This window comes from Oncorhynchus gorbuscha, linkage group LG03 (assembly GCF_021184085.1).
Source record: "Oncorhynchus gorbuscha isolate QuinsamMale2020 ecotype Even-year linkage group LG03, OgorEven_v1.0, whole genome shotgun sequence".
Taxonomy (NCBI): Eukaryota; Metazoa; Chordata; class Actinopteri; order Salmoniformes; family Salmonidae; genus Oncorhynchus; species Oncorhynchus gorbuscha.
Window position 1 is genome coordinate 15,933,930 of NC_060175.1, and position 122,942 is coordinate 16,056,871.

A 122,942-nucleotide genomic window follows, 5' to 3' on the forward strand; every position below is an offset into this window, starting at 1 on the left:
TCTCCCTCTTTCTATTACTATCCCTCCTCGATTACTATCCTCTCTCGCTCTATTACTATCTCTAACTATCTCTATTACTATCACTCTCTCTATATTTCTATCTATAACTCTCTCTTTTACTATCCCTCTCTCTCTGTTACTATCCTCTCTCTGCATTTTCTATCCCTCTCTCTCTCTATTACTATCCCGCTCTCTATTACTAGCCCCCCTCTTTCTATTACTATCCCCCTCTCTCTCTCTCTCTCTATTACTATCCCTCTCTCCATTTCTATTCCTCTCTTTCTATTACTATCCCTCTCTCTCTGTTACTATCCTCTATCTCCATTTCTATTCCTCTCTCTCTATTACTATCCATTTCTCTATTACTATCCCCTCTCTCTATATTACTATCCCTCTATTTCTGTTACTATCCTCTCTCTCTTCCTTACTATCCTCTCTCTCTCTGTTACTATCCCCCTCTCTCTATTATTATCCCTCTCTCTCCATTACTATCCCTGTCTCTCTATTACTATCCCCTCTCTCTATTACTATCTCAAACCCTCTCTCTATTGCTATCCCTCCTCTCTCCATTACTATCCCTCCTCTCTCTGTTACTATCTCTCTCTCTCTATTACTATCTCTAACTCTCTCTCGATTACTATCCCCCTCTCTCTGTTACTATCCCCCTATCTCTCTATTACTATCCTCTCTCTCCAATACTATCCCTGTCTATCTATTACTATCCCCCCTCTCTATGTTACTATCCCCCTATATCTCTATTACTATCCTTTCTCTCTCTATTCCTATCCCTCCTCTCTCTATTACTATCTCTAACTCTCTCTCTCTATTCCTATCCCTCCTCTCTCTATTACTATCTCTAACTCTCTCTCTCTATTACTATCTCTCCTCTCTCTATTACAATCCCACCTCTCTCTCTATTACTATCTCTCCTCTCTCTATTACTATCCCACTCTCTCTATTACAATCCCACCTCTCTCTCTATTACTATCCCCAGTCCCTCTCTATTACTATCCCCAGTCTCTCTCTATTACTATCCCTCTCTCTATTACTATCCCACCTCTCTCTCTATTACTATCCCCTCTCTCTATTACTATCTCTAACTCTCTCTCTATTACTATCCCACCTCTCTCTCTATTACTATCTCTACTCTCTCTATTACTATCCCCACTCTCTCTCTATTACTATCTCTAACTCTCTCTCTATTACTATCCCCCTCTCTCTGTTACTATCCCCCTATCTCTCTATTACTATCTCTCCTCTCTCTATTACTATCCCACTCTCTCTATTACAATCCCACCTCTCTCTCTATTACTATCCCCAGTCCCTCTCTATTACTATCCCCAGTCTCTCTCTATTACTATCCCTCTCTCTATTACTATCCCACCTCTCTCTCTATTTACTATCCCCTCTCTCTATTACTATCTCTAACTCTCTCTCTATTACTATCCCACCTCTCTCTCTATTACTATCTCTACTCTCTCTATTACTATCTCTAACTCTCTCTCTATTACTATCCCCACTCTCTCTCTATTACTATCTCTAACTCTCTCTCGATTACTATCCCCCTCTACTATCCCCTATCTCTCTATTACTATCCTCTCTCTCCATACTATCCCTGTCTATCTATTACTATCCCCTCTCTATGTTACTATCCCCCTATATCTCTATTACTATCCTTTCTCTCTCTATTCCTATCCCTCCTCTCTCTATTACTATCTCTAACTCCTCTCTCTATTCCTATCCCTCCTCTATTACTATCTCTAACTCTCTCTCTCTATTACTATCTCTCCTCTCTCTATTACAATCCCACCTCTCTCTCTATTACTATCTCTCCTCTCTCTATTACTATCCCACTCTCTCTATTACAATCCCACCTCTCTCTCTATTACTATCCCCAGTCCCTCTCTATTACTATCCCCAGTCTCTCTCTATTACTATCCCTCTCTCTATTACTATCCCACCTCTCTCTCTATTACTATCCCCTCTCTCTATTACTATCTCTAACTCTCTCTCTATTACTATCCCACCTCTCTCTCTATTACTATCTCTACTCTCTCTATTACTATCCCCACTCTCTCTCTATTACTATCTCTACTCTCTCTATTACTATCCCCACTCTCTCTCTATTACTATCTCTAACTCTCTCTCTATTACTATCCCACCTCTCTCTATTACTATCTCTACTCTCTCTATTACTATCCCACCTCTCTCTCTATTACTATCCCCAGTCTCTCTCTATTACTATCCCTCTCTCTCTATTACTATCTCTCCTCTCTCTATTACTATCCCACCTCTCTCTCTATTACTATCCCTCTCTCTCTATTACAATCCCACCTCTCTCTCTCTATTACTATCCCACCTCTCTCTCTATTACTATCCCCTCTCTCTATTACTATCTCTAACTCTCTCTCTATTACTATCCCACCTCTCTCTCTATTACTATCCCTCTCTCTATTACTATCTCTAACTCTCTCTCTATTACTATCCCCACTCTCTATTACTATCTCACCTCTCTCTCTATTACTATCCCCTCTCTCTATTACTATCCCCTCTCTCTATTACTATCTCTAACTCTATTACTATCCCACCTCTCTCTCTATCCCCTATTACTATCTCTAACTCTCTCTCTATTACTATCCCACCTCTCTCTCTATTACTATCCCCTCTCTCTATTACTATCTCTAACTCTCTCTCTATTACTATCCCCACTCTCTATTACTATCTCACCTCTCTCTCTATTACTATCCCCTCTCTCTATTACTATCTCTAACTCTCTCTCTATTACTATCCCCTCTCTCTATTACTATCTCACCTCTCTCTCTATTACTATCCCACCTCTCTGTCTATTACTATCCCCTCTCTCTATTACTATCTCTAACTCTCTCTCTATTACTATCCCCACTCTCTCTCTATTACTATCTCTCCTCTCTCTATTACTATCCCTCTCTCTCTATTACTATCTCTCCTCTCTCTATTACTCTCCCATCTCTCTATTACTCCCTCTCTCTATTACTATCCTCCTCTCTCTATTACTATCCCTCTCTATTACTATCTCTCCTAACTCTCCCACCTCTCTCTATTACTATCCCTCTAATTACTATCTCTCTCTCTTTATTACTATCCCACCTCTCTCTATTACTATCCCTCTCTCTCTATTACTATCCCCTCTCTATTACTATCTCTAACTCTCTATTACTATCCCACCTCTCTCTCTATTACTATCCCTCTCTCTATTACTATCCCCTCTCTCTATTACTATCTCTAACTCTCTCTCTATTACTATCCCACCTCTCTCTCTATTACTATCCCCTCTCTCTATTACTATCTCTAACTCTCTCTCTATTACTATCCCCACTCTCTATTACTATCTCACCTCTCTCTCTATTACTATCCCCTCTCTCTATTACTATCTCTAACTCTCTCTATTACTATCCCCTCTCTCTATTACTATCTCTCCTCTCTCTATTACTATCCCTCTCTCTCTATTACTATCTCTCCTCTATTACTATCTCTATTACTATCCCTCTCTCTCTATTACTATCTCTCCTCTCTCTATTACTATCCCTCTCTATTACTATCTCTCCTCTCTCTATTACTCTCCCACCTCTCTCTATTACTATCCCTCTCTCTCTATTACTATCTCTCCTCTCTCTATTACTATCCCTCTCTCTCTTACTATCTCTCCTCTCTCTATTACTCTCCCACCTCTCTATTACTATCTCTCCTCTCTCTATTACTCTCCCACTCTCTCTATTACTATCTCTCCTCTCTCTATTACTCTCCCACCTCTCTCTCTATTACTATCCCCAGTCTCTCTCTATTACTATCCCTCTCTCTATTACTATCTCTCCTCTCTATTACTCTCCCACCTCTCTCTCTTACTATCCCCAGTCTCTCTCTATTACTATCCCTCTCAATCCCACCCATCTCTCTATTACTATCTCTAACTCTCTCTCTATTACTATCCCTCTCTCTATTACTATCCCACCTCTCTCTCTATTACTATCCCCTCTCTCTATTACTATCTCTAACTCTCTCTCTATTACTATCCCACCTCTCTCTCTATTACTATCCCCTCTCTCTATTACTATCTCTAACTCTCTCTCTATTACTATCCCCACTCTCTATTACTATCTCACCTCTCTCTCTATTACTATCCCCTCTCTCTATTACTATCTCTAACTCTCTCTCTATTACTATCCCCACTCTCTCTCTATTACTATCTCTCCTCTCTCTATTACTATCCCTCTCTCTCTATTACTATCTCTCCTCTCTCTATTACTCTCCCACCTCTCTCTATTACTATCCCTCTCTCTCTATTACTATCTCTCCTCTCTCTATTACTCTCCCTCTCTCTCTATTACTATCTCTCCTCTCTCTATTACTATCCCTCTCTCTCTATTACTATCTCTCCTCTCTCTATTACTCTCCCACCTCTCTCTATTACTATCCCTCTCTCTCTATTACTATCTCTCCTCTCTCTATTACTATCCCTCTCTCTCTATTACTATCTCTCCTCTCTCTATTACTCTCCCACCTCTCTCTATTACTATCCCTCTCTCTATTACTATCTCACCTCTCTCTCTATTACTATCCCACCTCTCTCTCTATTACTATCCCCTCTCTCTATTACTATCCCACCTCTCTCTCTATTACTATCCCCTCTCTCTATTACTATCTCTAACTCTCTCTCTATTACTATCCCCACTCTCTCTCTATTACTATCTCTCCTCTCTCTATTACTATCCCCTCTCTCTATTACTATCTCACCTCTCTCTCTATTACTATCCCACCTCTCTCTCTATTACTATCCCCTCTCTCTATTACTATCTCTAACTCTCTCTCTATTACTATCCCCACTCTCTCTCTATTACTATCTCTCCTCTCTCTATTACTATCCCTCTCTCTCTATTACTATCTCTCCTCTCTCTATTACTCTCCCACCTCTCTCTATTACTATCCCTCTCTCTCTATTACTATCTCTCCTCTCTCTATTACTCTCCCTCTCTCTCTATTACTATCTCTCCTCTCTCTATTACTATCCCTCTCTCTCTATTACTATCTCTCCTCTCTCTATTACTCTCCCACCTCTCTCTATTACTATCCCTCTCTCTCTATTACTATCTCTCCTCTCTCTATTACTATCCCTCTCTCTCTATTACTATCTCTCCTCTCTCTATTACTCTCCCACCTCTCTCTATTACTATCCCTCTCTCTCTATTACTATCTCTCCTCTCTCTATTACTCTCCCACCTCTCTCTATTACTATCTCTCCTCTCTCTATTACTCTCCCACCTCTCTCTCTATTACTATCCCCAGTCTCTCTCTATTACTATCCCTCTCTCTCTATTACTATCTCTCCTCTCTCTATTACTCTCCCACCTCTCTCTCTATTACTATCCCCAGTCTCTCTCTATTACTATCCCTCTCTCTATTACAATCCCACCCATCTCTCTATTACTATCTCTAACTCTCTCTCTATTACTATCCCTCTCTCTATTACTATCCCCAGTCTTTCTCTATTAATATCCCTGTCTCTCTATTACTATCTCTCCTCTCTCTATTACTATCCCTCTCTCTCTATTACAATCCCACCTCTCTCTCTATTACTATCTCTCCTCTCTCTATTACTATCCCTCTCTCTCTATTACTATCCCTCTCTCTCTATTACAATCCCACCACTCTCTCTATTACTATCCCCTCTCTCTATTACTATCCCTCTCTCTCTATTACTATCTCTCCTCTCTCTATTACTATCCCACCTCTCTCTCTATTACTATCCCCTCTCTCTATTACTATCCCCTCTCTCTATTACTATCCCTCTCTCCCTCTATTACTATCCCTCTCTCTCTATTAATATCCTCTCTCTCTATTACTATCCCCTCTCTCTATTACTATCTCTAACTCTCTCTCTATTACTATCCCTCTCTCTCTATTACTATCCCTCTCTATTACTATCCCCTCTCTCTATTACTATCTCTAACTCTCTCTCTATTACTATCCCTCTCTCTCTATTACTATCCCCTCTCTCTATTACTATCCCCTCTCTCTATTACTATCTCTAACTCTCTCTCTATTACTATCCCACCTCTCTCTCTATTACTATCCCCTCTCTCTATTACTATCCCCAGTCTCTCTCTATTACTATCTCCCCTCTCTCTATTACTATCCCTCTCTCTATTACTATCCCTCTCTCTATTACTATCCCTCTCTCTATTACTATCCCTCTCTCTATTACTATCCCTCTCTCTATTACTATCCCTCTCTCTATTACAATCCCACCCATCTCTCTATTACTATCTCTAACTCTCTCTCTATTACTATCCCTCTCTCTATTACTATCCCCAGTCTCTCTCTATTACTATCCCTCTCTCTCTATTACTATCTCTAACTCTCTCTCTATTACTATCCCTCTCTATTACTATCCCTCTCTCTCTATTACTATCTCTAACTCTCTCTCTATTACAATCCCACCCATCTCTCTATTACTATCTCTAACTCTCTCTCTATTACTATCCCTCTCTCTCTATTACTATCCCTCTCTCTCTATTACTATCCCTCTCTCTATTACTATCCCCAGTCTTTCTCTATTAATATCCCTCTCTCTCTATTACTATCTCTCCTCTCTCTATTACTATCCCCTCTCTCTATTACTATCCCTCTCTCTCTATTATTATCCCTCTCTCTCTATTACAATCCCACCACTCTCTCTATTACTATCCCCTCTCTCTATTACTATCCCTCTCTCTCTATTACTATCTCTCCTCTCTCTATTACTATCCCACCTCTCTCTCTATTACTATCCCCTCTCTCTATTACTATCCCCTCTCTCTATTACTATCCCTCTCTCCCTCTATTACTATCCCTCTCTCTCTATTAATATCCTCTCTCTCTATTACTATCCCCTCTCTCTATTACTATCTCTAACTCTCTCTCTATTACTATCCCTCTCTCTCTATTACTATCCCTCTCTCTCTATTACTATCCCTCTCTCTCTATTACTATCTCTAACTCTCTCTCTATTACTATCCCTCTCTCTCTATTACTATCCCCTCTCTCTATTACTATCCCCTCTCTCTATTACTATCTCTAACTCTCTCTCTATTACTATCCCACCTCTCTCTCTATTACTATCCCCTCTCTCTATTACTATCCTCTCTCTCTATTACTATCTCTAACTCTCTCTCTATTACTATCCCTCTCTCTCTATTACTATCCCCTCTCTCTATTACTATCCCCTCTCTCTATTACTATCTCTAACTCTCTCTCTATTACTATCCCCTCTCTCTATTACTATCTCTAACTCTCTCTCTATTACTATCCCACCTCTCTCTCTATTACTATCCCCTCTCTCTATTACTATCCCCAGTCTCTCTCTATTACTATCTCCCCTCTCTCTATTACTATCCCTCTCTCTATTACTATCCCCAGTCTCTCTCTCTTACTATCCTCTCTCAACATTACTATCCATTTCTACATTACTGTCCCACCTCTCTCTCTATTACTATCCCTCTCTCTCTATTGCTATCCCTCTCTCTCTATTACTATCCCTCACTCTCCATTACTATCCCCTCTCTCTCTCTGTGAATATCCCCTTTCTCTCTGTTACTCAAAATGGTAGTTAGTCAGACCATTATTTTCAATAATGGTATGTTAAGTAAATAACAATAACCTATTTAAATAATAGTGAAATAATGATTTAAATACATATCCACTTAGCCACAATACATCAATCAATCGATACTGAACAGCCATTAAGCATTGAGAGAACATTGAGTCCTCTTGTATTTGTCTGTTTAGAAGAAATAAAGGTAACATGAAACCAAGTCAGACACAGCTGTTCAGACAGCAACAGACAGTCTATTTAAAATAAATATTTGATCTCCCTGTCTTCTATAATGTGCACAGGTGCAGCTTAATTCAAATGGAAAATGTTGCCATGGTTTTACATGAATATGTTTCCATGTTACCGGTACAACTGTTGTCATGGAGATGATAGTACTTATTTGAACCTGAAACCAAGTCTGGTTCAAAAGGATCTTGCATGTTTTCATTGTCCTTGTTTCATTTGGATTTGTTTCTAGCCACACAGAGGGTATTTGAATTGATACAACACAGTGCCTTGTGTTTTACAGTAAAATCAAATGTCTGGGTAACAGGTGATACAATAATTAAGTGTATTTTAGTCAGAGTTTGGGTTGCAATGAACATCAGCATTTCACTGGTATACAGAAGTTGTATTTTACACAAGTGGAATGACGTGCTGAAATGGTTAGGACCATTGGTTAGGTTGGTTAGGTAAGGTTAGTTAGTGTAGTGTTCACCTGTAGTTAGGACCATTGGTTAGGTTGGTTAGGTAAGGTTAGTTAGTGTAGTGTTCACCTGTAGTTAGGACCATTGATTAGGTTGGTTAGGTAAGGTTAGTTAGTGTAGTGTTCACCTGTAGTTAGGACCATTGGTTAGGTTGGTTAGGTAAGGTTAGTTAGTGTAGTGTTCACCTGTAGTTAGGACCATTGGTTAGGTTGGTTAGGTAAGGTTAGTTAGTGTTGTGTTCACCTGTAGTTAGGACCATTGGTTAGGTTGGTTAGGTAAGGTTAGTTAGTGTAGTGTTCACCTGTAGTTAGGTTAGTTGGTTAGGTTGGTTAGGTAAGGTTAGTTAGTGTAGTGTTCACCTGTAGTTAGGACCATTGGTTAGGTTGGTTAGGTAAGGTTAGTTAGTGTAGTGTTCACCTGTAGTTAGGTTAGTTGGTTAGGTTGGTTAGGTAAGGTTAGTTAGTGTAGTGTTCACCTGTAGTTAGGTTAGTTGGTTAGGTTGGTTAGGTAAGGTTAGTTAGTGTAGTGTTCACCTGTAGTTAGGACCATTGGTTAGGTTGGTTAGGTAAGGTTAGTTAGTGTAGTGTTCACCTGTAGTTAGGACCATTGGTTAGGTTGGTTAGGTAAGGTTAGTTAGTGTTGTGTTCACCTGTAGTTAGGACCATTGGTTAGGTTGGTTAGGTAAGGTTAGTTAGTGTAGTGTTCACCTGTAGTTAGGTTAGTTGGTTAGGTTGGTTAGGTAAGGTTAGTTAGTGTAGTGTTCACCTGTAGTTAGGTTAGTTGGTTAGGTTGGTTAGGTAAGGTTAGTTAGTTAGTGTAGTGTTCACCTGTAGTTAGGACCATTGGTTAGGTTGGTTAGGTAAGGTTAGTTAGTGTAGTGTTCACCTGTAGTTAGGTTAGTTGGTTAGGTTGGTTAGGTAAGGTTAGTTAGTGTAGTGTTCACCTGTAGTTAGGTTAGTTGGTTAGGTTGGTTAGGTAAGGTGTTGTGTTCACCTGTAGTTAGGACCATTGGTTAGGTTGGTTAGGTAAGGTTAGTTAGTGTTGTGTTCACCTGTAGTTAGGACCATTGGTTAGTTGGTTAGGTAAGGTTAGTTAGTGTTGTGTTCACCTGTAGTTAGGACCATTGGTTAGTTGGTTAGGTTGGTTAGGTAAGGTTAGTTAGTGTTGTGTTCACCTGTAGTTAGGTTAGTTGGTTAGGTTGGTTAGGTAAGGTTAGTTAGTTTTGTGTTCACCTGTAGTTAGGTTAGTTGGTTAGGTTGGTTAGGTAAGGTTAGTTAGTGTTGTGTTCACCTGTAGTTAGGTTAGTTGGTTAGGTTGGTTAGGTAAGGTTAGTTAGTGTTGTGCTCACCTGTAGTTAGGACCATTGGTTAGGTTGGTTAGGTAAGGTTAGTTAGTGTTGTGTTCACCTGTAGTTAGGACCATTGGTTAGGTTGGTTAGGTAAGGTTAGTTAGTGTAGTGTTCACCTGTAGTTAGGACCATTGGTTAGGTTGGTTAGGTAAGGTTAGTTAGTGTTGTGTTCACCTGTAGTTAGGTTAGTTGGTTAGGTTGGTTAGGTAAGGTTAGTTAGTGTAGTGTTCACCTGTAGTTAGGACCATTGGTTAGGTTGGTTAGGTAAGGTTAGTTAGTGTTGTGTTCACCTGTAGTTAGGACCATTGGTTAGGTTGGTTAGGTAAGGTTAGTTAGTGTAGTGTTCACCTGTAGTTAGGTTAGTTGGTTAGGTTGGTTAGGTAAGGTTAGTTAGTGTTGTGTTCACCTGTAGTTAGGACCATTGGTTAGGTTGGTTAGGTAAGGTTAGTTAGTGTAGTGTTCACCTGTAGTTAGGACCATTGGTTAGGTTGGTTAGGTAAGGTTAGTTAGTGTAGTGTTCACCTGTAGTTAGGACCATTGGTTAGGTTGGTTAGGTAAGGTTAGTTAGTGTAGTGTTCACCTGTAGTTAGGACCATTGGTTAGGTTGGTTAGGTAAGGTTAGTTAGTGTAGTGTTCACCTGTAGTTAGGTTAGTTGGTTAGGTTGGTTAGGTAAGGTTAGTTAGTGTAGTGTTCACCTGTAGTTAGGACCATTGGTTAGGTTGGTTAGGTAAGGTTAGTTAGTGTTGTGTTCACCTGTAGTTAGGTTAGTTGGTTAGGTTGGTTAGGTAAGGTTAGTTAGTGTTGTGTTCACCTGTAGTTAGGTTAGTTGGTTAGGTTGGTTAGGTAAGGTTAGTTAGTGTTGTGTTCACCTGTAGTTAGGACCATTGGTTAGGTTGGTTAGGTAAGGTTAGTTACTGTAGTGTTCACCTGTAGTTAGGACCATTGGTTAGGTTGGTTAGGTAAGGTTAGTTAGTGTTGTGTTCACCTGTAGTTAGGTTAGTTGGTTAGGTTGGTTAGGTAAGGTTAGTTAGTGTAGTGTTCACCTGTAGTTAGGACCATTGGTTAGGTTGGTTAGGTAAGGTTAGTTAGTGTTGTGTTCACCTGTAGTTAGGTTAGTTGGTTAGGTTGGTTAGGTAAGGTTAGTTAGTGTAGTGTTCACCTGTAGTTAGGTTAGTTGGTTAGGTTGGTTAGGTAAGGTTAGTTAGTGTAGTGTTCACCTGTAGTTAGGACCATTGGTTAGGTTGGTTAGGTAAGGTTAGTTAGTGTTGTGTTCACCTGTAGTTAGGTTAGTTGGTTAGGTTGGTTAGGTAAGGTTAGTTAGTGTAGTGTTCACCTGTAGTTAGGTTAGTTGGTTAGGTTGGTTAGGTAAGGTTAGTTAGTGTAGTGTTCACCTGTAGTTAGGTTAGTTGGTTAGGTTGGTTAGGTAAGGTTAGTTAGTGTAGTGTTCACCTGTAGTTAGGACCATTGATTAGGTTGGTTAGGTAAGGTTAGTTAGTGTTGTGTTCACCTGTAGTTAGGTTAGTTGGTTAGGTTGGTTAGGTAAGGTTAGTTAGTGTAGTGTTCACCTGTAGTTAGGTTAGTTGGTTAGGTTGGTTAGGTAAGGTTAGTTAGTGTAGTGTTCACCTGTAGTTAGGACCACTGGTTAGGTTGGTTAGGTAAGGTTAGTTAGTGTTGTGTTCACCTGTAGTTAGGTTAGTTGGTTAGGTTGGTTAGGTAAGGTTAGTTCGTGTAGTGTTCACCTGTAGTTAGGTTAGTTGGTTAGGTTGGTTAGGTAAGGTTAGTTAGTGTAGTGTTCACCTGTAGTTAGGTTAGTTGGTTAGGTTGGTTAGGTAAGGTTAGTTAGTGTAGTGTTCACCTGTAGTTAGGACCATTGGTTAGGTTGGTTAGGTAAGGTTAGTTAGTGTTGTGTTCACCTGTAGTTAGGTTAGTTGGTTAGGTTGGTTAGGTAAGGTTAGTTAGTGTAGTGTTCACCTGTAGTTAGGTTAGTTGGTTAGGTTGGTTAGGTAAGGTTAGTTAGTGTAGTGTTCACCTGTAGTTAGGACCATTGGTTAGGTTGGTTAGGTAAGGTTAGTTAGTGTAGTGTTCACCTGTAGTTAGGACCATTGGTTAGGTTGGTTAGGTAAGGTTAGTTAGTGTTGTGTTCACCTGTAGTTAGGACCATTGGTTAGGTTGGTTAGGTAAGGTTAGTTAGTGTAGTGTTCACCTGTAGTTAGGTTAGTTGGTTAGGTTGGTTAGGTAAGGTTAGTTAGTGTAGTGTTCACCTGTAGTTAGGACCATTGGTTAGGTTGGTTAGGTAAGGTTAGTTAGTGTTTTGTTCACCTGTAGTTAGGTTAGTTGGTTAGGTTGGTTAGGTAAGGTTAGTTAGTGTAGTGTTCACCTGTAGTTAGGACCATTGGTTAGGTTGGTTAGGTAAGGTTAGTTAGTGTAGTGTTCACCTGTAGTTAGGACCATTGGTTAGGTTGGTTAGGTAAGGTTAGTTAGTGTTTTGTTCACCTGTAGTTAGGTTAGTTGGTTAGGTTGGTTAGGTAAGGTTAGTTAGTGTAGTGTTCACCTGTAGTTAGGACCATTGGTTAGGTTGGTTAGGTAAGGTTAGTTAGTGTTGTGTTCACCTGTAGTTAGGTTAGTTGGTTAGGTTGGTTAGGTAAGGTTAGTTAGTGTAGTGTTCACCTGTAGTTAGGTTAGTTGGTTAGGTTGGTTAGGTAAGGTTAGTTAGTGTAGTGTTCACCTGTAGTTAGGACCATTGGTTAGGTTGGTTAGGTAAGGTTAGTTAGTGTAGTGTTCACCTGTAGTTAGGTTAGTTGGTTAGGTTGGTTAGGTAAGGTTAGTTAGTGTAGTGTTCACCTGTAGTTAGGTTAGTTGGTTAGGTTGGTTAGGTAAGGTTAGTTAGTGTAGTGTTCACCTGTAGTTAGGTTAGTTGGTTAGGTTGGTTCGGCTTGTTTAGGTTATTATTTTCCGTCCAAAGAAGGACTGTGTCCATGTAGAAGTTGTCACAATCTGTCTTCATCCCAAATGGCACCCTATTCCCTACTTAGTGCACTCCTTTTGACCAAAGCCCATAGGACATCCTATTCCCTACATAGTGCACTACTTTTGACCAGGGCCCATAGGGAGGAGGGGCCCATAGGGCTCTGTTCAAAAGGGCCCTGAGCAAAAGTAGTGCACTATGTATAGAAAAGGATGCCACTTGGGACAGAACCTCTGTCTGCAGAAACATCTTTCACCAGAGGATTAACCATTCATTGACAGTGGAGGGATATGATTGACAGTTGGGTATTTTTTTTTCTTTCACCTTGTCTCCTCTGTTAGTCTGGCCCTGTCTTCCCAAAATGCTCATTCCAGTGTCCACAGACTTTTCAGTGCACAAAAACGAAAGGGAATTTTAAGGATATTTGTAAAGGTGTTCCTATGTTGAATGAAGAAAGTCGGACCGAAATGCAGCGTGTAGGTTACTCATGACTTTAATGAACAGAATCGTGGTACATGAAATAACTGAAATACAAAAACAACAGAACGGAACGTGAAACTAATTACAGCCTATCTGGTGACTACAACACAGAGTCAGGAACAAACACCCACAAAATACAAAGCGAACTCAGGCTACCTAAATACGGTTCCCAATCAGAGACAACGAGAATCACCTGACTCCAATTGAGAACCGCCTCAGGCAGCCAAGCCTAACTAGACACACCCCTAATCATACACAATCCCAATTAATACAAACCCCAATACGAAACACAACATATAAACCCATGTCACACCCTGGCCTACCCAAACATATAACAAAAACACAAAATACAATGACCAAGGCATGACAGAACCCCCCCCCCTAAGGTGCGGACTCCCGGACGCACCTCAAGAGCATAGGGAGGGTCCGGGTGGGCGTCTGTCCATGGTGGCGGTTCTGGCTCGGGACGTGGACCCCACTCCATAAATGTCCTATTGCTTCCCCTTCGCGTCCTGGGATAATCAACCTTCTCCGCCGACCATGGCCTAATAGTCCTCACCCAGATCCCCACATAACTGAGGAGCAGCTCGTGACAGAGGGGCAGCTCGGGACAGAGGGGCTTCTCAGGACAGAGGGGCATCTCAGGACAGAGGGGCATCTCAGGACAGAGGGGCATCTCAGGACAGAGGGGCAGCTCGGGACAGAGGGGCAGCTCGGGACAGAGGGACAGCTCGGGACAGAGGGGCAGCTCGGGACAGAGGGGCAGCTCGGGACAGAGGGGCAGCTCAGGACAGAGGGGCAGCTCGGGACAGAGGGGCAGCTCGGGACAGAAGCAGCCCGGGACTGAGGGGAAGCCTGGTACTGAGGGGAAGCCCAGTACTGAGATGAAGCCCAGTACTGAGATGAAGCCCAGTACTGAGAGGAATCTCAGGCAGGTAGTAGGCTCCGGTAAATCATGGCTGGCTGGCGGAACTGGAAGAGTCATGTTGTCTGGCCGACCTAGAAGATCTTGGCAGACTGGCACTTCTGGCGGATCTTGGCAGACTGGCACTTCTGGCGGATCCTGGCAGACTGGCGACGCTGGGCAGACTGGCGGCACTGGGCAGACTGGCGGCGCTGGGCAGACTGGCGGCGCTGGGCATACTGGCGGCGCTGGTGGCGCTGGGCAGACTGGGAGCACTGGGCAGACTGGGAGCACTGGCGGCGCTGGGCTGACTGGCGGCACTAGCGGCGCTGGGCAGACTGGGAGCACTGGGCAGACTGGGAGCACTGGCGGCGCTGGGCTGACTGGCGGCACTAGCGGCGCTGGGCAGACTGGGAGCACTGGGCAGACTGGGAGCACTGGCGGCGCTGGGCTGACTGGCGGCACTAGCGGTGCTGGGCAGACTGGGAGCACTGGCGGAGCTGGGCCGACTGGGAGCACTGGTGGCGCTGGGCAGACTGGAGACTCCGGCAGCGCAGGAGAGGAGAAAAGCGCTGGCTGCGCTGAACAGGCGAGGCGCACTGGAGGCCTGGTGCGTGGTGCTGGAACTGGTGGTACTGGATCGAGGACACGCACAGGAAGCCTGGTGCGGGGAGCTGCTACCGGAGGACTGGTGTGTAGAGGTGGCTCTGGATAGACCGGACCGTGCAGGCGCACTGGAGCTCTTGAGCACCGAGCCTGCCCAAGCTTACCTGGCTGAGAGGAATTACTTATCCTATCCTAGGTATTCCCACCTCTTTAAGGAATACCTAGGATAGGATAAGTAATCCCTCTCACCCCCCTTTAAGATTTAGATGCACTATTGTAAAGTGACTGTTCCACTGGATGTCATAAGGTGAATGCACCAATTTGTAAGTCGCTCTGGATAAGAGCGTCTGCTAAATGACTTAAATGTAAATGTAAATGTAGCCCGGCCAATAGGAAGGGCTGGTATGTGCCGCACCTGGCTCTGCACCCGCACTGGAAACACTGTGCGCTCCATAGCATAACACGGTGCCTGCCCGGTCTCTCTAGCCCAACGGTGAGCACAGGGAGTTTGCGCAGGTCTCCTACCTGGCATAACTATTCTCCCTTCTAGCCTCCCCCCAATAATTTTTTTTGGGCTGCTTTTCCGGCTTCCAACCGCGTTGCCGTGCTGCCTCCTCATACCAGTGCCTCTCCGCTTTAGCCGCATCTAATTCCTCCTTGGGACGGCGATATTCTCCCGGCTGCGCCCAGGGTCCTTTTCCGTCTAATATCATCTCCCATTAGATCCTGCCAGTTTACACGCTGCTCGGTCCGTGAGCGGTGGGTGTTTCTGTAACAACGTTCCTCTGTTGAATGAAGAAAGTCGGGACCGAAATGCAGCGTGTAGGTTACTAATGACTTTAATGAACAGAATAGCGGTACATGAAATAACTGAAATACAAAAACAACAGAACGGAACGTGAAACTAATTACAGCCTATCTGGTGACTACAACACAGAGACAGCAACAAACACCCACAAAATACAAAGCGAACTCAGGCTACCTAAATACGGTTCCCAATCCGAGACAACGAGAATCACCTGACTCCAATTGAGAACCGCCTCAGGCAGCCAAGCCTAACTAGACACACCCCTAATCATACACAATCCCAATTAATACAAACCCCAATACGAAACACAACATATAAACCCATGTCAAACCCTGGCCTACCCAAACATATAACAAAAACACAAAATACAATGACCAAGGCGTGACAATATTTTCCCAACATACATCCATACGATGAGAGAGAGAAAGAACACCACTGGTCTTGTACTCTCCATTTGCTTCACTGTGGTTTGAACGGTCTCATTTTATCGTACACAGACAGGGCCTATTTATCATACTGCTGATCCAGGATGAACAGTTTCACCTACAGTACGTGCCACTGCTATGTATATAAAAGGAATGTTCTGTGTTATTTCAGTGAGTGGGAGGCCTTAAAGCAAGCAGTTGGTTTACATTTGAGTTAAGAAGTTGCTAGTGAGATTTCACAGCAAATGAATGTAGTTCAAATAACAAATTCAATGTTGGAACATGTTGTGAGATTATGTAAGAGGTGTGCATAACATGTTGTGATAGTATGTAAGAGGTGTGCATAACATGTTGTGAGAGTATGTAAGAGGTGTGCATAACATGTTGTGAGAGTATGTAAGAGGTGTGCATAACATGTTGTGAGATTATGTAAGAGGTGTGCATAACATGTTGTGAGATTCTGTAAAATGTGTGCATAACATGTTGTGAGATTATGTAAGAGGTGTGCACAACATCTTGTGGGATTAAGTAAGAGGTGTGCATAACATGTTGTGGGGTTAAGTAAGAGGTGTGCATAACATGTTGTGAGATTATGTAAGAGGTGTGCATAACATGTTGTGAGATTATGTAAGAGGTGTGCATAACATGTTGTGAGAGTATGTAAGAGGTGTGCATAACATGTTGTGAGATTATGTAAGAGGTGTGCATAACAAGTTGTGAGATTATGTAAGAGGTGTGCATAACATGGTGTGAGATTATGTAAGAGGTGTGCATAACAAGTTGTGAGATTATGTAAGAGGTGTGCATAACATGGTGTGAGATTATGTAAGAGGTGTGCATAACATGTTGTGAGATTATGTAAGAGGTGTGCATAACATATTGTGAGACTATGTAAGAGGTATGCATAACGTGTTGTGAGACTATGTAAGAGGTATGCATAACATATTGTGAGACTATGTAAGAGGTATGCATAACATATTGTGAGACTATGTAAGAGGTATGCATAACGTGTTGTGAGACTATGTAAGAGGTATGCATAACATATTGTGAGACTATGTAAGAGGTATGCATAACATGTTGTGATAGTATGTAAGAGGTATGCATAACATATTGTGAGACTATGTAAGAGGTATGCATAACATATTGTGAGACTATGTAAGAGGTATGCATAACGTGTTGTGAGACTATGTAAGAGGTATGCATAACATATTGTGAGACTATGTAAGAGGTGTGCATAACATATTGTGAGACTATGTAAGAGGTATGCATAACATATTGTGAGACTATGTAAGAGGTATGCATAACGTGTTGTGAGACTATGTAAGAGGTATGCATAACATATTGTGAGACTATGTAAGGTGTATGCATAACATATTGTGAGACTATGTAAGAGGTATGCATAACATACTTTGAGACTATGTAAGAGGTATGCATAACATATTGTGAGACTATGTAAGAGGTATGCATAACATATTGTGAGACTATGTAAGAAGTATGCATAACATGAATAAAAGCAACATATAAAATACATGACATGAGTTGCTTTTTAAAGACTAGAATTGTCCCATCCTCTCAAACTGCATTTTACAAGTGAAAGGCAACAGTAACCAACATGTCATTAAACCTACTCTCTATATCAGATGAACCAAGATGGCTAGACAGTAAACAACCACTAAAGTAACGGACCAGGACCCTAAAAGCATCTGAGGCTAAAGGATCTGTAGCCATCATCTGGCCCCACTGTCCTTACTATCCTCACTGCAGACATCTCAGAAAGATGTTCTGCTGGTGGGGGAATTCAGCACTGAGGGATGCATCAGGGGCTGTCAAATACAAAGTGAGTGCTTTCCCTGGGTAATTTCATCCCGTACTTCTATGAAAGCATCAGTGCCACAGTGTCAGTAGTTAGAGCCAGAGTAAAAGGACCATAATTGTCAATCTTTCACTTTGCAGTAATATTTGGAATAATATACTGTATGCGCTGTAATTACAGACTAAATACTAGCCTGAGTGGAAATGCCTAACTTCCTGTGTTTAATGTCAACTGGAGGTACATCATATCCAGTCCATTTTTGGCAATTTTGGTTCTAGTCAAACCTTATGTCAAAGCATAAGTGAAACCTTGAGGATTGACTTGCAAGACCACCACAAAAAAATGTTTCTCAAATTGTTGTTTCTAGAATCTAGATGATTGAAGAAGTGGAAATGTGTATTTCTCAATAAATGTAACCCAACTGAAATGATTCTGTGGCATTAATTGAGTCATTCATTTAAATGATGTGTAGGAGGTCTTTGGCCTGCAACCATCAAAAGGCAGTTAGAATGCCTGGGAATTCAGTAATGTAAGTGTCATATTTGGATCCTGGGGGTTGCTTATTGTGGTTGTCAAGATAATGAGCTTATCGGCAACACTAGCCATTGAGTTAGTCAGTCACACCTCGTACTGTAGCTTCTCTACAGGTATTACTTAGCCTTTTAGTTACAGTTATTTAGCTTTACCCAGTTGGTACATGCTCTGAAACCAGTTTCTCAAGGAATTGGCTTCAATCTAATTCACATCAGTTACAATTACAAATTTGCTCAGATACAGCCTTGTCGGGATGTGTTTTTGATTACTAGTGTTGGCGACATTAGCAACAGTAACATAAAAATGTATCTCAGACTCCCAACCATTTGACAAAGACATTTGACATACAGTATAAGGTACATAGTAACTTACATTTTGCTATTCATCAGCCCCATATAGTAACCTGTCATTTTTTCTTTCTGCTTGTAATATATGTCGACACTAACTCCATCTGTGCAGTTACAAACCCATTTCTGTACTGGAAACAGCCGTTCCTGGTTCCATGTTGTTGTCACCATACATTTATGCCACTTGGGCCTTTCTATTCACATAAGCCAGATCATTCCTCTTGCTCTCGGCTAAACCAATCCAAGGTGAGCCTCCTGCTTCACCCAGATGGTCCGGGGAAGACATCTGTGTGTCTGACTGATGAATTCATGCCACTGGATTGGCTTTATAGCTGCTGTATGCAGTAAAAGTGCTGCACAGTATGAAGGAGAGCATACGGTTGTTGATTTGACCCTCAACGGTAGATGTAAAGTTGGCCATGCTGGAATCCAATCACATAAAGCACAATACCTTATAGTACATCATTATGGTAACCTAAAGTGACATAACTACTATGGCTAAAATGATATATTTCTAAGCAGATGTATCTGGGCCATGTTGAAGTTGAACCACATAAAGTACAATACCCCATACAGTACGCAGTGTATATACTGTAGATTGCTGCCTAAAATCAACCCAGTAATGTATAGCTCCACGAACAAACTCTTCAGCCTTCCCTGCCTTTACAACATACCAGCAGGTCGACTCTCTCTTTGTCATATTTTCCATGGTCTCACTCATCATGAAACATTACGGCAATGAGATCCGGAGATGGGAGAAACAGAGCAGACAGAGCTTTCCACAACCCCTAAATAAACTCAATGTGACAAGATGGTTACTTTCTCTCTCTACTGTGACAGTTCATTCTGGACTAGGAAAAATGTCAAAAATGTTTAGTCGCGCTTGACTAGAGTTAATTACAGCCCCAGAGGCAACTCTGACTGGAGCTCCTAATGGCATTGATTTGCAGATAACGTTTTATTTACAGAAATGTTTTTAGCTACAGATCTAATTTGCTTAATATCAAATATTTAGGTTGACAATGTTTACAAGGTAGAAATAGAAGGGCCTTTTTCCCCCTCCAATTAATGCTTTGTGGCGGAGTGCTATTGTTTTGTTTGATCTTGGAATGAGATCATTTGACTTTCCTCTCCAATTTTGCTTCGACGTGCTCTGTGTGATGAGAAACTGTGAAAGTATGCCAATTATCTGTAGTCAGATTTTGAATAAGAATTCAACAACACATTTTGTTTTTTCCAACAGAGTAGGATTATACTCACATGGTCATCTTTTAACAGGAATATCTCTTGAGAAACAATAGCAGATGTCATGATGTGGTTTCAATTTTCTGGGAACTTTTACTAAATCCCTAGGTTTTTCAGAAATCCTGGTTGGACAATTCCTGGCATCAGAAGGAAATAGGCAGGATATTTGGAATTCTCCAAACAGGATTTCTAGAAAACCTGGGAATTTAGGAAAAGTTACTGCAATTGTGCAACCCATGTAGATATCTTCACCAGCTTCTCTCATCTATTCTTAAATTGACAATGCATTTATGAGAGTAGTTATCTTGCACAACATTTACATTTGAAGTAACACTTGAAATCTGTCGTTCTGCCCCTGAACAGGCAGTTAACCCACTGTTTCTAGGCTGTCATTGAAAATAAGAATTTGTTCTTAACTGACTTGCCTAGTTAAATAAAGGTAAAATTAAATAAAAAAATTAAAAAATGTGTTGTTATTACTAAGTCAGTGCTCTATAGCTTAAGAACATAATTTGTATTGTCTAAAGATGTTGTAGTGTGGCAGCATGGGGGATAAGAGACTGTCAGGTTTGGCTTCCAACAGCTTGATCAATACATCACTGTTTAAATTGCCTTCACTACCAATTGTGTACCCCTGGGAGAAGTTAAAGGAGAAGATGTTGTTTCTCTCTCTCACTCTCGCTCTAACAAAAAAGGGACTTTATGTTCTCATGTAATACTTCTATGGGCTGGTATCTAAATGCATTCTTTTACAATGTTATTAGAATATTATTTATTTGTGTTTTTCGTGACACTGCCTATGTCCTAAATCATTAATGAGCTCACATTCTAAGTTTGTCCTAAACATGTTCAACTGGTGTTTCGACTTGAGTGTAAGAAATGATGATGCTAAAAAAAAAGGTCATTCAGTGCTAAGCTAACCAAACCGTCCAAACCTGGAAAATGAGGTAAAGTTTGACATTCAACTCTTTGTTTCTGCACTTTGACATTTAGCCCCCCTGACCACCTGAGTAACTTCATCATCTTTTTCTCTCTCTCACTCTGTCTCTCTCTTGTTCTTTATTTTATTCTACAAGTACCTCACTGTTTTAGACTTCCTCCGACCTTTGGTGTCAACGTTCGCTCACATGGCATTGTGGTTGCATCACTTCCTCATTGCAACCCACTTTGGCTTGGCTGCATTGACACATGAAAGCCTGTGAAATGTTAACCAAGGCACAACAGCAGAGGGGCCACTGGCAACGTGAACTCAGTCCCTTCTCTCAGGACGGCATAGATGGCCCATGTCTTAGAATGTCACTAGGGTGTAGGCCCTATGAAATGCTCCGCTGTAGAATTCGCTAGCTACAGTAGCTGGCTGTTGCAGTCAGACATCGGACAATTATATTATTCACTGACAGTCCAGTTGGTGGTTATACATAGAGATTACCATTGGAGCCATAGAAAATCAAACTGAGGAGCAATGTCTTCCTTTCTTCCTCTCTCTCTCTCTCTCTCTCTCTCTCTCTCTCTCTCTCTCTCTCTCTCTCTCTCTCTCTCTCTCTCTCTCTCTCTCTCTCTCTCTCTCTCTCTCTCTCTCTCTCTCTCTCTCTCTCTCTCTCTCTCTCTCTCCCTCTCCCACCCTCTCTCTCACTCCCTCTCCCACCCTCTCTCTCACTCCCTCTCCCACCCTCTCTCTCACTCCCTCTCCCACCCTCTCTCTCCCTCTCTCTCACTCCCTCTCCCACCCTCTGCTCTCTGAAGGCTTCCAGTTGTGTGGATTGTACTAAGCAACTCATCCTCTTCACTGAGACTTCAATGTACATCTATCTATCTACCTGTGGTGGTGTGTGAATTATAAATGTGGCTGTCATTCTCACATAAACTGTCACAATGGAACAGAGTCATTGGTGTTATGTGCGATGTGCCTCGGCATCAACCCTTCACTGATTATATATGGGAGAGAAATCGAGAGGCAAAGCCTGGAATCCCAGAAGGCCATAAGTAGCTTTACTTCACATCAGACTAATTACCATTTGCATGATTAACTCGACCAATTAGAATTAGTGGAGGAAGAAAATGATTCTTGGCAAGATGCAAACATGAATTAGTCATGAAAAATGTTTATTAATGTTTTGAGTTTTAATACCCCCCCCAAATACAATGAGATGAAAAAGAATATAGTGTGAATATGTGACGTGTTCAATAATCCTGGGCAGACATGGAAATAATGAGTGTCACTGGTTACACTGTGATTCATCTCCCCCACAATAACCTTCCCTGAGGAACACACACACACACACACTTTCACAAGTATACACACACATACACATATACAAATGTACACACACAAGTGCAAACACGCACAAGTACACACACAAGTACAGACGGACACACCCACACAGCCCCACCTCCAGCACCAAAGTCACCCCTTAAGAAATGCCTGCCTTATCCATCACCAAAGGCATCAGTTGCAACATAAACATTCCCCTCCTGATTGATGAATCCACTCTACACATATTATATGATTTATACACACAAAACCTGTAAAATATTGATGGCTGTGTGAGCATACAGTACACGGCTGCGACATCAGGAAATAAACAACAGTAGCAGTGCAGTTGATGACAGTCTGGCTAACAGGACTTGTAGTGGTAGTTTCTGTGTGTAATGACATTACTGCTCCTACCAGTGCTGTATGTTCCATCATGGTGGTAATAGGATGTGAGGTAATGGTGGCTGAAACAGACTTTCACCTAACAAGGGAGGGGCACTGTCTCTGTCCCAAATTCAAAATGGCACCCTATTCCCTACATAGTGCACTACTTCCCTATTGGCCCTAGTCAAGAGTAGTGCACTATATAGACCTAGGTAATAGGGTGCCATTTGGGTAGCAGGTATGTACGTAGGTGTTCTTTCACATTCTTCACACTCGTGTAATGCAGTGACACAACAAAGGAAGCTGGGTGGATACCATAACACAATAGCCAGTCTGAGATTAAACTGAATTACACCAATGAGTTCATATGAATGTATTATTTGACCTATGGATGATCCAATGCTTGTCCAGAGTAAGTACAATAGTGGTTTATCAGTTTGATGTTTGTATGTTTTGAAGCTTACTGGTTGAAATATACAGGGTTTTGGTGCTGGGGCTTCAAATTGCTGTGAACCTCTCTCTCATTTTCCATCTCTCACTCTTCCTCTATATCCCTCTCTCTCTTTCTCACTCTCTTTCTGTTTCTCTGTCTCTCCTTTCCTCACTCCCTCCTTTTCCATCTCTCTCACTCTCTCTTTCTGTGTCTCTCCTCTCGACCCTCATTCCCCCTCCCATCAGGGCAAAATGGACTCTGTACAGAAGACCTCTGCGATTACAAGTGTTTGCTTCACCCCAAGGGACCCACTGTGAGACGGAAACATAAAATACAAAAAAAAATATTTCCACATCATAAACACAATCTGCTCAGGAAGCTAGTTTTATAATGAGCATGTTCGCTTGGCTATGATCACAATAGGTGGATTAGAGGATTTCCGGGTGTTGTCATTGTGACTTTGTCATTGAAATATTGAAGAAAATGGGCCATGGAATACAAGTCCCATGCAGCTTTTCAATGAAACTAGCTTCACAACCAAACATTTGCACTATACATCTATAGCTAGTTTTATTGGTTGTGAAGCTAGTATATACAGTATATATATATATATATATATATATATATATATATATATATATATATATATATATATATATATATATATATAGAACATTTTACTGGACTGTGTGTGGTTTAAACTGAACTTGAAATATGTTCTTTGTTGTTTTATTTTGGTCACATTTAGATTCACCCCAATGTTAACCCTCAATAAATATTTGTGCGTCAGTCATACATTGTTGAGTAAAGTTAATATATCCCGAGGTAAAGGTCTTTTATTTCTTCAACAGAGGAGTTTTAACACAAAAGCACTCATTTCATTTGCTAAACTGAGTGGTAGCTACAAACAGTCTTATTGGGGACCAATTTAATCCAGCCAACATCAGAGTAATTGAATTCGCGCTCAGTTCAGAGCTTGTCTCTGGGAGATATTTTATCATAAACTCCCTGACAGTGATCTGAATGATCAAATATTACCAGAGAAGCACGGGCAACACAGCTCATCTGGGTTGCAATCTGCACCTTTTGCTTTATCTCACTTGTATGAAAATCTCTTGAGCAGAAAGGATATAGAGGAGACAATGATGTCCAGCACTAATTTAATAGCTTATTACCATAAGCCTGGTGCAATGCATGCATAATAAATGGTTGTATCTCACACGGCTAAGGCATATGGTTGGAGTCGGATTTTCTTCAAACTGTACCCCATTTGCATGATAGGATGTGAGAGTTGGATGGATTTGGGGATTATATAAAACACAGCCTGCATTTCCAGTTCATTGTACTGAAGAGAGGTATCACGTTCGCACAGATGGAGGGGAATTTGGAAACACTGCTACAGAGAATCAGAAAATGTGCACAGGAAAAAACACTTCAAAGAAGGCATCTTACATTTTTTTGAAGGATAATTTGTCTATTAGTTTCTGTGGTCCCCATTTCCTGTTTTTAAAAATGTGTTGCCGCTCGAGGCTAAATGTTAGCTATAGAGGAGAGTCCAATGTTTCTAGATAGTTCTAACAGTTGTTATGAGACACTCATAGTCTTCCAATGATGTTGGATACTGTAGAAAGCTCTAGAAGTTACATTTACATTTCAGTCATTTAGCAGACACTCTTATCCAGAACAATTTACAGGCACAATTAACATTAAGTCCCTTGGTCAATGGCACAAGAACAGGTTTTCAGATACCTTTCGGTTACTGGCCCAACGCTCTTAACCAATGGGCTACCTGCCACCTTTACTCTGGTTCATTCCTAATCTATATTGTTAGATACTGTAGATCGCTCTAGATGTTCCTCTAAGTCTTTCCAGGCCACTCATAATCGGTTATTTAAATAAATATTTCTAGAAGTAATTTTGGTGGATTAGGGTCATTTATAATCTCTATTGTTGGATACAGGTTGGAAGGTCATATCAGGACGGTGAGGACACTCATAGTAATATAATATAATATAATATTGTTTTGATAAAATGTCTAGAAGTCATTGCAGGGCAACATTTCTGACATCACCCAGGCAGTCAACAAACACCCAACTTGCAGTGGATTTGTGTATTATTCATGGTAATTCAACATGGTAAAGCAACTGACGTAGAGAGACACCAGCACAGTCTTTATTACGTACACTAGCTACAAAAGCACCCTATCAGGGATGTGCATTCCACTGGTTGACTTGACATAGAGCGGCGCACAATTGGCCCAGCGTCGTACGGGTCTGGGTTTGGCCGGGGGAAGTCCGTCATTGTAAATAAGAATTTGTTAACTGACTTGCATAGTTAAATAAAGGTTAAATAAATAATGCTATAATGTATACAATGTAGTATGCTTGTTAATGTTGCTTTTGTATCCCCTCATTGTATATTTGCTGTGTGGAAGTTATGTAGCCTTTGAATACGTATTTTACGTGGCATAAGAATTACCCTTCGGGACAATAAAGATCTATTTACATTCGTGTCTATGTATTCCTTATGAACAGTTATGGATTTCAGAGGTCACACCCTTCTAGTACAACTCCAGTCCAGTGACCAGCTGACTAGGGGCCGTTATTTCCCCATCCTCGTCTAATTAGCTGGTGCATGTCTCTCAATCCTTTCATCCAGCCTCATACCTGAGGGTCATTCCATATGTAGGCCACATTACCGTTCTATCAACCTCATTTTCTTTAGGTGATCTGTGAAATGTTGCATAGGAAGACCTTGAAATAAGTTTTCATTAAATCAGGCCGTACTGTCTTTATAGTCTTTGGGGGGCATGGTAGTGTGTGGCTCAGTCAGTAGAGCATGGAGCTTGCGACACCAGGGTTGTGGGTTCATTTCCGCTGGGGCCACCCGTAAGAAAATGTATGCAGGCGTGCATAACTCTAAGTCACTTTGGATAAAAGCATCTGGATAATGGCATATTTTATATGAAATAGTCCACTAATCAAATGGTCTGAAAGCAGAATGACAATAGGCACGCGCTTTGAGGTTGTTTGTAAACATATTACATTTGCAGAAGGCAGGAGACCAGCTGTTGACATGCTACAATCAACAATCCCCAAACTGACCCCCCAAAAGGCTCACACAACGTTTACAACAGAATGGTGACATATAATGTAAACAAAAAAGTTTGCCTCAATCTTGAACTCTCCAACTGTGATTCTGGTTTCTATTAAAAGAGTCATTGCCGTCGTCCCGAGTCCTCTTATGAAATCATTATGGAACATGTCAGTTGGCATAACGTACTAGTTTCCTGTTGTCATGGACAATCAAGAAGGTCGTAGTGTCTGAATTTGCAGCCAGCCACAAATATGATGGGATAGGTAACGATCATTGATAGTGAAGGCAGGACCCCGTGGAAATACTGTGCTAATCTGCCCCGAGTACTCTGTATGACACAAAAACAAAACAAAATCCTGCGACAGGCAACTATCCAATAATGACAAATGATGAACTTTGTATATTGTTAATCATAGTTTTGCCACCCTCATGCCTTAGTAACAAAATGTTAAAAGTCTAGTTTTCCCAGACACAAATTAAAGCTAGTCCTGGACTAAGAAAATGCTCAATGGTTTAATCTCAATTAGGTGTAAACAGGGTCCAGAAAACCAGCTCATGGTATGTCTAGCTTGAAGATAAACTTTTAGCCTTTCAATAAATAGGCCATCATTAAGAAACTGGTGAGTTTGTGTCCACCTTGTATTTCCTCATGTTGTAAAAACTAGCCACTGTTTACACAAAGTTAACACGCCAGCCCTAATGTCTAGTTTTGTAACTACACCACAGGAAAAGGGGTAATTTTTGCCCAAACAGCCTGCCCAAACTCTGTCCTCCAGCCTTGTCATTTTGGTTTAAAAGTTATTTAATTGTCATCTTCAAGAGCCGCATGGATTCTAAAATGAGATAGTCATGAGTCATTTTGTGAAATCATCTCATAAAGGTTATCAGTTAATTGCACTATTAGGCCATTAAACGGGGTTGAGGCTGAAAACATGGACCAATGTTTTGTCATGTTGTTTCACATGCTTTTAGGCCTTCATTTGACTCTGTATGTCAACATGGTTTGACCAAAGCCATGCCATTTTCCTCTTACCAGTGACTTCAGCCAGTGACTAAAAAATGTTATAATTTGTTTTACTGAAGAAGGTTTCTATTTCACCAACAATTCACTAAACCTTATTCAATCAACATTTGTATGCAGAACCTTCAGTGGTGATACAACATTTTCTTCCTGAGCTGTAAGAATTAATGTTGTGATTAGTTTATCCAATCAATAGAACACAGTGTACTAACATTGTACCCCATAAAATATCATGTTGAAACTCCATGCTGTTGACAGAACAGGGAGCCCCTTCCCTTTAGAATACCTAAAAGCTCTATCTGTTTACAGCCTTACCATGGTGGTTTAACATCTTATAAAATGTGACACATCTCAAGCTGTCAAACATGTGACGATCTGGCACGGTCATGTTTCTCATCAGTTTTCCTATAGCTCGGAAATGTTATTGTCACCAAAATTGTATTCTTGCTGTAGTTGCAGAGAGAGTCCCAACTTTGGCACTAAGGTACATTGACATGTATTACTCATCCATGCCACTTCCATTGTATGCATACTGTTGACTGTGCTCGTGTAAAATGAGAATGCACAGTGAGAAGATGGAATGTCTCATACTTCTACATTTATTGTTTTGTTCCTGAATTTCATATTTGGGTTAAAAAAATAGATTTGAGCTTTTTCACTACCAAGATTTCAACTGTGCGTTTCATGCTGCAGTGTAGATGTTCTGTCACGCCTTGGTCATTGTATCTTGTGTTTTTGTTATATGTTTGGGTAGGCCAGGGTGTGACATGGGTTTATATGTTGTATTTCGTATTGGGGTTTGTATTAATTGGGAGTGTGTATTAGTAGGGGTGTGTCTAGTTAGGCTTGGCTGCCTGAGGCGATTCCTAATTGGAGTCAGCTGATTCTCGTTGTCTCGGATTGGGAACCGTATTTAGGCAGCCTGAGTGCGTGTTGTATTTCGTGGGTGATTGTACCTGTCTTAGTGTTAGTCACCAGATAGGCTGTATTAGTTTCACTCGTTTGTTGTTTTTGTATTTTCAGTTATTTCATGTACCGCATATATATTCATTAAAAGTCATGAGTAACCTACACGCTGCATTTCGGTCTGACTCTCTTCAAACAGCAGACGAAATTCATTATAGAATCACCCACCACGATTCACAGACCGAGCAGCGTGTGAACTGGCAGGATCTGAAGGAGGACGATATGGACGGCAGAAGCAGGGATTATACGATGTGGGAAGAAATCGACAGGTGGGCGGCCGACCCAGAGCGATTCCCTACAGCAATGTGAAGAGGGCTATACACTTATGGAATCGAGAAGGAAAGCATTGCTATACAGAGCGAAAACCGAAGGTAAAGGGGGAAAGCGCAGAGAGAGAGTGGCTGAGTCAGAGAATAGACCTGAGCCTACTCTCCCTGTTAATCGTGAAGAGCAGTTGCAATGGGAGAGACTGCATCATTTGGAGATTTGGACATGAGAGGAGGAATTAGACGGTCAAGGACCCTGGGAGCAGCCGGGAGAATATCGCCGTCCCAAGGAGGAAATAGAGGCAGCTAAAGCGGAGAGGCGCATGTATGAGGAGGCAGCACGGCGACGCGGTTGGAAACCGGAAAGTCACCCCCCAAAAAATATTGGGGGGGGGTAAAAGGGAGAATAGTTATGCCAGGTAGGAAACCTGCGCATACTCCCTGTGCTCACCGTTGGGCTAGAGAGACCGGGCAGGCACCGTGTTATGCTATGGAGCGCACGGTGTTTCCAGTGCGGGTGCAGAGCCAGCTGCGACACATACCAGCCCTTCCTATTGGCCGGGCTAGAGTGGGCATCGAGCCAGGTAAGCTTGGGCAGGCTCGGTGCTCAAGAGCTCCAGTGCGCCTGCACGGTCCGGTCTATCCAGAGCCACCTCTACACACCAGTCCTCCGGTAGCAGCTCCCCGCACCAGGCTTCCTGTGCGTGTCCTCGCGCCAGTACCACCAGTTCCAGCACCACGCACCAGGCCTCCAGTGCGCCTCGCCTGTTCAGCACAGCCAGTGCTTTTCTCCTCTCCTGCACTGTTGGAGTCTCCCGCCTGTTCAGCGCAGTCAGAGCCTTTCTCCTCTCCTGCGCTGCCGGAGTCTCCTGTCTGCCCAGCGCCGCCAGTGCTCCCAGTCGCCCAGCGCGTCCAGTGCGCCTCGCCTGTTCAGCGCAGCAAGAGCTTTTCTCCTCTCCTGCACTGTTGGAGTCTCCCGCCTGTTCAGCGCAGCCAGAGCCTTTCTCCTCTCCTGCGCTGCCGGAGTCTCCTGTCTGCCCAGCGCCGCCAGTCGGCCCAGCGTCACCAGTCTGCCAGGATCCACCAGAAGTGCCAGTCTGCCAGGATCCGCCAGAAGTGCCAGTCTGCCAAGATCTTCTAGATCGGCCAGACAACCTTAATCATCCAGGTCCACCAGCCAGCCAGGATTTACCGGAGCCTACTACCTGCCTGAGCTTCCTCTCAGTACTGAGCTTCCTCTCAGTACTAGGCTCCCTCTCTGTACTGGGCTCCCTCTCAGTACCGAGCTTCCTCTCAGTACTGAGCTTCCTCTCAGTACTGAGCTTCCTCTCAGTACTGGGCTCCCTCTCAGTACCGGGCTTCCCCTCAGTACCGGGCTTCCCCTTAGTACCGGGCTTCCCCTCAGTACCGGGCTGCTTCGGTCCCGGGCTGCCCCTCTGTCCCGGGCTGCCCCTCTGTCCCGGGCTGCCCCGGTGTCCTGAGATGCCCCTCTATCCTGAGTTGCCCCTCTATCCTGAGTTGCCCCTCTGTCCCGAGTTGCTCCTCTGTCCCGAGCTGCCCCTCTGTCCCGAGCTGCCCCTCTGTCCCGAGCTGCCCCTCTGTCCCGAGCTGCCCCTCTGTCCCGAGCTGCCCCTCGGTCCCGAGCTGCCCCTCGGTCCCGAGCTGCCCCTCAGTTATGTGGGGATCAGGGTGAGGACTATTAGGCCATAGTCAGCGGAGAAGGTGGATTATCCTAGGACGCGAAGGGGAGGAACTAGGACATTTATGGAGTGGGGTCCACGTCCCGAGCCAGAACCGCCACCATGGACAGACGCCCACCCGGACCCTCCCTATGCTCTTGAGGTGCGTCCCGGAGTCCGCACCTTAGGGGGGGGTTCTGTCACGCCTTGGTCATTGTATCTTGCGTTTTTGTTATATGTTTGGGTAGGCCAGGGTGTGACATGGGTTTATATGTTGTATTTCGTATTGGGGTTTGTATTAATTGGGAGTGTGTATTAGTAGGGGTGTGTCTAGTTAGGCTTGGCTGCCTGAGGCGATTCCTAATTGGAGTCAGCTGATTCTCGTTGTCTCGGATTGGGAACCGTATTTAGGCAGCCTGAGTGCGCGTTGTATTTAGTGGGTGATTGTATTTTTGTATTTTCAGTTATTTCATGTACCGCATATATCTTCATTAAAAGTCATGAGTAACCTACACGCTGCATTTCGGTCTGACTCTCTTCAAACAGCAGACGAAATTCATTACATGTTCTAATATCGTGAAGGGGACTAAAAAGGAGAAAGAGTGCACACTAGTTCTGTATAACTTGACATGCTTGGCCATCATCAAATACATTAAACTAAGTCATAATATAATTGCTATACATGAACCTAGGTTAACTCAGTGCATATGAAACAAAAAATGCTTTGCCAGCTTCATTTGAACACAGTCTACACAAAACAAAACACTTTTTTTATGTTAATTCATTCAATGCATGGTCCACCATAGTGGACTTGTCATAATACCTCAAAAACCGTGCTGTCAAACACGGAAATGGTTCCAATCATCTTTCCAGAATTCATTTTGCATATACTGAATTTTACAAACACTTCAAATGAAGTATGTGTTTGGTGTAGTCTTACCTTGGCGTTACATTTTGATAACAGTGTAATTCTGTCTTGGACAAGGTGAGTTTTATCAGTATATTCACCTCCATTTACTCCCCAAATATTTAAATGCTAATTAGTAACAGAAAATACCTCAGCAAGACTACAAATTTGTGCGTCATCTGTAGCCGACACTGTCAGCCAGGGGCGCAACTTTGGTTTTAGAAGTGTGGGGGACATGACCCGGTGGAGGGCTTAGGGGTCCTCCTTAGGGGTTATCATGTTTTGGGGGTATGATATTTGTATGTCTAATTTTCTCACTCATCATTATTCATGATTCATCTGGATTATCCGTAATCATGGTAGCATCCACAATGTAGAAGTGTTTGGAAACATATTATATTCTTATTTACAGTAAAAAACGTGACTCCACTATTAATTTATATTGGGCACAAAATAATCTAAAACACAACAAAAACAAATAGCAAATGTGTAGTGTCACAACCTTGATGTTGTAATTGCGTGCTATGAATGTGGGACCAAACACATTTTTTTACTACTATAATGCACATACAAGTGAATTGGTTCCAATACTTTTGCTCCCACAAAATGGGGGAACTATGTACATAAATTGCTGTAAATTCTAAACGGTTGAAAACAGCTTCAAATTAAAGTATGAACTTTGATTGATTTCAAATACAAAGTTGAAGTACAGAGCCTAAAGAAGATAAAAAATGCTTCGCTGTCCCAATAATTACAGGGCACTGTAATTCATATCATAGGCCTAATAGTACTGTAGAGCTCTTTTTACTTGCACACAATATAGCTGGGTCACCACATCCTGCCTCTAGCAGTCCACCGCCCTGCAGCGCCCCAACCCAACACAGCACATTTAGCTTTAGGGTCTTAGTGAAACATTCATTATTGGATTCAGGTGTGTTAGGCCAAGGCCAAAGGGACAACCTACAGTACGGCAGACCCCCAGGGCCAGGACTGAGTGGCCCAGCAGCATAAATAGGTATCTCCCTGACAAGGTCATGTTGTCAATACACTCCTTTTGTTGTACAATATTCCATATAAGTCATCCAGACCATATAAAAGTTGCACAGTATACCTTTAGTCTTGTAATAAATCAAATCTAGTGATACATAACTTGACATTTCTGCCATCCATTGTGACATTATGGGAAGACAAATAACCTTAGAATGAATTCCAATGCATTTCTTAACCGTTATAAATGCTTGGTTACACTGTTTCTTCTGACAACAGTCTCCAGTATCAACATTTCCAAGCAAAACAAAAAGAGGGAGAAGGGATAATCTGTAGACATGCTGAGATTAAAAAATGTATAATAATTCAGCCAGCCTTCACATATGTCCCCTTTTGTGTTTTACACTTCTAGCAGAGGAATTACATTTCTCAGTGCATGATATTCAGTTCAGAGATTTGAATCAGCAAGCGTTTGGTTATTGGCCCTTAACCACTAGGCTACCTGTCTGAGATTATATGAACATGACGGCATTCAAACATATCTGTATCCATGCATCATCATCATCATCAATAGTGTCTCCCAGGTCTTCCTCACATTTTTGTTTTACATGTTTTGTAAAAACAGGAAAAGCCTCTATCAACTTTAGAGGTTTGTCAGACTGCCTTAAAAAGTTTCAATCTTTGAAGCTTCTGGCTTGTCCAGTGTTTGCTGCACAGAGAATAAAGTGTTGCATCTGCAAAAGTTCACCTCAGCACTGTCACAGACTGGTCTTCCCTGGTTGCCTGACCCTGCCGAGACCCTGTCACCATCCATTCTATCAACTCAAGATGGAATGTTATATCCATTTACCGGTTGTTATAATATACTGCAAAATTCACCTGAACTCCGTAGACTGGTCTTCCCTGGCTGTCTGACCCTGCTGGGACACCTGTCACCTGCTAAGACATGATGAGCATAGTGCTGTGTACTGACTGTGCACCATGACAGTGAAGCCAATTGAGCTGTTTATACCAACTGTGTCAGTGTCAAAAGTAGGGAATTAGCTAGGGAAACTAACAGATCAACAACGTTACATTGCTATACAGACTTTAATAAAAAATGACATTGCGCTGTCAAAAACATCAGAGTATCAGTCTTCAATCGTTTGGCCACTGGTTTCATTCAGGTCTAGTGTGACTGAGACAAAACTAATAGCTAGCTAATTAACTCACTAACTTTAGCTTATGTTAGCCAACTTTTGGCTAGCTCTAAATATCAACTGGCGAAAACTAGCCAAGTTAATTTCCTTCTGTTGACACACGACAAAACAAGCTACAAACGACAAAACATTTCCATACACACAACAACTGTTAGATATGGCTGCCTTTCAGATAAAGCTGAAATGGCTGTGGTAAATACTAGCTAGCTAGTTCATTCAGTTCAGACAGAACTTCAGTTGAGAGGTGATGGAACATGTAATGCATTAGCTTAATTTAAATGTCATTTGCATTATTAACTCAGCACTGGGAATATATATATTTTCAAACAGCATTTTGTCAAATAAAGAGTAGTCAGTTTCTGCTATGCTTGCTTTTACAACTCAGAGAAAAAGCACACCACACACAGACAACAGCTGCCTCTGTTCGCACGCTCTGTGGTGTCTGCTCGGTCCTAAATCATTCCATCTGATACCGCCAAACAACCTACCCGACCACTCTGAGGTATCCGCACGGTTCAAAATAATGTTCAGAATGTGGAGTCATGCCCCCCCTATCCCCGATGAAAGATGTGCCCCTGCTGACAGCTACCGTTCACCAGTGCAATCATAGACCTTCTGTGCCCAATCCATGATGAATTGATGTGCTGTATTGAAATGAAATGAATAAAGTATTGACTCTTCTTCTTCTTCTCTGTTTTAGCTAGCCACTGACTACACATTGGCTAGCCAGTTAGCAGAGCAGTAGATCAAAACAATTATTTTGTTTTACTTAGCCTAGATAATTGTTTGTAAAGTATGTCGACTTTGTTGTCTATTTCAGACCTTATGGAATTTTGATGAGGATAAGAGCATTAAAAGGGGAGAAGACCGCATTTTTCCAAATTTGGTTACGTTACAGCTTTATTCTAAAAAGGAATTTAAAAAAAATCCTCATCAATCTACATACAATACCCCATAATGACAAAATTAAAACATTTTGCAAATGTATTACAAATAACAGAAATAACTTATTTACATAAATATTCACCCTTTGCTATGAGACCCGAAATTGAGCTCAGGTGCATCTGTTTCCATTGACCATGTTTTTACAACTTGATTGGAGTCCACCTGTGGTAAAATTCAATTGATTGAACATGATTTGGAATGGCACACACCTGTCTATATAAGGTCCCACGGTTGACAGTGCATGTCAGAGCAAAAACCAAGCCATGAGGTCAAAGGAACTGTCCGTAGAGCTCAGAGACAGGATTCTGTCGAGGCACAGATCTGAGGAAGGGGTACCAAAACATTTTGGCAGCATTGATGGTTGCTAATAATATATTGGCCTCCATCATTCTTAAATAGAAGACGTTTGAAACTACCAAGACTCGTCCTAGAGCTGGCCACCCAGCCAAACTGAGGATTTGGGGGAGAAGGGCCTTGGTCAGGGAGGTGACCAAGAACAAAATGGTCACTCTGACAGAGCTCCAGAGTTCCTCTGTGAGATGGTAGAACCTTCCAGAAGAACAACAATCTTTGCAGCACTCTACCATTCAGATCTTTATGGTAGAGCGGCCAGGCAGAAGCCCCTCCTCAGTAAAAGACACATGACAGGCCACTTGGAGTTTGCCAAAAGGCACCTAAAGGACTCTCAGACCATGAGAAACAAGATTCTCTGGTCTGATGAAATCAAGCTTGAACTCTGTGGCTTCAATGCCAAGCGTCACGTCTGGAGGAAACCTGGCACCATCCCTACGGTGAAGCATGGTGGTGGCAGCATCATGCTTTGGGGATGTTTTTCAGCTGCAGGGACTGGGAGACTAGTCAGGATCGAGGAAAAGATGAACGGAGAAGTACAGAGAGATCCTTGATGAAAACCTCCTCCAGAGTGCTCAGGACCTCAGACTGAGACAAAGGATCACCTTCCAACATGACAATGACCCAAAGCACACAGCCAAGACAATGCAGGAGTGGCATCGGGACACGTCTCTGAATGTCCTTTAGTGGCAGAACGAACATCTCTGGAGAGACCTGAAAATAGCTGTGCAGCGACACCCCCATCCAACCTGAGAGCTTGAGAGGATCTGCAGAGAAGAATGGGAGAAACTCCACAGATACAGGTGTGACAATCTTGTAGCTTCATACTCAAGAAGACTCAAGGTTGTAGTTTCTGCCAAAGCTGCTGAAACAAAGTACTAAGTAAAGGGTATTTTTCAGTTTTTTTTATTTGTAATACATTTGATAAATTGTATAAAAACCTGTTTTTGCTTTTTCAATATGGGGTATTGTGTGTAGATTGATAAGGACATTTAAAAAAAATCTAATTTAGAATAAGGCTGTAATGTAACAAAATGTGGAAAAAGTTAAGGGGTCTGAATACTTTCCGAATGTATTGTAAGTCTAGCCATGTGGAGAAGTGCAGCTATAGTGAGGGGAAACCTACCGGTTTGGTCAGGGCCAGCATGCCAGGTAAATTTTATCCTGTCGGTGAGTGTAGCTATTAAGTTAAGTTTGAGCATCATAGCAATACAACGTTTTCTATACAGCTGTCAACATTCTACAAGGAAAGAGACACTTATAAAATGATATATTAATTAACCAGATTACTCCAGATACCAGACTTAAATGAGTGACTGTTGTCATTGATGATAATGATTTTTTAATTTTATAAAAAAAATCTATTGACATTCAGAATTATTGACTTTGTTCAGACATCCAGTTTTGGGTTGAATGGAGCACACTTGATTACCGGGATTTGCCAAGATTTACCGCCAAAAACCAAATTAAATCAGATTTTATTGGTCACATACACATATATAGCAGATGTTATTGCAGGTGTAGTGAAATGCTGGTCTATCTCCAACAGTGCAGTAGTATCTAACAATTCACAACAATATGCTGTCATGTTTGTCATTTATTATCATGTCTTGTCCCTGTGCTCCCCATGCTATTCGTTTCCCTCTGCTGGTCTTATTTGGTTCTTTCCCTCCTTCTATCCCTCTCTCTCCCCCTCCCTCTCTCACTCTCTCGCTCTCTCTTCTCTCTATCGTTCCGTTCCTGCTCCCAGCTGTTCCTATTCCCCTAATCATCATTTAGTCTTCCCACACCTGTTCCCGATCCTTTCCCCTGATTAGAGTCCCTATTTATTCCTTTGTGATCCGTTCCTGTCCCGTCGGTTCCTCGTTTTGTATTCACCATGCTGTGATTGTGTTTCGCCCTGTCCTGTCGTGTTTTTTGCCTTCATCAGATGCTGCGTGTGAGCAGGTGGCTCTATCAACTACGGCCTGCGCCTACCCGAAGCGACCTGCAGTCTGTGGCCGCTTCTCTAGTTATTCCCCTCTACATACTAGAGGATTTTTGTTATTCCCTGTTTGGATTTAAATAAACTCTGTTTCTGTTAAGTCGCTTTTGGGTCCTCTTTCACCTGCATGACAGAAGGAACCGACCAAGGAATGGACCCAGCGACTTCAGACGCTCGTTACACTGCCGTCGAGATCCAAGGAGCCATGCTCGGCAGACACGAGCAGGAATTGTCTGCTGCTCGCCATGCCGTGGAGAACCTGGCCGCTCAGGTTTCCGACCTCTCTGGACAGTTCCAGAGTCTACGTCTCGTGCCACCTGTTACTTCCTGGCCTGCCGAGCCTCCAGAACCTAGGGTTAATAACCCACCTTGCTACTCCGGGCAGCCCACTGAGTGCCGCTCCTTTCTCACGCAGTGTGAGATTGTGTTCTCTCTCCAACCCAACACATACTCTAGAGAGAGAGCTCGGGTTGCTTACGTCATTTCACTCCTTACTGGCCGGGCTCGAGAATGGGGCACAGCTATCTGGGAGGCAAGGGCTGATTGCTCTAACAAATTCCAGAACTTTAAAGAGGAGATGATTCGGGTTTTTGACCGTTCAGTTTTTGGTGGGGAGGCTTCTAGGGCCCTGGCTTCCTTATGCCAAGGTGAACGGTCCATAACGGATTATTCCATTGAGTTTCGCACTCTTGCTGCCTCTAGTGAGTGGAACGAGCCGGCGCTGCTCGCTCGTTTTCTGGAGGGACTCCACGCAGTGGTTAAGGATGAGATTCTCTCCCGGGAGGTTCCTTCAGATGTGGACTCTTTGATTGCTCTCGCCATCCGCATAGAACGACGGGTAGATCTTCGTCACCGGGCTCGTGGAAGAGAGCTCGCATCAACGGTGTTTCCCTGCTCCGCATCGCAACCATCTCCCTCCTCTGGCTTTGAGACTGAGCCCATGCAGCTGGGAGGGATTCGCATCTCGAATAAGGAGAGGGAACGGAGGATCACCAACCGCCTGTGCCTCTATTGCGGAGTTGCTGGACATTTTGTTAATTCATGTCCAGTAAAAGCCAGAGCTCATCTGTAAGCGGAGGGCTACAGGTGAGCGCAACTACTCAAGTCTCTCCATCAAGGTCCTGTACTACTTTGTCGGTCCACCTACGCTGGACCGGTTCGGGTGCTACATGTAGTGCCTTGATAGACTCTGGGGCTGAGGGTTGTTTCATGGACGAAGCATGGGTTCGGAAACATGACATTCCTTTCAGAGAGTTAGATAAGCCTACGCCCATGTTCGCCTTAGATGGTAGTCATCTTCCCAGTATCAGATTTGAGACACTACCTTTAACCCTCACAGTATCTGGTAACCACAGTGAGACTATTTCTTTTTTGATTTTCCGTTCACCGTTTACACCTGTTGTTTTGGGTCATCCCTGGCTAGTATGTCATAATCCTTCTATTAATTGGTCTAGTAATTCTATCCTATCCTGGAACGTTTCTTGTCATGTGAAGTGTTTAATGTCTGCCATCCCTCCCGTTTCTTCTGTCCCTACTTCTCAGGAGGAACCTGGCGATTTGACAGGAGTGCCGGAGGAATATCATGATCTGCGCACGGTCTTCAGTCGGTCCCGAGCCAACTCCCTTCCTCCTCACCGGTCGTATGATTGTAGTATTGATCTCCTTCCGGGGACCACTCCTCCTCGAGGTAGACTATACTCTCTGTCGGCTCCCGAACGTAAGGCTCTCGAGGATTATTTGTCTGTGTCTCTTGACGCCGGTACCATAGTGCCTTCTTCTTCTCCGGCCGGGGCGGGGTTCTTTTTTGTTAAGAAGAAGGACGGTACTCTGCGCCCCTGCGTGGATTATCGAGGGCTGAATGACATAACGGTTAAGAATCGTTATCCGCTTCCCCTTATGTCATCAGCCTTCGAGATTCTGCAGGGAGCCAGGTGCTTTACTAAGTTGGACCTTCGTAACGCTTACCATCTCGTGCGCATCAGAGAGGGGGACGAGTGGAAAACGGCGTTTAACACTCCGTTAGGGCATTTTGAGTACCGGGTTCTGCCGTTCGGTCTCGCCAATGCGCCAGCTGTTTTTCAGGCATTAGTTAATGATGTTCTGAGAGACATGCTGAACATTTTTGTTTTTGTCTATCTTGACGATATCCTGATTTTTCTCCGTCACTCGAGATTCATGTTCAGCACGTTCGACGTGTTCTACAGCGCCTTTTAGAGAATTGTCTCTACGTAAAGGCTGAGAAGTGCTCTTTTCATGTCTCCTCCGTTACTTTTCTCGGTTCCGTTATTTCCGCTGAAGGCATTCAGATGGATTCCGCTAAGGTCCAAGCTGTCAGTGATTGGCCCGTTCCAAGGTCACGTGTCGAGTTGCAGCGCTTTTTAGGTTTCGCTAATTTCTATCGGCGTTTCATTCGTAATTTCGGTCAAGTTGCTGCCCCTCTCACAGCTCTTACTTCTGTCAAGACGTGTTTTAAGTGGTCCGGTTCCGCCCAGGGAGCTTTTGATCTTCTAAAAGAACGTTTTACGTCCGCTCCTATCCTCGTTACTCCTGACGTCACTAGACAATTCATTGTCGAGGTTGACGCTTCAGAGGTAGGCGTGGGAGCCATTCTATCCCAGCGCTTCCAGTCTGACGATAAGGTTCATCCTTGCGCTTATTTTTCTCATCGCCTGTCGCCATCTGAGCGCAACTATGATGTGGGTAACCGTGAACTGCTCGCCATCCGCTTAGCCCTAGGCGAATGGCGACAGTGGTTGGAGGGGGCGACCGTTCCTTTTGTCGTTTGGACAGACCATAAGAACCTTGAGTACATCCGTTCTGCCAAACGACTTAATGCCCGTCAAGCTCGTTGGGCGTTGTTTTTCGCTCGTTTCGAGTTTGTGATTTCTTACCGTCCGGGTAGCAAGAACACCAAGCCTGATGCCTTATCCCGTCTGTTTAGTTCTTCTGTGGCTTCTACTGATCCCGAGGGGATTCTTCCTTATGGGCGTGTTGTCGGGTTAACAGTCTGGGGAATTGAAAGACAGGTTAAGCAAGCACTCACGCACACTGCGTCGCCGCGCTTGTCCTAGTAACCTCCTTTTCGTTCCTGTTTCCACTCGTCTGGCTGTTCTTCAGTGGGCTCACTCTGCCAAGTTAGCTGGTCATCCCGGTGTTCGAGGCACTCTTGCGTCTATTCGCCAGCGCTTTTGGTGGCCGACTCAGGAGCGTGACACGCGCCGTTTCGTGGCTGCTTGTTCGGACTGCGCGCAGACTAAGTCGGGTAACTCTCCTCCTGCCGGTCGTCTCAGACCGCTCCCCATTCCTTCTCGACCATGGTCTCACATTGCCTTAGACTTCATTACCGGTCTGCCTTTGTCTGCGGGGAAGACTGTGATTCTGACGGTTGTCGATAGGTTCTCTAAGGCGGCACATTTCATTCCCCTCGCTAAACTTCCTTCCGCTAAGGAGACGGCACAAATCATTATTGAGAATGTATTCAGAATTCATGGCCTCCCGTTAGACGCCGTTTCAGACAGAGGCCCGCAATTCACGTCACAGTTTTGGAGGGAGTTCTGTCGTTTGATTGGTGCGTCCGTCAGTCTCTCTTCCGGGTTTCATCCCCAGTCTAACGGTCAAGCAGAGAGGGCCAATCAGACGATTGGTCGCATACTACGCAGCCTTTCTTTCAGAAACCCTGCGTCTTGGGCAGAACAGCTCCCCTGGGCAGAATACGCTCACAATTCGCTTCCTTCGTCTGCTACCGGGTTATCTCCGTTTCAGAGTAGTCTGGGTTACCAGCCTCCTCTGTTCTCATCCCAGCTTGCCGAGTCCAGCGTTCCCTCCGCTCAAGCGTTTGTCCAACGTTGTGAGCGCACCTGGAGGAGGGTGAGGTCTGCACTTTGCCGTTACAGGGCACAGACGGTGAGAGCCGCCAATAAACGCAGGATTAAGAGTCCAAGGTATTGTTGCGGCCAGAGAGTGTGGCTTTCCACTCGCAACCTTCCTCTTACGACAGCTTCTCGTAAGTTGACTCCGCGGTTCATTGGTCCGTTCCGTGTCTCCCAGGTCGTCAATCCTGTCGCTGTGCGACTGCTTCTTCCGCGACATCTTCGTCGCGTCCATCCTGTCTTCCATGTCTCCTGTGTTAAGCCCTTTCTTCGCACCCCAGTTCGTCTTCCCTCCCCCCCTCCCGTCCTTGTCGAGAGCGCACCTATTTACAAGGTACATAAGATCATGGACATGCGTTCTCGGGGACGGGGTCACCAATACCTAGTGGATTGGGAGGGTTACGGTCCTGAGGAGAGGAGTTGGGTTCCGTCTCGGGACGTGCTGGACCGTTCACTCATCGATGATTTCCTCCGTTGCCGCCAGGATTCCTCCTCGAGTGCGCCAGGAGGCGCTCGGTGAGTGGGGGGTACTGTCATGTTTGTCATTTATTATCATGTCTTGTCCCTGTGCTCCCCATGCTATTCGTTTCCCTCTGCTGGTCTTATTTGGTTCTTTCCCTCCTTCTATCCCTCTCTCTCCCCTCCCTCTCTCACTCTCTCGCTCTCTCTTCTCTCTATCGTTCCGTTCCTGCTCCCAGCTGTTCCTATTCCCCTAATCATCATTTAGTCTTCCCACACCTGTTCCCGATCCTTTCCCCTGATTAGAGTCCCTATTTATTCCTTTGTGATCCGTTCCTGTCCCGTCGGTTCCTCGTTTTGTATTCACCATGCTGTGATTGTGTTTCGCCCTGTCCTGTCGTGTTTTTTGCCTTCATCAGATGCTGCGTGTGAGCAGGTGGCTCTATCAACTACGGCCTGCGCCTACCCGAAGCGACCTGCAGTCTGTGGCCGCTTCTCTAGTTATTCCCCTCTACAGACTAGAGGATTTTTGTTATTCCCTGTTTGGATTTAAATAAACTCTGTTTCTGTTAAGTCGCTTTTGGGTCCTCTTTCACCTGCATGACATATGCACAAATCTAAAAGTAAAGAATGGAATTAAGAAATATATAAATATTAGGAGGAGCAATGTCAGAGTGGCATTGAGTAAAATACAATAGAGTATCTAACAGAATATACTGTACTTATGAGATGAGTAAAGCAGTACGTAAACATTATTATTGTGACCAGGGATTCCATGTCTATGTATATAGAGCAGCAGCCTCTAAGGTGCAGTGTTGAGTAATCCGGTGGTAGCCGGCTAGTGATGGCTATTTAACAGTCTGATGGCCTTGAGATAAAAGCTGTTTTTCAATCTCTCTGTTCCAGGTTTGATGCAGGCGAAGCGGGTGAAGAAAGTGTTTATCTTGTCCAGAAACAAGACTTCGGTGTCCGCGACGTGGCTGGTTTCCCTTTGTAATCTGTGATTGTCTGTAGACCTTCCTTGCCACATACGTCTCGTGTCTGAGCCATTGAATTGTGACTCCACTTGGTCTCTATACTGATGTTTTGCCTGTTTGATTGCCTTACAGAGGGAATAACTACACTGTTTGTATTCAACCATATTCCCAGTCACCTTGCCATGGTTAAATGAGGTTGTTCACACTTTCAGTTTTGTGTGAAAGCTGTGCGAAATCCACGGTTTGTGGTTTGGGTAGGTTTTAATAGGCACAGTGGGAACAACATCCCCTATACACTTCCTGATGAACTCAGTCACCGTGTCCGTGTACACATCAATATTATTCTCAGAGGCTACCTGGAACACATCCCAGTCTGCGTGATCAAAACAATCTTGAAGCATGGTCAGACCAGCGCTGCCTATAGGAAGGGAGGAGAAAAAGGGAGTTGTGATCTAATTTGCCAAAGGGAGGGCGGGGAAGGGCTACAGTCAGTGAGTACTACAGTCAATGTGTTGATAGAACTCCACCCGGCACAGCCAGAAGAGGACTGGTCACCCCTCATAGCCTGGTTCCTCTCTAGGTTTCTTCCTAGGTTCCGGCCTTTCTAGGGAGTTTGTCCAAGCCACTGTGCTTCTACACCTGCATTGCTTGCTGTTAGGGGTTTTAGACTGGGTTTCTGAACAGCACTTTGTAACATCAGCTGATGTAAGAAGTGCTTTATAAATAAATATGATTTATTGACTTCGGTAATGTTTTCCTCAAATTTGCTTTATTAATTAATAACTACTTATGCCTGGGGGCAGTATTGAGTTGCTCATATATGCATATTATTAGTATATTTGGATAGAAAACACTCTGAAGTTTCTAAAACTGTTTGAATGATGTCTGTAAAGGAGGGGCTCATAAGGGCTCTTTGTGTCAGTGGTCTGGCAGAGTGCCACAAGCTCGTGACGCTCGTTCACGTGAGGTAGCTCGCGTTCCATTGGTTTTCTAAAGACAAAGGAATTCTCCGGTTGGAACACTATTGAAGATTTATGTTAAAAACATCCTAAAGATTGATTCTATACATCGTTTGACATGTTTCTACGGACTGTAACGGAAACGCGCTTCGTGAGTTTGGATTTGTTTACAATACGTGCTAACAAAAGTAGCTATTTGTCATAAATGATGGACATTATCGAACAAAACAAACATTTATTGTGGAACTGGGATTCCTGGGAGTGCATTCTGATGAAGATCATAACGCACCAATGTATACTGAGAATTTTTATATAAATATTAACTTTATCGAACAAAACATACATGTATTGTTTAACATGAAGTCCTATGAGTGTCATCTGATGAAGAGCATCGAAGGTTAGCGATTAATTCTATCTCTATTTCTGATTTTTTTAACTCCTCTCTTTGGCTGGAAAAATGGCTGTGTTTTTCTGTGACTTGGCTCTGACCGAACATAATCGTTTGTGGTGCTTTCACCATAAAGCCTATTTGAAATCGGTCACTGTTGTGGGATTAAAAAGAAGTGTATCTTTAAAATGGTGTGAAATACATCTATGTTTGAGGAATTTTAATTATGGGATTTCTGTTGTTTTGAATTTGGCGCCCTGCACTTTCACTGGCTGTTGTCAAAATCAAATCAAATCAAATGTTATTTGTCACATACACATGGTTAGCAGATGTTAATGCGAGTGTAGCGAAATGCGTGTGCTTCTAGTTCCGACAATGCAGTAATAACCAACAAGTAATCTAGCTAACAATTCCAAAACTACTACCTTATAGACACAAGTGTAAGGGGATAAAGAATATGTACATAAAGATATATGAATGAGTGATGGTACAGAGCGGCATAGGCAAGATACAGTAGATGGTATTGAGTGCAGTATATACATATGAGATGAGTATGTAAACAAAGTGGCATAGTTAAAGTGGCTAGTGATACATGTATTACATAAAGATGCAGTAGATGATCTAGAGTACAGTATATACGTATACATATGAGATGAATAATGTAGGGTATGTAAACATTATATTAGGTAGTATTGTTTAAAGTTGCTAGTGATATATTTTACATCATTTCCCATCAATTCCCATTATTAAAGTGGCTGGAGTTGAGTCAGTGTCAGTGTGTTGGCAGCAGCCACTCAATGTTAGTGGTGGCTGTTTAACAGTCTGATGGCCTTGAGATAGAAGCTGTTTTTCAGTCTCTCGGTCCCAGCTTTGATGCACCTGTACTGACCTCGCCTTCTGGATGATAGCGGGGTGAACAGGCAGTGGCTCGGGTCCTTGATGATCTTTATGGCCTTCCTGTGACATCGGGTGGTGTAGGTGTCCTGGAGGGCAGGTAGTTTGCCCCCGGTGATGCGTTGTGCAGACCTCACTACCCTCTGGAGAGCCTTACGGTTGTGGGCGGAGCAGTTGCCGTACCAGGCGGTGATACAGCCCGACGGGATGCTCTCGATTGTGCATCTGTAGAAGTTTGTCTGTAGAAGTTTGTGAGTGCTTTTGGTGACAAGCCGAATTTCTTCAGCCTCCTGAGGTTGAAGAGGCGCTGCTGCGCCTTCTTCACAATGCTGTCTGTGTGGGTGGACCAATTCAGTTTGTCTGTGATGTGTACACCGAGGAACTTAAAACTTACTACCCTCTCCACTACTGTTCCATCGATGTGGATAGGGGGGGGTGCTCCCTCTGCTGTTTCCTGATGTCCGCAATCATCTCCTTAATTTTGTTGACGTTGAGTGTGAGGTTATTTTCCTGACACCACACTCCGAGGGCCTTCACCTCCTCCCTGTAGGTCGTCTCGTCGTTGTTGGTAATCAAGCCTACCACTGTTGTGTCGTCCGCAAACTTGATGATTGAGTTGGAGGCGTGCGTGGCCATGCAGTCGTGGGTGAACAGGGAGTACAGGAGAGGGCTCAGAACGCACCCTTGTGGGGCCCCAGTGTTGAGGATCAGCGGGGTGGAGATGTTGTTGCCTACCCTCACCACCTGGGGGTGGCCCGTCAGGAAGTCCAGTACCCAGTTGCACAGGGCGGGGTCGAGACCCAGGGTCTCGAGCTTGATATCGATCCCGTTCGCGGGATCTCAGCCCTAAGAAGTTTTAAAATCCCCAGCTACAATAAATGCGGCCTCAGGATATGTGGTTTCCAGTTTGTACAAAGTCCACTGTAGTTCCTTGAGGGCTGTCGTGGTTCGGCTTGAGGAGGAATATACACGACTGTGACTATAACCAAAGATAATTATTTTGTGAGGTAATACAGTCTGAATTTGATTGTGAGGTATTCTAGGTCAGGCGAACAAAAGGACTTGCGTTTCTATATGTTATCACAATCACACTATCAGTAGTTAATCATGAAACATACACCACCGCCTTTCTTCTTCCCGGTGAGTTCTTTATTCCTGTCTGTACTGAGAACCCAGCTGGCTGTATGGACGGGGACAGTATATCCGGAGAGATTAGTGATTCCGTAAAACAGAGAACGTTATGATCTCTGATGTCTCTCTGGAAGGACATCCTCTCCCTGATCTTGTCTACTTTATTGTCCAGAGACTGAACATTAGCGAGTAATATACGGAGCGGTGGATGGTGTGCACGCCTCCTGAGTCGGACTAGAAGTCCACTCCAAATACCTCTTCTCCGCCGGCATCTTGGAGCCGCCTCTGGCGTAAATTCTATTGCCCTGGGGGGTACGAACAAAGGATATAATTCGGGAAAGTCATATTCCTGGTCATAATGCTGGTGAGTTATCGCTGCTCTAATATCCAAAAGTTATTTCCTGTTGTATGTAATAACACAAAAAACTTTTGGGCTCATAATGTAAGAAATAATACACTGAAAAACAAAATACTGCAAAGTTTCTTAGGAGCTAAAGTAGAGCTGCCATGTCTGTTGGCACCATCTGTTAAAGGCCCTCCTTTCTTCCGTGAAAAATAACAGCGAGAAACCGGTAAATTATAATAAATTATTTATAGGAAGTGCATGAAGTGAAATGGAACTGTAAAATGATATGCAATGTCTAAATCTGGCTTGTCTATGGCCTTCTCTCTGCCTAACCAATCATCAATACTCAGGGTGTGTACATACAGCCCATCTCAGCATGGAGCGCAGTTCACAATGCATGTAGACCTATCATCTCATAATGGTAACTTTTTTTCTTGTGACAGGTAGGCCGACATTCGCTCAAAGCCTATGCTACGGTAATATAAGGACCGAGTGCGCTTCTAATTAACACGTCTCCATCTGGCTTTCGGTGGTCACCTTATTTTTTTATTGTAAAGATATACTGAGCAAAAATGTATATGCAACAGTTTCAAAGATTTTACTGAGATAGACATTTCATTGATGCTTCTTCATTGTGTGGACCACCAAAGCCTCCATCACCATCCCCATCCAGCGTGATAACCTCTGGCAGACTCATATTGCTGGAGATGAGGCGTTTTTCAAGGACCACATGTTCCCAAATTTGGCACTGCAACAGTGAACATTTGTAAATATCTTATAGTTTATGCACATAAATCAGTTATCAGTTTTATTCCAATCAGTTTTTTGGGGGGCACTGGATCAGCTTTCTCGGGACGCAAAATATTGTACATAGTTAATTCACACACACATTATGCTCCCAGAATAGGTTATATTACATACAATTTATGCTCAAAGCAGCCAACTAAAGTAATGTAGTTAACTTTATCATGGGCACAGTGGGAATTTATATCTGTGACGTTCAAATAATTTCTTACCCCACATCTTACCCACTGAAGGTCCCAGTCATCCCTGCCTGTACGTGGCATTGCTGAAAAATAAGTGAACAATGAATAAAGATCATACAGAAATAATAACCTCCTAGAATATATTATATTACATTCAAGTTTTGCTCAAAGCGGCCACTGTAGTTCATCTCTGCACAGTATGTTAGTTTGTCAGCTAACGAGCAAGCCAGTTTAACTGGAATTATTAACTGAAAATATTTACATTTTACTGACAATATTTAATATTAAGTGCCAACATCAAAGCAAGCAACATAAAAGCAAAAGGCTACCTGCTATTCCAGCATCTGGCATCATCCCACGTGCCTGGAACTTCAATGTTTCCATTGAACTCCAAATAAGTAAGTAGAGTTGGTTAGGACACAGCCTTTGAAAATCATCTGGAATGCTTAACCCTTGTGTGGTTTTTCGGGTCTGTGGGACACATTTTCAATGTTTACTCAAATAAAAATGATTCAATTAAATATTTGTTTCAACTTGAGACTCATTTTCTGTGAAGAACATGTAAAAAAAATAAAAATAATTTAGTGCACACTGTGCACCCCCCTATACATTTTTATTACATATGTGGGTGGTGTTCGGGTCCACTGGACCCAAGGGTAATAAAATTGTGGAAAAGTGTGTGTGTAGGTGAAAACAATTAAAAATGAAACAAAAAAGGTTTGCTGTTTGCCTTCACTTTGTCTTCCTCCTCCCTGATCCTGCTGTTTCAACATAGCACCATAGTCTGTCTCCCGCTTTTATCACACACGTTACCCTTTGTAGTGTGTGAAACTACACAATATCTTGCGGGAACCTGCACAATGTTACTTTGGAAGGTTAAGCATTTTCCAAATATGAGGAACATGTCTCTATCAATTCGGAGTCTGACAGTGAGTTGGAAGAAGAGGATGAGATTGACCCTCAGGCAGCCCTGGGATGGCCCGTCATCAGCCAGCACCAGAACCAGCCCGTCATCAGCCTGCACGAGGAGAAATATGAATGTAAAAAAAATGGTGAAATTTAATGGTCTTCTTGACCCAGAATGGCTGCCAATGTGATAAGGATGCAAACAGGGCCGACGCGGATGGCAGTTACTCATGTGCAGGACATAAAGTCTTCTATTGAACTGTTCATCCCAGACACCATCCAGAAAATCATTCTGGACTGCATTCATTTGGAGGGAAGGAGTGTTTTTGGAGAGATGGACCAAACTCATTTACATGCATACTTTGGGGCTCTAAATCTTGCTGGTGTTTTCAGATCCACTGGGGAATCCACAGAATCCCTGTGGGATGCAGAAACTGGCAGAGAACTTTCCCGTGCAACAATGTCTATTTCCAGGATTCTCCGGTTCGTTAACCGAGACACCAGACCAGCTTGGCGGCAGAGACAAGCTAGCTGCAATCAGGTCAGTGTGGGAGAAGTGGGTGGTCTGACTCCCTATTTTACAACACTGGGCCCAATGTTACTGTTGTTGAGCAGCTTATGCCATTTAGGGGCCGCTGCCCTTTCAGGCAGTACATACCGTCTAAACCCGCAACATATGGAATCAAGATCTGGGCTCCCTGTGATGCTGCTTCATCATATGCGTGGAACTTGCAAGTATATACAGGGAAGGCAAATGGAGGAGCCCCAGAGAAGAACCAAGGGATGCGGGTTGTCTTTGTATCTGGATGGCGTTGAACCCAGATTGGAACAGAGGGAAGCACCAGAGGATACGGCTGTTTCTTGAGATGCTAGGCAAGGCATTGGTAAGACCTCAAATCCAGAGGAGGCAACATATTCCAAGGAACCCAGCTTCTGCAGCCATCGTGAGGAGGATTCAGGAGATTGCTGGGGCACCATCCATCCGACCCACAGAACTACAATACTGGAAGTAAGTGTGAGTTATGTTGTTGCATGTGTGTGTGTCTGACTCTCCTACCTTGGCCTGCTGTAACTATATATGTGAATGAGTGAGATGTTAGTAAAATTCCTGAATTAAGTGATTTCATCATTCCAGAATGCAGCCATTAGCAACAAGAAGAAGCGCTGGAATGTGTGTGGACCCAAGAAAGACAGAACGACAGTATGCATGCATCCAGTGCAAGGAATACATTTGCAACACACACACAGTAAAACTCTGTCCCTCATGTTGTTATGCAGGTGAAGGAGGACCCAAACGCGACTTAACAGAAACAGAGTTTATTAATGCTCAAAACCGAATAACTGAAATCCTCTAGATAGTAGAGGGAAAACAACTGGAGAAGCGGCCACAGACTGCAGGTCGCCGGGTAGGCGCAGGCCGTAGTCAACTGAGACACCTGCTCACACGCAGCGTCTGAAGAAGGCACAAAACACGACAGGACAGGGTGATACACAATCACGGCAAAAACACGACAGGACAGGGCGAAACGCAATTACAGCATGGAATACAAAACAAGGAACCGATGGAACAGGAACGGATCACAAAGGAATAAATAGGGAGTCTAATCAGGGAAAGGATCGGGAACAGGTGTGGAAAGACTAAATGATGATTAGGGGAATAGGAACAGCTGGGAGCAGGAACGGAACGACAGAGAGAAGAGAGAGCGAGAGAGTGAGAGAGGGAGGGGGAGAGAGAAGGATAGAACCAAACAAGACCAGCAGAGGGAAACGAATAGCATGGGGAGCACAGGGACAAGACATGACAATGAATGACAAACATGACAGTACCCCCCACTCACCGAGCGCCTCCTGGCGCACTCGAGGAGGAATCCTGGCGGCAACGGAGGAAATCATCGATGAGCGAACGGTCCAGCACGTCCCGAGACGGAACCCAACTCCTCTCCTCAGGACCGTAACCCTCCCAATCCACTAGGTATTGGTGACCCCGTCCCCGAGAACGCATGTCCATAATTTTATGTACCTTGTAAATAGGTGCGCTCTCGACAAGGACGGGAGGGGGAGGGAAGACGAACGGGGGTGCGAAGAAAAGGCTTAACACAGGAGACATGGAAGACAGGATGGACGCGACGAAGATGTCGCGGAAGAAGCAGTCGCACAGCGACAGGATTGACGACCTGGGAGACACGGAACGGACCAATGAACCGCGGAGTCAACTTACAGAAGCTGTCGTAAGAGGAAGGTTGCGAGTGGAAAGCCACACTCTCTGGCCGCAACAATACCTTGGACTCTTAATCCTGCGTTTATTGGCGGCTCACCGTCTGTGCCCTGTAACGGCAAAGTGCAGACCTCACCCTCCTCCAGGTGCGCTCACAACGTTGGACAAACGCTTGAGCGGAGGGAACGCTGGACTCGGCAAGCTGGGATGAGAACAGAGGAGGCTGGTAACCCAGACTACTCTGAAACGGAGATAACCCGGTAGCAGACGAAGGAAGCGAATTGTGAGCGTATTCTGCCCAGGGAGCTGTTCTGCCCAAGACGCAGGGTTCCTGAAAGAAAGGCTGCGTAGTATGCGACCAATCGTCTGATTGGCCCTCTCTGCTTGACCGTTAGACTGGGGATGAAACCCGGAAGAGAGACTGACGGACGCACCAATCAAACGACAGAACTCCCTCCAAAACTGTGACGTGAATTGCGGACCTCTGTCTGAAACGGCGTCTAACGGGAGGCCATGAATTCTGAATACATTCTCAATAATGATTTGTGCCGTCTCCTTAGCGGAAGGAAGTTTAGCGAGGGGAATGAAATGTGCCGCCTTAGAGAACCTATCGACAACCGTCAGAATCACAGTCTTCCCCGCAGACAAAGGCAGACCGGTAATGAAGTCTAAGGCAATGTGAGACCATGGTCGAGAAGGAATGGGGAGCGGTCTGAGACGACCGGCAGGAGGAGAGTTACCCGACTTAGTCTGCGCGCAGTCCGAACAGGCAGCCACGAAACGGCGCGTGTCACGCTCCTGAGTCGGCCACCAAAAGCGCTGGCGAATAGACGCAAGAGTGCCTCGAACACCGGGATGACCCGCTAACTTGGCAGAGTGAGCCCACTGAAGAACAGCCAGACGAGTGGAAACAGGGACGAAAAGGAGGTTACTAGGACAAGCGCGCGGCGACGCAGTGTGCGTGAGTGCTTGCTTAACCTGTCTTTCAATTCCCCAGACTGTTAACCCGACAACACGCCCATAAGGAAGAATCCCCTCGGGATCAGTAGAAGCCACAGAAGAACTAAACAGACGGGATAAGGCATCAGGCTTGGTGTTCTTGCTACCCGGACGGTAAGAAATCACAAACTCGAAACGAGCGAAAAACAACGCCCAACGAGCTTGACGGGCATTAAGTCGTTTGGCAGAACGGATGTACTCAAGGTTCTTATGGTCTGTCCAAACGACAAAAGGAACGGTCGCCCTCCAACCACTGTCGCCATTCGCCTAGGGCTAAGCGGATGGCGAGCAGTTCACGGTTACCCACATCATAGTTGCGCTCAGATGGCGACAGGCGATGAGAAAAATAAGCGCAAGGATGAACCTTATCGTCAGACTGGGAGCGCTGGGATAGAATGGCTCCCACGCCTACCTCTGAAGCGTCAACCTCGACAATGAATTGTCTGGTGACGTCAGGAGTAACGAGGATAGGAGCGGACGTAAAACGTTCTTTTAGAAGATCAAAAGCTCCCTGGGCGGAACCGGACCACTTAAAACACGTCTTGACAGAAGTAAGAGCTGTGAGAGGGGCAGCAACTTGACCGAAATTACGAATGAAACGCCGATAGAAATTAGCGAAACCTAAGAAGCGCTGCAACTCGACACGTGACCTTGGAACGGGCCAATCACTGACAGCTTGGACCTTAGCGGAATCCATCTGAATGCCTTCAGCGGAAATAACGGAACCGAGAAAAGTAACGGAGGAGACATGAAAAGAGCACTTCTCAGCCTTTACGTAGAGACAATTCTCTAAAAGGCGCTGTAGAACACGTCGAACGTGCTGAACATGAATCTCGAGTGACGGAGAAAAATCAGGATATCGTCAAGATAGACAAAAACAAAAATGTTCAGCATGTCTCTCAGAACATCATTAACTAATGCCTGAAAAACAGCTGGCGCATTGGCGAGACCGAACGGCAGAACCCGGTACTCAAAATGCCCTAACGGAGTATTAAACGCCGTTTTCCACTCGTCCCCCTCTCTGATGCGCACGAGATGGTAAGCGTTACGAAGGTCCAACTTAGTAAAGCACCTGGCTCCCTGCAGAATCTCGAAGGCTGATGACATAAGGGGAAGCGGATAACGATTCTTAACCGTTATGTCATTCAGCCCTCGATAATCCACGCAGGGGCGCAGAGTACCGTCCTTCTTCTTAACAAAAAGAACCCCGCCCCGGCCGGAGAGGAAGAAGGCACTATGGTACCGGCGTCAAGAGACACAGACAAATAATCCTCGAGTGCCTTACGTTCGGGAGCCGACAGAGAGTATAGTCTACCTCGAGGAGGAGTGGTCCCCGGAAGGAGATCAATACTACAATCATACGACCGGTGAGGAGGAAGGGAGTTGGCTCGGGACCGACTGAAGACCGTGCGCAGATCATGATATTCCTCCGGCACTCCTGTCAAATCGCCAGGTTCCTCCTGAGAAGTAGGGACAGAAGAAATGGGAGGGATGGCAGACATTAAACACTTCACATGACAAGAAACGTTCCAGGATAGGATAGAATTACTAGACCAATTAATAGAAGGATTATGACATACAAGCCAGGGGTGACCCAAAACAACAGGTGTAAACGGTGAACGGAAAATCAAAAAGATATAGTCTCACTGTGGTTACCAGATACTGTGAGAGTTAAAGGTAGTGTCTCAAATTTGATACTGGGAAGATGACTACCATCTAAGGCAAACATGGGCGTAGGCCTGTCTAACGGTCTGAAAGGAATGTTATGTTTCCGAGCCCATGCTTCGTCCATGAAACAACCCTCAGCCCCAGAGTCAATCAAGGCACTGCATGTAGCACCCGAACCGGTCCAGCGTAGATGGACCGACATAGTAGTACAAGATCTAGATGAAGGGACCTGAGTAGTAGCGCTCACCAGTAGCCCTCCGCTTACTGATGGGCTCTGGCCTCTTACTGGACATGAAATAACAAAATGTCCAGCAACTCCGCAATAGAGGCACAGGCGGTTGGTGATCCTCTGTTCCCTCCCTTATTCGAGATGCGAATCCCTCCCAGCTGCATGGGCTCAGTCTCAAAGCCAGAGGGAGATGGTTGCGATGCGGAGCAGGGAAACACCGTTGATGCGAGCTCTCTTCCACGAGCCCGGTGACGAAGATCTACCCGTCGTTCTATGCGGATGGCGAGAGCAATCAAGGAGTCCACATCTGAAGGAACCTCCCGGGAGAGAATCTCATCCTTAACCACTGCGTGGAGTCCCTCCAGAAAACGAGCGAGCAGCGCCGGCTCGTTCCACTCACTAGAGGCAGCAAGAGTGCGAAACTCAATGGAATAATCCGTTATGGACCGTTCACCTTGGCATAAGGAAGCCAGGGCCCTAGAAGCCTCCTCACCAAAAACTGAACGGTCAAAAACCCGAATCATCTCCTCTTTAAAGTTCTGGAATCTGTTAGAGCAATCAGCCCTTGCCTCCCAGATAGCTGTGCCCCATTCTCGAGCCCGGCCAGTAAGGAGTGAAATGACGAAAGCAACCCGAGCTCTCTCTCTAGAGTATGTGTGGGGTTGGAGAGAGAACACAATCTCACACTGCGTGAGAAAGGAGCGGCACTCAGTGGGCTGCCCGGAGTAGCAAGGTGGGTTATTAACCCTGGGTTCAGGAGGCTCGGCAGGCCAGGGAGTAACAGGTGGCACGAGACGTAGACTCTGGAACTGTCCAGAGAGGTCGGAAACCTGAGCGGCCAGGTTCTCCACGGCATGGCGAGCAGCAGACAATTCCTGCTCGTGTCTGCCGAGCATGGCTCCTTGGATCTCGACGGCAGTGTAACGAGCGTCTGAAGTCGCTGGGTCCATTCTTTGATCGGTTCCTTCTGTTATGCAGGTGAAGGAGGACCCAAACGCGACTTAACAGAAACAGAGTTTATTAATGCTCAAAACCGAATAACTGAAATCCTCTAGATAGTAGAGGGGAAAACAACTGGAGAAGCGGCCACAGACTGCAGGTCGCTTCGGGTAGGCGCAGGCCGTAGTCAACTGAGACACCTGCTCACACGCAGCGTCTGAAGAAGGCACAAAACACGACAGGACAGGGTGATACACAATCACGGCAAAAAACACGACAGGACAGGGCGAAACGCAATTACAGCATGGAATACAAAACAAGGAACCGATGGAACAGGAACGGATCACAAAGGAATAAATAGGGAGTCTAATCAGGGGAAAGGATCGGGAACAGGTGTGGAAAGACTAAATGATGATTAGGGGAATAGGAACAGCTGGGAGCAGGAACGGAACGACAGAGAGAAGAGAGAGCGAGAGAGTGAGAGAGGGAGGGGGGAGAGAGAAGGATAGAACCAAACAAGACCAGCAGAGGGAAACGAATAGCATGGGGAGCACAGGGACAAGACATGACAATGAATGACAAACATGACACATGTGGTGTGTAGACCTTAATTTGTGTTCAATGGGGCTCATTTATCATTTCCATAAAATACTGTATGTAAAATTTGACCTTCCAATTTGTTCAGTTCAAAGCAATAAACATCAATAGTGTTGAAAACCTTGTTTAAAATATATATATTGAAGATAAACATGATTTACTCCACCCATGTCTTGATTACAATTGATTTAAAAAAAATAATAGTGTATCACATTTTATTTAAAAAACAAAAATAGTGCTTTTATTGATAAATGTGATCTAGCAGAGGTAAATGGCAAATATTAACAATCTTTTTTGTTGTTGTCTATATTGCTTGTAATTGATATAAGTCAACATGTAAGTATTAAGTATTAAGTATTTTTATGTCAATTGTTATGGCTGTATCGTTTTAAAAACCCAATAATGTTGTGGGTCCATCAGAACATTGGGTGAATAACAAAAACATGAACACCACACAAAGGTTAACTAGAGAGAGAGAGATAGAGAGAGAGAGAGTACATCTAAGAATGGGAGAGCCATCACTACTAGCAGATCTCCTGGCTGGGGGTGGTGTTGATCATACACTGCTTTTCGTAGGGTGAGCCCGACGTTCCGCATGTCACGCCTCATGTCTAAAACAAGGAGAAAAGGGGACATAAAGGCCAAATTTTTACTACTGTGTCCGGCTAGTTTGGCACATTTTCTACTAGCAATTTCATTGCTGTCTCAGGCTAATTTGGCACATTGTCGACTAGCTCAGTCTGAAAAATACTAGACTCAGGCAAGCTTCACTTCCATCCCTGCTGACATGTATAACTGACTACTGGTTATTTGATTAGCCATGTACAACAGATGCACTCATGGAACAAAACCACTTCTGTGTTTTATATGAGGAAAACACTGAGCCCACAAGTCCTTTGTGAGGTAGCTAACTTTAGCTAATGTAGCCAACCAAGGTGCCTAACTAGTGATATTTACCTAGCTAGTTAGTTAACATTAGCTCACCGTTGATGTAGTCAGACATGATAACTTACCAACTATCCTTTCCATGGTGCCTGCCCAAGGTTAGCTAGCAAGTCTGACTACATGAACGGTGAGTTAACATTAACTAGCTACCTAAATATCCCTTCCCTGGTGGGATAGCATAACACCATGTGAAAAGGTATGACTACACAAACTGTGAACTAATGTTAACTAGCTGGCTAGCCCACTAAAGACTAGATCACTATGCAAGAATCACATACCTTAAATGAAGTAATTCTAAAATCCCCTATGGAAAAATAATTGGGACCATTTCCCTGTTTGACCGCTAGGTTTCATGGCTATTATGACTATCTGTCATGGATGAAGTAATTTCTCCACACCACCATAGGTTTCAGATGTGGCCTAAGAGCTCTTACTGGAGAGGGGGGGCTTGGGGGAGAATGAGGATATTCTGGAAATGAGGTGTGTTGAGAGAAATGGTTTGGGGAGGGAGTGTCCCCTCTAAGAGACAAGCAATATAAACTCACACAGAACTATGGTGTGGGAGACAAGAACCAGTTTCACAAAGTTTCCATCAGCAATGAAAGACCACTAAATGCATGGCTTCATGGCTGAGGGTGCATATTCAATGAACATTGTAATGTACCCAATGTTATAAAGGTACTTTGATATTACATTACTTAGGCATGTCAGTCAATGCTTTCCACAGAATGTTGGTTGATCCAGTGGTTATTCATTCTGAAGTATATAATTATAGAGCTGATTTGAATTGTACCAGTTGAATCGTACCAACATTGGCTTATTGAGGTTAGGCAACAGCATAACTAGGCCAAGTTCCTCACTATACATCACTTTGGATAACTTGCTAAATCACCAAATGAGGAAAATAGACAAATAGGAGCCTTGACATAAAAAAAATGATATACAGAGGAATTGCCTCTTTACAGTGCAGCAAGACAGATCTGTCTTTTTACAGTACAATGAAATATGGAAAAAACAGCGCTGGACATATTCAACCCTTCAGAGCAACCCTTTAAGTAATAATGACAGTGAGAAAAGTAGTGCATAATTGAAAATACTGATCAATTATGGATGATTAGAAAAGCTTTTAAATGTGCAATGGGAGGGGGAAGGGGATGAGACTAGCTATATAAACAGAACATGAAGAACAGAGTAATTGGAAAAACAGAGAAAAGTCCATTTGACATAAAGAAAACAGATTGAACTAGTGAACGAACCAATAGATTAGGACACATGTGCTTATCAAGGCCACTAATATGTCTTTAAAATAGCTCATATTTTTATCATTTCTTTTAATCTCTTTTGATTGAGGATTTCCTCTTTGTCAACCTTTGGTCTGCACGTCCACTCCGATAACTCATTTTCAATGCGATCTAAAAGATGACAGGTCTCTCTCTCAATATCCCACTGCCCCAGGGCAGTGATTGGGGACATTGCCCTGTGTAGGGTGCTGTCTTTTGGATGGGACATTAAATGGGTGTCCTGACTCTGTGGTTACTAAAGATCTCATGGAACTTATTGTAAGAGTAGGGGTGTTAACCCAGGTGCCCTGGCTAAATTCCCAATCTGGCCCTCATACCATCATGGTCACCTAATCATCCTTGCTTTGAGCTCCCGAGTGGTGCAGCGGTCTATTGGGGGCCCAATAGGTTTGGCCGGTGTAGGCTGTCATTGTAAATAAGAATTTGTTCTTAACTTACTTAACTAGTACATTTTTTATATTTTTTAAACACAATTGTCTCATTCATCCCCCCTCCTCTCCCCTGTAACTATTCCCCCGGTTGTTGCTGTAAATGAGAATGTGTTCTCACTCAACTTACCTGGTAAAATAAAGGATAAATAAAAAATCAACTGAAATAACTGAATGAAACCAACTATAAACACAAGCCATTTTGAAACTGGATTTGTGTGTGTTGGAGTTCGTCCCAACAATGCATTTGAATGGGGATGTAGCTGTATTGTGTCACACAGTCATAATTGATCAATGTATTTTTAATCTTCCTAAGGGAAACCATTTCCATCTCACTGATGTGGAAAAACATTTTCTATTCTACGTTTACTGTGACCCCAACACAATGTTATACAGAGCACCGTATTTTATTAATGCAACATTTGGGTATTTCTTTAAAACAATGGACATTGACTGCCGTGTTAAATGGTTAAACTGTGCCTCCCGGACAGTCAGCATCATGCATCTTTTCACCTCTGAAGTGATTCCACTTGATTTATATGACAAGCCTTTAACCCTTCACCTGCCTGCCCATCACCAGAATACACCCAAGGGCATACAGGACCAAATCTGATTCTCTGTCTTTGACGGGTTCAACTACAATGTGCTCCTACAAATCAAATGTAGTTATGTCCCTGTTTGGGGACAAAGACCAACAACACAAGGTCAACAGGGTTATATGGGATATTGCATTTTGTTGTATGGTCTATGTAGACAAGATCTAGATCTTTGGTGACCTGCTTATTGCATGAGCTACACCATCCATAACAACATTAGGTAACTGAGATTCCATCTTTGGAAATTACACAAGAAGTTGATAGGCTTTTTACCACATCAAAAGTCCACCAAGACAACTTGACTAAGCACTGGTTTCTGTGTCCAATAAAACAACTGCACTGTGTGGTCTTATGTTATGATGTGGACAAGCCATAATGAACAGTTGTCTCCACCTGCAGTGAACACTCATCTCCTTTTGACTATTGGTGATGTGTGTTGTTTGATGTGTATTTTGCGCTATATTTGAATTACATTTTTATTTTATCCCATCCCAGCATCCCCGCAGGAGGCCTTTTGGTAGGCCATCATTGTAAATAAGAATGTGTTATTAAACTGACTTGCTTCGATAAATAAAGGTTCAATAAAATTAAAATTGGTTTGTGTGTGCATGGCGCCATCTCTTGGTTACAGATGGTCTTACAGGGTGATTTCTAATATGTGTATTATTACATTTTATTTGGTTAAAACAGTGAAAGATAATAAAGAACCGAGAATGTCCATGAGAATGTTTATACAATGAGGATGACGTCACCCAGCAAACAGAACTCTGACATACTGTATCTAATTAAAGATCATGTTGATCTATTGATATCCCCATACCCCACAAAGGCCAAATCAAATTACAATACCTGACTTTTTATAACATAGATCAGAATATATTGAAAACATGTATCAGTAGAATGAAATTCAGGGGAATTACACCCCGATAGTAACCTTGTACAACCGTCTAGAAGTCTTGTGGGTTTACATTCTGCAGCGGTAAATGGTCTGGTAATACTAGGCTACCTGTTTATGGGTTGAAACCAATATAGTTTATGGTCTTGATCTTATTTGAACTGCATCTCTATGTTATTGCATCACATTGTGTGTATATTACTTGTTGTGTGTATGTACTGACATGTATGTGTAACTGATAGATGTACACACACACACACACTTTTAAATGTATGTACATTGTCAAGTCTTTTGTCTGTAATGCATTTTTTGTTATGTGTCGGATCCCAGTAAGACTAGCTGTCACCATTGTCGTCTGCTAATGGGGATCGTAATAAATGAAAATGTTTACATTAAAACAGTGAACCTGGCATGCCGTGGAATGTGCAGCCAGATCCTGCTAATGATTTGAGTATAACATTTATAAAAACATGTCATCACTAGGCCTGCAGAAGATTCAGGTGGCATCCTATTTTGACAATAACGCTGCAGGAAATATCTTGAGAGTGGGACTCAAACCTATGATCTTGCATCTGTTAGTCCAAACAGCTAAAGATATTATGAAAGGAGGTCGTAACTGCTTAGTTGCTGGTGTTGTACATACACTATGTATACAAAGGTTATGTGGACACCTCTTCAAATCAGTGGATTTGGCTATTTCAGCCACACCCATTTCTGACAGGTGTATAAAATCTAGCATAGAGCCATGCAATCTCCATAGCAACATTAACAGTAGAATGGCCTTACTGAAGAGCTCAGTGACTTTCAACATGGCACCATCATAGGATGCCACCTTTCCAACAAGTCAGTCCATCAAATTTCTGCCCTGCTGGAGCTGCCCAAGTCAACTGTAAGTGCTGTTATTGTGAAGTGGAAACTTTTAGGAGCAGAGTGCTGAAGCACATAGCGCGTAAAAATCATCTGTCCTCGGATGCAACACTCACTACCGAGTTCCAAACTACCTCTGGAAGCAACGTCAGCACAAGAACTGTTCGTCAGGAGCTTCATGAAATGGGTTTCCATGACCAAGCAGCCGCACACATGCCTAAGATCACCATGCGCAATGTCAAGCGTCGGCTGGTGTGGTGTAAAGCTCGCCGCCATTGGACTCTGGAGCAGTGGAAACGCGTTCTCTGGAGTGATGAATCACGCTTCACCATCTGGTAGTCCGACGGACAAATCTGGGTTTGGCGGATGCCAGGAGAACACTACCTGCCTAAATGCATAGTGCCAACCGTAAAGTTTGGAGAAGGAGGAATAATGGTCTGGGGCTGTTTTTCATGGTTGGGGCCCCTTAGTTGTAGTGAAGGGAAATCTTAGTTCTACAGCGTACAATTACATTCTAGATGACTCTGTTCTTCCAACTTTGTGGCAACAGTTTGGGGAAGGCACTTTCCAAATTGTATTTGTCACATGAACCAAATACAACACCTTACAGTGAATTGCTTACTTACAAGCCCTAAACCAACAATACAGTTTTAAGAAAAATAAGTGTTAAGTAAAAAATATAAAAAATTAAATGGACTAATAATTAAAGAGCAGCAGTAAAGTAACAATAGCGAGGCTATATAGAGGTGTACCGGTACAGAGTCAATGTGCTGGGGGCACCAGTTAGTTGAGGAAATTGAGGTAATATGTACATGTAGGTAGAGTTACAGTGACTATGCATAGATAATAAACAGAGAATAGCAGCAGCGTGTGTGTGTGTGTGGGGGGGGGGGGGGGGGTCAATGCAAATAGTCTGGGTAGCTATTTGATCAGCTGTTCAGGAGTATTATGGCTTGGGGGTAGAAGCTGTTAAGAAGTCTTTTGGATCTAACTAAACTTGGCGCTCCGGTACCACTTGACGTGCGGTAGAAGAGAGAACAGTCTATGACTTGGGGAGCTGGAGTCTTTGACTATTTTTAGGGTGTTCCTCTGACACCGCCAGGTATAGAGGTCCTGGATTGCAAGAAGCTTGGCCCCAGTGATGTACTAGGCCGTGCGCAGTACTCTCTGTAGTGCCTTGCCGTCCGGAGGCCATACCAGGCAGTGATGCAACCAGTCAGGACCAGTGTTGTATCTATGGGTCCCCCCCCCCCCACGGGACGGTTGAGCTAATATGCACTATTGTGATTAGCATGAGGTTGTAAGTAACAAGAACATTTCCAGGACATAGACATATCTGATATTGGTAGAAAGCTTAAATTCTTGTTACTCTAACTGCACTGTCCAATTTACAGTAGCTATGACACTAAGATAATACCATGCTATTGTTTGAGATAGGTGCACAGTTATGAACTTGAAAATGCATTAATTAACCAATTAGGCACATTTGGGCAGACTTGATACAACATTTTGAACAGAAATAGAATGGTTCATTGAATCAGCGTAAAACTTTCAGGGTATACTGCTGCCATCTAGTGGCCACATTCTAAATTGCACATAAGCTGGAATAATGCATTGTGGCCTTTCTCTTGCATTTCTCTTGCAAAGATGATGAAACAAAAAATGGAGGAAAGAAAGCGCATGTTTTTTTCTTGTATTATCTTTTACCAGATCTAATGTGTTATATTCTCCTACATTAGTTTCACATTTCCACAAACTTCAAAGTGTTTCCTTTCAAATGGTATAGATAATATGCATATCCTTGCGTTGAGTCCTTAGCTACAGGCGTTAGATTTGGGTATGTCATTTTAGGCAAAAAAAAATAAAAACGGTCCGATCCATAAGAGGTTCCCATTGGTAGGATTGACGTGCTCATAGTTCATCTATTTTATTATCCAATGACTGTACGTTGACTAATAGGACCTATGGTAAAGGCAGATTACCCACTCACAGTTGGATCCTCACAAGGCACCCAGACCTACGCCCCCGATATCTCTGTCTCTTTCTCCTGTGAATGACGGGGATGAGGGCCTTATCGGGTGTCTGGAGTAAATCCTTTGCGTCTGACTTGTTAAAGGAAAAATCTTCTTCCAGTACAGGGTTAGTAATCGCTGTCATGATATCTAGAAGCTCTTTTTGGTCATAAGAGAGGGTACAGAAATACAGAATTGGTTTATCGAGATCAGTGTGAGAGAACTTGACTGGCCTGCACAGAGCCCTGACCTCAACCCCATCGAACACCTTAATTGGAACACCGACTGCGAGCCAGGTCTAATCACCCAACATCAGTGCACAACGTCATTAATGCTTGTGGCTGAATGGAAGCAAGTCCCAGCAGAAATGTTCCAACATCTAGTGAAAAGACTTCCCAGAGGAGTGGAGGCTGTTATAGCAGCAAAGCGGGGACCAACTCCATATTAATGCCCATGATTTAGGAAGGAGATGTTCTACTAGCAGGTCTCCACATACGTTTGGGCATGTAGCATAGTTAAGCCATGGCACTTATATAGCTCTCGAGAACCCAAGGCCATACAACCATTGGGTTCTCGTTTGAACCATTGCCCACAGCGCAGCCAATGTGAAGGCTACAACTGTCCCGACGCTCTGTCTAACTGCAATATGGTCTTGGAAATCTATTAAAAAATACTTTCATATCACCACAAATTAATATGACAAATACAAAAGATCCACTTACTGTGCGCTGTTTTAACACATATTCCCACTGAGGTGTTTTGCACTGAACATTGACCTGAACTATGACACTTCCTGAGCTAACGGAAACTCGGGAGGGAACACAAAAAAACGCTCGCTGTGTTCTACGAAAAACCTCAGCGGACATCAATGGTAAAACAACTAACATTGAGATAATCTTATTTTATTTGTGAAGTTATTTTTTTCTTTATGTTTTGAGTTTTCATAGATTCCAAGCTTTTCACACTTCTCTTATCTTTTCTAGCTCCCTTTCCTGTTCTTTTCTAGAAAATGTTTCTCCTTTCCTCATATTTTGTGTGCTTCCTTTCCTCATATGCTTTGTGTGTTTCATTTCCTTTCCTAATTCCCTAGTTTTCTTTTCTTCTTCGATGGCATATTTCCTTATTTCACTTCTTAGATCCTTTTCATCGTGGACTGGTCAAATCCAATAGAGGGCGCATTTGAGCTGAATAATATTATATGAACGGGTCCATTTAAAGGGCTACACAGCTCATACTTAAACTGTTTTGAGAAACGTTATTAAACTGTCGATTCTAAGATTCTTTATTTTTTTCTTGTGTAAAATATTGTGCACATTCTGAGAAGTATTTTTTATTATTCCAACAACCTTTCTTTTCCCCCCAGCTTTTTTTAAAAGTCATGAGATGTGTGACCGACACAGTTCAGTGGTCAGGCTAGCCGTCAGCCGGATGACGTCGGTGCAAATGTAGCTATGCTTGTCACTGGATGTTGATTTACTTCAAATATGGTTATGCTATATCCTCGTTTGCACTGTAAAGTTTGCTGAGAATACGGACGGTTGATATGACAGTCTGTCCCTCTGACACAGGTAAATAGTCCGCTGTCTTGGTCTTGTTTTCATTAACTAGCTTAGCCAACTATCTAGCTAATGCGGCCTACAAAATAACAGTGAGACAAGGGAATCGAGTTCACACCGCTTCACACAACGTTAGCTTAGCTAGTGGGTTCAAACTTGCTTACTAGCCAGCTTTCCTGTGTCTACGGGTTGTGCCAGCGTACTAAGTTGCCTATACTAGCCAAGTTAGCCATGCATTCTGTGCAGTTTCGACTATGCTAGCTACATGCCATAAGTAATGCTTATTTTGTAAACCAACAAACGCGTTAATGTTCATGGAGACTTTCCAGCTAGCGAACTGGACTTTCCTGCCTGAACCAGAGCTAGTTTGACCTGACCGTTTCTGTACTAGCCAGCCAGTTAGCTTTCGTTAGTAGTTGAACAAAACAGCCAGTGTGTGTGGCTCGTTCTGAGACTGATTTCTCTAAGTTTATCATGTAGTTGTCAGGCTTTTAAAAATATTTATTTTATTTTTGTACATAGAAATAATTAGATTTAGCCTAACGAGAGAGCCAACAACCTTGAGTCATAACACATTATGTTGGCTAGTTAATGCTTTACTTAGCCTAAAAACGAACTAGTTGTATCTCTCAATGTAAATGTGCACTAAGTTATTGCTGTAAATGTCTTCTATGCTTTTCAATAATACATTTTACTGTGTGATGAACTTTTACGGCTGTGCACCTGAACAGTGCGTGTCTCCAGTCCACTCCTTGGCGCTTGCAAAGGTGTATTAGTAGGCAGGGCAAATCCGTTTTAGTGTTGTTGTTGTTGGTATATCATCAAAATAAATCCATCGCAGCACGTTTGTTGACTGATTCGCCAGTTTTTTTTAACCTAATTTAGTACAATGCTGTTGGAAACGAGATGGTAACTTTACAAGTAAAGTTTCTCTTTACAAGTGTTTTGGTGGTCATGGAAGACGTTTATTTAAAGCAAAGCAGTTACATCTAGTCAACGTTAAATGTAGTAAAATAATTGGCCCTCGTTACTTTAATAGACTACTATATCAACCTTATTACTTTGGGTTGTGTGGCAGTTAGATCACAAAAATGTCTAAGCTATGGTTATTGCGTGTGAACTGAAAGAAGGCATAGGACAAAGCCATCTGTCACAAAATGGGAATTCAAAAGTAGGATTATGTGGACAAACACTTAATTATGTGGGTTTCAGATAAATAAATGCACGATTTACTTTTGTAAAACGTTCAGGGTAAATTAAGTTTTGATTTTAGTTGAACAATGATGTAGTGATAATAATGTTTTAGGTTATCTGTGGAGATGCTGGTGCATCTAGTGATGCCAGCTCTTTTAGCAAGACATCATCCTGCTAAAGTTGTCAGGGACTACTGTCATCACCACTATGAATGGCAAGCAAACCAAACAAGTTTTGGATATAGCCATCTAATTTCTGGCACGCAGTTGTCAATGGTTTTAGCGGAGCTGCGGCAGTTGTCAATGGTTTTAGCGGAGCTGCGGGTCTCTTTGCCCCCTAGTAGGAAAATAGAATGCTCGGTACCTTATTGTGACATTTTATTGGTAACAAACTATTCCGTTCCGATTTCAGATTTGTATAAAAAGTTACAGAAAATGTTGATGCGGTTTCTAAAACAACTAACGTTTTATTGGTACCAGATAATTCTGTTCAGATTTCAGATTTGAATAGAAGGGAAGTAGACCAAGATGTCATACCCTCTAACTTTTTGTCTAAGTTGTTGACAAAGTGGTCAAAGTTTCAGACTTGTGTCAAAAAATTGCATCTACAGTGAATAGAATGTTGAAAGTGATGTCACAATAGGGAGATTTAGAATGTTGAAAAAAGTCCCATGAACGTGGATGAAAATGGACAACGTTTAATAGTTTAAAAAGTATATTTAAAAAAAATGTATGTAAGCAACTCAATCCAGACCAGTCTACATGTTTAAGTGGCATTTCTATCTTAAATGCTGTAAGAGGAGTCGTGTTCCTAATAATAAAAATAATGCATTTGTCAAAGATTTAAAGTGGGGACTCTGCTTCGCGAGGAAAATTCAATTTATATTCTTAAAACTTAAGTTGAAAATGACGCTGTCGCTGCTTCCTGTTGACAAGGCATTTTGAGTCAAGTGGTTCGCCAACATGGTAAGTGTAATGCAACAATTTTTTTAGTTAATCCCTTCCTTCGATATTACGCTGAAATCAATAGAACAGGGGCAGATGTTTGGGGAGTATCGCTGTTTAACACTTTTCAAAGGCCACACGGAAACTTAGAATAACCTATGCATGGTTGGTTAGCTGAGAACTTGTACAAGGCTTATATTATCACGACTCAGGATATGCAGACACAGGAGGCGGATAGTACAGTTCTCAGATATTTATTGTAAACACGGGGCAGGCAAAGGGCTGGTTGAGGACAGGCATGGGTTCATGATCAGGTCAGGCAGGTACAGGACTGCAGGCAGGCTCGGGGTCGGGTCAGGGCAGGCAGGGGTTCATGATCAGGTCAGTCAGGCAGGTACAGGATAACAGGCAGGCTCGGGGTCAGGGCAGGCAGAATAGTCAGAACCGGGAAAACAACTAGGAAACAGAACTTGAGAAAAAGGAAGACCGGAAAGCACGCTGGTAAGACCTGACAAGACGAACTGGCAACAGACAAACGGAGAACACGGGTATAAATAAAACGGGATATTGGGAAGATGGTCGACACCTGGAGGGGGGTCGAGACGAGCACAAAGACAGGTGAAACAGATCAGGTTGTGACATAAATGCGTATTTTGGAATGTCCAATGTTGATTTCAAGAGGCTGCCATCACGGAAAAGGGAACAGACTACTTTTTCTGTTAACTTAAAATAATCACGCCGCGGCACTGGATCTCAACAGTGACAACGGTTGACTGCTGTTTTAAGTGTAAGTTTGACCGTCAAAATCCATGTATTGGTGTGTGGCCAGCAACTTTTTATAGAGCGAACACCCCGAATTGTCCGTGCCATTTCATTAACTCTGCGTTCTAAGTCCTGAGCATCCCAGAGTGTGTGACTAAATCAATGGTACAAAACCAAAGATATTTATCTATTTTAAGCAATCAATCTTACATGCTGACCAGACCGTCGCGTGCGTTGCAAATTAAATGAACACATACATGTTGTTCAATCATTGCAACAACATTGTTCACCCGCGTCTGCGTTGCCAGGCGCTGAAATAGAACTTGGTTCTATTTGTGACACTTGATGCGCTGCGAGTCATGCTTCTCCTCATTGTTTTTTTAGGAGCATATACCCACGTGCCATCTCCTCCATTGTTTTTTAGGAGCATATTCCCACATGGGTGATTGAAAGAAACTGAGGTCTACACTCCAGGCCAGTCGATTGTTGGTAATGCACCTTAAAGTTGGTTGCCAACCACCATATAAATCCCAAAGATGAATAAGAAGAACCCGTATTATTAATTGTTGGAGTAGAGCACTTTGGGAAGGTCAGCTAAAATAACAACCCAATGTTTATATCCCAGGACAAATTAGCTAGCCACAGGAAGCTAACTAGCTAGGTAAATTGCCATAAATGTTTGGTGCTTTTTGACCTGTCCCCCAAATTAATATAATTGGTTCAGAGTTTGTGTTGATATTTCAACCTGCGTGTCCTGATCGCGTCTGGTGTGGGGCCACAAAATCAACGCACGTGTGCGGTCTGGTCAGCGTGTTATGTCATGATGACTATAAACTTTTATACTAACGTCAGAAATCTGAGGTAAAAAGCATGTGTGATTCAACTCCATTTTTATGGGGTGAAAATGCAAGATTGTGTAAGGTAGTAACACAAACTGTCCACATTTAAGGAAATTAGCACAATATACAATAACTGAATATGGCAAAATAATTTGGCATGTCAATTTAAGATGATAGTGTATTGCAACAACAATATAATTATTTCTCATTATAACCATTTAGAGAGTTTAAAAATGCTCTCAAACACAGTTTAACCGAGTGCTCTAGACTAGAGCATATTGGCTGCACAGCCTGAATGTTTGATGTTCCTTGTATTAGTGGTCTGTACAGGATACACATGGTACCATCCAATAAAATGCTTACTCGCAGGTTCCTTCTCAACAATGCCATAATAGTAGATACGAATACAAACATAAAGTAAATGGCATAGTAGAATAGAATAAACATTTTCTCGGAAGCTTTTAACTAAATGTATAGTCACATTTTTATGTGTTTCGGGGATTGGAGGGCAAGTGTTTTATTATTATTGCTAAGTAATGCATAATGTTAGAGTCTGGTAGCAGCAGTTGTGGTGTGTGTGGATGAGTGTACTGTATATCTGCGTGAGTCCATGTGTGGAGAGTCAGTGCTGGTGGTCAGTCCAGTTCAAGTGTGATTTTGGCACTCAGTGAAGCCCTTTCTGTCAGCATTCCATTCAGATCATTCTGGAAATAACAGGCCAAGGCTCTCTTCAGTTCAATGTTAACTTATATATCTAGCGCCTATGCACAGCGTTAGTCTACTTCAAAGGTGCCTTATCACACATAGTTTGCCTTTGACATATGTTGACTTTTCAAGCTACATGAAAAGGTCATTTGGAAAGTATTCAGACCCCTTGACTTTTTCTACATTTTGTTCCAGCCTTATTCTAAAATGGATTAGATCGGTTTTCCCCCTCAACCTACACACAATACCCCATAATGATAAAGTGAAAACAGGTTTTTTAATTTTTGGGAAACTTATGTACATTTTGTATAAGTATTCAGACCCTTTACTCAGTACTTTGTTGAAGCACCCTTGGCAGAGACTCTAGCCTCAAGTCTTCTTGGGTATGATGCTATAAGCTTGGCACACCAGTATTTGGGGAGTTTCTCACATTCTTCTCTGCAGATCCTCTCAAGCTCTGTCAGGTTGGATGGGGAGCGTTGCTGCACAGCTATTTTCAGGTCTCTCCAGAGATGTTCGATTGGATTCAAGTCCAGGCTCTGGCTGGGCCACTCAAGAACATTCTGTACTTTGCTTTGTTCCTCTTTCCCTCCATCCTTACCAGTCTCCCAGTCCCTGCTGCTGAAAACCATCCCCACAGCATGACGCTGCCACCACCATGCTTCACCGTAGGGATGGTGCCAGGTTTCCTCTAGACGTTACGCTTGGCATTCAGGCCATGGAGTTCAATTCTGGTTTCATCAGACCAGAGAATCTTGTTTCTCATGGTCTGGGAGTCTTAAGGTGCCTTTTTGGCAAACTCCAAGTGGGCTGTCATGTGCCTTTTACTTTCTGAATGCACTGTATGCCCACCCATGTGAAATCCATAGATTAGGGCTTAATGAATCTATTTCAATTGACTGATTACCTTATGAACTGTAACTCAGTCAAATCTTTGGAATAGTTGCATTTTTTTTATATTTTGTTCAGTATATGCAATGGTTATGGATGTTTTATTAAAGTTACAAACAGCTACAACCAAGTCTGCTTCAGGCTGGAGCCATCAGTCCACTCTAGTTATTCTGACTCCACCCATCAGTCCACTCTAGTTATTCTGACTCCACCCATCAGTCCACTCTGTAGTTATTCTGACTCCACCCATCAGTCCACTCTGTAGTTATTCTGACTCCACCCATCAGTCGACTCTGTAGTTATTCTGACTCCACCCCTCTCTGTATACACAGGTAGCAATCGGACCCAGTAGAAGCGAACGCCATCACCATGTACTCGGAGTGGAGGTCTCTGCACCTGTTGGTGCAGAGCGACCAGGGCCACCTGAGTGTCCTTCACTCGTACCCTCCGGCAGTTGGACGCGATGTGGCCAATGCAGTGGTTAAACCCCTGGGGGTGACCCTGGGCACTCCGTCCACTGACAGCCTGCTCAAGACCGACAAAGAGGTAGGCAAAACAGCACAGGTGTTTTGGCAGAGCTGAATCGGATCGGTGTAACTTAGTTTCAAGTTTTAATGTCTCATGCGTGCAAAAGTACAGTGAAATGCCTTTGTTACAAACTCAAAACCCAGCAATGCAATAATCAATATCAATGTGTTACTAGAAAAAAATATGAGAAATGAGAAGAGGTATGAAGGACACATTAAGTAAGCATACTATATATAGTGGCAGTTCCAATACCATATTAACAATGTGCAGGGATACTGGAGTGATGGAGGTAGATATGTGTCGGGGTAAGCATACTATATACAGGGTCAGTTTCAATACCATATTAACAATGTGCAGGGATACTGAAGTTATGGAGGTAGATATGTATAGGGGTAAAGTGACTAGGCATCAGGATATAAGATAAACAGAGTAGCAGCAGCTTGTATGTGAGTGGGTGTGTGTAGAGTCAGTATAAATGTACGTGCATGTTGTGTCTGTGTGAGTGTGTAGGGCCCTGTGAGTGTGCGTAGAGATAAAAATGTCAATTAGGATACAAGATTGATTCAGGTAGTCTGTGTAGCTGTTTTGTTAGCTCTTTATCAGTGTTATTGCTTGGGGATGGAAGCTGTTCAAGAGCCTGTTGGTGCCAGACTTGATGCACCGAGACCGCTTGCCTTGCGGAAGCAGATGGAATAGTCTGATTTGAGTGGTTAAGTCTAATGATTTTCCAGGCCTTCCTACCACACCACCTGATATAGATGTCCTGGATGGCAGGGAGCTCGGCCCCAGTAATGTACTGGTTTGTCCCCACCACACTCTAGCACCATGCGATCAAAGACTGTGCTATCGCCACACTAGGCAGTGATGCAGCCAGTCAATATGTTCTCAATGGTGCAGCTGTAGAACCTTTTAAAGTTTTGAGGCCTCACGCCAAACTTTTTCAACCTCCTGAGGGGGGAGAAGAGGCACTGTCATGCCTTCTTCACCACTGTGCTCGTGTTTGGACCATTTGAATTACTTCAGTGATTTGGACACCGAGGAATGTGGATGGGGGGGGGTGCTTGCCCCCCTCTGTTTCCTGTAGTCCATGATCAGCTCCTTGGTCTAACTGATGTTGAGAGAGAGGTTGTTGTTCTAGCACCACCATGCTCCTCCCTATAGGCTGAGATTTGACTTGACGTGGCCCAAGTGTTGCAGTGTTTACATTCAAGGGAAATAGAAAGTCAAGTTAGAATACCAATGACTTTCTAAGGTAGTATATTTTTTGCTGTAAGTATGGTGATGGTATTGTCAAGGTCCACTTCATTCATTATTCTATTGAATAGTAAACGTTTCTTCCCTCTTTAGCGCCAAGTTCCTCTGACATTGTTTTTGAGGAAATAGGCAGAACATAAGCTACTTGACTCTTACACGCCCTTGATGGGCTAGGCTTTTTCTGTCCCTTATTTTTACAAAACCAAGGAGGCTGAACGGTCACCTGCACATTAGAAACTACCTCCTAGTGAATGGAAACTGTTTTTCTTCTGTTTATAACTGCACACTAGACTGAAACACACACCTCCCCCTCTACATTCCATTGTGTTTTCAAATCTATTCTCTCTCTGATTTGTTGCTGGGTGAAAAATAGTCTTTGGCTTTTGTCCCCATTTTTTTTTTTTGGTCTGTACTGCTCACTTCCTCCTCATGTTAGCCTTGTAGCCCGGACAGCCCCAGGTCTCTGGGCTCGCCTGATAACATTGAGAGGTTTTCCTGTGTGTCCCCCTGGGGCATTCAACCTCTGCAACTTTATTGACTGTTTCTTCACCCCAGACTACGGCTCCTTGAGCCAGTCCCTGTCCCAGTAGCCATTTAGATAAGGCTTGATTGTAATAGGGCCAGGCGAAGGAAAAATGTAAGCCGCCTGCCAAATAATGTATGCATGCCCTTACTAAGTGCCTCCTTGTCATTCCTCCTTGTTTTAGTTTGCCTGATAATTCTCTTAACATAGCACTGGGCTCTGTGAGTGCAACTCACACAGTAATGGCCTATAGGGCTTGTGTTTTGTACAACAATCCCATTTTTGAGATGGTAGTATTTCAGGATACTACTGTATTTGGTACATAAATTGATAGTTCACATAGCGTGGTGGAACCAGCCAAAATAGCTGTGTTCACCTTCCTGTTTTGACATGTGACGTGATATTGAATGGTGAACAGAGCACCAGCAAGGCTGGTGTCAGGAAAATAACCTCACACTCAACATCAACAAAACTAAGGATATGATTGTGGACTTCAGGAAACAGCAGAGGGAACACCCCCCTATCCACATTGATGGAACAGTAGTGGAGAGGGTAGTAAGTTTTAAGTTCCTCGGCGTACACATCACAGACCAACTGAATTGGTCCACCCACACAGACAGCATCGTGAAGAAGGCGCAGCAGCGCCTCTTCAACCTCAGGAGGCTGAAGAAATTTGGCTTGTCACCAAAAGCACTCACAAACTTCTACAAACTTCAAATAAAATTGGATTTGATTTGGCTGGTTCCACCAGGCTCTACTTCACCTACCTTTCAAAGTTAGATGACCCATCCCTTTACCCCTGTGTTTGAAATGATTTCATTTCACAACAATCATCATAATTAGGCCTAAACACTTTTCTTTTAAACTCAATGCACAAATAGGCCATCTTTATTTTGATTCACTTTCAAGTCATAAAACATTCATCCACCTTGTCCCCATGTATTCAACAACCACTGACATCTGACTGTCCCCATGTATTCAACAATCACTGACATCTGACTGTCCCCGTGTATTCAGCAATCACTGACATCTGACTGTCCCCGTGTATTCAGCAATCACTGACATCTGACTGTCCCCGTGTATTCAGCAATCACTGACATCTGACTGTCCCCGTGTATTCAGCAATCACTGACATCTCCCCCAGCCCATCGGTCCCCGTGTATTCAGCAATCACTGACATCTCCGAGCTGTGTCCCGCTCTAGCTGTATTCAGCAATCACTGACATCTGAGCTGTGTCCCGCTCTAGCTGTGTGTCTCCGCTCTATTCAGCAATCACTGACATCTGACGGTCCAGCTTGTCCCCGTGTATCCACCTTTTTCTAACAACATAGTTCTCTGTGATTGACAGGTGAAGTGGACGATGGAGGTGCTGTGCTACGGCCTGACTCTGCCTCTGGACGGGGACACGGTCAAGCTGTGCGTGGACGTCTACACGGACTGGATCATGGCGCTGATCACTCCTCGCGACTCCATCCCCCAGCCCATCTGTCAAGCTGTGTGTCTCCACTCTAGCTGTGCCCAACTGTGTGTCTCTAGCGTGCAGACCATCCTCAAACACCTCTACAACCTCTTCATGCCCAGGTACAAGCTGTGTGTCTGTTGTCTACTTCTATTTAGCTGCTAACTGTCTGTCTCCGCTCTAGCTGTGTCTCCGCTCTAGCTGTGTCTCCGCTCTAGCTGTGTCTCTCCACTCTAGCTGTGTGTCTCCGCTCTAGCTGTGTGTCTCCGCTCTAGCTGTGTGTCTCCGCTCTAGCTGTGTGTCTCCGCTCTAGCTGTGTGTCTCCGCTCTAGCTGTGTGTCTCCGCTCTAGCTGTGTGTCTCCGCTCTAGCTGTGTGTCTCCGCTCTAGCTGTGTGTCTCCGCTCTAGCTGTGTGTCTCCGCTCTAGCTACCCGCTAACTGTCTGTCTCCACTCTAGCTGTGTGTCTCCACTCTAGCTGTGTGTCTCCGCTCTAGCTGTGTGTCTCCGCTCTAGCTGTGTGTCTCCGCTCTAGCTGTGTGTCTACGCTCTAGCTACCCGCTGTGTCCGCTCTAGCTGTGTGTCTAACTGTCTGTCTCCACTCTAGCTGTCTGTCTCCACTCTGTCTCCAGCTGTGTGTCTCCGCCGCTCTAGCTGTGTGTCTCCGCTCTAGCTGTGTGTCTCCGCTCTAGCTGTGTGTCTCCGCTCTAGCTGTGTGTCTCCGCTCTAGCTGTGTGTCTCCGCTCTAGCTACCCGCTAACTGTCTGTCTCCACTCTAGCTGTGTGTCTCCACTCTAGCTGTGTGTCTCCACTCTAGCTGTGTGTCTCCGCTCTAGCTGTGTGTCTCCGCTCTAGCTACCCACTAACTGTCTGTCTCCACTCTAGCTGTGTGTCCGCTCTAGCTGTGTGTCCGCTCTAGCTGTGTGTCTCCGCTCTAGCTGTGTGTCTCCGCTCTAGCTGTGTGTCTCCGCTCTAGCTGTGTGTCTCCGCTCTAGCTGTGTGTCTCCGCTCTAGCTGTGTGTCTCCGCTCTAGCTGTGTGTCTCCGCTCTAGCTGTGTGTCTCCGCTCTAGCTAGCCGCTAACTATGGGGTATCTTATGTAATGTTCTACATTACAACGCCTTGACCTTAAGGCTCCAACCTCTAAGTTGCAGTACATTGCTTATGCAAAATGGTCATTCTAAATAGGGACAGATACCCTCCATTAGTTCATCAAAGCAAACTGCAAGGCTTGGAGAGAACAGGAGTATGGAAGAGGGAATGGTCAATGGAGTGTTTATTACTGACTTCTCTTTATAAAAGTGGTCTTTAACTCACACTATTCCCTCCCTCCTCTCTCAGGCCGGAGCACTACAGCCCCATGCACTTCCGCTTGTGCCAACAGGTGCTGACGGCAGTGTTGAAGCTGGCCAGGGAGTCGGGCAGCGGCATGGCCCGCGAGACCTGGGAGGTGTTGCTGCTCTTCCTGCTGCGCATCAATGACACTCTGCTAGCCCCGCCCACTGTTGGAGGTCAGTCCATCAGAACAGATGCAATTAGGCTGCCTTTACACAGGCAGCACAATTCTGATCTTTTGCCCAGTTATCGTCAACATCTGATCTGATTGGTCAGAAGACCAATTAGTGGACAGGGCTGCCTTTGTGAAAGCAGCCTTTGATACTTTTCGTAGTGTCATGAGGAACTTCTCAAATCCATTAAGTTAAATTTCTACTTGGTCTTTCATTGATATCAATGCATAACTAATAGGTAGATGTTAGGATTTGTCCCATAATGATTTTGGCTTTGACTAACATTTGATGTTGACTTTGTTGCTAACATGACTATTTAGTTCCAAATGAAGACGTATTGTTCTTTCTCATATGCTATTTTATGCACCCAGAACACCTAGAAATTTTGGATGATGAGTATTCACCCATTCTTCCTATTCAAAGTTACTAACCCCTGGTCCCCATCCCCCATCTCTCTCAGGTGGGATTGCGGAGAAGCTGGCTGAGAAGCTGATCAGCGTTCTGTTTGAAGTGTGGTTCATGGCCTGCACACGTTGCTTCCCCACACCGCCCTACTGGAAGACTGCCAGGGAGATGCTGGCCAACTGGAGGCACCACCCGCCCGTGGTGGAGCAGTGGAGCAAGGTCATCGCTGCTCTCACTTCCAGGTAGCCAACCCTCTGTTTGCAGGCTTTTGTTTAAGCGCAGCGCTCAAACACATATGGGTCCCGTTCAGTAGGACGTAACGTTTTGAAATAAATGTGAGTGCTCAAGTTCAGGTAGGACAAACTAGTTGGATTACAGGCAGGAGTCATTTTCTCTCAGCAGTCAATTCTAGATATTAAATGTTTGTTAATGTTCAGATAAGAAATGAATGAAATGGAAGGTGTAAATGTGTAACGTAAATGTTCTGTTTTGGTACAGACTGTTACGGTTCACCTACGGTCCGTCCTTCCCTCCGTTCAAAGTCCTAGAGGAGGACGCCAACCTCATCCCTATTGAGATGGACAACGACTGTGTGGCTCAGACCTGGTTCCGCTTTCTGCACATGCTGAGGTGAGTTCCACACAGCTAGCTCTCTGGGTCTGTATCACAGAATGGGAGTTATTACTGTTACACCTGGACTGGATTCAGTATAAATACTCCCCGATGACCTCATTTTACTATAATAAAATAATACTAGGATGACTTTTGGATCATCATCTGAGACGGATCACACTGTTTGTTCTCTTTTGGTGCGCTGAATACAACACGTGTAGAGACCTTACAGTGAAATGCTTACTTACAGGCTCTAACCAACAATGCAGTTTTAAGAAAATACCTATAGTTTAGTTTTATTTAAAGTAAATGATAAGAATAACAAATTATTACCTGATCATACTGGATGGACCTCACACTTTATTTTATTTTTATTTTTATCCCAAGGTAGAAGAAAATTATTTTAGACTGCACCCCCAGATGATCTAAGAAATTGATCTGGGAAAATATTGTAGTGAATAATCTATTAGGCTACATCAATTTAACTGTTACGCTCTCGCTGGGTTGTGGAGAGAAATAACATGCTCAGGACCCATTTTTGTACCCCAAAGTTAAAAGTCCCCCCTCCTGCTCCTTCTCTTGCAGTAACCCGGTGGACCTCAGCAGCCCTTTGACGGTCAGCTCCACGCCAAAATTCCAGGAGCAGCTGCTGGGGGTGACCGGCGTGCCCCAGGAGGTGATCCAGCATCACCCCTGCCTCAAGCAGCTGCCCCAGATCTTTTTCAGGGCCATGAGGGGGATCAGTTGCCTGGTGGATGCCTTCCTGGGTAAGACCACCTCATCTCACTGGATAAGAGCGTCTTAAAGCGCTGCTTTTTATTCATACTGTTACATTTGACTTTGGCAAATAATGTACTGTAGATCTGGGCCCATATTCACAAAGCGTCTCAGAGTAGGAGTGCTGATCTAGGATCAGTTTTTCCCTTATATATCATAATAAGATGACATCGACAGGGGGGCTGTTTCCAGATCAGCATTCCTTACTCCGAGACGATTTCTGAATATGGGTCCTTAAAAATTGTATAGGTGTGATAGTAGTTCCATCTTGTTCGCTGACAGGCTAGCTGGATATTTTGCTATATTTCTTCCACCGATCTAATCCCTTCAGATCAAGTTGTCATGTTATTGCTGGAGCACTTCTAACCAAGAGATCATGTACATACTTCCTCCCCTCTAGGTATCGGGGTCGCAAAGAGAGAGATTCGAGAGAAACTGCCCTCTTATGGTACTTAATAAACTGCGTCTTTGTCATTCAAATGAAGGGTTCTGATTTTGTTGACGTTGATCATGGAAAGATGTCATTTGACTTAGTAACACCTTGATTTTATGACCAGCAATGACTAAAGTGTTTTGTAAATGGGTTGACCCACCACCTTGTCCTATCTTTTTTTACTGGCTTTTCTATAAGAACCAGCCATTTTCAATTGAAAAGAGCTTTTTATTGTAAATTTCTCCTTTCATTTCTCTACTGCCTTGTGCCCATTGTGCTACACCAGGGCTCTCCAACCCTGTTCCTGGAGAGCTACCGTCCTGTAGGTTTTTATTCCAACCCTTACCAGGAGGGTAACTCTCCAGGAACATGGTTGGACTGCCCTGGTCTACACCTCCCAACAGTCTTAGACTTCAACCATGTTTGTACTTCTGAAATCATGCAGACCTCTCTGCATTTTGGCCCTATACTTTATCGAAGCCCTGTCACACAGGGTATATACTTCCCTAAATCTCTTGACATCCACATGTTTAAAGAAACTGGAGCACATACATTTGAAGTAGTGTTGCAAGCTAGAAACAATGAATCTTTTGGTTAATAGTAGTAGACGCTAATTTTGAAAATCACAGACCATTTATTAGCTATGTGGACAATTGTGTTACAGTACACAAACACAGAATGTCTTTAATAAATACCTACTATAACTCGTTGAGCGATAATTTGGCCCAACAACTAAACCTACATTTTGTGTTTCAGCTTTTTTGTCATTTTCCTGTTCTTAGTTTCTTCTTCTTCCCCAGAAACACCACTAGTGTCTCTCTCCCCGTCAGGAGTGACAGTTTCTCCTAGGAGCAATATACGTGACAGACTTCCCTCTCTAGGTACACTACTAAACCGGACCTAACCCAATCAAATCCAATCATTAACATTGCACAAGGGTCTATTTACATAACAAACAGGATTTCCTATAATGGTGTTTGGGCATAAGACAAAAAGGTGCCACACTTCCCATCATGAAAAACAACATACTCGTAGACATCTATGAAGGAAAAAAACATTCACTGTTTCAGAATAAGAAACTGCCAAAGCTGTTTTTGATTCTTCATTTCGATCGATGGCCATGTCCACTTGCCAAAAAGAACAGGTGAATGTTGTCATGGTTGGTTGGTCGGCATTCTGATATTCCAGACTGTACTTTGACCACTTTCTTTCCCTCAGGTGCCGCCGTGTCTAGGAACAATTTCCGAGAAAGGCTTCATTCCATTCCCTCCTATGGTACTCTGTAGTTGTCTGCTCCCAAACAATCATAAAGGGAGCTGAATACATTTTGATGGATTTGCTGGGGTTGGCAAAAAGCTGATTTGTGTGGTGAAAGTAGCTGGTGCATGCACTTAAAGGGACTGTTTCAATCAAACCTGCTCGTATCGTTCCTTATCAACCACAAAATAGATTTGATCAACTTATCGAGATAATTGGTTGGGAAAAGGGTTGTCCTCTTCCATGGCCTGTTTGGAGAGACATTGTGTGTGTGTGGCAGCATCACCATGGCAAGTTGCTTCAAGACTTGTTTAAAAAAAAAAACATCCTTGTTAGCTTAGCTAGCAAACCCACTAAACGGACCATACAGTCCAATTAGCATCTGCAGCAGTTTAGTGCACCATGTTGCATCATCAACACTGAAATCTGTGAAAGATGCCAATCAATCAAATATATTTCTAAAGCCTTTTTTACATCAGCAGATGTCACAAAGTGCTATACAGAAACTCAGTTTACCTATAAATTGTTTGGGGCTTCACTGAAAATTGAAGAAATAGGTTTAGAGGGTCTGATCCATGTGGTAATGTGAAGCATTCACCCAATCAATGCCTGAGTTTACTGTGTCAGTGTGGAGAGTAAGTATATGCATGCATGTATGTATCTGTTTTGACAGACTGAGCCAAGCATCTGAATAAGTAGTGTTGTCAATCAAAATTGTCCGTTAAGCCGCCCCAAGGCTATGAAGCTAAAATGTGACATTGGGAAACTTGCTAGATCTATTGTGGTGTGGTTTTTTTTTCTTAAAATATGTGTACACTTATTTCTATGTATTTTCTTTGTTAATTGTTCCTTATCTGTGGTGAGTATCCCCCTGCAAAGAAGACATATCCACATCACATGGCTTGTGCATTTTGATCTGGTATCCTTTTCTCTTGTGGAGGAAGGGTGAACCTCAAAGATGATGAGCTGCCAATGTTGACGTTACTAACATCCTCCCTGATCCGAGTGGCGCTTGTAACCAAAATATGGGTGGAGGGGAAATGGGACTCCATTGGTCCTCGCTGTTTTCACCTGAAACACCAGAATGTCCTCTGATGTCCTCCGCTCTCTTTCTCCCTCAGGTATCTCCCGCCCCCGGTCGGACAGTGCCCCACCCACCCCTGTCAACAGACTGAGCGTACCGCCGCCTCCCACCTCCACCAACACCACGCCCCCTCACAGCCGCCGCAACAAACCCACGGGGGTCATCAAGACGGCCAGTAAAACCTCCACAGTAAGTTCCTACACCAGAGTTGTTTTTTCCTCAGATGGCCCATTTGTATCAGAGTAAAATGGGAGAAATACAGCATCCCTTTGTCTGAGGTTTATTTGGCAATCATAGGAATAAATATTAATGTCCCTGAATATTCATATTCTTACTATGCCCATTTGACAGTTAATTCATTCCTGGTTATCCCCTACCCTCCTACCCATCCAGGCGAGCATGACGCACCAACCCAAAGTGTCCTACCAGCCATCCTCCACCTCTCCCTTGTCCAGCCCCAACCTGACCAGCTCTGAGCCCCGGCCGCTGCCCGCCCCCACCAGGCCCAAGGTCAACAGTGTCCTCAATCTGTTTGGCCAGTGGCTGTTTGACGCCGCGCTGGTGCACTGCAAGCTCCACACGGGTCTGAGCCGAGACAACAGCTTGTCTGGTAAGGTCAGGGTCGGATGTTAAGTGTCAAAAACTGGTTTGACTTGTATTGTTTGCGTCTCAATAGTCTAAACTTGCTTCCGCTCTCCTTTATCGTCTCCTCTTATTTAGCTGTGAGAAAACAGCCCAGGGATGTTGAGAAACATTATCATAGAAATATAATACCTAGAACAATTCCTACTACACTGGCTCTGATGCCGTCGGATGTGGCAGGGCTTGCAAACTATTACGGACTACAAAGGGAAACCCTGCCACGAGCTGCCCAGTGACGCGAGTCTACCAGACGAGTTAAATACCTTTTTATGCTCTCTTCGAGGCAAGCAACACTGAAGCATGCATGAGAGCACCAGCTGTTCCAGACGACTGATCAAGCTCTCAGTAGCTGATGTGAGCAAGGCCTTTTAAACAGGTCAATATTCGCAAGGCTACAGGGCCAGACGGATTACCAGGGCATGTACTCGGGGCATGCGCGGACCAACTGACAAGTGTCTTCACTGACATTTTCAATGTCTCCCTGACCGAATCTGTAATACCCACGTTTCAAGCAGACCACCATAGTCCCTGTGACCAAGAATGCGAAGGTAACCTGCCTAAATGACTACCGCCCCTTAGCACTCACGTCGGTAGCCATGAAGTGCTTTGAAAGGCTGGTCATGCCTCACATCAACGTCATCATCCTAGACCCACTCCAATTTGCATACCACCCCAACAGATCCACAGATGACGCAATCTCAATTGCACTCCACACTGCCGTTTTCCACCTGGCCATTCTCACCTATGTGAGAATGCTGGTCATTGCTTACAGCTCTGCGTTCAACACCATAGTGCCCTCAAAGCTCATCACTAAGCTAAGGACCCTGGGATTAAACGCTTCCCTCTGCAACTGGATCCTGGACTTCCTGACGGGCCGCTCGGCATCCGACCATAAGGCGCTAGAGAGGGTAGTGCGTACGGCCCACTGGGGCCAAGCTTCCTGTCATCCAGGATCGAAGTACCAGCCGTGTAAGAGGAAGACCCAAAAAATTGTCAGAGACTCCAGTCACCCAAGTCATAGACTGTTCTCTCTGCTACTGCACGGCAAGCGGTCCCAAGTCTAGGTCCAAGGGGCTCCTTAACAGCTTCTACCATGATGCTATAAGACTCCTGAACAATTAATCGAATGGCCAACCCGGCCTGTCAAGGCAAGTGGTGATTACTTTAAATATAAAATATATATTTAGAATAATAGCAGTGATTTATTTCAGCTTTTATTTCTTTCATCACATTCCCAGTGGGTCAGAAGTTTACATACTAATTGAGTGTATTTGGTAACATTGCCTTTTAAATTTTAACTTGGGTCAAATGTTTCGAGTAGCTTCCACAATCTTCCCACAATAAGTTCAGTGAATGTTGGCCCATTCCTCCTGACAGAGCTGGTGTAACTGAGTCAGGTTTTCAGGCCTCCTTGCACGCACAATTTTTCATTTCCTCCCTCATGATGCCATCTATTTTATGAAGTGCACCAGTCCCTCCTGCAGCAAAGCACCCCCACAACATGATGCTGCCACCCCCGTGCCTCCAAACATAACGATGGTCATTATGACCAAACAGTTCTATTTTTGTTTCATCAGACCAGAGGACATTTCTCCTAAAAGTAGGATCTTTGTCCCCATGTGCAAACCGTAGTCTGGCTTTTTTATGGCGGTTTTGGAGCAGTGGCTTCTTCCTTGCTGAGCGGCCTTTCAGGTTATGTTGATATATGACTCGTTTTACTGTGGATATAGATACTTTTGTACCTGTTTCCTCAAGCATCTTCACAAGGTCCTTTGTTGTTGTTCTAGGACTGATTTTCACCTTTCGCACCAAAGTACGAGAATCTCCTGGGGACAGAACGCGTCTCATTCCTGAGCAGTATGACAGCTGCGTGGTCCCATGGTGTTTATACTTGCGTACTATTGTTTGTACAGATTCATGTGGTACCTCCAGGCGTTTGGAAATTGCTCGCAAGGATGAACCAGACTTGTGGAGGTCTACAATTTTTTTCTGAGGTCTTCATTTTTTTGTTTGTTGATTTTACCATGATGTCAAATTTTCGGGAATTTTCCAAGCTGTTTAAAGGCACAGTCAACTTAGTTTATGTTAACTTCTGACCCACTGGAATTGTGATCCAGTGAATTATAAGTGACATCTGTCTGTAAACAATCGTTGGAAAAATTACTTATGTCATACACAAAGTAGATGTCCTAACTGACTTGCCAAAACTATAGTTTGTTAACAAGACATTTGTGGAGTGGTTGAAAACCGAGTTTTAATGACTCCAACCTAAGTGTATGTAAACTTACGACTGTCGTGCACTACTTTTGATCAGGGCCCATAGCACTTTTTATAGAGTGCCTTTAAAATGAAAGCTCTACAGTCAGGATAAATCTCCACCCGGCACAGCCAGAAGAGGACTGTCCAACCCTCATAGCCTGGTTCCTCTCTAGGTTTCTTCCTAGGTAGTTTTTCATAGCCACCGTGCTTCTACACCTGCATTGCTTGCTGTTTGGGGTTTTTGGCTGGGTTTCTGTACAGCACTTTGATATATCAGCTAATGTAGAAGGGTTGTATAAATACATTTGATTTGATTTAAAGTAAGTAAAAATGGACTTTATAGTAAATATCCTCTTTACCATTCCATTAGCACAACGTTTGAAAATATTTCTCAGCTCATCGAGATCTTATAGGCATCTTTCAGGGGTTTTCTGGATCAAAAAGGGGCTTAGGTTGTGTTGGTGGGGCAATGGGCGCAGTCAGGCCGTCAGCGTAGCTGACTTTAAGAGTTTATTGTCGTTTTTAAGTTTACACTGAATTTTTCCTTCCCGGAAATGTATTTATAGATGTTTTTTTAATTATTTTTTTTTACACAGTTTGTACTGAGGCGTCCTGTAAAATCGCTTAGGAGGCCTGCCCAAGGTTTTCAATTTCAATCAAATCTCTGTCTTTGGAGAATGACCCCTGCCTTTTGAAATGTATTTTACATTTTAAAGCGGCAATTTTAAAGCAACTACCCTCACCCTCGATCCTTTACCATTCCCCATTATTGTTTTTTTCTCTCTGTCCTCTACCCCCTTCCTCTCTCCTCTACCCCCCCCCCCATTCCCAGCCCTGGCCACTCAGGCAGGCGTGGAGCCGAGGAGGCAGGGATCCCTGATGTCCACAGACACCATGGTATCCAACCCCATGTTCGATGCCAACGAGTTCCCCGACAACTATGAGTCGGGCCGGGCCGAGGCCTGTGGAACCCTCTGCAGGATCTTCTGCAGCAAGAAGACCGGCGAGGAGATCCTCCCCGTTTACCTGTCCAGGTACCCACGTGTTTTACGTAGTGTTTCCAAAACCTGGTCCTAAAAGGGTGCACATTTTAGTTTCTGTCCTAGCTTTAACACATGATTAAATTCATCAACTTGATTTGGGGCAAAACAAGAATATACACCCCTTTGTGTCCCCAGGACCAGAGTTATGTGGCTGTTCATCATACTGTAGGTCTGTCTAAAAAGCTCTACTCCGACTAAACACTTCTGTCTCCGCCCCCCCCCAGGTTCTACATGGTTCTGATTCAGGGCCTCCAGATCTCTGACTACATCTGCCGACCGGTCCTGGCCAGCATCATCCTCAACTCTTCAGCCCTCTTCTGCTCCGACCTGAAGGGCATCAACGTGGTGGTCCCCTACTTCATTTCTGCTCTGGAGACCATCCTCCCTGACCGGTGACTAATGCTACATCTATATTAAAGCTGCCAATATTACAAAAACAAACCAAGAAATGACCTCAAACAGCTAACAAGGTTTTTTCCCCCTTGGAAATCATTGGAAATCATTGCACGCATGATAGAACAAAAATATGTATTATAAACAATAACAAATGTGCTGGGGGTGAACAGTGGCAGTGTTTCTCCAAATGCGCATTCCAGCTTTTACGTTTGCTTGCTGAAAGAATAGCTGCTATTGTTATTCCCCCTACATATCATTGTTCTAAACTCTCCTGTGCTAATATTGCTTTTACAGCTTTATATAGCTGAAGCATTTTCCTCAGGAAATGTACTTTGCCTAATTAGTCTTATGATGTTTGATAGACAATTAGTCAAATGGTCTGTGTTAAGGACATCTGCATACATAAGGAGTGCAATGTTGACAGAAATTGGTTCTTAGTTCTTTGGGTGAAGTTTGTCTGTTAGCGTCACACATTTAACAAAACTCACTGTATACGCATGAAAAAAACTCAAATGTCAGTGTAAGAAATAGTTTGACGAGTCTTATCAGTGGACAATTGATTGCTGGTTAAATAGGGTATCTGACTGCGTCTCCTTTTTAATATTTATCATTTGAGTTAAGTGTAACTCCAATAACAAATATTTAAAAGAAGTTAACTAAAGTGACCAACATTGAACGGAGCCTTACTCCTCTGAATGTTTCATTTGAATTAAAATAAATTGTTCTTTCCCCTCTCCAGAGAGCTGTCAAAGTTTAAGACCTATGTGAACCCCACAGACCTGAGGAGAGCCTCCATCAACATCCTGATGTCCATGCTGCCTCTGCCACACCACTTTGGCAACGTCAAGTCAGAGGTAAACCTGTTACACTGTCATGGAAGGAACATCAGTCTAAAACCAACGTTTGTCAGATGTTTTCAAACGTCTTCAAGATGCTCAAGAAGTCCCACACCATTAGTTGACACAGCTAATATGCCTTATCCCCTAAATGAATAGAAAAAATTAGCACCAAATAAAATGTGGACATGGTACGGATGGATCTTATAGTTTCCATATAGTTACAATCGATGGATGGTGATTTGCACTTATTTCAATGTTTTGTGTTGTACTGAATTTTAGTGAACAGTTTCAATGCCCTGTAGTTCTTGACAGTTGTCTAAGTGCAAAGTCAACCACATGTGTAATTTGTATGTTCCAGGTGCTCTTGGAGGGCAAGTTTAGCAATGACGACAACTCTCTGCACGACAAGGCTGTCTCCTTCGTCTCTCTCAAGCTGCGATTGGTCAACATCCTAATAGGAGCGCTCCAGACGGAGACCGACCCCACCAACACACAGATGATCCTGGGTTAGTTAATCTTCACTTTCTCTACCCATTTTTTTTTTTCATTTATCCATTTTTTTTTCATTTGACCTTTGGTTGTTTTACAATGAAAGGTGTGTTATAAAATAAATGTATTATTATTGAATAATAAAGGCAGCAGTCTAAGGCACTGCATCTCGGTGCTTGAGGCGTCACTACAGACCCTGGTTCGATTCCAGGCTGTATCACAACCGGTCGTAATTGGGAGTCCCATAGGGTGGCGCACAATTGGACCAGTGTCATTCGAGGTTTGGTTTGGCCGGGGTAGGCCATCATTGTAAATAAGAATTTGTTCTTAACTGACTTGTTTAGTTAAATAAAGGTAGACTACTGATTTAGTTGTGGTTTTAATCCTCCTCATTAGGAAATGCGACTGAGAACCAGATTTGTGTCTTGGAGGCGTGCTGTGGTGTGTTTGTGTGTTCTAACATGGGAAGTGTTTGTACCTTCAACCTGCCAAAACAGTTACAGTGGGGCAAAAAAGTATTTAGTCAGCCACCAATTGTGCATGTTATCCCACTTAAAAAGATGAGGCCTGTAATTTTCATCATAGGTACACTTCAACTATGACAGACAAAATTAGGAAAAATAATCCAGTAAATCACATTGTAGGATTTTTTAAATGAATTTATTTGCAAATTATGGTGGAAAATAAGTATTTGGTCAATAACAAAAGTGTATCTCAATACTTTGTTATGTACCCTTTGTTGGCAATGACAGAGGTCAAACATTTTCTGTAAGTCTTCACAAGGTTTTCACACACTGTTGCTGGTATTTTGGCCCATTCCTCCATGCAGATCTCCTGTAGAGCAGTGATGTTTTGGGGCTGTTGCTGGGCAACACAGACTTTCAACTCCCTCCAAAGATTTTCTATGGGGTTGAGATCTGACCATATGACATTCTCCCAATCTTCTTCTGGGTCATCCAAATGCTCTCTAGCAAACTTCAGACAGGCCTGGACATGTACTGGCTTAAGCAGAGGGACACGTCTGGCACTGCAGGATTTGAGTCCCTGGCGGCGCAGTGTGTTACTGATGGTAGGCTTTGTTACTTTGGTCCCAGCTCTCTGCAGGTCATTCACTAGGTCACCCCATGTGGTTCTGGGATTTTTGCTCACCGTTCTTGTGATCATTTTGACCCCACGGGGTGAGATCTTGCGTGGAGCCCCAGATCGAGGGAGATTATCAGTGGTCTTGTATGTCTTCCATTTCCTAATAATTGCTCCCACAGTTGATTTTTTTTCAAACCAAGCTGCTTACCTATTGCAGATTCAGTCTTCCCAGCCTGGTGCAGATCTACAATTTTGTTTCTGGTGTCCTTTGACAGTTCTTTGGTTTTGGCCTTAGTAGAGTTTGGAGTGTGACTGTTTGAGGTCGTGGACAGGTGTCTTTTATACTGATAACAAGTTCAAACAGGTGCCATTAATACAGGTAACGAGTGAAGGACAGAGGAGCCTCTTAATGGAAAAGTTACAGGTCTGTGAGAGCCAGAAATGTTGCTTGTTTGTAGGTGACCAAATACTTATTTTCCACCATAATTTGCAAATAAATTCATAAAAAATCCAACAATGTGATTTTCTGGATTTTTTTTCCCTTCTCATTCTGTCTGTCGTAGTTGAAGTGTACCTATGATGACAATTACAGGCCTATCATCTTTTTAAGTGGGAGAACTTGCACAATTGGTGGCTGACTAAATACTTTTTTGCCCCACTGTATCTCTTTTACGTAGTGCAGAATCACCCTGGAATGAATATAATAATGAAGAGCTTTTTCTCTGTACAGGTGCGATGCTCAACATTGTCCAAGACTCTGCTCTCCTGGAGTCCACTGGTGCCCAAGCAGAGGTGGTGAGACCAATGCTTTTGTTCTCCACGCTGTAGAAACGCTCACTCAACCAAAAATAAAATAAACTGAACAAAACATGTAGCTAAGAGAGATCTGTAAAACAAATATGTAACCTTTTATTTAACCAGGAAAGAGGTTAGAAACCTGGCAAGAGGTCACCATAAATGTTGTGTTTAAAGGATATTTTACTCCAATGTATTTTGTTCATTAGTCCACAAAGATGTTTTATGTAGACTAATGAACAAAATACTAAAATCTGTTGTTTTTGAGTAGATATCCCTTTAAAGATCTGAGCAGACTGTGACAATGCCACCCCAACAGGGCATTGTGGATGGCAGCAATGCACTGGCCAAGAGCCACAGCAGGAACAACAGTGGCATCAGCAACACCAGCGGGGGCAGCTCTGAAGCCACCACCCCTGACAGAGAGAGGCCCACCCAGGCCCTCCTCCGAGACTACGGTGAGCCCCTTGGAGAACACATTCATGAGCCCTGTTCCAAAATCCAGACTTGTTCAAATAATATTTGCTTTCTTTGAGCGTTTCATTGAGCATGCTCTGAGTACCAATTGGGCGGGGTATGCACTTTTGAGACTATTCAGTTGGCGCCATTGTGCCAGGGAAGCTCAATCCAGGGCAGCTGAAGTATTTTAAAAGAAAATAAATACTGTTTGAACCCATGTCTGCCAAAATCAATCAATCAACCAACCTCTAGCCCTTCCCAGTTACTTAGCCTAGCCCTTCCCAGTTACTTAGCCTAGCCCTTCCCAGTTACTTAGCCTAGCCCTTCCCAGTTACTTAGCCTAGCCCTTCCCAGTTACTTAGCCTAGCCCTTCCCAGTTACTTAGCCTAGCCCTTCCCAGTTACTTAGCCTAGCCCTTCCCAGTTACTTAGCCTAGCCCTTCCCAGTTACTTAGCCTAGCCCTTCCCAGGTAGTGACCTCTAGGCCTTTCCTATTTAGTAAACTAGAGCCCAGGGATCATCAACTGCAGACGGCAAATTGATCATATGAAGCCCAAACAGATAATATTTGACTAAAACAATCATTTCAAACCTTGCTTACATTTCTATACGATGGGAACGGATTTCCAAAATGTATATCACTTGGAGCTGATTTCCTGGTGTTTTTAGTCTTTTATGTCCAACAATGGATTAAAAAATATATATATACAGTGCGTTCAGAAAGTATTCAGACCCCTTCCCCTTTTCCAAAATTTTGTTACAGCCTTATTCTAAAATGGATTAAATAAATGTTTTTCCCTCATTAATCTACATACAATACCTCATAATGCCAAGGCGAAAACCATTTAAAAAAAACATTTTTGCAAATGTATTAAATTAAAAATAAACATATTTACTAGTCCTTGATATTGAGGGAGTTCGGTTAAGTGCACCAGGGCTATGGCCCGTGACATGCACAGGAAAAAGTGGGGTAGAGGAGCGCCCTTCTCAAATCGAACAGTGATCTGCACCACATGGTCATTTTGTCTCTCAAATTATACAGCACCAGTCAAAAGTTTGGACACACCTACTCATTCAAGGGTTTTTCTTTATTTTTACTATTTTATACATTGTAGAATAATAGTGAAGACATCAACTATGAAATGACACATATGGATTCATGTAGTTACCAAAAAAGTGTTAAACAAATCCAAATATATTTTAGATTCTTCAAAGTAGTCACCCTCTGCCTTTTGATAACAGCTTTGCACAGTCTTGGTATTCTCTCAACCAGCTTCACCTGGAATGCTTTTCCAACAATCTTGAAGGAGTTCCCACATATGCTAAGCACATGTTGGCTGCTTTTCCTTCACTCTACGGTCCAACTCATCCCAAACCATCTCAATTGTGCTGAGTTCGGGTGATTGTGGAGGCCAGGTCATCTGATGCAGCACTCCATCACTCTCCTTCTTGGTCAAATAGCTCTTAAACAGCCTGGAGGTGTGTTTTGGGTCATTGTCCTGTTGAAAAACAAATGATAGTCCCACAAAGCACACACTGGAAGGGATGGTATTTTGCTACAGAATGCTGTGGTAGCCATGCTGGTTAATTGTGCCTTGAATTCTAAATAAATCATTGACAGTGTTACCAGCAAAGCACCATCACACCACCTCCTCCATGCTTCACGGTGGGAACTACACATGTGGAGATCATCCGTTCACCTACTCTGTGTCTCACAAAGACATGGCGGTTGGAACCAAAAATCTCTCATTTGGAGTCATCAGACCAAGGACAGATTTCCACCAGTCTAATGTCCATTGGTCGTGTTTCCTTGCCCAAGCAAGTCTCTTCATCTTATTGATGTCCTTTAGTAGTGGTTTCTTTGCAGCAATCTGACCATGAAGGCCTGATTCACGCAGTCCTCTCTGAACAGTTGATGTTGAGATGTCTGTTACTTGAACTCTGAAGCATTTATTTGGGCTGCAATTTCTGGGGCTGGTACCTACTAATGAAGTTATCCTCTGCGGCAGAGGTAACTCTGGGTCTTCCTTTCCTGTTGCGGTCCGCATGAAAGCCAGTTTCATCATAGCGCTGGATGGTTTTTGCGACTGTGCTTGAAGAAACTTTTAAAAGTTCTTGAAATTTTCCACATTGACTGACCTTCAAGTAGTTGTTTCTCTTTGCTTATTTGAACTGTTATTGCCGTGATATGGACTTGGTCTTTTACCAAATAGGGCTATATTCTGAATACCACTCCTACCTTGCCACAATGCAACTGATTGGCTCAAACACATTAAGAAGGAAAGAAATTCCCCAAATTCACTTTGAACAAGGCACACCGGTTAATTGAAATGCATTCCAGGTGTCTACCTCATGAAGCTGGTTGAGAGAATAACAAGAGTGTGCAGAGCTGTCATCAAGGCAAACGGTGGTTACTTTGAAGAATCTGAAATATATATTAAACTTAAATATATATTTTGATTACTAGGTGATTCCATATGTGTTATTTCATAGTTTTGATGTCTTCGCTGTTATTTTACAATGTAGGGCATAATAATAATAATAATAATAATAATAGAAAAAAGTAGGTGTGTCAACTTTTGACTTCTACTGTATGTTTGATTTTTCAAATTAGTTTTCACTGGGAAGGCAGAGTAAGTATTTTTATCAAAATAACTCACTTCTGCGTGTGGTGTGAAAACACAGTATCCTTCTCATTACTCCACGTGCTTAACCTACGTCACCTTTGTTTTGAGCAGACTTCACCATCAGCCAAAATGGGGCACCTGGCTCATGCCCTGTAGTTAGCCTGGTTCCAAAATGGGGCACCTGGCTCATGCCCTGTAGTTAGCCTGGTTCCAACATGGGGCACCTGGCTCATGCCCTGTAGTTAGCCTGGTTCCAAAATGGGGCACCTGGCTCATGCCCTGTAGTTAGCCTGGTTCCAAAATGGGGCACCTGGCTCATGCCCTGTAGGGAGCCCGGTTCCAAAACGAATGCTTTCAACGCTAACCATGTTCACCCAGGGCAGGCTTGGGGCATTAATAGAATCCCCACACTGATTGTTACCAGGGATTCCTATGCAGAGGTGGAGGTCAACAGGGTGATGGGGGGGACTTATGGTAATACAGTGGTGGTGGTAAAACACTTCCACACAATTCAGTCCACAGTAGAGGGGTTTAGGCCAATTCCATTTCAACACAGTTCTGCTAATTAATTGAAAATCATTTAATGGTTTAAATATACTGACAAAAAGTAATCAACATAAAAATAAAATCAATTTGGTAGACATCTTTTCATTATTTTGACCTCTCTATATTATAACAGGAAGAAGTGTAACTCTCTAACAGCCTATTAGCTAGAAGAGCTGATGTTTAGCTGGTTAAACAAAGTTTAGCCATGTGTTGGCAAACATGTATGTCCAAGTCAAGACACCTTACCAGCAGCACCATTTAAATGTAACCTTTTATTAGGCAAGTCGGTTAAGAACAAATTCTTATTTACAATGACGGCCTACAGACATCGCTGGGCCAATTGTGTGCCACCCTATGGGAGTCCCGATCATGGCCGGTTGTGATACAGCCTGGATTCTAGTGACGTCTGAGATGCAGTGCGTTAGACCGCTGCACCACTCGGGAGCCTGTGGTAACCTATTAGCTGGTGCTTTTTCAAAGCCTATGTCAGACACTCCAGTGAGTGGAATTTGCTCAATATTATGAATTGAGAACCAAGGAGGTATGTAATTCAAATCTGATTTCTGCTAGAGATATTCATAAAAATATGATTATATTGTGGACCACCATGCAGTACCTTCGCGGACCCAAGGTTGAATTCCCCTGAGCTAGACTTTTACAGTAATGTTTCTATAATAGTTTTGAATGTTGACTTGTCTTTTCATTTATTTTTGTATTCCTGTCAGTCATGCTTTAGTAGTATTGTGGACATGTATGACATTGGGTAAAGGTGATTCCCAAAAATACATTATTATTTTCATATTTGCAGTGATGCTGTGTCGTTTCAGTGATACTTATATTATCAGAATGCAGACGGTCGTGTGTCTGTCACTTGCTAGCTATTCAGCATGTGCAACTTGTGCATAAATATCTTAACTGCATGCATTAGTGTATACAGCCTTTGCATGTTGTTTTATTTAAGCTGGAATATGAGCCTAGACCTGGAGTGAATCTCTGTTTCCTTGATTCCTCATGTCACCTTCTCAAAGCACACTGGAGCAGAAATCTGAGATTCCTCCCCTCAGATCTTTTCCAATGTGTTTTGTGGAGGAGGAGGCAAGGAGAGAATACAATTGAGATTCAGCCACAAGTTATACCCACTGACTGGCTGCAAATGTCTTTCATAATAACTAATGCATGGCTATGCTGAACATCAACTAATGCAGGCTTCCACTTGTGTGCAGCAACTGTACTGCAATTTCTTGGTTTTCTCAGACAAGTTCATTTCAAACAGAAACATGTTTTTTTTTTACTTTAAGTGTTGCCTTTTCCTTCATCTTAACCTCTTAAGTTTCTGAAAGACAAGTGAAAAACTTACAAACAAACCAGTTCTATTGTTGATTTTTTTTTTTTTTTTTTTTAATTATGAACATGAGAAACATGCATGTTTGGTTAAATTGTCGCAGTTTTGGCTACCATTCTATTGGCAACAAATGGCTGGGGCCATTTCATGAATTGAAAAATGTCTATGGTCTTCTAATGAGGATTTTTCAATTAATTGAACATGGTATTTGACCTAATACATCCATAATATCAAACCTCATAAGAACTGCTCATATAGTACTGTCGTCATGCCGATTGCTTTGTGTGTGTGTGTGTAGCTGATGCTTATTGGACGTGCTCTGCCTGGTCCAGTAGTTACTAACCCCAGCTTTCCTTCTCTGCTCGTGGTTGTGTGACATGGCGTGGTATGGCGTTTTCTTCTGGGGGGTCATATCCCTAGCTCTCCATACAGATGCAGCGGCCGGCTTGCTGATCCGCAGCATCCACCTTGTCACCCAGAGACTCAACTCCCAGTGGAGGCCTGACATGAGCATCTCCCTGGCCGCTCTGGAGCTGCTAGCCGGCCTGGCCAAGGTAAAGCCCCATGGTCCTGTTCATTAGGCTTGCAATGTTTTAAACCCACCGTTTTTGCTCCATATGCCCACTTGGTCCTATCAACGATCCCTACAATGTCCATTTAAAGGAAATTTAAAACCCTACATTGTAAGGTGATGGTGGACAACAAAGCCGGCATTTCTTTCCTTTCCCATGTTAGTAATTGTCATGGAAACCACAAACGGTATGAGGTGGCCAGACAACTATGAAAAGGCTATGATAATGAACACCGCAATGGAGACGAGTAAGAGCCAGGAGATTCTACAACAGACCTTTCAGTTGTCGTTCATTAAACACTGCTGGCTCTCCCTCCTCCTCAGGTGAGGACGAGTGTGGAGTCTGCAGACCGTAAACGTGCGGTCAGCTCGGTGTGTGGTTACATCGTGTACCAGTGCAGCCGGCCTGCCCCCCTCCACTCCAGAGACCTCCACTCTATGATCGTGGCAGCCTTCCAGTGTCTGTGTGTGTGGCTGACAGAACACCCTGACATGCTCAATGAAAAGGTAGAAGGGACCACAACACATTCTATCTGGACTACTACTGGGGATGGTCTCCCAGATTAAGCCCAGTAGGCTACTGGACTAAAAAGCCATCTTAATAACAAATGATTCAAAGGCATTTGATCCACAATTACTCAGGTTGCTATTTCCTTCTTTATTTATTTTGAGTGTGTTTTGGTCCAGGACGAGGCTTAATCTGTGTCCCTACTGTCCATCTGAGAATGACCAAGGTACATAAAGATGGAAGAAATCAGCTCCATCCACTGTTTAGTTGTTTGAAATTGCTTGTGTCTGTGAACTACAGTTCATGTGCTAATGCAGATGCAAAAGAGTAACGGAGAGCAAGCTGCAATACAGCAAACTTATAAAACAAGGCATTTGTGGTATTGCATGGAGGCTGCCATATTTATGCACGGCCACCTTTTAGACTTCACACGGTTTATCGCTAAAGAAGAAAATATCAACCTTTTCTTGAATTTTGAAAAGTGTAGGTCATATCTTCCCTTTGAATCATGAATCGTTCAAATAGTCACAAATCCTCCGTTTGACATCATTGCGTGATTTCATTTGAATTTTTTTTTGTGTCCTCTCTGACTTATATGAACACTCTAAACTCACCAGGTGACTTTTGTGCCATGCAATGACATAGTGTTTTGTTGCAGGACTGTTTGATAGAGGTCCTGGAGATCGTGGAACTGGGCATATCGGGCAGCAAGTCCAAGACGGGTGACCAGGAAGTGCGTTACAAAGGGGACAAGGAGCACAACCCGGCCTCCATGAGGGTGAAGGATGCTGCTGAGGCCACCTTGTCATGGTGAGGCCACCTGAGAGGAATAATGGTTCTGTAGGGAAAAATTCTTATTAAGCTGCATTACCTTTTAGTGCTCTCTTTAATGGGCAATCTGTGATTGGTACATCCGTTTTTGGACTTAATGATATGTTACAAGTTTTGAGGAGTTTGATGCCAGTTCCTACTTCACAGTAGGGCCATTAGAATGATTTTGTATTCTTACATTTTTTTCCCCCCATAAATGCCTTCTTGAACATGAGAACTTTCATGTGCCTTATTTACAAACTTGTATGGGATCCATAAATATATAAATGTTATTAAATGATGAGCCTAGTTTAACCAAGGAGAAAGGAATCTGCTATACAGGGAGACAGAAAGGATCCTTCCTGGCTAGTCATGATTGGCTGAGATATACAGGGTGATTGGACATGACAAGAGATGAGTCCTGATTGGTCTGTCACAATTTCCTGTCGATAACAGAATGGGCTCTTCCCTGGTCAGTATGTAGATCATCTTTGCTACTGCAGATTTGTGGAAATATATACCTATGGACAACTGCAATAGTGTTGCTTTTGCTCTCAAAAACATGGCTGCCCTAAATTTAGATGGGTTTAAGTACAGGGACTACTTTCTGTAGAGCCTCAAAACATGCTTCTAAAACATGTTTGGGTTTTATGGATGGTCAGTCCTTGCATCCAAAGCTCTGTTTTATGAATTTGAGAGTGATTTATTTTCTCAGGCCCCATTCCTTAGCTGTTCACCAAAAGTTATGGTTGCACTGCTTTGTTGTTTAAACCGCATATTGCCCCTTTAGCTAAACTACAAAATGGCCTTCCTGCCTCTTGTTTTTGTGGACCTCTGAGGTCGAAATTATAGTTTTAACCATGTTTTGGAGCTATACAGTTTTTGTTTACAATAACTTTGTTCGCAAATGTCTTACTTCGTCAAAGCCATTGGGTTATATGCAGTATCCACACCTATTTATACCTTGTTGGGCATCATGCAGTATCCACTTAAGTACAACAAGGGGCGGCAGGGCGGCCTAGTGGTTAGAGCGTGGAGGCGGCAGGGCGGCCTAGTGGTTAGAGCGTGGAGGCGGCAGGGCGGCCTAGTGGTTAGAGCGTGGAGGCGGCGGGGCGGCCTAGTGGCTAGAGCGTGGAGGCGGCGGGGCGGCCTAGTGGCTAGAGCGTGGAGGCGGCGGGGCGGCCTAGTGGCTAGAGCGTGGAGGCGGCGGGGCGGCCTGGGCTAGGCGTGGAGGCGGCGGGGCGGCTAGTGGCTAGAGCGTGGGCGGCGGGGCGGCTGGTGGCGGGAGGCGGCGGCGGCCTAGTGGCTAGTGGAGGCGGCGGGGCGGCCTAGTGGCTAGAGCGTGGTGGGCGGCAGGGGCGGGGCGGCTAGAGCGTGGAGGCGGCGTGGGCGGGAGAGCGTGGAGGCGGGGCGGCTGGGAGCGGAGGCGGCGGGGCGGCTGGTGGAGCGGCCTAGTGGTTAGAGCGTTGGACTAGGAACCAGAAGGTTGCAAGTTCAAACCCCCGAGCTGACAAGGTACAAATCTGTCCTTCTGCCCCTGAACAGGCAGTTAACCCACTGTTTCTAGGCCGTCATTGAAAATAAGAATTTGTTCTTAACTGACTTGCCTGGTTAAATAAAGGTAAAATTGAAAGAAAAAAAAGTATAACAAGTAAATGTAATTACCCAAATATACTTAAATATCAAAAGTAGAAGTATATATAATTTCAAATTCCTTTTTATTAGGCAAACCAGATGGCACAATTTGCCCTTTTAAATTTTATTTACAGATCGCCAGGAGCAAACACCAACACTCAGACATCAGTTACAAATGAAGCATGTGTTTAGTGAATCCAGATCAGAGGCAGTAGGGATGACCAGGGATGTTCTCTTGGTAAGTGTGTGAATTAGGCAATTTTACTGTCCTTCTAAGCATTAAAAATTAATACTTTTGGGTGTCAGAGAAAATGTAGTAAAAAGTACACACCTATTGGAGCCTGGATATCACATATTGGAGCCTGGATATCGTGGTAATGCAGTATCCACATATCACACCTATTGGAGCCTGGATATCACACCTATTGGAGCCTGGATATCACACCTATTGGAGCCTGGATATCACACCTACACCTATTGGAGCCTGGATATCACACATATTGAGCCTGGATATATCCACACCTATTGGAGCCTGGATATCACACATATTGGAGCCTGGATATCATGGTAATGCAGTATCCACACCTATTAGAGCCTGGATATCAATGCAGTATCACCTATTGGAGCCTGGATATCGCGGTAATGCAGTATCCACACCTATTGGAGCCTGGATAATGCAGTATCCACCTGGATGGATATCGCGGTAATGCAGTATCCACACCTATTGGAGCCTGGATATCGCGGTAATGCAGTATCCACACCTATTGGAGCCTGGATATCGCGGTAATGCAGTCTCCACACCTATTGGAGCCTGGATATCGTGGTAATGCAGTCTCCACACACCTATTGGAGCCTGGATGTCCTGGATGGTAATGCAGTCTCCACACACCTATTGGAGCCTGGATGTCACGGTAATGCAGTCTCCACACACCTCTCCACACCTTGGAGCCTGGATGTCGTGGTAACCTGCCTGGATGTCTCCAGTCTCCACACCTATTGGAGCCTGGATGTCGTGGTAATGCAGTCTCCACCTATTGGAGCCTGGATGTCCCTATTGGAGCCTGGATGTCGAGCCTGGATGTTGTGGTAATGCAGTCTCCACACCTATTGGAGCCTGGATGTCGTGGTAATGCAGTCTCCACACCTATTGGAGCCTGGATGTCGTGGTAATGCAGTCTCCACACCTATTGGAGCCTGGATGTCGTGGTAATGCAGTCTCCACACCTATTGGAGCCTGGATGTCGTGGTAATTCAGTGATACATTGATCCACTCACTATAAAATATGGAAGATGACACCTTTAGTCAAAAGGTACAAAATGGCAATGGAAGGATCAAGGCCCTTCCTCCTGAGAATCAATTATTTGGAAGATGTTTGTTTGTTTGCATTATGCATAGCAGAATAAAAAGTCTGCTTTGCATCTCTGAGTTCCATACATATTTACTAGTCCTTGATATTGACTGTGATCAGGGATTCATATGCAAAGATGGAGGTCAACACTTTGGAGGGACTTTATGGTAATACCATAGTACACCAGCAGGTGGTGGTAAACCACAATTCAATCCACAGTAGAGGGGTTTAGGGCAATTCCATTTCAACAGTTAAGAGAATTCATTGAAATACATTTCATGGTTTGAAGGTATTGACAATTGTTTTTCATTATGATTTGAGTTGAATGCATTCATTGAATGCCCTGGTATATTCCCCATCACTCCTGTGTGTGTGTGTGTGTGTGTGTGTAGAGTGCTCAGGACTGGGGTGGGCGGGCTGGATTATGCATGTATGCCTCAGTCTGAGGTCCTGAGCGTTCTACCACAGACACACACACACACACACACACACACACTACATGACCAAAAGTATGTGGACACCTGCTTGTCAAATATCTCATTACAAAATCAAGGGCATTAATATGGAATTGTTCCCCTCTTTGCCGCTATAACAGCTTCCACTCTTCTAAGGCTTTCCACTGAATGTTGGAACGTTGCTGCGGGGACTTGTTTCCATTCAGACTCAAGCATTAGTGAGGTCGGGTACTGATGTTAGGCGATTAGGCCTGGCTCGCAGTCGGCGTTCCAATTCTTCCCAAAAGGTGTTCGATGGGATTGAGGTCAGGGCTCTTCCACACTGATCGCAAAACAAACCATTTCTGTTTGGACCTTGCTTTGTGCATGGGTGCATTGTCATGCTGAAACAAGAAAGGACATTCCCCAACCTGTTGCCACAAAGTTGGAGGTACAGAATTGTCTAGAATGTCATTGTATTCTGTAGCATTAAGATTTCCCTTCACTGGAAGTAAGGGGCCAAGCCCGAACCATGAAAAACAACCACAAACCATTATTCCTCCTCCACCAAGCGTTAGTTTGCACTATGCATTTATTTTTTGGTTCCACCACTCCAGTTGATGCTTGGCATTACATGATCTTAGGCTTGTGTGCAGCAGCTCAGCCATGGAAACCCATTTCATGAAGCTCCTGACGAACAGTTATTGTGCTGACGTTGCTTCCAGAAGCAGTTTGGAACTCTGTAGTGAGTGTTGCAACCACAGACAAACTATTTGTACACTCTTCAGCACTCTGCGGTCCCGTTCTGCGAGCATGTGTTGGCCTACCACTTTGCGGCTAAGCCGTTATTGCTCCTCGACATTTCTACTTCACAGTAACAGCACTTACAGTTGATTGGGGCAGCTGTAGCAGGGCAGAAATTTGACAAACTGACTTGTTGTAAAGGTGTCATCCCTATGACTGTGCCACATTAAAAGTCACTGAGCTCTTCAGTAAGGCCATTCTACTGCCAATGTTTGTCTATGGAGACAGCATGGCTGTGTGCTCCATTTGATATACCTTTCAGCAACGTGCTGAAATGGCTGAATCCGCTCATTTGAAGGGGTGTATACAGTGCATTTGGAAAGTATTCAGACCCCTTGACTTTTTCCACATTTCTTTACCTGACAGCCTTGTTCTAAAATTGGGGGGGGGGGACATTGATTTTAAATCTACACACCCTACCCCATAGTGACGATAAAGCAACAACAGGTCTTTAGAAGTGTTTACTAATTTATAAATACAAAACTGAAAGTATATTTACGTAACTATTCAGACCCTTTAGTCAGTACTTTGTTGGAGCATCTTTGGCAACGATTACAGCCTCAAGTCTTCTTGGGTATGATGCTAAAAGCTTGTCACACCTGTATTTGGGGAGTTTCTCCCATTCTTCTCTGCAGATCCTCAAGCTCTGTCAGGTTGGATGAGAAGTGTCGCTGCACAGCTATTTTCAGGTCTCTCCAGAGATGTTAGATGGAGTTTATGTCCGGGCTCTGGCTGGGCCACTCAAGGACATTCAGAGACTTGTCCCGAAGCCTCTCCTGCGTTGTCTTGGCTGTGTGCTTAGGGTTGTTATCCTGTTGGAAGGTGAACCTTTGTCCCAGCCTGAGGTCCTGAGCGCTCTGGAGCAAGTTTTTATTTTTATTTTTATCAAGGATCTTTCTGTACTTTACTCTGTTCATCTTTCCCTCGATCCTGACTAGTCTCCCAGTCCCTGCCACTGAAAAACATCCCCACAGCATGATGCTGCCACCACCATGCTTCACCGTAGGGATAGTGCCAGGTTTCCTCCAGATGTGACACTTGGCATTCAGGCCAAAGAGTTCAAATCTGGTTTCATCAGACCAGAGAATCTTGTTTCCATGCGGACAGTCATGGCCACTCTACCATAAATGCCTGATTGGTGGAGTGCTGCAGAGATTGTTGTCCTTCTGGAAGGTTCTCCCATCTCCACAGAGGAACTCTGGAGCTCTGTCAGTGACCATTGGGTTCTTGGTCAAATCAAATCAAATTGTATTTGTCACATACACATGGTTAGCAGATGTTAATGCGAGTGTAGCGAAATGCTTGTGCTTCTAGTTCCGACAATGCAGTAATAACCAACAAGTAATCTAGCTAACAATTCCAAAACTACTACCTTATAGACACAAGTGTAAGGGGATAAAGAATATGTACATAAAGATATATGAATGAGTGATGGTACAGAGCGGCATAGGCAAGATACAGTAGATGGTATTGAGTGCAGTATATGCATATGAGATGAGTATGTAAACAAAGTGGCATAGTTAAAGTGGCTAGTGATACATGTATTACATAAAGATGCAGTAGATGATCTAGAGTACAGTATATACGTATACATATGAGATGAATAATGTAGGGTATGTAAACATTATATTAGGTAGCATTCTTTAAAGTGGCTAGTGATATATTTTACATTTCCCATCCATTCCCATTATTAAAGGGGCTGGAGTTGAGTCAGTGTCAGTGTGTTGGCAGCAGCCACTCAATGTTAGTGGTGGCTGTTTAACAGTCTGATGGCCTTGAGATAGAAGCTGTTTTTCAGTCTCTCGGTCCCAGCTTTGATGCACCTGTACTGACCTCGCCTTCTGGATGATAGCGGGGTGAACAGGCAGTGGGTCGGGTGGTTGTTGTCCTTGATGATCTTTATGGCCTTCCTGTGACATCATATCCGTGACCAATGACCTTCTCTCCCGATTGCTCAATTTTGAGTCTCATAGCAAAGGGTCTGAATAAGGTGTGTGTGTGTGTGTGTGTGTGTGGATTGATGAAAAAAAGATGCTGATACATTTTAGAATAAGGCTGTAATGTAACTAAATGTCAAGGGATCTGAACACTTTCCAAATGCACTGTACCTTCACATTATACCATGTTTGATTGTACACCTTACCCCAAAGGCTGAAAGATACAGAACCATATTGATCATTGTTTAAATATGCTACATGGGGATAATTAAAATCATAAAACAATTCTAGTCACATCACATTTACATAGGCCTACCCACTGCCTCTGGGCCTACCTAGTAGTAATCAATGTCACTAATACTATCACAATATATTAATCACAAACAAGAGTGTAGACGTTTATAATCTAGTTCATAGATTAAAAGGCTCTACAGGGTGTTGTTCATACATGCATTGTCTCTTCAGTTCCTCCACCTGGCTGTCGCTCTGGAAACAGACCACTGTTTTCCTAATCTTAAATCACAGTGCTAAAGTAAGTAGCTGCCTCACTATACCTGTGTTCTCTCTATCCAGTTCCTCCACCTTGTTCTTGTTTGTTCGTTCGTTTTGTTTGTTTGATTTGTTTGATTTGTTTGTTTTACCCTTTTCTCTCCCTATTTTTCGTGGTATCCAATTTGGTAGTTACAATCTTGTCCCTTCGTTGCAACTCCCTTAGGGATTCAGGAGAGGCGAAGGTCAAGAGCAGTGCGTCCTCCGAAACTCAACTCAACCAAGCTGCACTGCTTCGAGACACAATGCCCTCTTAACCCGGAAGCCAGCCGCACCAATGTGTCGGAGGAAACACCGTACAACTGGCGACTGTGTCAGTGTGCATTGCACCCGGCCCGCCACAGGAGTCGCTAGTGCGCGATGGGACAAGGACATCCCTCCGGCCAAACCCTCCCCTAACCCAGGCGACACTGGGCCAATTGTGCGCCGCCACATGGGTCTTCCGGTCGAGGCCGATTGTGATAGAGCCTCGACTCGAACCAGGATGTCTAGTGGCACAGCTAGCACTGTGATGCAGTGGCTTAGATCACTGTGCCACTCGGGAGGCCTGCAGTTCATTATTAGTGACCCTCAGCTCCACACTCTGGTCCTCCACATGACTCTCACTGGCTGTCAGTCTGGTCCCCATGTTCCTCAGATCCACCACCATGTCTCTCCGCTCCTTCAGCTTAGTCCAGATGTCCAGCTCGTTGGTACTGTTCAACATCTCTCTCCCCCTTCACTCTGACCCTGTTGAGTAATGTCATTCTCTCTGACCCCTCCACTCTCTCCATTCCCCAAACAGAACAGCAACACCAGTAAACCATGCCTCTTCAGAACTAATGTAGTCTATTAGGCTCAGTCCCCTTCTTTATATACACACTGGTCTTGGTGAACCAATACATGGAACAGGTGTAGTCAGTGGAACGTTTTGAGAACATCGCCAAGGACTGTGTGATGTAACAGAACAAAGGTTAAAGATATGAGGTGTTATAAGGACATGGGGAAATTGAAACCTTTTACTCCATTTAAAGTCTCTCTCTTTAAAGGAGTCGGTCAACCTACCACTTGTTTTGGTAATCAGCTGAAGGATGGGACTGAAGAAAATAAGATGTTTTAGAAGCTATACCATGTTTGTTTACAAATACATTGTTGGCAAACAATGGAGTAAAACAACCTTTATTTTTGGGGTTCTGCTGAGCGAAAGAGTTGAACTAAGCTCACGAGGCATTTAATTGTCGTATTGTCCCCACAATCAACGACTATCAATCATTTAAGTCCAAAAATGTATATACCAATCAGGCCGTAGCTTTTAATTGTTTGCAATCATTTTACCTGAAGTATTTATGTCTAATTACAATATACGTTGACTAATTTATTATTATTTATTCAGGGTTTACATGTTTATTCAAATACTATTCAGTGTCTGAAATGTATTATAGTGGGGATTTCTGCCTGGTATATCCTTTCTATCTTTCCAATGCACTGTACCTCTGGAACACAGGATGTTGGCAGCACCTTAATTGGGGAGAATGGGCTCGTGGTAATGACAGGAGCTGAATTCGTGGAATGGTATCAAATACATCAAACTCATGGTTTCCAGGTGTTTGATGCCTTCCATTGGCTCCGTTCTGGCCATTTATTACGAGCCGTCCTCCTCCCAGTAGCTCTGGAGTCACTCCTCATCCTCTCTTTACTCTCCCTGTCAGTACTGCACCTCTGGAGTCACCTCATCCTCTCTGTATCCTCTCTGTACTCTCCCTGTCAGTACTGCACCTCTGGAGTCACTCCTCATCCTCTCTGTACTCTCCCTGTCAGTACTGCACCTCTGGAGTCACTCCTCATCCTCTCTGTACTCTCCCTGTCAGTACTGCACCTCTGGAGTCACTCCTCATCCTCTCTCTGTCAGTACTGCACCTCTGGAGTCACTCCTAAAATATAATATATATATATATATGCCATTTAGCAGACGCTTTTATCCAAAGCGACTTACAGTCATGTGTGCATACATTCTACGTATGGGTGGTCCCGGGGATCGAACCCACTACCCTGGCGTTACAAGCGCCATGCTCTACCAACTGAGCTACAGAAGGACCACACTCCTACCTCTCTGTACTGTCAGTACTGCACTCTGGAGTCACCCTGCACACTCTCTTTACTCTCCCTGTCAGTACTGCACCTCTGGATCACTCTAAAATATATATATATATATATGCTCTGGAGTCACTCCTCATCCTCTCTGTACTCTCCCTGTCAGTACTGCACCTCTGGAGTCACTAGTAGCCAAAGAGTCTTAAACCCTGCCTATTTCTAGTTTCTCTTCTTAATGTGATTTCAAACCTAAGCTTAACCACACTGCTAACCTTACACCTAACCCTTAAATTAAGACCAAAAAGCACATTTTTGTTTTCTACATTTTAATGATTTAGCTCATTTTTTTACTTTGTGGCTGTGGTAACTAGTGGAAACCCTCTCTTTGCGCTCCCTGACAGTATAATGCAAGTCCTGGGGGCGTTCCCGTCGCCTAGTGGCCCCGCCTCCCCCTGCAGCCTGCTGAACGAGGACACCCTGATCAAGTACTCCAGGCTGACCTCCACCAGTCACAAGAACTTCCGCTACTTTGTCCTGGACAACTCTGTCATCCTGGCCATGCTGGAGCAGCCGCTGGGCAACGAACAGAGTCAGTTATCCTCAACATGCTGTCAGTTATCCTCCCACCTGTTATCAGTCCTCAACATGTTCACTGATACCAGACTGATAGCTAATAAGAATGAGTCTTGGGTCGTTTTCATTAGAGCATGCAACTTAGATATGTTTCAACTTTTCGCAAAAAAAAACAAAGTCGTTCTTCTGTATGGTGTCGAATGAGAAAGACCCTTTTGACCTGGTTGCCCTGTGTGTGTCTGTGTGTCTGTCAGCAGATCCCTGTCCGTCCGTGACCATGTTGATCAGGGGGATGTCCGGGAGACACGCCTGGACCATGCAGCTCTTCCATCAGCCCAGGGAGGCCCGTGCCAGCCACAAGGTAACGCACAATAGATAACCCTTTAGATTTATTAGGCAGCTCTTCCATCAGCCCAGGGAGGCCCACGCTAGCCACAAGGTATCACACTGTAGATCATGAGGCAGCTCTTCCATCAGCCCAGGGAGGCCCACGCTAGCCACAAGGTAACACACTGTAGATCATTAGGCTGCTCTTCCATCAGCCCAGGGAGGCCCGCGCTAGCCACAAGGTAACACATGGTAGATCATTAGGCAGCTCTTCCATCAGCCCAGGGAGGCCCGCGCTAGCCACAGGGTAACACATGGTAGATCATTAGGCAGCTCTTCCATCAGCCCAGGTAGGCCCACGCTAGCCACAAGGTAACACATGGTAGATCATTATGCAGCTCTTCCATCAGCCCAGGGAGGCCCACGCTAGCCACAAGGTAACACATGGTAGATAACCCTTTAGATTAGTTATGGTGATATGGTCACTACATTTCTATTAGTGTCCAGGTTTACATTAACATCTAATTTAACTAGCAACTCCATTGTTATAAAGCAGCTTTTTTCACATAGCTTTAATGAGACACTAGTAATGTCAAGTAGTGCAATATTCTCATTCAAAATTAACAATGATTCCTGATATTGGTCCCAGACCTGTTTGGTGAAAACATGTCTGCGTCAGGGCATTGATATTCATTGTAGAGCTTCTAACCATGCTAACTGATCAGATGTCAGCTCATGTTTCTTGTTGAGTCTTCCTAGCTCCTTTCTCAGAGGTATGTGTCTCTCATAAGTCTCTCTCATCTCTCCTTTCTCTTCCCCTCTCTTCTCTCTGTAGCAGGTGTTTGTCCCAGAGAGCCGGCCCACTCCCAAAAATGATGTGGGGATCCGGTTCAACGTCAAACACAGACCCTTCCCTGAAGAAGTGGACAAAATTCCATTTGTGAAAGCGGACCTAAGCATTCCAGACCTGCACGATATTGTAGATGAGGAGGTAGGTTAGCATCGGTGGTCCGTCCATGTTAGAATAATTTTCTCCATTGCCCTAATTTTTTATTATTATTTTTTTTTTATCCTTTATTTAACCAGGTAGGCTAGTTGAGAACAGGTTCTCATTTGCAACTGCGACCTGGCCAAGATAAAGCATAGCAGTGTGAACAGACAACACAGAGTTACACATGGAGTAAACAATTAACAAGTCATTAACACAGTAGAGAAAAAAGGGGAGTCTATATACAATGTGTGCAAAAGGCATGAGGAGGTAGGCGAATAATTTCAATATTGCAGATTAACACTGGAGTGATAAATGATCAGATGATCATGTACAGGTAGAGATATTGGTGTGCAAAAGAGCAGAAAAGTAAATAAATAAAAACTGTGGGGATGAGGTAGGTGAAAATGGGTGTGCTATTTACCAATAGATTATGTACAGCTGCAGCGATCGGTTAGCTCCTCAGATAGCTGATGTTTGAAGTTGGTGAGGGAGATAAAAGTCTCCAACTTCAGCGATTTTTGCAATTCGTTCCAGTCACAGGCAGCAGAGTACTGGAACGAAAGGCGGCCGAATGAGGTGTTGGCTTTAGGGATGATCAATGAGATACACCTGCTGGAGCGCGTGCTACGGATGGGTGTTGCCATCGTGACCAGTGAGCTGAGATAAGGCGGAGCTTTGCCTAGCATGGCCTTGTAGATGACCTGGAGCCAGTGGGTCTGGCGAAGGATATATAGCGAGGGCCAGCCGACTAGAGCATACAAGTCGCAGTGGTGGGTAGTATAAGGTGCTTTAGTGACAAAACGGATGGCACTGTGATAAACTGCATCCAGTTTGCTGAGAAGAGTGTTGGAAGCAATTTTGTAGATGACATCGCCGAAGTCGAGGATCGGTAGGATAGTCAGTTTTACTAGGGTAAGCTTGGCAGCGTGAGTGAAGGAGTCTTTCTTGCGGAATAGAAAGCCGACTCGTGATTTGATTTTCGATTGGAGATTTTTGATATGGGTCTGGAAGGAGAGTTTGCAGTCTAGCCAGACACCTAGGTACTTATAGGTGTCCACATATTCAAGGTCGGAAACATCCAGTGTGGTGATGCTAGTCGGGCATGCGGGTGCAGGCAGTGATCGGTTGAAAAGCATGCATTTGGTTTTACTAGCGTATAAGAGCAGTTGGAGGCCACGGAAGGAGTGTTGTATGGCATTGAAGCTCGATTGGAGGTTAGATAGCTCAGTGCAGTGGGCTGCTGGGAGGAGGTGCTCTTGTTCTCCATGGACTTCACAGTGTCCCTGAACTTTTTGGAGTTTGAGCTACAGGATGCAAACTTCTGCCTGAAGAAACTGGCCTTAGCTTTCCTGACTGACTGCGTGTATTGGTTCCTGACTTCCCTGAATAGTTGCATATCGCGGCGGACTATTCGATGCTATTGCAGTCCGCCACAGGATGTTTTTGTGCTGGTCGAGGGCAGTCAGGTCTGGAGTGAACCAAGGGCTGTATCTGTTCTTAGTTCTGCATTTTTTGAACGGAGCATGCTTATCTAAAATGGTGAGGAAGTTACTCTTAAAGAATGACCAGGCATCCTCAACTGACGGGATGAGGTCAATGTCCTTCCAGGATACCCGAGCCAGGTCGATTAGAAAGGCCTGCTCACAGAAGTGTTTTAGGGAGCGTTTGACAGTGATGAGGGGTGGTCTTTTGACTGCGGCACCGTAGCGGATACAGGCAATGAGGCAGTGGTCGCTGAGATCCTGGTTGAAGACAGCGGAGGTGTATTTGGAGGGCCAGTTGGTCAGGATGACATCTATGAGGGTGACCTTACTTACATAGTTAGGGTTGTGCCTGGTGGGTTCCTTGATGATTTGTGTGAGATTGAGGGCATCTAGCTTAGATTGTAGGACGGCCGGGGTGTTAAGCATATCCCAGTTTAGGTCACCTAACAGAACAAACTCTGAAGCTAGATGGGGGGCCATCAATTCACAAATGGTGTCCAGGGCACAGCTGGGGGCTGAGGGGGGTCGGTAAGCAGGCGGCAACAGTGAGAGACTTATTTCTGGAGAGAGTAATTTTCAGAATTAGTAGTTCGAACTGTTTGGGTATGGACCTGGAAAGTATGACACTACTTTGCAGGCGATCTCTGCAGTAGACTGCGACTCTGAGGATTGTATTGCAGAGTAGAGGTAGTGTTTTCATCAGCCAGGGTTTACAAAGCGCCTCAAAACGGGTATCTAGGATCTGGTCCCCCTGTTATTAATGAATAAATAAAAGATGGATCCAAGGTCAGCTTAATGAATATGGCCCAGATTTGTACAACTAGCATATAAATGATAAACAAAATGTAGGCTAACTTTAGACTGTTATTTTCACTGAACTCCTCCACGTCAATGAATCGGGGTCTATCTGAAAATGATTTGTGGAATGCAATGTTTCTCAACTGACAAGCCAAACTCTTCGTAACACGTACAACGCTGAAGGACAGTGATCTGGGTGGGAGTTGTCCTCACACAAATGGGACATGTTTCACTAATACATATAATTCATGCTGGGAAAGAGGTTTTGATGTTAGTTGTTTATGTTTGGGGGCTAGGGATTGGGTGTGCACTGTATTGGTTTTGTGGGAGTATGAGGGTTTTGTGAAGATTTGTTCATGTTAGGTGTGTGGGGGTTTCAGGGGTGGTTTTGATGAGGGGATTGGGGGTGTGGTTTGATGTGATTGGGTATATGTAATTATGCAATGGGACATGCTAGCACAACTCAAATGCCTTATTTGTCCTGGGAGTGATCTTGTATGGTATGGCCTTCAACCATGACTACTACTATTTGCTTTTTCTTTTTTTACCCCCTTTTCTCCCCAATTTCGTGGTATCCAATTGTTAGTAATTACTATCTTGTCTCATTGCTACAACTCCCGTACGGGCTAGGGAGAGACGACGGTCGAAAGCCATGCGTCCTCCCTCCGAAACACATCCCAACCAAGCCGCACTGCTTCTTAACACAGCGCGCATCCAACCCGGAAGCCAGCCGCACCAATGTGTCGGAGGAAACACCGTGCACCTGGCGACCTTGGTTAGCGTGCACTGCGCCCAGCCCGCCATAGGAGTCGCTAGTGCGCGATGAGACAAGGATATCCCTACCGGCCAAACCCTCCCTAACCCGGACGACGCTATGCCAATTTTGCGTCGCCACACGGACCTCCCGGTCGCGGCCGGCTGCGACAGAGCCTGGGCGCGTCCCCACAGTCTCTGGTGGCACAGCTAGTACTGCAATGCAGTGCCCTAGACCACTGCGCCACCCGGGAGGCCCTCTACTAATACTATTTTCTACTGCTACAATAACTTCCTGTTCAGAATTAACTACACCACAGGATCCCAGGCAGCTCATATGTCCTTTGACACAGATCTTGGATCAGTGCTTACCCTCTCTTAACCACCATTTTGAGAGGAGACACATAAACAAAACTGACCTTCTCAAATGTCAATAGGCAACATCATCCTGCCCCCCCTCTCTCTTTCTGCCCTCTCTCTCTTTGCTTCTCAGCTGGAGATGCAGCACAACAAGCTGTGTTGTGTGATGGCTAAGCAGACTGAGTATGAAACAACACTGGAGCACAGCAGCGAGGAGCGCTGGTGCAACAAGAGCTTCCCAGACCCGCTGACGGACTGCAAGCCCCCACCGCCCTCTCAAGAGTTCCAGACCGCCCGCCTTTTCCTGTCGCACTTTGGCTTCCTGTCGCTGGAGGCTCTCAAGGTACTGTGGGAATAGAAGGCGGGGGGGGGTAGAAAAGGAGGGGGATGAGGGGAAGGAGAACAAGGAGGAGGGAGGGAGGGGTGGAGGGGAACAAGGTAAGGGAGGGGGATGAGGAGGGGAGAAGAGGGAGGGGTGGAGGGGAACAAGGTAAGGTAGGGGGTGAGGAGGGGAGAAGAGGGAGGAGGGGGATGGGAGGGGAGGGGAGAAGAGAAGAGGGAGGAGGGGGATGGGAGGCGGGAGAGGGGAGGGAGGGGTGGAGGGGAACAAGGTAAGGGAGGAGGGGAGAAGAGGGAGGAGGGGGATGTGGAGGGAGAGGAAAGGAAAGGAAAGGAGAGGGAAGAGTGGAGGGGAACAATTCAAGGAAGGGGAGAGGAAAGAATGGGTCGGTTTTGAAGGGATTGAAACAGAAAAGCTACGTGACATGCATGTAGTGGAACCTTTTGCTTTCACCTATCCAATCCTGTTAGATCAGTGACTACTTCAAGGATCCTTAGTATTAGCAGGAAAGCATGCAATCAACCCTGCAAGATGTTATAAAATATAGTCAAACTAATAGCGCAGTTAAACTGGCCCTTAAATCACCTGATTTAAACCAGCCAATCACATTTAACTTTGTTTCCTGCCCTCCAGGAGCCCGGCAACAGTCGCCTACCTCCCCACCTGATTGCACTGGACTCTGGGTTGCCTGGCTTCTTTGATGACATGAGCTACCTGGACCTGCTGCCCTGCCGGCCCTGTGACACAGTCTTCCTCTTCTACATGAAGGCTGGCCAGAAGAGCAGCCAGGAGGTGACTGGTCATCGAGGTTAAGGGGAGGGCAATCAACGGGGTTAAGGGGAGGGCAATCAACGGGGTTAAGGGGAGGGCAATCAACGGGGTTAAGGGGAGGGCAATCAACGGGGTTAAGGGGAGGGCAATCAACGGGGTTAAGGGGAGGGCAATCAACGGGGTTAAGGGGAGGGGGGTTAAGGGGAGGGCAATCAACGGGGTTAAGGGAGGGCAATAACGGGGTTAAGGGGAGGGGGGTTAGGGCAATCAACGGGGTTAAGGGGAGGGCAATCAACGGGGTTAAGGGGAGGGCAATCAACGGGGTTAAGGGGAGGGCAATCAACGGGGTTAAGGGGAGGGCAATCAACGGGGTTATTAGGGCAATCAACGGGGTTAGAGGGCAATCAACGGGGTTAAGGGCAATCAACGGGGTTAAGGGGAGGGCAATCAACGGGGTTAAGGGGAGGGCAATCAGGGGTTAAGGGGAGGGCAATCAACGGGGTCAGGGGAAATTTATTATCTGGGGAGGTTCAACGGGGTTAAGGGGAGGGCAATCAATTTATCACTGATATTAAGAGTCTGTAGAGGGCAATCTGAAACTGATATTACCCAGAGTGAATACTCCCTAATATTATCCAGTTCATATCAGGTAATTTAGGAGAGGAGAATACACTTTTTAAAAAAGTTTAAAATAGTTTTGGACCATGTAAAATAATTTATAGACAAGACTTGACCATTCATTTCCATTTCTGTCTGTCTCTATCACTCTGTCCCATACCAGATCCTGAGGAACGTGGAGTCTAGCTCCAACGTGCAGCACCACTTCCTGGAGTTCCTGCTGTCGCTGGGCTGGCCCGTGGAGGTGGGGCAGCACCCGGGCTGGACAGGCAGTGTCTACACCAGCTGGTCCATCAACATGAACAACAACAATAATGTAGACAGCAACCCACCAGGTGGGAGGTAGACCCCACCCAACCAGCCCTACCCCTTCTATACTTTTTTCACATTATCGTGCCAAATCATTAATATATTTTTTTTTTCTAGTAATTTTTTTTTTTATACAGTAATAATGAAGTTGTTCTCTGTCCTCACAGATGACATGGTCACCCTGGGAGACACGGGTGGGGGCGTGTTCAACGGAGAGAAGCGGGTGCTGTACTATGCAGACGCCTTGACCGAAATTGCCTTCGTCGTTCCCTCGCTCACAGAGTCCACCGGTGGGCCTCATCCCTCTCTCATCTTCACTTCTCATTACTTTTCTCTCACTCCTCATCCCAGTTTCCAATCCTCCTGTCTTATTCTCTCTACAGTACATTCTTCATCTCTCCTTTTTAAGCCTTCACTTTTTCTATTCTCTCCTCATCTTTCTCTTTGTTTCTCATGGATCCCAAAGCCGCTGTTCTCCGTAAGGAAATCCCCACTGTGTGTCTTTTATGGATTTCCCCTCATTTGTTTTACAAATCTTCTTTCTTTTCTAGAGCGTTGTAATTATATTAGATAGTGTTGTGGAGCGTTGTAATTGTATTAGGTAGCCATTAAGCAGGGTGGTATTCATTAGGTAGCCATTAAGCAGGGTGGTATTCATTAGGCACTTAACAGAGAGAACATACTAATACACGGAGGTACTACCGGAACCTGTCGAATAAGAAACGCTATGGAACTGGCATTACATAGGGCAGGGTGTCTCATCTTGTCTCGAGGCGGGCCACATCGTGATTTCAAAATTCAGCAGAGTGCTGTACAGTTTACTTTTAGGACCGATTTGTTCGTCAAATGCAATTTGCAGGCCAGAAAAGGGGCAGTTATATGAAAAAGCAGGTTTTTTAAAATAATTTCTACTAGTTATAGATGTTGAGGAGTGACCTGGAGTGGGTGCAGTTTGGGTTGTAGACTTGTCTTTGTTTTGTTTCTGTAGCGGAGTCATCAGAGAACAGTTTCCCTACGGGAGAGCCAGACTCTCAGATGGACCTGCTGCCCAGCCTGCTGAAACAGTCCAACCTCACACTGGACCTCTTCCCCAACCACTCTGACAACGTGGCCCCTGGGCAGAGGGTAAGACACACCGCAGACTATTATAGCACTTTAACATCGTTAGCGCTCTCTCCAGCACTATACCAGTGTCTAAATGTGAACAGTATACTAGTATTATTTTCCTCAGACCGACCGACCTGATCAGTGACCTAAACCCAAATCCTACCCCGGGGATTTTCAATTCATGTCTGGAGGGCTAAAACACTTCTGGTTTTCATTCTTGCCTTCAGGGACTCGAGACTTGCATGGCTGTGGTTAGTGAATGGTGATCACTATGCAAAGGTTTAAATACAACTGTGTTGAGGCCTTAAAGCTGCTTTAAGGAGGAATTTAGCCTGTAGTTTTCTTTGATCAAGCTTGTTCACGTGATTTCCACTATTTTCTGTCTCTTAGAGTCCCACGGTGAAGTCTAAGAAGATGCCTCCTGGCAGGACTATCCCTCTAATGGGCCCTGAGACCAAAGTACTGGTGGTCTGGGTGGAGCGCTACGACGATATCGGTAGGCTACCTTCCTGCTGCTTCACGCTGAAACTGGACTCTTTTGGCTGCCATTTTGGTTCTTTATGAAATCCAGCGGAACTCAAGTCTTATCTAGTCATGAGATATCTGTACTATTGGTAGAAACAGTGTATCAGATCTGTAGAAACTACAGACATGTCCTTACAGATATTTTACAGACATTTTTACTACAGGCATGTCCTTACAGACATGTTACTATCAGATACAACTCTTAATGAGTTGTTAAATGTTTATTTTTCTGAAGGAATGTCTTCATATTTCTGAAATGACTGATTTCCCTGCACCTTGATAAGTTGTGTGCAACGAGAGGTTTGAACTGCCATGTATGTCGAATTCCTGTGTTGTAGATAACTTTCCTCTGGCTGACCTGCTGGTAGAGACGAGCACTGGAGTGGAGACCACGGCCAACAGCAGCACATCCACAAGGTTACTGCACTGCCGACTCCCTATCAATCACTAGTCAACACTGACAGCCTGTCTCAAATCACTCCCTATCCATCACTAGTCAACACTGACAGCCTGTCTCAAATCACTCCCTATCCATCACTAGTCAACACTGACAGCCTGTCTCAAATCACTCCCTATCCACCACTAGTCAACACTGACAGCCTGTCTCAAATACATCCATCACTAGTCAACACTGACAGCCTGTCTAATCACTCCCTATCCATCACTAGTCAACATGAAACTTTTCACTAAATGGTCTCAAATTCTCCTATCCATAAGCATGCATTTTAGTCAATCCATCACTGGAAACTGGCCTGTCTCAAATCCTCCCTAATGGTCAAACTGGACCTAATGGTTCAATAGAAATGGGTGATTAAACCCTTAAACGAGCAGGCCTGTCTCAAATCACTCCCTATCCAACTGACAAGGAAAAACTCCTAGAAAAGATAGACCTCCTAAAGGTGCTCTGTCCTCTTCTGTTTTGCCAGGTAGAAGCTCAGAGTATGTCACCACCAAGACCAGAGAGTTGTCCTTTACTCCAGTCATATATACACTGCTCAAAAAAATAATGGGAACAATTAAACAGCACAATGTAACTCTAAGTCAATCACACTTCTGTGAAATCAAACTATCAACTTAGGAAGGAACACTGATTGACAATACATTTCACATGCTGTTGTGCAATGGAATAGACAACAGGTGGAAATTATAGGCAATTAGCAAGACACCCCCAGGAATGGTTCGGCAGGTGGAGACCACAGACCACTTCTCAGTTCCTATGCTTCCTGGCTGATGTTTTAGTCACTTTTGAATGCTGGCGGTGCTTTCACTCTAGTGGTAGCATGAGACGGAGTCTACAACCCACACCAGTGGTAGTGCAGCTCATCCAGGATGGCACATCAATGCGAGCTGTGGCAAGGTTTGCTGTGTCTGTCAGCGTAGTGTCCAGAGCATGGAGGCGCTACCAGGAGACAGGCCAGTACATCAGGAGACGTGTAGGAGGGCAACAACCCAGCAGCAGGACCGCTACCTCTGCCTTTGTTGAAGGAGGACGCACTGCCAGAGCCTTGCAAAATGACTTCCAGCAGGCCACAAATGTGCATGTGTCTGCTCAAACGGTCAGAAACAGACTCCATGAGGGTGGTATGAGGGCCCGACGTCCACAGGTGGGGGTTGTGCTTACAGCCCAACATCGTGAAGAACGTTTGGCATTTGCCACTGGCGCCCTGTGCTCTTCACAGATGAGATCCTCAGACCCCTTGTGAGACCATACGCTGGTGCGGTTGGCTCTGGGTTCCTCCTAATGCAAGACCATGCTAGACCTCATGTGGCTGGAGTGTGTCAGCAGTTCCTGCAAGAGGAAAGCATTGATGCTATGGACTGGCCTGCCCGTTCCCCAGACCTGAATCCAATTGAGCACATCTGGGACATCATATCCCCTATACACTTCCTGATGAACTCAGTCACCGTGTCCATGTATACATCAATGTTATTCCTAGAGGCTACCTGGAACATATCCCAGTCCGCGGGATCAAAACAATCTTGAAGCATGGTTTACGATTGGTCAGACCAGCGTTGAATAGACTTTAGCACGGGTACTTCTTGTTTGTTACTACCTATAGGAAAAGAGGAGCAAAATGGAATCATGATCTGATTTGCCGACAGGAGGGCGTGGGAGGTCCTTGTGGGCATTTTGAAAGGGGGAGTAGCGGTGGTGAAGTATTTTACCAAAACGAGTGCTGCAGTCAATGTGTTAGAACTTCAGTTGGGTTTTCCTCAAATTTGCTTTGTTAAAATCCCCAGCTACAATAAATGCGGCCTCATATGTGATTTGAATAAAGTCCAGTGAAGTTCCTTGAGCGCCGTTGTGGTATCGGCTTGAAGGGAATATACACGGCTGTGACTTATCTTGGAAGGTAATACGGTCGGTATTCGATTGAGGTATTCTAGGTCAGGTGAACAATAGCACTTTTGTTTCTGTATGTTATCACAATCAAATTTATTTATACAGCCCTTCGTACATCAGCTGATATCTCAAAGTGCTGTACAGAAACCCAGCCTAAAACCCCAAACAGCAAGCAATGCAGGTGTAGAAGCACTGGTCAACTGGTTAATCATGAAACATACACCCCCGCCTTTCATCTTTCCGGAGAGTTCTGTATTCCTGTCTGTGTGATGTACTGAGAACCCAGCTGGCTCTATGGACAGGGACAGTATATCTCGAGAGAGCCATGATTATGTGAAACAGAGGATGTTACAATCCCTGATGTCCCTCTGGAAGAAGATACTCGCCCTGAGCTGGTCTACTTCATTGTCCGGAGAGTGAATATACTCAGAAGTGGCGAGTGGTGTCGGATATACCTCCGTTCAATTTCCCTGGGGGGGTACGAACAAAGGATCCAATTTGGGAAAGTTGCATTCCTGGTCGTAATGCTGGTGAGTTACCGCTGCTCTGATATCCAAAAGTTATTTCCGGCTGTATGATTATCTGTGATGTTCATTTAGCTGAGGAGACAAAGCTGTGTAGGTCAGTGGCCTGGACTAAGTCTTTGCCAGGGCAGCATATAGAACAGAATACAGGAGCAAGGCAATGCACGGTTGAACTAGAGACCGTATAGGAACAAAGCCAGGCCAGCTGGATGGTGGCTGACCTCCATAAAGCAGACTGGTAAGAGGTGCTCATAGCTCCTCTGCAGCGGAGACAGTGTATCATATCTGCTCTGTTCTACTTCCACCTTTCTGCTCTCCTCCTCTTCCTATCTGCCTCGCTCTCTATGCATGTCCAACCCTCCCCTCCTCCTTTCAGGCCCACGTCATCTGGTCAGGATGTGCAGGTGATCTTCGTCCACCCTTTGAGGACTGGCCTGTTCCGGATCCGCCTGCACGGGGCCCTGGGCAAGTTCAGCATGGTCGTCCCCCTGGTGGACGGCATGGTGGTCAGCAGAAGGTCACTAGGTGAGAGAGAGAAAAGGTGTGGGAGTGATGGCGTGTGTGTTAGCCATCACATGACGAGTGGCACTGTGTGTCTGTCTTCTTCACACCTGCCAAATTTGTGTGTGAGTCACTCGACCTAGCTCCAAAGTCCTGAGCCATTGGTCCTCTCTTTCTCTAAGGGTTCCTGGTGAGACAGACGGTGATCAACGCGTGCCGGCGGAAGCGACTGGAGAGTGACTCGTACAACCCGCCGCACGTGCGTCGGAAACAGAAGATCGCTGAGGTGGTGAACCGCTACCGCAACAAGCAGCTGGAGCCCGAGTTCTACACCTCTCTCTTCCAGGAGGTAGAGGAGCGCAGCCTCAACCGGTGAACTTTCACCTTTCACCTCACTCCCCCACACAGAGAGAGACTGACACAAGAACTGCAAAGATTCTATATAACAAATGTTTTTTTTGTTTGTTATGTATATTATGAGCAAGTTGCGATTCAACAATTTATTTTTATTTCTATGCTGACTCACCGCAGCCACGGCACCTGACCATCTTAGTTTTTCCCACCCTGCGCCACAACACTGCTTATTTGCCATTTACTGTATTTCTGTCTGGACTTCACAGGAGGTTGGTGGAACCTTAATTGGGGAGGACGGGCTCGTGGTAATGACTGGAGCGGAATAGCTGGAATGGTATCAAAAATATCAAACGCATGGTTCCCAGGTTTTGAAGCCATTCCATTTGCACAGTTTCAGCCTTTATTGTGAGCCGTCCTCCGCTCCGCAGCCTCCACTGCAAGACTCACAACAAATTGTAGGACTCTTTGATGGGTTGTGGTTGGGGCACTCACCTCACCTGGCTGTGAGGCTTCAGACTGTCATCAGAGGGAACATACTCAGTGACTTTAGACTTGTGACGTGGCAAAGAGATTCCACTATGCCTGTTACCAGTTCCCACAGCCATATCACTGTGGTTTTTGGAGTCCAGTTCTTCTGTTTGCTTTTCTATGAAACTCATTGGTCTTTGCATTTTACCATATATAACATCGTGTTTGTTGTTATGTTGGTCTGGAGCGAAATAGACCGGTCAAAACATCAGAAAATTTTACTTTTATCTAAAAAAAAAAGGACATTACATTTTTTTATTTACAGAACTCAAATCTCACTTCAGTCAATGGTCATGTTTGACTTACCTAGTGACTTAGTTTTCTCTTCCCACATACACACTTGTGCCAGTTAGCGAGAGAGTGTGGAAATGTACTTTTACTTAAAATCTCAGGTAGATTGAGCCTTTTTATACTCATCGGCATCTGGGTTGTGTTCATAAGCTACAAAACAGGCGAACTAAATGAACTGAATGAGAAGGGAGGGTCAACCAGAACTTCCAATCAGTCCAATGAGAAACGTTTGTTTTGTTTTCCGTTGTACAGTGTTTTGCTAAAAATGTGCCCTAAGGAATGCGACCGTGGTCCTTGTACTCAATGCACTCCCAACCAACTGACCTCATTTTAGGCATTATTCACTTTTAAACCTTTGGCATTTCACATTCACTGCATCTGATGGTAGAATTCAGGATATATATATTTTTTTGTTTTGGATAAAAAAACATTCACTTGGTTTGTTTCTTTCCATATCAAATTAAAAATATTTGAAAAAGACATTTTGATTGGTGATATTAAGGGTGAGTTTCACTTTAATAGTCACAGTTGGAAAAATGATAGTCTTTGGTGATTTAAAAAATGATTTGTTATGAGTACTGTGTTTAACATCCCATTCCAGATGTGACATCAGACTAGAGAACCTGATACATACCGCCATGTTGTGTCCATAATCTTTTTGTTTTATGTCCAGCCTAAAACCAAATTCAGAGCATTAAATCACTAGTGTGTCGTGGCAGAGGTTGTACTTCTTCTTTTTTTCACCAATTAGTGTCTTTATTTGTGCTTGATTTTATTCCAGACAACATAACAGGGCTGAAACACAGTTTTTATGTAGCCATTTAAAAAATGATCTAATAAGGGTTGGATAAATAAAATAAAATTGATTTGATTTGGCTCCTACTGGCGTCCTGTTCATACCCCCGTGTATGTAACTGGGTCTGTCTAAAACACAGATTTTATACGTTATTATTTTTTTACAATATGGAAAATAATCCGGAACTGTATTTCTTTTGCATGATATTTGCCGTGGTGATCCACCCGAGCCATTTATACTTTCAGGAAATAAGGTTTCCTCCACTTTCGTTCCATAGATTGCTAATTTTGTGTTTAATTTTGGAATGATTTCCATTTTCTTGACTGTTAAGGAAAAGATTAATTGTACTGAACTATTGAAACCTTACTGTATCTGGGGAAGCTAAAGGCTCACTTGAGTTATTTATATTTCTCCAGAATAATATTACTGTCATTTCCGGTTACATGCTTATTAGCAATTAACAAGTCCTGTGTTTGAGGATCAATAATGCAGTAAAATGTTAGTCTGGTCCCAGATCTGTTTGTGCTGTATAGCCAACTCCTAGGGTTGTTAGCAACTTCAAGAGTTTGTGCTTTCCAGCACAACCTGATCTGTGACCAGGCCAGTAAAATGTCACTTCAGGCATGACTTTTGCTGTCCATTTACTAGTGTTAACTGTTTTGAATATGGAATGTCTAACCTATTGCTGATTTTCAAATGGCCTCAATGAATTTAAATTCTCAATTGAATTGATACTCTAGCCTGCCATTGTGCTCTGCAAATATTCTACAATCTCGATGATGCCACGTGAATTGAATTAGATTTTTACCCCGTTCCTCAGAAACCACTCATTTATTCTGTAAATGTTGAAGGTATCAACTTGTATGAAGTTGGAAGATGTGTACATACTGAGGGTGTGAAAGTATATTTTGTTCATCTGTCCCTCCGTTAGGAAAGGCACAAAATCTGCTTGTTTGTATTGGTCTTATTATATGCGTGTCGAAAACAAACTCATTGGATATTGAATGTAACCCAATGTAACGAATAAAGATTTTGATTCACTTATTGCCATGTTTATGGTGTATGGTTCTCTTACACAATTAGGTGCAGTTAAAACTGTCCGTTTCTGACACTTATGTATGTAAGAAGTTTAAATAATCTGAACTTTCGATGCGCTGAAACACGGACAATGCATTCAAGATGAATGCATATGATTTCATATGACTGTGTGACCTCATTCTGAGAATGGACCGATCATCCTTAAACAAATGTTTTACCTTTCTAAGACTAATTATTGTGTTTGACCTGAACTGACACACAATGACTGGTAGTCGACACCCATAAAAATAGAATTACAGTAGATTTATAGTAAAAACATTTAATGCTGCTGTAACTTTATTTTCTCATATCAGCAGGCCGATAAAAGTCCATGGGCCAGATGGAATAGATTCATCCATCTGTTTCCATAGGACACATCCCATTTCAAATATTGATTGGAATTGTAAACCAGTGTGCAAAGACTACCTCCATATCGGAGTAGGGTGGGGGTGCCCCAGCACATTGTTCCTGGGTCAGTTTTTAGCATTTTCCCTACTAATGGTAAAGTGGTGCTAGAAGCTGATCCTAGATTTGTACATAGTGGAAACATTACCTTGGAGCCCCATCTCTGTGTGACTGGAGGACTGTGTGACATCTGCCAATGAAAAAAGAGTTTTAGAAGTACTTTTGATTTATATATGTATTCTAGGGTGACAAGGTGTTTTCCATATAAAAAAAATCAATGAAGACTATGGTTAACACCATAACTGCATTGTATCTGAACAACGGACCACTAGGTTGTCCTCCAAACAACGCACCCAAAGGATATGTTCTTCTTCTCAATGTTTTAAAGTGGTCCCTGTAGCCTTCACACAGGCCTATGCAGCTCAAGTGTTAATTCACACTCACAGCAGCTCATGGCACCTAAAATTGGTGTGACTAAGCTGGTAATTTTCACAACTACTTTCCTTGTTTATCTACTGTATCTGAAAAGGCTCTAAAAAAAATGCCATATTTAGTACTGTACTAATGTTTGCAGTTCTTCAGAGACAGTTCTTGAAATCCAAATACAGGATCATTGTGGGTTAAGCACTATCAACCAGGGTCAATGTGGGTTAAGCACTATCAACCAGGGTCAATGTGGGTTAAGCACTATCAACCAGGATCAATGTGGGTTAAGCACTATCAACCAGGGTCATTGTGGGTTAAGCACTATCAACCAGGGTCATTGTGGGTTAAGCACTATCAACCAGGGTCAATGTGGGTTAAGCACTATCAACCAGGGTCAATGTGGGTTAAGCACTATCAACCAGGATCAATGTGGGTTAAGCACTATCAACCAGGGTCATTGTGGGTTAAGCACTATCAACCAGGGTCATTGTGGGTTAAGCACTATCAACCAGGGTCAATGTGGGTTAAGCACTATCAACCAGGGTCATTGTGGGTTAAGCACTATCAACCAGGGTCATTGTGGGTTAAGCACTATCAACCAGGGTCATTGTGGGTTAAGCACTATCAACCAGGGTCATTGTGGGTTAAGCACTATCAACCAGGGTCATTGTGGGTTAAGCACCATCAACCAGGGTCATTGTGGGTTAAGCACTATCAACCAGGGTCATTGTGGGTTAAGCACTATCAACCAGGGTCAATGTGGGTTAAGCACTATCAACCAGGGTCATTGTGGGTTAAGCACTATCAACCAGGGTCATTGTGGGTTAAGCACCATCAACCAGGGTCAATGTGTGTTAAGCACCATCAACCAGGGTCAATGTGGGTTAAGCACCATCAACCAGGGTCATTGTGTGTTAAGCACTATCAACCAGGATCAATGTGGGTTAAGCACTATCAACCAGGGTCATTGTGTGTGTGTGTGGCATTCGTACAAATGTGTACAGTGGGGCAAAAAAGTATTTAGTCAGCCACCAATTGTGCAAGTTCTCCTACTTAAAGATGAGAGAGGCCTGTAATTTTCATCATAGGTACACTTCAACTATACAAGACAAAATGAGGGGGAAAAATCCAGAAAATCACGTAAGAATTTAATGAATTTATTTGCAAATTATGGTGGAAAATAAGTATTTGGTCAATAACAAAAGTTTCTCAATACTTTGTTATATACCCTTTGTTGGCAATGACAGAGGTCAAACATTTTCTGTAAGTCTTCACAAGGTTTTCACACACTGTTGCTGGTATTTTGGCCTATTCCTCCATGCAGATCTCCTGTAGAGCAGTGATGTTTTGGGGCTTTTGCTGGGCAACACGGACTCAAATCCCTCCAAAGATTTTCTATGGGGTTGAGATCTGGAGACCGGCTAGGCCACTCCAGGACCTTGAAATGCTTCTTACGAAGCCACTCCTTCATTGCCCGGGTGGCGGGTTTGGGATCATTGTCATGCTGAAAGACCCAGCCACGTTTCATCTTCAATGCCCTTGCTGATGGAAGGAGGTTTTCACTCAAAATCTCACAATACACATTTTTTCCTTTACACGGATCAGTCGTGCTGGTCCCTTTGCAGAAAAACAGCCCCAAAGCATGATGTTTCCACCCCCATGCTTCACAGTAGGTATGGTGTTCTTTGGATGCAACTCGGCATTCTTTGTCCTCCAAACATGGCGAGTTGAGTTTTTACCAAAAATGTCTATTTTGGTTTCATCTGACCATATGACATTCTCCCAATCTTCTTCTGGATCATCCAAATGCTCTCTAGCAAACTTCAGACTGGCCTGGACATGTACTGGCTTAAGCTGGGGGACACGTCTGGCACTGCAGGATTCGAGTCCCTGGCGGCGTAGTGTGTTACTGATGGTAGGCTTTATTACTTTGGTCCCAGCTCTCTGCAGGTCATTCACTAGGTCACCCCGTGTGGTTCTGGGATTTTTGCTCACCGTTCTTGTGATCATTTTTACCCCACGGGGTGTGATCTTACGTGGAGCCCCAGATCGGGGTGGGGCGGCAGAGTAGCCTAGTGGTTAGAGCGTTGGACTAGTAACCGAAAGGTTGCAAGTTCGAATCCCCAAGCTGACAAGGTACAAATCTGTCGTTCTGCCCCTGAACAGGCAGTTAACCCACTGGCTGTCATTGAAAATAAGAATTTGTTCTTAACTGACTTGCCTAGTAAAATAAATATAAAAAATCGAGGGAGATTATCAGTGATCTTGTATGTCTTCCATTTCCTAATAATAATAACCTATTGCAGATTCAGTCTTCCCAGCCTGGTGCAGGTCTACAATTTTGTTTCTGGTGTCCTCTGACAGCTCTTTGGTCTTGGCCATAGTGGAGTTTGGAGTGTGACTGTTTGAGGTTGTGGACAGGTGTCTTTTATACTGAGAAGTTCAAACAGGTGCCGCAAATACAGGTAACGAGTGGAGGACAGAGGAGCCTCTTAAAGAAGAAGTTACAGGTCTGTGAGAGCCAGAAATCTTGCTTGTTTGTAGGTGACCAAATACTTATTTTCCACCATAATTTGCTAATTAATTAATTAAAAATCCTACAATGTGATTTTTTCTCATTTTGTCTGTCATAGTTGAAGTGTACCTATAATGACAATTACAGGCCTTGTCTTATAAAGTGGGAGAACTTGCAGAATTGGTGGCTGACTAAATACTTTTTTGCCTCACTGTATGTGTGTGTCTTATTAGGCTACCTTTGTGAAACTGCTGGATTAGGAATGGCAAGGTCTCACAGAAAAATAAACCCAGCAAAAAAGAAATGTCCTCTCACTGTCACCTGCTTTTATTTTCAGCACATAAGATTCAACAACTGAGACATAAACTGAACAAGTTCCACAGACATGTGACTAACAGAAATGGAATAATGTGTCCCTGAACAAAGGGACACAAAAGTAACAGTCAGTATCTGGTGTGGCCACCAGCTGCATTAAGTACTGCAGTGCATCTCATGCTCATGGACTGCACCAGATTTGCCAGTTCTTGCTGTGAGATGTTACCCCACTCTTCCACCAAGTTACCTGCAAGTCTTCTGAGATTTCTGGAGGGAATGTTCCTCGTCCTCATCCTCCGATCCAGCAGGTCCCAGATGTGCTCAATGGGATTGAAATCCGCGCTCTTCGCTGGCCATGGCAGAACACTGACATTCCTGTATTGCAGGAAATCACGCACAGAACGAGCAGAATGGCTGGTGGCATTGTCATGCTAGAGGGTCATGTCAGGATAAGCCTGCAGGAAGGGTATCACATGAGGAAGGAGGATGTCTTCCCTGTAACACAGTATTGAGAATGCCTGCAATGACAACAAGCTCAGTCCGATGATGCTGTGACACACCCCCCCGACCATGACGGACCCTCTACATCCATATCGATCCCGCTCCAGAGTACAGGCCTCGGTGTAACGCTCATTCCTTCGACGATACACGCGAATCTGACCATCACCCCTGGTGAGACAAAACCGCGACTCGTCAGTGAAGAGCACTTTTGCCAGTCCTGTCTGGTCCAGCGATGGTGGGTTTGTGCCCATAGGTGACGTTGTTGCCGGTGATGTCTGGTGAGAACCTGCCTTACAACAGGCCTACAAGTCCCCAGTCCAGCCTCTCTCAGCCTATTGCGGACAGTCTGAGCACTGATGGAAGGATTGTGCGTTCCTGGTGTAACTCGGGCCGTTGTTGTTGCCAACCTGTACCTGTCCCGCAGGTGTGATGTTCGGATGTACCAATCCTGTGCAGGTGTTGTTACACGTGGTCTGTCACTGTGAGGACGACCAGTTGTCCATCCTGTCTCCCTGTAGCGTTGTCTTAGGTGTCTCACAGAACGGACATTGCAATTTATTGCCCAGGCTACATCTGCAGTCCTCATGCCTCCTTGCAGCATGCCTAAGGTACGTTCACGCAGATGAGCAGGGCAGGGCATTTTTCTTTTGGAGTCAGTAGAAATGCCTCTTTAGTGTCCTAAGTTTTCATAACTGTGACCTTAATTGCATACCGTCTATAAGCTGTTTGTGTCTTAATGACCGTTCCACAGGTGCATGTTCATTAATTGTTTGTGGTTCATTGAACTCTAGCATGGGAAACAGTGTTTAAAACCTTTACAATAAAGATCTGTGGTTATTTGGATTTTTACCAATTAGAGTGAGCTCCAAAATTACTGGCACCCCTGAGTGGCAATGCATAAATAATACTGAAATGAATATAAACAATGTAATTATAGAGAGAAACTCAAAATACCGACATGTGAGAAATACTGTACTTTATTAATGTTTCAATGAAACCCACCAAAATCATACAATTATTTAATACAAAATACATTTAACCAAAATCAAGGTTTCATAATTATTGGCACTCCTCATTTAGCACTTATTCTTGCCAGAGGTGGTTGCACTAAGGTTGACATGTTTGACAAGGTTAAGGAACACATTTGGAAGGATTTTGGACCATTCTTCTATGCAGATCCTTTCAAGATCCTTCACATTCTTGGGTTATTCGCTTATCAACTGCCCTCTTCAACTCAGCCCACAGGTTTTTGATTGGATTGAGGTCTGGTGACTGACATGGCCATGGCAGAACATTGATTTTGTTGTCACAGAACCATTTCTGTGTGGATTTTGAGGTATGTTTTGGGACTTGGCCGTATGTGGACTTTCCAACAAGACAAAGTCCCAGCCTTCTGGCAGAGGCAACCAGATTGTCAGCCAAAATTGCCTGATACATGGTGGAATTCATTATGCCATCAATCTTAACCAAGAGCCTCTGGACCTCTGGAATTAAAAAGCCCCAAAACATCACTGACCCATCACCATATTTCACTGTGGGTATGAGGTGCCTCTCCTTGTATGCATCTCTGTTTCGATGCCAAACATGCCGATGCTGTATCTGACCAAAACTTTACATTTAGGTCTCATCTGACCAGAGCACCTTCCTCCAGTCATAATTTAAATGGCGTTTGGCAAACTCCAAGCGCTTGTGTCTGTGTCTCGGGGTCATTAAGGGCTTTCTTCTGACAACCCTTCCAAAGAGCCTGTGGTTGTGGAGGGTGCGTTTGATGGTGCTTTTTGAAACCTGGTGACCCCAAGATGCCACCAAGGCCTGGAATTCTGTCACAGTGATTCTTGGGGATTTTGTTGCTTCTCTCACAATCCTCCTCCCTATCCTGGTGGGCAAAATGCATTTGCGTCCTCTACCCGTGTGGTTTTCAACTATTCCATATCTTTTGAATTGTTTAATAATTACCCTGACAGTGCTCAGTGGTATATTCAATCGCTTGTGGATCTTCTTGTAGCCATTACCAGATTTATGAAGGTCTACGACCATCTGTCCCTTTTGAACTGCCAGTTCTTTTGTTTCCTTCATGGTGTTGGATGACAAAGGGATATTGCATGCCTGTTACCTCATTTTTATATCCTAGTGAAAAAGGAAGTGATGTAATGGGTCAATATAGTTCCTTAAGACTTAGATAAACTTTAATAAGTGGAATTTAATTCCTGGTTTAATGTTGGTAGATGTTATTTACAATAATATTTAAGGGTGCCATTAATTGGGAAACTTTGATTTGGAGGACATTGACTTTTAATTAAATCAATAAATGATTTTGTTGGGTTCCATTGAAACATTAATAATGTACAGTATTTTTCACGTTGTTATTTTGAGTTCATCTCTATAGTTATATTGTTTAAAGTATTGTTTGTGCATTGCCAGTCAGGGGTGCCAGTCATTTTGGAGCCCACTGTATCTTTGAAAGACAGGGTCCTGAAAAAGGGACGTTTCTTTTTTTTGCTGAGTTTAGATTGGGCAAGATAGTCAGGAACATGGGGAGCAACAGCAAGAGCTCAACAGCAAGAGCTCTCTCCACCTGGGTAGAGCCCCAGAAGGCCAACAACATTTCATTTGACTCTTTCCAGCCC

At 43.9% G+C, this 122,942-nt stretch overlaps 1 protein-coding gene and 1 long non-coding RNA gene across 16 annotated transcripts; one reads left to right on the top strand and one right to left on the bottom strand.

Moving 5' to 3' along the window:
• Positions 1-45,473: 45,473 nt before the first annotated feature.
• Positions 45,474-61,858, bottom strand: LOC124026521. The gene is made up of 5 exons (XR_006837288.1): positions 61,590-61,858; positions 54,322-54,434; positions 46,600-46,741; positions 46,301-46,353; positions 45,474-46,032 (listed from the first exon to the last, which is right to left on the bottom strand). It is a non-coding gene; the product is annotated as an uncharacterized LOC124026521 (long non-coding RNA).
• On the top strand, positions 61,683-116,122 carry LOC124026383 (ral GTPase-activating protein subunit beta-like). 15 transcript variants are annotated; one of them, XM_046339430.1, is made up of 33 exons: positions 61,683-61,738; positions 68,091-68,304; positions 71,413-71,645; positions 72,862-73,031; positions 73,489-73,675; positions 73,932-74,063; positions 74,631-74,812; positions 75,223-75,270; positions 76,056-76,136; positions 76,474-76,530; positions 77,634-77,785; positions 77,990-78,206; positions 81,330-81,531; positions 81,765-81,932; positions 82,676-82,790; positions 83,134-83,281; positions 85,078-85,142; positions 85,462-85,600; positions 90,536-90,669; positions 91,011-91,193; positions 91,853-92,004; positions 101,184-101,392; positions 101,613-101,716; positions 102,518-102,673; positions 106,202-106,411; positions 107,042-107,200; positions 107,961-108,132; positions 108,274-108,396; positions 109,095-109,231; positions 109,604-109,709; positions 110,077-110,155; positions 112,983-113,131; positions 113,290-116,122. In XM_046339430.1, the coding sequence occupies exons 2-33, from the start codon at positions 68,128-68,130 to the stop codon at positions 113,481-113,483; spliced, it is 4,740 nt and encodes a 1,579-aa protein (XP_046195386.1). In that variant the 5' UTR covers positions 61,683-61,738; positions 68,091-68,127; the 3' UTR covers positions 113,484-116,122. The 15 variants fall into 15 exon arrangements, with proteins under 15 accessions (XP_046195386.1, XP_046195364.1, XP_046195389.1 ...); XM_046339408.1 differs by lacking the exon at positions 61,683-61,738 and adding an exon at positions 62,102-62,435; XM_046339433.1 differs by lacking the exon at positions 61,683-61,738 and adding an exon at positions 62,102-62,435 and having other exon boundaries at positions 102,521-102,673.
• The last annotated feature ends 6,820 nt before the right edge of the window (positions 116,123-122,942 follow it).

Coding starts and splice junctions, on each gene's coding strand:
- LOC124026383 (XM_046339430.1), top strand. CDS start 68,128: ATGTACTCGGAGTGGAGGTCTCTGCACCTGTTGGTGCAGAGCGACCAG. Junction 90,670..91,010: donor TGCTAGCCGGCCTGGCCAAG/GTAAAGCCCCAT, acceptor CCTCCTCCTCAG/GTGAGGACGAGTGTGGAGTC. Junction 92,005..101,183: donor GCTGAGGCCACCTTGTCATG/GTGAGGCCACCT, acceptor GCTCCCTGACAG/TATAATGCAAGTCCTGGGGG.